This window comes from Perognathus longimembris, chromosome 2, assembly GCF_023159225.1.
Source record: "Perognathus longimembris pacificus isolate PPM17 chromosome 2, ASM2315922v1, whole genome shotgun sequence".
Lineage (NCBI taxonomy): Eukaryota > Metazoa > Chordata > Mammalia > Rodentia > Heteromyidae > Perognathus > Perognathus longimembris.
In genome coordinates, this window is record NC_063162.1 from 40,951,181 (window position 1) to 41,095,359 (window position 144,179).

A 144,179-nucleotide genomic window follows, 5' to 3' on the forward strand; every position below is an offset into this window, starting at 1 on the left:
AGTCACTTTTGAGAGATGGGGGGGCGGAGAGGGGAGAGAGGGAGAGGAGACAGAGAGAGAAAGAGAGGCTGAGAGAGAGGGAGAGAGACTTAGTATTTATACCCCATTCTCTTCAACCTGGCAGATCACCATTTTAATACATCAATTATCTATCTATCTATCTATCTATCTATCTATCTATCTATCTATCTATCTATCTATCTATCTGTACATATATATGTTTCAATCAGGATCTAGCAACAAAATGAGAAACCATTTTAGATATTTGCAAAAGAAGAAATTCAATAGTAGCCTCGTTGACACAGGTGATGGAGGAGCTGGGAGCTAGACAGGGGAAGGACAAGAGGTAAGGACCCGGAGTCACCTAGCAGTGACAGGAATGATAACATGCCTGAAACCAGAGAGGAGAGCCATCAGTCACAGAGAAGCCATCCAAGGTAGAGGGAGCTGTGGTTTCACATTTCTCCTCTCTTCCCATCTCATTCCCAGTCTCCAGCCAATCCCAGAGAAGAACAGGTGACACCTTAGCTTGGGAAAGGCACAGAGTGGAGTTCAGACACCCCTGCAGGGAGCTGCAGATCCAAAGTGGAGAGGATGCACAAAAAAGGACAAATTGGAGCTGGGAATATGGCCTAGTAGCAAGAGTGCTTGCGTCCTACACATGAAGCTCTCGGTTTGATTCCTCAGTACCACATATATGGAAAACGGCCAGAAGGGGCGCTGTGGCTCAGGTGGCAGAGTGCTAGCCTTGAGCTGGAAGAAGCCAGGGACAGTGCTCAGGCCCTGAGTCCAAGGCCCAGGACTGGCCAAAAAAAAAGGACAAATTGAAGGATGACTATAGCGAACACACACACACACACACACACACACACACACACACACACACACACACACACACACACGGGTCCCTAAATGAGCTCTCTTGATCCCCATAACTGGCAATCAGAGTGCAAGTTAGAAATCCAAGCAGGCAGGACTGAAGACTCTCTCTCTGGAGGTCTCCGGAGGCTCTGGGACTCTTGGGAGTCATTTTCTAAGTTTGCTTCTCTTTGGAACTTCCTGGCTTTCTTCTTCTTCCCTCCTGCCCTCACCACTACTTCCTTGCTGACACTTAGGCTGCTGTCATTAGTCACAATTGTGTGGGTTTGCTGGGAAGACCTCAACTGGCTGCCAACCTCTGTGGAGGCTTAAAATAATGAAGTCAAGATGATGCTGGCCTAAGAGTCTCTGAGATCTCAAGGGCCAGGTTTCCCTAAACACCCACATAGCAATCTGGTGGGTGTTTAGCCCCTTGTCAAACGTTCTGGTGTTTGAATTAATTGTTTAATAACTCTGCAATTACATGGGAATACATATTTCTTGAGGAAAATGACTGTGTCCTACAGTACTTTTGTGTCTGTGTATGTGTGTACCTGTCCTAGGGCTTGAACTCTGGGCCTGGGTGCTGTCCCTGAGCTTCTTTTGGTTAAGGCTAGCACTCTATCATTTGAGCCACAGTGCCATGTCTGGCTTTTACTGAGTAGTTCATTGAAGATTAGTCTCATGGGCTCCTGCCGGGGCTGGCTTTGAACCACACTCATCAGATTTCAGCCTCCTGACTAGCTAGGAGTACAGGTATGAACCAATGGTTCTATAGTACTTTATATAGTACTTTATAGTACTATATAGTACTTTATATAGTACTATTACTTAAATATTAAGTAGTACAGTTGGTTTTGTTGTTGTTTGGGGGGGGGATGGTAATAAGGAGGCCTCATGCTCTCAGCTTTATCATCCAGGATTGGTGCTTTACCACTTGAGCCTTTCCTCTACTTTCTGCTTTCTGTCCTTTAATTGGAGATAAGAGTCTCTCAGATTTGTCTGCCCAGGCTAGCTTCAAAGTGCAATTCTCACATCTGAGTCTCTTGGGTATCTGGTATTACAGGTATAAGCTACCGTCGCCTGGCTAAAATTTCTTACAAGGCGCTTATTTACAATGATACAAGAAGTATTTCATGATTTGAAAGCTCTAATTTAGTTTGTCTTCCCTTCCATTTTTAACTAGGATATGTTTCAATGCAGCTCTCTGTTATACTGTTTACCTACAGAAGCAAATAGGAGCAAAACAGATGCTAGCTTTTGCTGTTCTTTGACTTTCTATTGGTAAAAAGATAGTCACTAAGTAGATGCTTTATCAGATTATTTTCAACAGTGGTCATTATAACATGATCAGAGATTTACCACCAACCAATTGATTATCAACAAAGATGTGCTTATATGGAGAGACCACCAAGATTATGGATATTTTCAATGTTTTGATGTAGTTAGCTCAGCTAAGAATAGCACTGTTGTCAAGGCTGGGCGTGTGTTCCTGAGGCAAAACAACCAGTTAGCTTCAGATATAGAAATCTTGTATATGCCAGCGGAGAGTAATGGCTCAAGCAAGGCCACTTGATTTTCTGGAGGCCTATTTCAATTTGCAGTTGATTTGATCTTGAGGGGAGCAAATAAAGGTAGTAATGAGTCACTCTTCCAGCATGATATAACTAGAATGGTTCTTGGCCCAGAAGGACATGAGTCGTTTAGTTCTGACTCAGTGCCCAGTGTGATGCTCAGTGACTCACTTCCGTGTGCGATGTCTTGTTTGTTCCTTCTAAGACTTGTCTTCCTCATTGGTTTGTTGTATTTTTTTAAGATAAAAAGGGACTATTGTAGATTAAATTCTCACAGCAATACAGAGTCAGACTAAGAGAGAAAGCCTTGCTTTACTCTTAATGAGCCTGAAGTAGTTAAACTTTAAATGCTTAAGCTTTTTTTTTTTTTTAATTAAATTTTTGGAGGGGAATATCAAGGCTTGAACTCAAGAGTCTGGGACTTACTCAGTATGCTTGCTGGGTTGGTATTCTATCACTTGAGCCACACCTCCAGTCTGGCTTTTTGCTAGTCATTTTGGAGATGGAATCTACCAGACTTATCTGTCTATACTGGCTTTGAACTTTGATCTTCTGAATCTTAGCTTCCTGAGTAGCTAGGATTACTGGCAGTTTAAATGCTTATAATCTTGTTCCCATTTATTAGGATTGTTCATTTCCCTAGAGCATAGTTGTTAGCCAACATTTGATTTAAAACATTTTGTATGTAAAAGAAAAATAATTGGTATTACAATCATTCAATCTTTGGAGAGATGTATTTATAAAAGCCAGCTGTATTTTTTTTTTCTTTTTTGGCCAGTCCTGGGGCCTTGGACTCAGGGCCTGAGCACTGTCCCTGGCTTCTTTTTGCTCAAGGCTGAACCCCTACCACTTGAGTCACAACTCCACTTCTGCCTTTTTACTGGTTAAGATAAGAGTCTCACCCATAGTTTTCTGCCCAGGGTGGCTTCTAGCCAAGATCCTTAGATCTTGGCATCCTGAGTAGCTAGAATTACAGGCTTGAGCCACTGGAACCCAGCTGATGAGTGGTTTTGGTATGCTGCATCAACCATGAGTGGTTTATTGTCCATGACTTCAGTTGAGGATCAAGTTTGGTGATGTGGAGAAAAAGGCATTAGACATCATGTGTTAAAATGGATGAATATAGTCTTCCCTTCAAGGCAGACCAAATCATGTCATCGACAGCAGATAGACACTTTGGGAAAGTCAAAGCTATACAAATGGAGATTGTTTTGATGGCAAGCAACAAAGTCTTGCTTAACCTAAGCTAAGGGGCGAGTACTGAAATGGATGAACCAAAGCCAGATTCCCAAACTCATTAAGAGCATTGGTGCTCCTAGATTAAGTACTCCTGGCGCTTCCATGACTCCAGCAATTTGCAACTCTGACTCCAATAAATACCTGTGTATGTTTCTCACTGATCTTGTTTTAAATTCCCTAAGAGCAATCCATTGATTGGCTTTTCTTGACAAGTCAGCTCCCCTTGGATCAACCTGTTAGAGGGACTATTTGGTTTCCTCTCCAACTTCCTTCCTTTCCATCTCCAATTATAATCAGTTTTATCTATCTGGTTTGTTTGTTTGTTTGTTTGTTTGTTTTGCTAGTCCTGGGGCTTGGACTCAGGGCCTAAGCATGGTCCCTGGCTTCTTTTTGCTCAAGGTTAGCACTCTGCCACTTAAGCCACAGTGCCACTTCTGGCCATTTTGTATATATGTGGTGATGGGGAATTGAACCCAGGGCTTCATGTATGGGAGGCAAGCACTCTTGCCACTAGGCCATATTCCCAGCCCAGTTTTATCTATCTGTAGATGAACATTTTTCTTCCCCTCTCGGAGGTACTGGGGTTTCAACTCAGGGCCTTCCACTTGCTAGGTAGGTATTCTGCCACTTGAGCCACATCCCAGGCACTTTTTTCTTTGGTTTGTTTTTTGAATTGGATCTCTTTTTTTTTGCCTGGGTGCTTGTCTTGAGCTCTTTGTAGGGAAAGGGCTTAGTTGGAGACAACAAGGAGTGCCAAGATGGACGCAACCCCTACAATAGGTAGATTTTATTTTGGAAACCTGAGAGTGTTTCCCAGAGTCTTGACTGTAGTCCAGCTCTAGAGAGAGTGAGAGTCATACAGACCATTGGGTTTTCAGGGGGTGAACAGACAGGGAGGGGGGAGGGGGCCAGACTGCTGGAGAAAGCTGTTGCTGATTGGTTGGTTTTAAGACCATTACAGGAGACTGGAACTTAGGTGGAGCTCTGACGACAAAAGTCCCCGTCTGGCCAAGGGCTAGTCATTTCCTTGTTTTCATCAATCTTCCTACCTATCCTTCCTACAGTTAGCTGAGATTATGGGTGTGTGCCACCAGTTTATTGCTTGACCTAGGGGTCTTAAATTTTTTCCTATGCTGGCCTCTTACCTCAATCTTCCTGATTTCTAAAGCAGGTAGGATTAACCTTTTGTGTTCTATTCTTTACTCTTTTTGATGGCACTGGTTTGTGCTGAGGGCCTCATCCTTGTTAGACTGCAGTTCTACCTCTTCAACCACACCTCCAGTCCTGTCTTTTGCTGGTTATTTTCAAGATAGGATCTCATAAACTCTTCTTGAGCCAACCTCAAACTGTGATCCTCTTTATCTCAGCTACCTGAGTAGCTAGGATTACAGGTATGAGCCACAGTGCCCACTGTTTTGTGTTCTGTGGCTCTTCTGGGAATGATCCAGTTGGTTTTGATACAGTTGAATTGGTTCAGTACCAAGGCAAAAACACAGAAGGAGGAGAGGAGAGGGAAGAGGAGGAGAAGGGAAAAGGAGGAGGAAAAGGAAGGATGAAGAGAAGGAAAAGGAAGGAGAAGGAAGAAGAGGAGGAATAATAATAATAATGACATAGAATCTATTAATGAGAAGACAAAAAGAGCTCTTACCAGGCAAAGAGCGTTCCTTTTGAGGGTTGGTAATTAATGACTGAGTCTAGGGATTCTTAACTGAGTAGCTTTGGGTGTTACCTAACTTTCATGATAAGGCAGTTGGAAGGTGATCTGCTCATTGGTTGGGGCTGGGATATTCTGATTGGTTGTGATGTAGTTACCATTCAGATCCACCCACCCTTCCCTTCCCCAGGTCTCTGGGTTAAAAGGCAGTTGCTTTTGTTATCCCTGGTGTAAAGCTGTTCTGTAAGATAAACAAGTGGTTATTATGTCTACTTCCAGGTATTGTTGGTAGCTGAGCATGCTCAGGTCACAGTGGAATTCTCAGGGGCTCCCTTTGGTCTTAGCTATACTGCCTATTATTAGCTTTCCAACTATCTTGCCTATTCACACCTTTACCTCTGTTTTTTTTTGTGTGTGTGTGGTGGGGGAAAGAAACCTATTACCAGCTCTGGAGATGGGTGCCAAATGGTTTAAACCATATAGTCATTCATTGTTATGTCAGTGTTCCAGAACACTGGCTGGCATATAGTAGGTGCCCAATAAACATTTGTTGCATGCACACAGGAATTGATGTGAACATAGCTCTGTGGTGAAATTTATTCATCTAAGGTGAATTTCAGAATCCTAGCTTGCTTGTTGATGCTAGTCCAGAAGCACTTTTGAATGGTGACTATTCTACAATTAGTAGGGAGTCAGCCTTCAAATAAATCTGACCCTAGTGAAAGTGGAACAGAGAGAGACAGAAAGGCCATTGATGACATTATTAAGACATTGAACTGTCTACCCTGTCACACCTTAACAATTATCTGAACCAATAAATCTCCTCCAATTTAAAATCAGTTTTAGTTGGATCTTCTGTTTTTAACATACAAAAATCTAAATAATCATACAATGTCTTGATCAACATGAAATACCTTAATCCAATCAATGCCCCAATACTATCCCACTTGGGAACAGTGCTGCCCTCTGAGGTCACTATGGTTAAAAACAGAGTCTGAAAGTATTTCACAATGTTTTCACAACAGGCTTCCTTCATTGTAGACATTTACAAAGTGTCAGCAAGAAGAGAGATGGTCTCCAATCTCCATCCTGTTTTAATCAAAGGCACCAGTAGGTTATATTCCAGGTGAGGACCCATTGAATCACAGAGTTTTGGGATTCACTGAATTGCTGAGCCCAAACACCAGGAAGTCCACATGTCTAGTCCAGCCACTTGCTGGTATATGCCAAATAAAGAGACAACCCCCTTTCTCAGGGCCCTCATCTCTCAGGTGCGTCTGGTGAGCACGTTGGCCTGAATGTGCATTCACTAATAAACAGCACCTTTGCTTTTGCATTGACTTCCATCTCGGTGGTCCCTGGGGTCTCAGAATTTGGGCATAACATCCTGGGGGCTCGACCAGGATACCCCAGACCCATTACCGACCTGGATCGTGGAGCTGTCCTCCGATTGGTAAATAGAGGTGCACTTAGGTGAGTGTCTGTGTCTTTATTCTCTGTTGTCTGTTTCAATCTGGCTAGCATAAATCTGGCTGGCAAACGATGTGGCGGATGTGCCATAGGTCACTAGCAGGAGTCGCGAAGACGTTCCCCAGGCTCCCATCAGGGAGGGGGGTCTCTAAAGGACCCCCCCCCCCCCCCGGCATCTGTCATGGAATGTTGATTTCTCCTCTGTTTTTCTAGACTTCCGGTTTGTGGCAGAGAAATTTGTGGCAAGTTGGTTCTGCACACAACGTATGATCTTTGGAGCTCCACTTTCATTTGTAACCTTCTTTAAACAGTGGTGGCCACATCTGTTTGTTTGTCCTTACTGTGGTTGTTTATGGTGTTTTGATGGAAAAGAGAGTGAGTGTTATCTTGCAGGCAGGGACTGGAAAGGACTGGACTGACAAACCGGAGTCCAGCAATCTGTTGCTGGACGAGATCTTTGACCATCAGGGGGAGTAGCCACCCCCCCATTATTATCTATCCGTTCTGTAAATGGCATTGTGGCTCATGTGGTAGAGAGCTAGCCTTGAGCTGAAGAGCTCAGGGACAGCACCCAGGCCCACAGTTTAAGACCCATGACAGACCAAAAAAAAAAAAAAAAAAAAAGATTAAAGAAGACCAAAATCATTTAGTGGGAATGTGTAACAAGAGAGATAGTTGAGGAGACAGGGAAATGTCATTTTAAACCATTTTTATTTATTTTTTTATTGTTATCGTAAAGGTGATGTACAGAGGGGTTACATAAGTCAGGTAAAGAGTACATTTCTTTTGGGACAATGTCAACCTTTTCCTCACTCTCTGCATTATTTTTAATAAATATAAAAAGTTCCAGACAGCACAGCTGTGTGTGGCTCAAGTAGTTGGGTCCCAGCACTGGCACACACACACACACACACAAATTTTTTTTCCCCAGGAAAAAAAAGGGTCAGACTCGAGTAGAAACCTGGAAACAACTAACAAAGCACGTCAAAGATCCCCTTGTTTAAGTGCTCAGTTACAAAACATAGGAGACCTACTGAAGACTACCTAAAAGAGGACTCTTCTTGTAAATGGTAAAATCTTGGCAACTGTTGTGAGAGAGTAGAGACTGGAAGATGGGAAGCTTATGTGAGAAAAGGAAAGGAAGACCTAGAACTTACTATTGTATCAATGTTTTGGAGCAGGCCCAGAAACATCTCCAAATGTTAATGCCCATCTTGGCTACCCCAAACCCTTGCCTAAGGGCTGGAGTTTTCTAGAAAAGAAAATGTATGTCTCCAGCTCAAAAAAGAAAGAAAATGACAGCAAATACCTGCTGCCATTTATGTTGTTAACTTTCATTTCCTGTATAAGGACTGAGAAATTCTCTCTTCCTCTCTCTGTTTCTCTGCCTCTGTCTCTGTGTCTATATCTGCATCTCTCTGTGTCTCTGTCTCTGTGTCAACGATCTGTCTCTCACCTCCTTTCACCTGGCTCTTGAGCCATCTAGCTGGAATGGGCATTTCCCTTAATGGTATATTCTCCTTTTTTGTTTTGCCACTTTATATTTTTGCATGCATCTTCATTGAATTCTTTGTTGGAGATGCCAAGAATCTGGCAAACACCTCCCACTGGTAACACCTGGATCCAGCAGCTGCTTAAAATCCCTCTCTTGCTGAGGTTCATTTTCTAGGACAGTGATCAGCTGGCACAACTGAACCCCCCTTTCTTGTATCTGCCCTCCCATCCTCCATTTTTTTCCTGTGTGCTTCTGCTATACGAGGTGGCACCTTTCCTATGTCCTTGGTCCCCAGGGTTTGGAAGACGCTGCTCCGTGCCTCTTCCTGGAATGCACCTTGCTGAGCACTCTGCCCACTAAATTCCCTCAGGATCAATGCAGGCTGATCCTTTAAGTTTCAGCTCCACTGTTAGTCTCTCCAGGAAGCGTTCCCAGATCTTTACTCTTCATACTCAATATAATTAATCATTACTTCCTTTGCGTTTCCATGGCACTTGGTGCACGCTGCTAGCATGCACTTATCACTTTGTTAAGCAACATAGCCTTGGCCTTCCCTCAATTACCAGTGTCCTGAGTCCAGAGACCTTGTCTTCACAGCTTAAGCCCTCCTGGGCTGCTTTCCATGGGACTGAGCCCGCTGGCCCCATGATGGCATCCTGCTTTTTATTCTGTAATAGGGAGCAGGTGAAGGCTAGGACTGTACTGAGAGGCTACAGGCCTTTCCCCAATGGTAAGGAATTGTAAAAGATGACAAAGCACTGCCCATCAGATTGCTGGAATTTGTCACTGAAGCTGGAGAGAATCTAACAAGCTAGGGAGGGAAGCTGGGACAAGAAGCCGCTAAAGTTTCACAGCAAGTTTCCAGAATGTGGCTGGGATCAAGTGCCCTGGGGAAATATGCTTCCCTTACACTGATAGATGATGATGATGACGACTGAAGATGACCTTACCTTGTAGATATAAAAGGAATGCAGATCTTCTGAATATCAGAGGTCTCTTTTCTTTGACCTCTTCTCCCTATGATTGCACTGCTGTTAACTTTATGACAGACGCCTAATGCCCAAGCTATGAGGGAGTATTTCTGGAAGGAACTGTGAATGTGGCCATTCATTGATTTTTTTTTTTTCCCCCTCACTGTGAGGGCTTATGGGGAAGGATTTCTGTTTCCAGCTAAGGCGCTGTGCTCTAGTTAGAACTACTAATGACAAGCACTAGAAATAGACCACACAGAGGGAAGGGAAATAACCCAGGCCTTCATTTTCTCTAGGCCAATGAACTTCAGAAGGGATTTGAAACTATAAATCTGACCTCTATGGAGTTCTAGAACAAGAGTGCAATGTCCACAAAGATAAGAGACCGCTGGTCACGTGTTTCTTCTGAAGGCCTTTTCAGTCATCCCAGGACACACCTAACAGCAGGCGGATGCCAAAGTACACAGGGCATTGGGTGTGATCCTGATGAGTGCAGAGACCGGGAGGCCTAAGTGAGGGGCTGGCACTGTGACAGTCTGCAGGCCCAGTCTGGCCTGAGCAGCAGCTGCACATGTTCCTGGGACCAGAGCCAGCTGGTGGCTCATGGCAATGGTTTCTGGGTTCTGGCTTTGTCCCAAAACAGGCTGGAGCTCCTTAGCCTGACCTGGCAGCGGCTTTGTTCTGACTCCAAGGGAAGGCCGGTCCTTGTACCTTAACCCATGCCCTGCTTCCGGCCTGCCCCACCACGCCCTGCCCCCCATACACGGCCACGGCCAATGGGGAAGGACCAGTTACCCAGTGCTAACCCTTGGAACTTCCGTCGAGGTTTAGCCCTATCTGGGTCTCCCTGTGATTGCAGCAGTTCCCTGGGGCTCTCCTGAGGTCACAAGGGGTGGAGCTGGATGGGGCAGATCCCCAGATTCTGACCAATCCAGGGAGATGACTTACAGGACTAGATTTCAACACTGGCCTTGGTTTTGTAAGTCAGGGTTACCCAAAATCAGGGTCTCAGAAACAGGTTACCAGAACACCGCCCCCCTTCAATTTCCCTAAGATGAATTTTAATCATAAACACTCGCAATAAAACATCATCAAAGTGACCTTTCTTGATAGGGATGCTTTTCATTCTCCCACTGAGAGTGGAGAAGAGCTTCTTCAGAACACTTTGCCATCTTTATTGATTGGCTCAGGCAATCTAAGTAAAAGCAGAGTGCTTGCTATGCAAATAAAGCTTCTAGACAAAGCTTCCAGACAAGTCTCCAGTCTCTCCAGCAGCTTGCCGTCCCAGGCTCCGCCCACCTGGGACTCTGAAAGCTGCTGGTAAAACAGTCTCTATTTGCATGTTATTTGCATGTTTCTCCCTCCAGTTTCAGTCTATTTCTCCCAGATTGAGAGAAACACAATTAAAGGCAGGAAAGAGGAGGAGAGGGGGAGGCAGGATAGATTTTGTTTGCTGGGCTTTCCTTTTCACAAACTCTTTTTTTGGAAACCGCAGCCTCGGAACCCAGCAGAGGTTCCTGGGGGCTTTAAGAACATCAATCAGTTTCGCAGCTGGAGGCTGAGGCTTTCCTCAGGGAAGACTTTTTACATAAAACAGATTGTACTTTGTCCTTGCCAGGGCAGACAAAGGTTTAAATTAAATATGCAGCGAGCTCCAGCTGGCGGCTTGCCACAGCCCCAGAGAGGGAGGAAGGGAGACTGTGTCCTCACTCTCCAGCTTTTCTAAGTAGCTGTTTCTCTTTCCCATTTCTGTTATTACAGGCAAGGAGCGTGCAGTTAAGAGACCTGGGCTGGGGCTGGCTGCTCTGCCAAAGCCTCTTGCAAGGGGATAAACCCTTGTGGAATCTCAGTTTCCTCTCGCACACAATAAGGGGTTCAGGAGACGATCTTTGAAGGTCTTTTCTATATTTAATCTTGTAATTCATTACCAAACTCAGCTGCATGGATTTTTCAGCAAATGACTTAAACCTCATCGAAGTGTAATTCATCCTTCACTATTCCTCCTCTCTATTGTCCCACAGACTTCATTAGCCAGATATACAAGGGATGGGGGCGAGGGCAGTAGAGCACAATAATGGCAGTTGATGGTGTGGCACCGTTTTGGCATATATTAAGAAATGATAAAGATTGGAGTTAAGGATCAAAAAAGGGTCTATCTTCTACCCAACACAGTTCAAGTCAGTGGTTGCCCTGGGAATGAGGGTCACTGGGACAGCCCGTTCTTTTTCTTTTATAAAAGTTCCCAAGTTTTAAGTATTGGCAATTAAATTTTTTTAAGTTGCTGAGCCGATAAACGGGCCTGTGGTCTGAATTGAACCAAAAGATCAGTTTGCCAGGTCTTCGTGGACCTTAATAATCAGATTAGGATTTCTGTCTCCTGTATCTAAAACGGTTTAGAGAATCTATGTATTTAAAAGTGTTTTGTAGGCAGGCATGGTGTGGCTCATACCTGTAAACCTAGTACTGTTTCAGGACAGGATGACCTGGTGTTCAAGCCAACTTGGGCAAAATTAGTAATATCTTATCTCAAAAGCAAAATACAGTTTGGCTGGAGATGTGGCTCAAGTGGTAAGAGCACTTGCATAGCACATGAAGCCTTGGATTCAATCCTCAGCACCCCCAAAGGTGTGGGTATGAGAGCTGGAACCTTAATAGGTCCTTAAATCACACTTTTTATTGCAGAAATGTTACACAGGAGGGTAAATTTCAGGAAGATAACCAGACCCATATTTAACTTCCAGATCAAGTCATGGCCTAGAAGTTAATGATTCTGTTCTTGTATTGGGTTAAGAACAATATATAATTTCTACTTCCATGTTGAGGAATAGACTTCACATTCTTCAGCTGGTGGGGGAAAGCAGCTATAAAGAAGGACATATTAGAAGGGCATATTAGAACTTCAGAAGTCTATTTTGTATTCTGCACTAGAGTTTCATTACTCTAGGCCAAAACTCCTGGGATTCTATGTCAGAGGATTAATGGCTATATGCCAAATAAAGAGTCAATAGTGTTAAAGGACAGAGAAAGGAATTATATGATGTGGGAAGGAGCAAAGTCTGCAATTCAGCCCATCCGTAGCCATCATCAGGGTATAGACTTGAACTTTCGCTCTAAATAGACAAAGAACTGTGGAAAGGGAAAGAAAGGTATGCAGTTCCAGCCACAGAGATGCCACAAATGGTCACAGATTGCAGCAGGTTGTTTGACAGATTCATGAAGGTATAGTTTCTGATGATGGAGTTCAGGAGTCCAATACAAGGGGTACCTTTGTATTTGAGAAAGCATCATAAAAGCTACTTATATCCTGAGTAGCTAGGATTACAGGTGTGAGCAATCAGCACCCAGCTCCTTTTCTCTTGTTAGCCTATCTTTGGTTATAGATTCTTCAGCCATGAATCTAACAATGATTAGGGAAAAAAAAACCAACTTCCCTCTCCAACATTGATTTAGGATTTGAAAAAATGCATTTTATCAGGCAACTGTCCAGAATATTACAAGTAAGGATGAAGTAAAAACACTTGTACATCCATGTGCATTGCTGCACTATTTGTGATAATTGAAGTTACAGAAACAGCCCAGATGCCCTACAACAGATGAGTGGATAGAGATAATAAAGAAACAATAAAACAAATTGACTAATTGATGGTACCCTTAGGGGAGGAGTTCAATAGTGTAAGTCCTTTGAACAACTAACAAATGGTTGAACAAGAATATCAGGAAGCTGAAACATACTGAAGATGAGGTCAATGGGACTGGATGGGGTGGGAGGGATGGAGGGAAGGGCACCCGACTGGAGGGAGGAGGGACCAGGAAATGCAGTCATTATAGTCAATGTATGTAATATAAATAATGGACTAGTTAACTTGAGAGTAAGGATGGGTTGGAGAAAAAGATGGGAGAGAATGATGGAAGGGATGACCATTGCTCAAGATGCATTGTACTACTCATAATCTGACCTCTGGAATTGGAACCCCTTTGTACAACTCCTTAATAAAAGTAAATTAAAGAGTACATTTCTTACTTTTCAGCATTCACTTACAGTATAAGCTGAAGGGCATGTGTAAGTGCAGTTTTCCTACAAACAGAGCAATCTCTAAAATATTTACCTCATGAGTTGGCGCAGCTAATGTTAGGGTCAGAACAAACACAGCTGTAAACAACTGTTCCAGACTTACTCATTCTTTTTAACAATGAGTTGCAATGGTGCAATTATCATGACTAGCATAATTACAGTATGGGAAGCTCGAAAGCATTTTGATTGCTATATTAGTTGTGTAATTAACCACTGGCTGCTCCAATAAACCGAGGCTGAAATCTCAGGGGTCTTACACAACCACATATCATTTCTTGCTTACATAGAATGATGTCGTTGGCAGAGATTCTCCTTCGCTCAGAGATTCCAGACTTCTCCACCTGGGTTGTTGCCATATGAACACAAGCTTCCAAAAGCTATGCCAAGGCCTGGGACCTCAAAGAAGCCCACGACTTTCATTGCCCTTGGCTTGTAGGTCACACTTGACATTTAGCTCACCTTCCACTGGCCAGAACTAGACATGTGGCTTTGACTCCCCTGCCAGGGATGGTAGAAAATGTGAGGAAGCATCCCAATTGTTTTATGAGTCTGTTCAGTACTGATGGTGATTTCCATCTCACATCCTGCTTTTATTTAGCTCACAGTGACCTTCCCTGCAGATCTCATGGCCTGATTGGCTTTCTTTGATTCTCCTTCTCTTGCTAGCTCTATCACACGCTCTCTAGTCTATTTCTGGTTCAAATACCCAAGAGAGACAATCTGATTGGCTCATTTATTGTCATTGTCTTTGGGCAGAGCTTTTATTTTCAAGCCATCTGATATGCTTTGGCTAACCTATCAGAGGATTGCTCTTGATTATGCACCTCTTATTTTAATCATCTGGGCAAAAGAAAGTTGGGAAATAAATCACAGAGGAATTTGGAAATACAAAGAGCAAATACATATGATGGAACTACTTTGAATGTTAAAGATTTAAAACCATAGCTAACCAGGTTGTTATTAAATTTTCACTGTATCATACAAATAACAAAAAATTTTCAAGATTTTGTATGAAAAAACCTTTCAAGCATATTCAGTCAGTTATGAATAGAGTGCCTGTTATCAATATTAGTCTATAAACTAAATTGTTCAAAATGTAAATACATTTATTTATATACTTATTTTTTTTTTGTTTTTGTTTGTTTTGTTTTTTTGGCCAGTCCTGGGCCTTGGACTCAGGGCCTGAGCACTGTCCCTGGCTTCTTCCCGCTCAAGGCTAACACTCTGCCACTTGAGCCACAGCGCCGCTTCTGGCCATTTTCTGTATATGTTGTGCTGGGGAATCGAACCTAGGGCCTCGTGTATCCGAGGCAGGCACTCTTGCCACTAGGCTATATCCCCAGCCCCTATTTATATACTTATTAATGAATTAATCTTTGTTGATAACAAGCTTTGAACTCAGAGCCTTGCTAGAAAAGAACTACTGCTTGAACTACGCCCCTAGACCCAATAGTTAAGTTTAATTCCTATTTTATGATCTCATGAGTAGAAGAAACGTGGTTTTGCTGAATTTGAGCCTCCTTTTTACCTTTCCACAGTTATCTCTATGATTCAAAGGATTTGTGTCCTTAAGGGATATGGTTCTGGCTTTCAGGAGTCACTGACAGTTATCTGACAGATAACTATGATTTCTGCCTTTTCTTTTATCTTTACCTAGCCTAGGCCACCTGGTGACTCTTCTTCCAGCCCTTGGGAAGCTAGTGTAGACATGTGTCTAAGTGCAGCCAATGGGTAGAGAATGCATGTGATGTGTCAACTTGTAGGCCAGGAGTTTCAACATTCACTGGCCCTCAGATTTGGAAATCAACTTTTCTCTTCCTCCAAGACTAGCATGAAGATGTGATGATGGCTAAGCAGTTTCACTTCTGCCCAGCCATGAGGGTAAGAACTTGGGCCCACTTTGTTCCCAAGGACCACCATAACCCTCTTCTAGAACAAGACATCCACAGGCACTCGGCTCTCTCCATCTCTCCATCTGTACTCTTGAGGCAATTTCAAGATGAGACATTTACCCCACTACAACGAGGACCAGTTGTTGTTCTGTCAGGGGGAATGTGGACAAAGTCTCATTGAAGGAGGTACAGTCAACAAATACCACAGTCCAGATAAAATGTTGGTTAGCCAGAATGTATGAAAGAGAAATAGAGTCTAGCCGGCAGAATGAATGGGCCAGATGGAAAGCAGATGTGAAAAGTGAGCTCTCAAGCTGTTCTTGAGCACGTAAAATTTGAACAATGCTCTGAAAAAGAGACAGCCTGTCCATAGGGTCCACAAAAAGAGAGCCAGCCCACCAACAAAATCAGTAGCCCCTGCAGCCACAGCAAGCAGGCCCCCCTCTCCTAGAGGCCTCTGTGTGGTATCCTAACAAACCTTTGTTTTTTCTTTAAGAGAAACACAGGAAGAACCTGACCTCCCTGGTGACCTGGTGGAACAGAACAGCTTTAGACACTGGCCCCTACTACCCTGAACTCCCCCATGAAAGAAACAGCATTCCACCTTATTTGAGACTATCAGCTATTCTGATCTTGTTGAAAACAGCGGAGCCCATATCCTGAAGGATACGCCCACTTTCCAGGATATTCCCAGCTGGGCCCTTGCTCTGATGGCCACGCCTCTTCCTGTGGGCTGCTTCTGTCTTGCTCATGTGGTGCCCCACGTGTTGGCAGCATTCTAATGCTTCTTCACCAAGGACACCGTGAGAAAGTGAGCTCAGTGTGCATTTCTGGCATCCATCTGCTGCTACCATACCACTCTGTGGCTTTGGGAACTTCTGTGGCACTCTTGTGGGACCATCTGCCTCCACATACGCACATTTTCCTTCTACTCTGGTATTTACTGGTCACCACACCAGGAATGAGAGAGTCCTTCAACACCCAGTCTATCCGGAGTAAGGCTAAATATTCTAATGAAAAGCCCCCAATGTACATAGGCATTTAATTATATTCCTTTCTCTGAGCTCACCCACAGGCCTTAGATTAGGCTAAGAGGGGGATCAGGCTTAATAGTCCTTTCTTAGGAACCCATCTATACCTTTACTTTTCTTTCAAATTTCCCTGAATTTCACCATGTCAAACTGTTTTGGGTTTCTAGGAGCAGAGAAAGCTCTGCCCCAATATGCTAGGTTTTATGCTAAAGCTTTTGTAAGTCTTCACTACCTGGGCATAAACCTAAAAAAAAATAAAATTGTTTTCTGTTGTATTATTTTCTTTTTTCCTCCAAGGCAGTTAGGGTAGAATCCTTCATGAGGTGATGGATGGTGGTGGTGATAACCAGATAATATAGATGGGCAGAAGTGTGAGTTGATGTTTCATTGGCCATTTAACCAGCAGCCAGCACTGATGACTACGTGTTGTCCAGTGGTTTCTTAGGTCCATAAATAGTGCTTTGTCATGGTTCAGTGGGAAGTTCACTGGCTCCTGTTTTGGAAGTTTTGTGGTCTAGTCCTAGCTGATCTTTGCTCTTTGGTAGTGCACCTTATCTGTCAAGAGTAAAGGGCAAGTCTAAGTGATTCTGTGGTCTCTTGTCTGTGGACTTTGAGTTTGTTGACTGGGTTTCAAGCTCCACTTTTTGCTATACATTTCCATAACATGTTGTAGGTTACAGGGAACATGTGAACAAATAAAAATAGTTTATGTTTACATAGCATTTCTAAACACCAAGAATTACTCACAGTACTTCATGTTTATATGAATTTACTTTTGACTCATATATTTATAAGGTAGATAATGAAATATAGTACAAAGTAGAAATAGAGATCTAAACTTACACAACCTAGTTCCATCGTCTCCGTTCTTAATTATTAAGCTAGGCAGCCTCATATAATTGAAAATATTTTGAGGGAAAGGAATAGGAAATGTACTGTAATTAGAGGGGGGAGGAGGGCACTTTCCTAATCTGAAGTAGCAATCTAAGTTTATTTATTTATTTATTTATTTATTTATTTATTTTTTGGCCAATCCTAGGCTGTGAATTCAGGGCCTGAGCACTGTCCCTGGCTTTTTCCCGCTCAAGGCTAGCACTCTGCCACTTGAGCCACAGCGCCACTTCTGGCCATTTTCTGTATATGTGGTGCTGAGGAATCGAACCCAGGGCCTCATGTATACGAGGCAAGCACTCTTTGCCACTAGGCCATATTCCCAGCCCCGCAATCTAAGTTTAATCTAAAGTAGCAATCTTTGAAAAGTAAACTCTGACTCAACTCTATCATAACTTACCCCAAATTTCAAATTAGGAATAGTTGAATGAGTGCTAATAGCATAGCAATTAAAGTATTTTTTAAGACATTTAGCTATCAGATTTTATAAAAGGAATACAGTAATGGACACATTATTGAATAATAGACCCTTCCAAAATGGGTTGGCAAGGTTTGTCAACAAATAAATGGTAGAGCTATGACATGAGTTAAAGTAGTATGCTCTTATCACACAGACACACAGGCACAGACACACACAGACAGACAGACAGACATACTCCACACCAACCAAATTTACTAAAACAACCAACTAAACAAAAAGCAACATAGGTTTCAGTCACAAATCAACAATGTAATTTAATTTTATTTCCAATTAGAATATATATATATATATATACATATATATATCTCATTTGCCAGTCCTGGGGCTTGAACTCAGGGCCTGAGCACTGTCCCTGGCTTCTTTTTGCTCAGGGCTAGCACTCTGCCACTTGAGCCACAGCACCACTTCTGGCTTTTTCTATATATGTGGTGCTGAGGAATTGAACCCAGGGCTCCACGTATATGAGACGAGCACTTTACCACTAAGCCGTATTCCCAGCCCCTAGAAATAATATTTTTAAAATGATATTACCGTAATAAAAATTCCTTAGCTTTTTTGTTAACATATTAGAAGCACTTTAACAGGAGGCCAAATGGTGTATGTGAACTGTAATTGCAAGACAAAACTCTGCCACCATCTAGTGTTAGCCAGGAGTATTGCATGAGGGTTTCTTTTCAGTCTTATTTTGGCAGCCAGACTCTGTCTAGCTCAGTATAAAACAGGTGGCTTCATTTGACTCCTTTATTGGTGATATTTGTATATTACTTTACCAAGTTGATTTTGAAATAACTCATTTTGTTACATTTTGCTTAGTTTTAGATGGGAAAATCCTGATAAATGTCTATGTTGTGCAGGTTCTGGGACTTGCACTCAGGGCCTCGGTGCAGTCCCTGAGCTTTTTCACTTAGGCTGGCCTTCTACAATTGATCCACAGCTCTAATTCTGGCTTTTTGGTAGATAATTGGTGATAAAGAGTCATGGGATTTTCTGACTGGACTGGCTTGGAATCATGATGCCAGCCTCCTGAGTAGCTTACAGACAGGGACCCAATGAGGCTTGAGGGTTTGATACATGTTAAATGATCAGGAGATAGTTAGGTATTCAAAAGAACATAATGACTGATATCCAATATTTATATGCCCTTGGTATCATGTATTCATGGCGCTATAACACATTTCAGAAAGAAGCATGTAGAGCCAGGCAGGAAAGTTCCCATCTCACACTACTTCTTTTTTTTTTTTTTTTGCCAGTACTGGGCCTTGGACTCAGGGCCTGAGCACCATCCCTGGCTTCTTCCCGCTCAAGGCTAGCACTCTGCCACCTGAGCCACAGTGCCCCTTCTGGCCTTTTTCCTTATATGTGGTGCTGGGGAATCGAACCGAGAGCTTCATGTGTAGGAGGCAAGCACTCTTGCCACTAGGCCATATTCCCAGCCCCTCACACTACTTCTGAGAATCAGGAAGGATAGTAGCTGAGCTGGGTTGCCCTGGCTCAGGGTCTGCAGGAGGGTGTACTCCAGTGTGGGGGCGGGGCCACAGCCATGGCACAGCACAACTGGCTTGGACAATCTGATCCCAGACTCACTCATGTGGTCGGCAGATTTCAGATTGTGGTTGCTGTTAACTCTGTGACCAGTGGGTGGTCATGGAGGTCAAGATCCTGGATTCTTGGCAACAAAGAATTGAGTAGAACACACAGACACACGCGCACACACACGAGAGGAGGAGAGAGGAGCGACCTGGGCAGGGGATGGGAGGAACATTTCCTGATCCTCTAGTAGGAAATGAGAGTTAAAGACTCAAAATGGCAGCTGTTATCTACCATTTTTTAACTATTTCAAAGGAGAGGACTGTTAGAATATTTTAGACTTTGCCCAAAGGAGTGCCATCTCAGGTGACCCATATGGCCTGTAAGGTTTAAGAGAGTGCCATCTCAAGGTAAAGGAGCTGATTATTTGCTGCCCTCGCTAGATGGGCCGAGTGTTGCCTAGGAAAGGAGCATGCTATGCTATGAGAGAAGAGACTTTTGGGCTAACATTGACAGTTTTAGAACTCTGGCTTCCCAGAGGTGTCTCAGATTTTATAAGGGGGTGGGGAGGGAGGGGAGGGAAGGGGGAGGGAGGAACGGGGAGGTAGGGGGCTGAGAGGATGGGAGGTAGAGGGGTGGGAGGGAAGCTTGGCTGCTTTGTTAGTTGCATCTTGGCTTCATCTTCTGAGTCTGGCTCTTTTTATGTTTATTAAAAAGAATATAGCCCCGCACCGGTGGCTCATGCCTGTAATCCTAGCTACTCAGGAGGCTGCCATTTTAGTATCCTGTTTCAAAGTCAGTTTGGGCAGTAAGGCCTGTGAGACTCTTGCCTCCAATAAACTACCAAAAAGAAGAAAAGTCAGAAATGGTGCTGTGCTGTGTAGTAGAGCACTAGCCTTGAGTGAAAAAGCTCAGGGACAGTGTCCAGGCCTTGAGTTCAAGCTCCAGGACCAGCACAAATAAAATTAGAAAAAAAAATAATACAATTTCCAGGTCTCACCTACCTCTTCTGCCACTGTGCCAATCCTCAACAAAAAGGGTTTTTTCATAGTTTTGGTTTTCCCCAAGAACTAGGGAAGGGATGGGGGATGGGAGAGAAGCTAGGAGAGGGGAGAGAAGTTTAAAACAACCTAATCTTACATTATTGATCCTATGGACCAGCCCTGGACCCCTGTAGGGAGATGAAGAGGGATGCTATTCATGGGGTTTAAAACAGGAAGAGGGGGTCTTGAAGTCTGGCTGCTACACCCACCCTCAATCTTGGTTAAATAGTAACATTTTGCCCTGTTTGTGGGTCTGCTTTCTGCCATTAATGTAGCCTAGGGCTGTTGTTCCTGGTCTCTTTCCAGTTTCTCTGTTGTATTGTTTGTTTTGTTTTTTCCTCACTGATTTGTTAGGTTTCTTTATGCACACACACTGTAAAGAAGTTACCTCAGTGTATAATTTGCCTCTGAACTTTTAAAAAAAAATTTTTTTACATAAAAGTCCCTAAATAGTAACATACTCATTCATCTCATTTTTTAGAATGTGTTATTGAAAGAAACCCTTTTCAACCCAAAGATCACAGCCATATATCTTCCATCTTTTCTGAAAATTAAAGTGATTTCTTTTTAATATCTGGGCCTTTAACCTATGAGCAATTTATTTTTATGTATAGAAAGAATGAAGAATTCCCACTTTTGTTGAGTAATATGGAGAAAGCAATTTTCTAGCACTATTTACTAAATAACCTATATTTCTCCCACTGATTTATAGTAAAATTCTGTCATAGATCAAATTTTCATATATGTGTAAAGTCTCTGTCTGAGTCCCTTCCTCTCTTTATTGCTTCAGTTTTTCCCTCTGAGTCAATACCAGTCTTAATTACTATAGATTTTTATTAAGTTATAACATATAATAGAATAAATACTTCTTCCCCCTCTGAATTTTTTTTTCTTGTAAAATTGAGTGCTACTTAGCCATAGTCCATGTACATTTTGTCAAGATTTAAAAACATCTGTTAAAAATTTGATTGAGGGCTTGGAATGTGGCTTGCCTAGCATGCATGAAGCCCTGAGTTCGATTCCTCAGCACCACATAAACAGTAAAAGCTGGAAGTGGCGCTGGGGGTCAAGAGGCAGAGTGCTAGCCTTGAGCAAAAAGAAGCCATGGACAGTGCTCAGGCCCTGAGTCTAAGCCCCAGGGGGGCTTGATTGAGATTGTGTTATATTTTCAGGTTAGTTTTGGGGGAATTTCTTATCTCTTTGCACTTGAGTTTTCCTGTTTATGAATATGGTATAGTCCCTCATTTATTCTGGTCTATTTTCATATCTTTTTTTTTTTTTTGCCAGTCCTGGGCCTTGGACTCAGGGCCTGATCACTGTTCCTGGCTTCTTTTTTTTTTTTTTTTTTTTTTTGCTCGAGGCTAGCACTCTGCCACTTGAGCCACAGCGCCACTTCTGGCCATTTTTCTATATATGTGGGTGCTGGGGAATTGAACCCAGGGCTTCATGAATATAAGGCAAGCACTCTTGCCACTAGGCCATCCTCCCAGCCCCTTTCATATCTTTTGTGTGGTCATGGTTAGGCCAATCATCTGAAAACCTCTATAACAATGTGAGGAAGTCTTTTTCTTTCGGTGCCAGACCTGGGGCTTGAACTCAGGGCCTGGGCACTGCCTCTCCTCTGAGTTTCTTTTGCTCATGGCTAGCTCTCACCACTCACTCAAATCACAGCTCCACTTTCAGCTTATTTTGGTGATTAATTGGAGGCTCGAGATTAATTGGAGATAAGAATCTCACAGACACTTCTGTCCAGGCTGGTGTCTTACATTGATCTCAGCCTCCTGAGTTTCCAGCACACAGCAGTGTGTGCATTTTTGCTGTCCTACTTAATTACAGCAGTAGCTCTACAGAGATCATGGAAGTGATTGGTATCTATTTAGACCTGAGTATTTTGAAGGGGTGGCTAAAGATTGCATAGAGGTAGTTCTAGTAACTACTGAGGATATCAAAGAGGAACATGTGTTTGGGAAATTAATGTTGACTATTTCCATTAGTTTTAAACTTAAGCTCCATTAGCTAAGAAGTTTTGCTCAATCTTTACTTTCTGTAGTTTCTATTATGAAAACAACGACGACTTCAGTATGACATTATACTGTTAATGTAACAGGAGCCTGAAAGCTGCTTTTGCTGGGCCCACAAATTAATTTGGAACAGAATAAAGGTGAACCATCCCGCATACCCATTTTGTATGTATGTTCTTTGTCTCGAGCCTTTCGATCCTGTAGTCATCTCACAACCATGTTGGAATACAGGAAGGAGTGGGCCTCCTTCCATGTGCCAGTGAGTCAACACAGCCTCACCTGACCGAGCCCAAGACTAAGGATTAGCAGACCTAACACCACTAACACCTCTTAGTGTATCTGTGATTTGAACTGTTCTATTTCACCCTCAATTCTCCTTATTTAACCTCAGGCAAATATCTGTACCCTAGCAATGGCCCAGGTGGACTGCCGTGCTGTTTCATGTCTTCTGTGTAATAGAGCTCTTTTCTTCGTGTTTCATGTCTCTTTATTTGGTATATAGCGGTAAGGGGCCAGACCTGCCATGTACAATTCCTGGAGTTTGAGTCTAGCATCCAAACCTTCTGCTTGACGATTTGAAATAAACTTTGCAAGTATCCTTAGTATGGAGATGTGACATACCTCTTTTCCCTGTCACTTATGAGTGACAGGGAAAACATGATGGACTTGTCCTTTTCCTTGTGGAGAATTGCTTTTTATGTCAGGACTAGGGTGCATGGCTTTATTTTATTAAGGAAGATGGTGTTTTTCCTTTCAGGGGGACAAAAACAATATTAGATTCCTGTCTCATATTTTTTCACATTTATTGTTTTAAAAAATGCATTGTTCAAGTACGTGTGTTTATTTTCTAATCACAAAAGAAATTGTAGAAAGTCTGTGAAGGCAGAGATAAGAGAAAAAAAAATACCCATAAACCTAAAAGTTAAAAATCATTACAGTGATGGTGGGTTATTATGTGTAGAAACATATGCTGTGGTGGATCCACATTTTCATTAACAATTTATTGTGGAACTTCCTCCTTCTATTTTTTTTTTTAATTTCTTTCTGTCTTTTTTTTTTTTTTTTCTTTCCCCTCAGCACAGGGGATTGAACTCAGGGCCTGGTGCTTGCTAGGTAAGTGCTCTGCCACTTAAGCTATACCTCCAGTCTTCTCACTTTTAGTTGTATTTATTTATTTATTTATTGCCAGTCCTGGGGCTTGGATTCAGGGCTCCAGCACTATCCATGGCTTCTTATGCTCAAGGCTAGCACTCTGCCACTTGAGCCACAGCGCCACTTCTGGCCATTTTCTATATGTGGTGCTGGGGAATTGAACCAAGGGCTTCAGGTATATGAGGTAAGCACTCTTGCCACTAGGCCATATTTCCATCCCCTACTTATAGTTTTTTTTTTTGTTTGTTTGTTTTCATATAGTATCTTGAGCTTTTCACCAGGTGATCTTGAACAACAATTACCCTACTTCTGTCACCTGAGTAGCTAGGATTACAGGTGTACACCACTACATCTCACTTTTTTTTTGGTCACTAGTGAGGTTAAGACTTGGAGCCTGGGTGCTGTCCTTGAGCTTTTCTGCTTAAGGCTAGAGTGTCACCACTTTGAACCACACAGCTCCACTTCCAGTTTTCTGGTGGTTAGTTGGAGGAAAGCATTTCACAGACTTTCCTGCCTAGGTTGGCTTTAAATCCGTGATCCTCAGAGCTTAGCCTCCTGAGCAGCTAGGATCACAAGCATGAACCACCAGCACCCAGATTGTTTTTGAGATAGGATTTTTTTTTTTTTTTTGCTAGTCCTGTACCTTGGACTCAAGGCCTGAGCACTGTCGCTGGCTTCTTTTTGCTCAAGGCTAGCACTCTGCCAATTGAGCCTTGAGCCACAGAGCCACTTCTGGCCATTTTCTATATATGTGGTGCTGGGGAATCGAACCCAGGGCTTCATGTATACGAGGCACGCACTCTTGCCACTAGGCCATATTCCCAGCCCTGAGATAGGATTTTTGTTAACATTTTCCTGGACTGGCCTTGAATTATAATTCTCCAATCTTTGTCTCCTGAAGAGTTGGGATTACCAGCAGGAACAACCATACCTAGCCCATAAAATTTTCAAATATCACCAAGTGATTCTTTTTAAACATGTTATTGGATACCAAATCTACTACCTACGGATTTAAGAATATCTTAGCCCCGTTGCTTTAGTTGTGCTGAAGCTTGATGGAGGGGACTAAACTATAGGTGTTTTTATTTACCTGTTCATTTCATTGAAGCATCAATTATGTTCCAGGGATATTGCTAAGATCTGGGAGCACAGAGCTCAGGGATTGATTACTATCTTCACTCTCATCCAGATAAGGCTCAGGGGCTATTGACAGAGATAGGAATGGTAATAGATAAGTAAGAATGTCTGCAGAAAACACAGAGGCAGGAGAAGTGACCCTGTTATACATACTGCCATTGAAGTGCCTCTGTTCTGAAAGACACAAGATTTCATGCACTTTCAACAAAGGGAAAACATGAAGGATAGATAATCTGCAGTGGTTACTGTTCTCAGCAGTGGAAGTTGGCAAGACCAGAGGCCATGTTCTTAGGGTAGAGGGAAATATGAAGCGAATGTCCAGGCATAGAAGCTCACTGAGGAACCTGGGATAGACAGACCAACCAGGGTCTATGTAGAGTTCAGAAGAGTAATTCTTTCCTGCAAATTGGAATCACACATAGGGTCTCATGGTAGTTGTGATCCGAATTAGTCTACCAAAGTGTCTTAAAAACTTCAAGGAGAGAATCGAATTTAAAGTTGTCCTACTTTGGTACGGAGCTATGTTTGAGAAACAAAGAAATGTCCTCTTCTTAGAAAAACTTGGCTTCAATCCAAGCTAAGAGCAACTTTGATAAAGACTTTCATGAGCCCTGACCTCATTCCCATTTCAGTGCTATTTCAATAGGAAAAGCTATCATTGTAGAAACAGTGAAATATAATTACTGCCCCAGGGAAGAACAGATCAATGTACCTTAGAATTAAATGACAAGGCTTTGAAAAAATAAAACAAAACAAAATAACATCTATATCTAGGTGGGAAATCAAAGAAGGAAAGAGCACAGACTGAACCATATGACAAGATCTTTGGTAGCATGATAAATCTAAGCAGCCACATACCTTAAGATCCCTATAAAAGACGAATCCTAGGTAATTAGTACACATAAATGTATCCTTATAGTCACTCAAAAATTCAGACAAAAAATTCACAACAGCATTGATCATAATAGCGCTGGACTAGAAATTACCTAAAGGCCTATTAAAAAATAAGTAGGTGGAGGTTGGTAGCTCATGCCTATAATCCAAGCTACTTGGGAGGCAGAGATCAGGAAGACCAAGGTTTGAGGCTAGTTCAGGCAATACATTTGTTAGACCCCCATCTCACCAATGCAAGGCATGGTGGTATATGCATGTCCTCCCTGCTATGTTGGAGGAGATTAGGAGGATTGCGATTCCAGGCTGGCCTGGGCAAAAGAATTCAAGAGATTCATCTCAACAGAAAAAGTGGGGTGTAGTGTGGCGCTTTTGCCAAACTAGCTACCGTGGAAAGAATACTATAGTCAACTTTTTCTGGTGAGCTGTTTCTCTTGAATTCTTTTAGGAAATAGAAACGGTAATATTTATTACCGAGGCTTGCTGAAAAGATTAAGTAGGATAGCCTGTGTGAGGCATGGGGTGGCTTATAATATTCGATATGAAGCATTATATATGAAGTATCCTTGGCAATGACCCTGTTTAAGTCTATAGAGTGGTCTAGCATTTAGATATATGAGTCACATATGTTTCCATGTGCCTTGAGTTGCCATGAAATAAGTGAGTTTTCCCCCCCTTAAAAGCCACATCCCTTTAGTAGAAGAAAACTACAATAAACACCATGTCATATGTGAGAAGGACGACTTATTTATTATCACTACATGGCAGATAGCATCTGGACCATTTTCTCATGGCAGATGTTGGCCAAATTAACTTTGAAAACAGCGAATTCATATAGGGCATTTCTGTTAGCACAATGAATGCAACTAGGACAAATGTGGATACATTTCTCAAAACAGCATTAAGCCATATTGCAGCCAAGTGAAAAACCATGGTGACTATATACATTCTTCCCATTTGCCAAGAGTACTGAGGAAAGGTCAATAAACCATGCCCTCATGGAGAAAGAAAATCATCCAGAAATAATCTGAAATGCAAAAAGAACTTCAAAAAGCTTGACCAGGAAGTGTTACAAAATTTGTTGTTCATGGAATGGTATTAAGCTCTACTTTCTGTGGATTAAAGGAGTGTCTAATTCTAATTCTCTTTCATGCGCAAACATGTTGGGAGTTAGTCTCTGTGGTCAGCAATCTTTCAGTTTCATCAACACACAGGGAAAACATCCCCTACACTGTGGTCACACTGTGGTCACTGGCTACAATTCTGCTGTCTTGGTTCCTGGGAGCCCCAGGGGAAAACTGTGAAATCAGCTCCAAAAGACACTTTCCTTTTCCTCCCCCAGCTCCCTCTCCCCCTCCCCCTCCCCCTTCTTCCTTCTTTTGCTCTACCACTTGAACCACAGCTCCACTTCTGGTGCTTAATTGGAGTCTCACAGACTTTCCTGCCTGGGTTGGCTTTGAACCAGTCTCCTGATTAGTTAGGATTACAAGTATGAGCCACCACCACCCCGCTTTATAACACAACCCCTCTATTAATAAACATAAGAAGGTTGTTTTCTCATTTGGGCATCTGAGCTCTGGATCATCTGTCCAGGTGTCGGCCATCTGCCAGCAGTATGGATTCTGACATGGGAGCCGTGCATCCTTCTAAACTTCAACTTCTTTACTGACCAAAGTGGGATTTTTTCCAGCTTTCGTACATCATCTACCATTGGACGTAGTGATCATCCCTACTTAATGAGATGGCTGTTAGCTAATCTCTGTAAAGCATTTATTAGTGTTTGCACGTGTTAAGCAGTCAATAAAATCCAGCTATTATTACAGCAAAGTCTTGGCATCCTCTGGTGTATGGATCCAAGGAGACCTCTGCAGAAGAAAACCCACACATGCTTCCGTAGCAGGGCATCTATCCCTGAACTGCAGATACGTGATTCATTTTTCCCATAATGGCGCCCAACTCCCCCACTAAAGACACGCCATCTGGGCTGGGAATATGGCCTAGTGGCAAGAGTGCTTGCTTTGTATACATGAAGCCCTAAGTTCGATTCCTGCAGAAGTGATGCTGTGGCTCAAATTGGCAGAGTGCTAGCCATGAGCAAAAAGAAGCCAGGGACAGTGCTCAGGTCCTGAGTTCAAACCCCAGGACTGGCAAAAAAAAAAAAAAAGACATGCCATCTTTGGGCAAACCTAAACGTTTCACTGTACTGCTTCAATTAACCACTTTAACTTGGACCTTGCTTTTTGGGCATCATTGGCTTTTGGCGAATCATACTATATTTTTGTAAAAGTAAGGACAGGGACACACACACTCAGCAGAGCAAAGAATGATTAGAAGCATAGTGGACAATTAACCTGGGACCGGGAGTTTCTCTGCATTCATCCATCCAGCTGTGTAATGTGTGTACATTTGATACTTTGATTCCAAAATTTCCTCTGATTTATTTTGCTGTCCTTGGCCAAAGCCATGAAAAATGAAATCCATGAGTAAGGTGAGCTTATTGTCTTATTACTGATGTTCTTATCATACTCTTCCTAACAAAAGGAAAACATGCTCATTTCTCTCTGTGTTTTCCAATAAAGAATACAAAAGTACTTGAAGTTAGTGTTTGTTTTAATCAGCAATTTGGGTGGGGGGCAGTAATCAGGGTTGACCTCAGGGACTTGTGCAGATGATCTACAACTTGAGTGGGAAGGGCTAATGAGGTCACAGCCCTTTCTGGATGTCTGTCTCACTGCCCTGTGTCACGGTGGACATTGGTATGTGGCTGTATCTGTGTCACAGAACTCAGCTGCCTTTGAAGCTGGAGTTGGGCGAGTGGTTTGGGAGCTGGTGAGGACATTCCCTAAAGCAAGATAGGGGTACTGAGCAGAATGTGGAACTTACCAGAAGGTCCTTGCCTGGGGCAGGTACAGAGCAACATGGTTCATATCTTGGAAAGAAAGCTCCCTTAGGAACTTCCAGAGACAGGAACCAAGCAAAGACCTGGAGCAGAAGTGAGTCTGTTCTCTGCATCCTCAGCCATCAGCTGCTCCTTAGATTTATCCACAGATTGCCTTAGAATTCCTTCAGAACCTAACCTATGTGCAAGCAGAAAAGCATGTTAGGTCACCTGTGGAAACAGCAACGGCACTGAGCTAGGTTTTGTGTTTTGTCCTAAACAGAGGTGTTTTGCTTTTTACAACAGTTTGTTTACAGAGGCATACATGGAACCTGTGTTTTTTTTTGAATTGCTTATGTTCTATTATATTATACTATATTATATTATTTACTTCTGTGCCAGTACTTGGACTTGAACTCAGGACCTCATACTCGGCCTTAGCTTTTATTCCTTTCTTTGTTCAAAGCTGAGCCACAGCTACACTAACAACTTTTTTGCTGTTTAATTGGAAATAAGACTTTTTTTGGGGTGGGGTGGGGGTTGGCTTCAAACCTCAGATCTCAGTCTTCTTTATAGCTAGGCCTGCTGGCCCAGCTGAAGTTTTCTGGACTGTCTTCTATCTTGGGCTGGTAAGATTCTCCTTACTGGATTATTAGCTATATATATGCTTCCTTCATTTTCTGTCCAGCATAGTAACTAGCACCTTGTTTTTTCAAAGTAGATGCTGCAAGTCATTTTTTTTTTTTTTTTTTGCCAACCCTGGGGTTTGAACTCAGGGCCTGAGCACTGTCCGTGGCTTCTTTGTGCTCAAGGCTAGCACTCTACCATTTGAGTCACAGTGCTACTTCCAGCTTTTTTTTTTTTTTCTACATATGTGATACTGAGGAATCGAACCCAGGGGCTTCATGCATACAAGGTAAGCACTCTACCACTAGCCATATTCCCAGCACCTGCAAGCCATTTTTGAGATCCATTTCTTTTCTTTCTTTTTGTCGGTGGTGAACTTGGGCCCTAGGTGCTGTTCCTGATCTCTTTTGCTCAAGGCTAGTGCTCTACCATCTTGAGCCACAGCACCACTTCTGGTCTTCTGGTAGTTCATTGGGGGTGAGTCTCAAGGACTTTTCTGCCTGTGCTAGCTTGGAACCCTGATCCTCAGATCTCAGCCTTCTGAATAGCTAGGATTCCAGGCCTGAGCCACCAGCTCCTGGCTGAGATCCACTTCTTTTTTTTTTTTTTTGGCCAGTCCTGGGCCTTGGACTCAGGGCCTGAGCACTGTCCCTGGCTTCTTCCCGCTCAAGGCTAGCACTCTGCCACCTGAGCCACAGTGCCCCTTCTGGCCATTTTCCATATATGTGGTGCTGGGGAATCGAACCTAGAGCTTCATGTGTAGGAGGCAAGTGCTCTTGCCACTAGGCCATATTCCCAGCCCCTGAGATCCATTTCTTTTTTTTTTTTTTTTGACAGTCCTGGGCCTTGGACTCAGGGCCTGAGCACTGTCCCTGGCTTCTACCCGCTCAAGGCTAGCACTCTGCCACTTGAGTCACAGTGCCACTTCTGGCCATTTTCTGTATATGTGGTGCTGGGGAATCGAACCCAGGGCTTCAAGTATACAAGGCAAGTGCTCTTGCCACTAGGCCATATCCCCAGACCCTGAGATCCATTTCTTTTTTTTTTTGGCCAGTCCTGGGCCTTGGACTCAGGGCCTGAGCACTGTCCCTGGCTTCTTCCCGCTCAAGGCTAGCACTCTGCCACTTGAGCCACAGCGCCGCTTCTGGCCGTTTTCTGTATATGTGGTGCTGGGGAATCGAACCCAGGGCCTCGTGTATCCGAGGCAGGCACTCTTGCCACTAGGCCACATCCCCAGCCCCCTGAGATCCATTTCTTATAAACACTTTGTAATAGTATATTTCTTCTTCAGTTGGGACAAGAATGATATTCAGTTTTTAGCTCCTTGGTAAGTTACAGTACATTTGGCATATAGATGATGTATTTGACCACTTACATGGGCCTGCTACTTGTTCATTTACTTTTTGCTTTTAGTCTACAATAGAAATAAGCTGTTGAAACAGCAAAAAGCCCAGGGCTTCATTTGAGTCTATCTGCTATTCCTGATGAACACAGTGAAGCATTTTACACATCTGTTTTTCTCTTTTCCTCTGTGGTAAGACATTTTCCTAGCTCTGCTTTAGATTTTTCCCATTCCAGTTTTGAAATTTCCACAAGGGGGGGTTTGACCACTTGGTGAACTGCAGCTCTCCGATCTCTTGCTTGCTCTCAGGGTCAGCTTCAGCCATGAGATCTCTGAAAATCATTCTGGTTTTCTGAGCTCACTTTTAACCACCAGATGGGTAGGTTTCTTTGCCTTTCTTCTTTCTCAGTATTTCATGGTTATAACATACGCCTGGGGGAAGCAGTCCATCTTGTGTGATGCGTGGGTTTTGGTTTGGACTCTGCTGCTATGCAGCTGTGACTGTTGCACTCTGAATCATAGGACTCCAGAGCAGGGGCTGTTTTCTCTTTGTCTCTGGTTTTTGCCCATTTTTCATCTTTTCTTTTCCCCCTCTGCTTTGACATTGTTTGAGCTATAGTTTTTATTTCTACTATTCTGTCTCTTTAAAATAAAGCCAATTTTCCCCATTTCTTTTTGGCTTTCTTTTCTGTTTGGCAATGTGGAGACTACCACTGCTCTTGACAGCTGCTATTCAATATGTCATTACTCAGCCTTGGAAGTAATTTTAGAATGATGTGTGCCCCTGTCTGCAGAACATGGTGTCCTAACGGTGGTACAGCTGAAGGTGGAAATGACCTGAGGAAAAAGTCTGTGACATTTGTACAATGTCTAACAGTTTCCAAAGGACCTTTACTGATGTGATCTTGCTCAGCATACACAGTAAGCTCAGGAAGATGGCAAGATGTTAAGACATCTGTTTTGAAGTCAAAGAACTTGGTCTGGTGTGTGGTTCAGCAGTAGAGTGCCAGTCTAGCAAGCATGAGGTCCTGAGTTCAAACCCTAGTACTACCATAGACAAACAAAGACATAAATTGAAAGAACTTGATGTTCAAAAAGTTGTGTGACCACGAAATGGTGGCTCATGCCTGTAAGACTAGCTACTTGGAAAATAGAAATATGAGGATTGCGGTTCAAAGCCAGCTCAGGCAGGAAAGTCTGTGAGACTCTTATCTCCAATTAAGCACCAGAAGAACTGGAAGTGGAGCTGTGGCTCTAATGGTAGAGAGCTAGCCTTGAGCCAAAAAACTCAGAGACAGTACCTAGGCCTTGAGTTCAAGCCCCAGGACAAAAAAAAATAGTGCTTTCCCAAAATGTTATCCAGTTAGAAGGTGATAAATCCAGATTTGAACTGATGTTTCACCAGTACTCTCTGTGTGTGTGTGTGTGTGTGTGTGTGTATGTGTGTGTGTGTGTAGCTGTTTGTGGGGCTTGAACTTGGGGCCTAGGTGCTGGCTACAGCTCTGCTGTGAAAGTGTGAATACTTTCACACTTGGATAGATGACAGGTAGATGCTACAGAAATAAATGGGTGTGTCTGTAGTCCACTAGAATAGTCAGTGTTGAACAGAACCTGACAGTGGTCAGGTTTGGCTCATAGGCTATACCGTGATGAGCGTTAGTCTAGGAAGACACTTTATTCCTATGGCAGTTTGGTTAGGATGGATGATTGTAGGCTCAGATTGAGTCCAACTCCTACTCTATTCGAAATTAATTATAGAGGAGTTAGGCCTTTCTGGAATGAAAATGCTACTAATTAGGTGCTCCTCATGCTTGAAACACTGACCCCAGCTGACACATAATAAAGTTGTATTTTGGAAGCTAAGTTTGAAAATTTAATGAAGGCGAGTGGCTTATTTTAGCAGAATGAAATAGCAACCTATTAAGTTCTGGTGGTAAGTTCATTGTGTCTTCTCAGAGTCAGAGACTGTGGCTGAGACTGTCATGTGCCTTGCACTGAAATAGCTGCAGTCATTTGCCTCAGACCTTGATTTTTGAGGAGACTGCAAAAGGAAGTGACCCCTGTGGCAACTGGTGCAAGGCTGAAAGGAGGAAAAAAGGAATGCACCTGGGAATTCCAAAGAGGTCATATATGCAATTGAGTGGGAGTGTGTGTGTGTGTGTGTGTGCGTGGGCGTGCCCATGCTGATCCTGGGGTTTGAACTCAGGGCCTGGGTGTTGTCCTTGAGAGCTTTTTGTTCAGGGCTAGCACTCTGCCACTTGAGTCCCTGCTCCACTTCTGGCCGTGTGTGTGTGTGTGTGTGTGTGTGTGTGTGTGTGTGTGTGTGTGTGTGTGTGTAATTAATTGGAAATAAGAGTCTCATGGGCTTTCCTGCCTAGGCTGGCTTTGAAACACAGTCTTCAGATCTCAGCTTCTTGAGCAGCTAGGATGACAGATGGGAGGCACCTAGGCCCAGGGGGAAAATGTTATTTTGACAGGTGGCTTTAGGAGAAAATAGGCCTTGTTTATGGGACATACATCAATTGGATTTTGATAGTGGAAGGAATGATCTGGAAGTAAGCATCTGGGGAGAAACCTGAGCCCTTTGTTTTGACTCTCAAAGGAGGAGGTGATGCCACATGATGTGCAGGTTGTACACACCGTCTCTTAGTCACAGCTTCTGACACCAAGACCCACCCAGAACACGACCCTCCCTTTGCTGACTTCTTAGCTGTGCTAGGCTGCACATTAGGGCTGTTTCCACTGAAGGATGATGCTTGAGAGATGTTAATTTTAACCTGATTTTCCTTGGCCACCAATGCTGAAGCGCTGAGAAGTGGGTGGCAGACACTGATTTACTGCAGGGCTGGAAACTTTTTTTTTTTTTTTTTTTTTGCTATGTGATCCAAGAGAGAATAAGAAAGAAGAAGATGGAAGCTCCCATTGCTGAAAGCACAATCTCCCATTGGCCCTGGCTATGGCTCCCAGCTTGCTCTGCTTGCTGGACAAAGCATCTCTCAGCTCTTTCAGGTCAAGCCTTCATGCTGTGAATCCTGACTCTTCAATATTTCTTCTTGAGCGTGGAGAATTATTTTTTTAATATTCACTCCTATTTTTAGAGGAAATAAGTCATCCCAGTACAAGAATGATGACATTATAGAAAAAAAAAATCAATGTACTTTCTGAATCTTTTACATTTTATATATAGATTCTATATTTCTGTGTGTTTCTTGCTCCCTCTACTGTCCAAACTTTGGCTTATTCTGGGTCTTTTCACATTTTGGAGCCTAATATATAAACAATGTTTTTCCTTTTCTGACACCAATGGAATTATTGTCATTTTTCAGATAGAGTCTCAAATTTTACCCAGCCTGGCCTGGGACCAAGATCTTCTTATCTAGGTCACTTGCACAGTTGGGATTATAGTTGTGGATTACCATGCCTCCCTCTTTTTCCCCCCAGGGAAAAAAAGTGCCTGGGCACTCTCCCTGAGTTTCTTTTGTTCAAGGCTAGCAATCTACCACTTGAGCCACAGTGCCACTTCAGGCCTTTTCTCTTTAAGTGGTACTAAGGAATTGAACCCAGGGCTTCATGCATGCTAGGCAAGCACTCTACCACTAAGTCGTATTTCCAGCCTACCATGCCCTTTTATTAAGAGGGAATGTCACTAACTTCTTGTTCAGCTAGCTTGGAATCCAAGCCACCTAATCTTCATGTCTCAAGTAGCTGGGATTATAGTCCTGAGCTACCACATCTGGCTGCTGCTGCTTATTCTCCTCCTCCTCCTCTTCCTCATTGGCTACCCCCTCTTTCTCCTCTCTCTCTCTCTCTCTCTCTCGTATTGGTACTGGGGGCTTGAACTCAGAATCTGGGCATTATCCCTTAGCCTTTTTTTTTTTTTTTTTTTTGCTCAAGACCGGGATTCTACCATGTGAGCCATACCTCCACCTCTGGCTTTTTGGTGGTTAATTGGAGAAGAGAGTTTCACAGATTTTTGTTCCTCCTGCCTGCCTGGCTTCTGAACTGTGAAGCTCAGATCTCAGATTTCAGGCTCCTGATTCACTAGGATTATAAGCATGAGCCACCAGCACTTGGCACATTTGGCTACTTGAGGGTGTTTTCTGTGCCACTCTAAAGGGTAGTCTTTATCCTCATCTCATCTGCCCGAGGAAGTGCTATTTCTGTAAGGAGTGCAGTTGGATTTCTAACGGCAGTGATTCCCTCTTGGGGAAACTAGAGCATTTGGCTCAGAGAGAGGAGAATGCCTGACTTGAATGTGGCAGAGTGAGCCAAGCCTGGCAGGCTGGCAGATGGCTGAGGCAGGTTGGGGGGAGGGGGAGGGAGATTAGCTGTTCCCTACTGCCATCTGCATGACCTTTCTAACCAGGGATTTCTTCTCTTTCTTCATATACCTTCTTGCCAATAGCTCAGGGCCAAGGCCAATACTGTGTATGGACAGTCTAGGTTTCAAAATTTTAGGAGTTGAGTTTCTCCAGTGTCTGCTATTATATGAGATTTGTTCAACGTCTATTACAACATGAAGCATCAAAGTAAAACAATTGCCATTTGGAAACAGGACAAGAAGATGGATAATATCCACTGAGCAGGCCTGGGAGTGGAGCTGATTGTGAGCTTCATCTATCCAGGGACTTGGGTGTTATTCTCAGCACTCCTAAATAATCATGGGACAATGGTTTAGCAGGCCTAGGCAGGAAAATAAACTCACTCATGCCTATTAAAATGTTCAAACATTGTGAAAGTACCTGCTAGCATGCAGTTTTTGCCAATAATTTGTCTAGTAGAAAAAGTGATGTCTTATCTCTCTGTGCCCTTCATGCAGTTTTGTATGTAACCTGTCATCTTGTTCTAGCTTTGTTCCAAGTGCTTAAGAGGACACAGGCCCCCAAAAGCACTTTCTGAATGAAACCTATCAAACTGTTAGTGCCCTCATGAGTCAGTGAACTGAACACCACCTTTGGCAAGTATTCGTTTTATATTTGTGTAAGTCATGTCTTAAATTTTTTCAGAATTTTACAACAGTTTCAGGCGCTTCTAGAACCCCAGGTAGGATGAAATAGGAAGGGGTGGGATGAGGTCAGATGGGATCAAAGCTAGTATTAGTGTAGGGACTGCCCTGCAGTGACTGACACCATACTGTCATTCTTCTAGATAAAATAGTCAAAGATCAGATGTTTGTGGATGTTGACCCAGGGGGGTAGAGGTTCCTGGGATTCTGACCTTGATGTCTGCCATTCCAAGTTATGTTGCTGCCTTCCTATTACTTTCTGTGTTACTTCTGCTTCCTGCTTCTGGCTCTAACGTGCAATCCCAGCTCTTCAGCACCATCTGAGAATCCTTCCACTCCTCACTTCTTTTTTTTTTTTTTTTTTGTCCAGTCCTGGGCCTTGGACTCAGGGCCTGAGCACTGTCCCTGGCTTCTTCCCGCTCAAGGCTAGCACTCTGCCACTTGAGCCACAGCGCCGCTTCTGGCCATTTTCTGTATATGTGGTGCTGGGGAATCGAACCTAGGGCCTCGTGTATCCGAGGCAGGCACTCTTGCCACTAGGCTATATCCCCAGCCCCACTCCTCACTTCTTGTACTCTGTCTTGTGATGCAAGCCTTCTGTTTTTTTTTTTTGTTTTGTTTTTGCTTTTTTGGTTGGTCATGGGGCTTGAACTCTGGGCACGGGCACTGTCCCTGAGCTCTTCAGCTCAAGGCTAGCACTCTACCACTTTGAGCCACAGTGCTACTTTGGTTTTCTGGTGGTTGTTGGAGGTAAGAGTCTCACAGACTTTCTTGCCCCTGCTGGCTTTGAACCCTGATCCTCAGATCTCAGCCTCCTGAGTAGCTAGGATTACAGGCGTGAGGCACCAGTGCCCAGCAAGCCTTCTGTGTTTGCAGGTTCTAGGATTTGAGTGTTTGGGCTACTTTTGAAACATCTTCCTTGTGATGTGGCTGGAGAAGAAACTCTGGTGCATGAGTTTTCACAAGAATGAATTGTGGGTTCTAGGTAGACTGGGCTTCAGGCCCAGTTGAGTGCTTTCCCCATCTTTGAGGGTGCATCTTTGCGTTCAGTTCTATCACGACTTTACTTGAAAACTCATGCTCTGTCATCAGCTCCACAGGCTGTTCCGTGTCTTTCTTGGCTACTCTTCAGTACCTTGGGCCTGTTTTCTCCTTCCTCCTCAGAGTTCAAGCTGGAATTTTCTAGGAGGAAGGCTCACTTTGATACTTCACTTCTTTCACCTCTCTTCTTTCTTGAGTTCAAGATGGTTTGTTCCTTCTCCATGCTCCTGGATAAAGATGGAAAAGGTTGGAATGCTAGCCTATCCTATTCTGACTAAAGTGGAGCAAGGTTTCATTCCTGTATCTCTACCTCTTTCTATTCTAGTAGTCATTTTTTTTTCAGAGATGTTGATGCTTCCAGCTTCTGGATTTGACAGTAAATTGGGCCAAATTGCTGAGGACCAGGTTCTGCTTCTGAAGATCTTGTCTTTCCTGATCTAAGACTGTGACCCACACCGGTATTGGCATTACTAAGGCCAGATACCAGTGGCCACTCAAGACTGACAACCAGTGGATGAGATAGACAACCTTACGTGTCCATCTCTGGTGACAGAAAGCCTGTTCTGGGCTGCCATGATAGGGGTGGAAGAAAGCTGTGATCTCCCCACTGTTCTTCCAGCTGCCAGACCTTCATAAGGCCACTTTGTCAGTCTCTATGGCTCTCCGGCGGCTGTCTCTGCACTGCCGTTGGTGTGAGTATGGTAAGCTTCCAGCTTCCCCACAGTGCCCGGAAGTGTTGCTGAAAGATGTTGCCCAACATGTGCTTGATGAATGCATGGGTGAACCACATTAGTGGGATTTAATTTGGGCTCTTCCATGCCACTTTGGCTCAGGCCCTAATTGCTTCTCATATCCTTTCCAAAGTCTTTCTTTGTTTAAATTTTTTTTTCATTTGTTAAAATAGTTTCAGTTTTTCTTTGTTAAAATTGGATTAGAGCGGCCAGGAGTTTGGCCCAGTAATAGAGTGCTTGCCTAGCACAAATGACTTCCTGGGTTCAATTCCTCAGTACCACATATACAGAAAAAGTTGGAAGTGGTGCTGTGGCTCAAGTGCTAGCCTTGAGCAAAAAGGGCTCAACGACTAGGGCTCAGTGCCTAGGTCCTGAGTTCAAGCCCCACGACTGACAAAAAAAAAAATTGGATTAGAATATAAGTGTGTGTGTGTATGTGTGTGTGTGTGTGTGTGTTGGTATCAGGGTTTGAACTCAGGGCCTCACAGTATTTTTTAGAAATTTAATTTTATTGTCAAGGTGATGTACAGAGGAGTCACAGTTACATACATAAGGTAGTGAGTACATTTCTTGTCATACTTGTTACTCCCTCCTCATTTTTCTCCCATCTTTCTTACCCAAGGGCCTCACAGTCTTGTTTGGCTTTTTTTTGTTCATAGTTGGCACTCTATCCCTTGAGCCCCACACCTCCACTTCCAGCTTTGTGCTGGCTAATTGAAGATAAGAGTGTCATAGCATTTTTCTCCTCAGGCTGGTTTTGAGCCATGATCTTCTGCTCTCTGCTTTCTGAGTAGCTAGGATTATGGGTGTGAGGTATTAACACCTGGCTTAGAATATAAGATATTTTTTATGTAGATGTTGATTTAATAGACTCTTAATTAAAATCTGGAGCCATCCAAAAATTCTGCAAAACACAAGTCCTATGTATGTTAAGAGAATTCCAGCTAGACACGTGCATCCGTGAGACACATGTCACTCTTTTGTGCTAACAACCAGCTAGGATGTGAGGTTGTGCTTGAGAGAAGATTCAGTGGTAAGTCACTTTTGATGTTGTAGGCCCGGAAAAAGACAAATGAGTTGTGATTGAACTATTTGGTTATTTGTTACAAAAATCTGTTGCTGGTGGAATGTGAAATGATTTGGTGGGTGGAAAAAATTTGGTGATGCCCTCCCCCAATTAAAATAGAATGTATGATCCAGCAATTCTAGTTTTCTGATGATTGATTGGAGATAAGAGTCTCATGGACTTTCCTGCTCGTGCTGGCTTTGAACCTCAATCCTCTGCTCTCAGCCTTCTGAATAGCTAGGATTACAGACGTGAGCCACCAATGCCTAGCCAGAGCACAAGCTTTTCACTTTGGTGAAGTACCATTTGTTTGTTTTTTCTCTTGTTGCTTGTGCTGGGTGTCATACACATGGAGTGTCCAGTGGAATGTTGCTTGTCCACCCTGTGAAGTGTCAGTGGTCAGTGAGAGATGCCTCGGCCTCTTCTCTGGTGATTACCAGCAGTGCATATACTGACCTATGTACACAGGGGGAGGACCTCTGATCTGCCCATTCCACTGAGGCAGTGGAAGTCTTATCACAAGACAGTGGTGTCATTCTCAGATCAATGACCCCAGCACACCACGATGTTGACTGTGGTTTGCATATCTCAATTCTGCAAAGACCCAACAGGAAATATCAAAGCATAGGTTTGGTTGGACATAAGACAGAGCTGGGAAGGTAAGGGCATCCTTGAGGCTAACTGGAGAAACTCAGGGCCCTCATTGCCCACATTTAAATTTTGGTTTTGCTATTTATACATTGTAGGCCCCCAGTGAGGCCAAATCACTCCATTATTTTCTGTCTTGGTTTCTCATAGGTAATGAGGAAGTAGGGTTGCATTTCATGAGGAAGTAGGGAAGCATTTCATGAGTTACTACCCATAAAGTGCTTGAAATAGTGCTTGGCATATTGTAGGCACCCCACAAATGTTCTCTACAGGAGTTATGGATTCAGATATGCAGAGCATTTAGAAGTATACCTGCTGTAGGCAGTATTATTCCTGGCTCCTGACATTCAAATGCAAAGTTCTAAACGAGTTTTAGAGGAACAGCGTGCAGACCAAGCAACATCTTTCTATGGGCCAAATTTAGTTGCAGGACTGCCACTTTGTGGCTGAACTGAAACCAGAGAACTTTTGTCAAGCCTCTGAGGCTGAGCTGGCATTGTAGAGTGTGCTTCCCCTGGCTTTATTGGGACCTGGGATCCTGATCCCATTTTCTGCCCCCTCCTGGCTTACTACCTTGCAGAGTGAAATTCTATGAAGCCAGAATCTCCAGGAGTATCCAGGAAAAATGATTGTAGTTGTGTTAAATAAATTTTATCACTTAATGCAAGAACACATTACTTATCACTAATGATCAAATTGACCTGTGGCTTTTTTTTTTTTTTTTGCCAGTCCTGGGCCTTGGACTCAGGGCCTGAGCACTGTCCCTGGCTTCTTCCCGCTCAAGGCTAGCACTCTGCCACTTGAGCCACATCGCCGCTTCTGGCCGTTTTTCTGTATATGTGGTGCTGGGGAATCGAACCTAGGGCCTCGTGTATCCGAGGCAGGCACTCTTGCCACTAGGCTATATTCCCAGCCCCCCCCCTTTTTTTTTTTTTTTTGGCCAGTCCTGGGCCTTGGACTCAGGGCCTGAGCACTGTCCCTGGCTTCTTCCTGCTCAAGGCTAGCACTCTGCCACTTGAGCCACAGCGCCGCTTCTGGCCGTTTTCTGTATATGTGGTGCTGGGGAATCGAACCTAGGGCCTCGTGTATCCGAGGCAGGCACTCTTGCCACTAGGCTATATCCCCAGCCCCCCCCCTCCTTTTTTTTTTTAAAGACATTTAAATCCTAGCTACTCAACAGGCTAAGATCTGGGGATTGCAGTTCAAAGCCAGCCCAGGCAGAAAAGTCTATGAAACTCTTACCTCCATTTAACCACCATAAAACCAAAAGCTCAAGTGGTAGAGCACTAGCCTTGAACAAGAAAGCTCAGGAACAGTGTTGAGGCCCTAAGTTCAAGTCCCAGAACCACTACACACACACACACACACACACACACACACACACACACACACACCCCACAAAGTTTATATTATTTATTGATGGTATCATTTTATTTGTTCATTTATTTATTCAAAACATATATCATGATAGGCACCAGGAATATAAAGACAAGGATATGATTCCTTAGCAGGACTCAACGGGTTCCTCTCTATGAAAGTAAAATAGGGAGATGGAGGAACTCTGAGATCACAAGCTTTATGTAAGCACCAGTAACTGCTGGAGCCCACCTTGTCATCACTTAGAGAACAAATGCTTTCAGATGGCACAAAGGGAAAGGAAATGGGTTAAGAAATACTAAGAATCCAGGAGCTGGTGGCTCACACCTGTAATCCTAGGTACCTGGAAGGTTGAGATCTGAGGATTATGGTTCAAAGTCAGCCCAGGCAGGAAAGTCTATGAGACTCTTATCTCCAATTAACCATCAGAAAACCAGAAGTGGAATTGTGGCTCAATGTGGTAGAGTGTTATTCTTGAGCAAGAGGTCAGGGACAGCACCCAGGCCCCACGTTCAAACCCCACAACAAGCACAAGCCTTGAGCAAATGAGCTCAGGGACAGGGTCGAGGGCTGAGTTCAAGCCACACGACTGACAAAAAGAAAAAAAAAAAAAAAAAAAAGAAGTACCAAGAAACAAGATACCCAGCCTCCTAATATTACTTTCTTAACCTCCAGCTCTAGAGCTCCTACTTTGAGTTGTATTTCTTCATCTGTAGCTGACAACACTCAATAGTCCTTAGCTATTACGTTATCCATCCCTAGCAGTTCACTTGAATTTAGACTGAGAGGCTATCTACATTCCACTAGATTCCTACTTATCCACTGGTCTTCAGTTTTATAGGATTTTGTGTTAGTACTCACCTTTCCTTCACTATAATAAATATTCAATGTAATCAAGTTATAAAGAGAAAAGGTTCATTTTGTTCCACCATTTTGGAGGTTCAAGGAAGAGATTGGGTCCTCAAGTTATTTTCTAGTGTATATTCCCCAATGACCTAAAAACATCCCTCTAGACCCCACCCCTTCTACTTTTTCCACTTTCCCAATAGTTGTACTTGGGGGAATCAAGCCTTTTACTTTTGGACCTTTAAGGGGCATTGAAAATCCAAAGTGTATCAGACTTGTTCTATGTAAAACAAATGGTATTTAGGATGTTTTGTTTTAGGTGTTAGCATGGAAACATTAGGAGTCCACCGTAGGCCCAATAGCCCAGACTCTGAGGTAGGGTGAGCCCTGGATTGGATCTCTGGATGGCTTTCTCATACCTTGGACCCAGCCACTATTGGGATAGGCCCACTGCGGAATAACAACCACCACGTATCAGGTATAATCTGATAGGCCAGGAGGTAAATTCGTGATATCTGGCTTCCTGCTAGCATGATTTAAAATGTGTGATGCTTATAAAATTCTCAAGAAAGCATATACAACAATGATTTGTTGCATATTTTATGTAGCTTTCCTCATGTATTACCACATTTCACACTCAGTTCTGTTTGAGACAGTCAGAAAAAGTGAAAATGGTTTTAAAGCTTTTATTGATTTGAAATATGTTAAATACTCGTTGCAAATAACTTAAGAAATAAAGACAAAAGGAATACTGCTACAAGTTCTGTGATCGAGAGATAATAATACTGTTAAAACTTGATGAATATTCTTCTGGATTTTTTTGTGCATCTATGTTATTATCTATGTTAATTTCCTTCAGTGATCCATTTTCTTTTGGATCCTTTGAAATGTTCCCATGGCTTACTGGACATTTTCAGTTATGACCTATTGAAAATGAAAAGAGTATATGTCCACATGTTTATCCATCTCTGTATTTTTCTCTTCATAAGCTTCTTCTTGGATTTATTTATGTCTGTTTCAAATTTCCTTAATTTCTAGTCTTTTCTCCTTATGTTAGGACCTTTTCATTTTCCTTAAGCTTTTTCTAAATTCCTTTTTTTTCTTTGGTGTTAGTAATGGGGCTTGAACTAGTAGGACCTCAAGCTCTTGCTTGGCATTTTTGCTCAGGCTTGAATCATACCTCTACTTCTGGCTTCTTTGTGGTTCATTGGAGCTAAGAGTCTCAAGGTCTTTCCTGTTCAGGCTGGCTTTGAACCTCGGTACTCAGATCTCAGCCTTCTAAGTAGCTAGGATTTCAGGTGTGAGCCACCAGTGTACTCAACTCTTGAATAAATTCTTATTTAAATTATTTGAATTCATCTTTAGTTTCTTTATTTGTATTATGGCAACCTAAATAAGGTCTTGTTTTATTTCTTCTTTTTAAAAAAAATATTATCTTTAAGTAGTTGTACAAAGGAGTTGCCGTTTTTGAGTCCTGTCTTCTGACCCTCCTTTTATAACCAGAAGAATTGCTTATACTAAATAAACCTCTTTTTCTGCTTGTTAGCTTTTAAGTTGAGTGCAGAGACAATGGGGGAGGCTGCTGACTTCTTACTGGCAATATTACAACAGATGGCAATGCCATTTACTTTTGTTTTGGAAGCATCTGGGATAGGATCACTTAAAGATAGGAGAAAATAATTTGCATTTTTCTATTAAATGAAGATATAAGAGTCTACTCTAAATGTCACCATGGAGGGAAATGTTACCCTGTGCAGAAACTCAGCAATTTGCTGAACGTTTTATGTGGATTGAGGACTAAAGGGCCTGACATCGTTAATACACTTCTTTGACCTATTAGAATAGGGAACTTTCTGGAAATCATATTTTCCTTGTTGACTTATTTAGTGTGGCCAGGCTATTCATCTGTATCTATAGTCTCCAATATGAAGTCTGACCTTCAAAAGGGACCACGAACTCATACTCTATTCAGACAAAAATCTATATCTAGATTTTATCCTGAGTGGTGACCTTGGTCAAATTTCCTACTTCTTTGGTCCTTATTCTCTTCTCCCAAAATAAAAGACTAAAGTAAGGATTAAGTTGTTCAGTGCATGAAGCACAGGGGTGATTTTCAAAATATTTAGTAGGATCCTTGGGCAACCAGAATATGTACAGATTGGACCATTTGAGGGGGCCTTGGAGACTCCCTTTTTTGCTTTTTGTTCATGGGACAAAAGACACACAGGATACTCTCAGGGAAGTGGATGGGTGGTTAGGATAGTGGGACACACTAAGTACACTCATTCAAAATACTAGCTATTTGCTAACATGTATGATGGCATTTCAGGATATGAACAGCCAACATTTCAATTGGGAAAGAAAGACAGCACAGCGAATGGCATGCTATAAGCACACAGAGTCTGGTCCTTGCCCTCTGAACCCTAAGACACCACTTTGATGTCTTCCTTATTTGTTCCAAAGCCTTCATTGGCTCCCATGAATTCTGATTCCAGCACCAAAGTGCCATCATCTGGCCTACATTTTTCACACCTCATGATTTTAGATTAATGTAAATATTTCTCACCCATTTCTAGATGCACTAAGTAACTTTATTCCTTCCTGTTCTGTTTGTTCATGTGACCTAGATACAACCTCCATCTTTACCAGCCTGACTTTCCCTGTGTGTCCAATCATTGCTCATGTACTCCTGTAGAACACCTTCCTCTGTGGCTTCTCTCTCTGCTCACATCTCCCACTTCTCCAACTACCCTGGACCTTGTTATCACATTCTCCATAAAATTTCTCAGACTCGAGCACCATACATATCTTGTGACTTTTGCTTTTTGTAATTTCTACAGTTGTGGAAGTCCTGGAGCAAGTTTTGTGTCTACATAATCCATCAACCATGGTAGGACTTCAAAAGGTACTTTGTGAATTATAAGTGCAACGCAAGGGCACGGTGAGAATTTGCAGTGTCGTGAGTAACTGATAGAATTAAGAGAAAGGAAGGAAGAAGGGAAGGATGCCAGGTGAGGATTTCTTGAAGTAGTTTATGCTGGGACATCAGGAATGGAAGGGAGAAGAATGGGGATAGAACACACTATGCTATCTGGAAGGGAAAATCAGCAGGATCAAAGGGAAGATTTGGACTGAGGCATAGCAAAATCAAGCCAAAAATAAGTTCTGAGGCATCTAATCTACAAGATAATTTAAAAATGGTAGGTAAATGGGGATGTGAGATAGGTTTGCTTTGTTTCAATTTGAGAGGACTTAAGGATAAGAGGAGCTAAAAATATAGTTCTAAATTCTTGATACTTTATACTTCCTTTGTAAAGGGAAGTAAAGTCTGCAGACTGAACCCAGGGTCTAACCTAGGACTAGCCACTGAGAACAGAAAAGGCAGGTGGATTTTGAAGGCCCAATGTTAACAGAATTTACCAGAGGAGAGAATTTGAGGAGAGAATGGTCAGACTCTGTGAGTACTTGTGGAGAACTAACAATCTCAGCCAGAGGAAATAGAACAAAGCTTGAAGGAGGACGAAGATGAACCTCTTAGGGGAGATGTTTCAGTAGAGTAAAAGCCAACCTTTGAGGAAATGGTGGATAGGAACTTCCTGAAGAGGAAATTGGTTTTAATCAGGGTTTCCTTGAGTAACATATGCAATGAACAGAACTCTGTTAATAGGAGCTTCTGTTTTAAAATCAAAGAGCGTTAAAAATTCTAACTTAGCTTTCTTTGGAGGTCTCTAGAAGTCACAATTGGATATACCTTGATGTCCATTTTGTAGCACTGTGCAGACATTATCAAGGCTCCACTGTGAAGCGCTCCCTATTGAGCCTTAAGAGATTGTGGAATAAATATGAAAAGAGCAAAAAGAACTTCAGTGAAAGCTGTTGATCAATAGAGGAGTGGAAGCTGGGGAAAGAAATAGGCTCTGTGTGTGTGTGTGTGTGTGTGTGTGTGTGTGTGTGTGTGTGTACCTACAAGCAGGAGGAGGTTGGATTAACAAGGAGGATGAAGTATAATGAATATGGTCAAAATTGACTGCTTGCAACTATTAAAATAGAACAAAAAATCTATTGAAATTGTTCTGTGAAGAGTAGAAGAGGGAGAGAGAATGATAGTAGAGGTTGGAATAATGAGGAGATTGGTTGGAACATATTATAAACATCTGTGGTAATGAAACAATGAATTTCTCCCTGCATAGCTAACATATGCTAATAAAAGAAAATAAATTGATCTTTAAACTTAAAGTCATTATTATAAACAAGAAAGAACCAATGACCAAATGTTATTGGCTCATGCCTGTAATCCTGGCTACTCAGGAGGCTGAGTTCAAAGCCAGTCCAGGCAGGAAAGTCCGTGAGACTCTTATCACCAATAAACTACTAAAGAAGCTGGAAGTGGAGCTGTGGCTCAAATGGTAGAGAGGTAGCCTTGAGCAAAAGAAGCTCAGGGACAGTGCACAGGCGCCGGGTCCAAGCCCCAAGATCAGCATTGAAAAAAAGAGAGAAAAGAAATGTACTCATCTGATTTACATAGCTGCTCTTATGCACATCACCTTTATAATAACAATAAAAACATTTTAAAGCAGCTTATAAATAAAAGCCAATGACAAAGAAAAAACTGCACGAGCAAACCAAAGTAAAAGGAGACTATCCTCATGATAACTCCCTTTGGTTTTAATGGTTTTCACTCTCCTAGAAATTCTTTATTTTTTTTGCCAGTCCTGGGGCTTAAACTCATAGCCTGAGCACTGTCCCTGGTTTCTTTTTGCTCAAGGCTAGCACCCTACCACTTGAGCCACAGTGCCACTTCCGGCTTTTTCTATATATGTGGTGCTGAGGAATCGAACCCAGGGCTTCATGTATACGAGACGAGCACTTTACCACTAGGCCATATTCCCAGCCCCTCCTATAAATTCTTATGACAGGATTGACAACCATCAAGGAAAATTCAGTTCCCACTCCCTATTCTTGCCATTTTGCCCTCTGGAGCAGTGTGGCTCTGGAGTTGAAACAAATGAAATTGCCCAATTACTTCCTATTGTACAAGTTTTACAAGTTTTGTCTGAAATGTTCTTGGAAGTCTCAAACTGGTTTCATGACTGCTTCTCAATCCTAGGCCTTTGGCACTGAGGATGTTTTAGGTAATAAATAATACATAGAGCTGTCTGATGAAGATGTTGATTGATTCACTGAAGCCTGATACTATATTCTAGGTTGGTGAAAAGTGTTTCTCATCATCCTTTCCCCCATTGGAGTCTTCACTAGTTACTGACTTTACAAGTCCTTGGTCTAAGAGACTAGCTTAGTTAACATGCTTTCTCCTTCACCTGAAGTGTCTCAGTAAGTTTGTGCTGCTGTTACAGAATACCGAATACTGAGTAATTTATAATTCATTGCAATGAGCCCAAGATTCAGGTCCAAGCTTCTGATGAGGGCTTTCTAACCAACTGGAAGAAGGCAAGGCAGGGCTGGGGGGGAGAGAAAGAGAAGAGAAGAGAAAGAGAGCACATTTGTGTCACTCTTTCACTTGTATTCTTCTCTTTCTCCCTCTCTCCCTCCCCCGTTCTTTCCTTCTCCCTTCCCTTCTCTCCTCCCCTCTCCCTTTCCATGTCTCTCCTCTTTTTTCTGTTTGAACTCTAAACCTGAGTCTAAGCCCTAGTACTGGCACACATACGCACACACACAAACCATGTTGTTGCATTTCAGAGGCTGAAGCACGGGGCCTGACCGTAGCATCTAATAAGGATCCCCAAGCAGCATGACTGAGAGATGCCTGGGTACTCTCTCTGATCTTCAGGCCACCAACTGCACACTTACAAACCCACAGGGGAGAGCACCATGGCCATTGTCGCAGGAGGTCCGGGTTATCATGGGATAGTTTTAATGCCATAGCTATCTTTCTGTGTTGGCCACGGGAAGACAGAATTTCAGCTTCGACGTAGCTTCAGAATTTATTAATCTCAGTCTTGTCATCTCAGCAGTAAAAACAGTCAGAAGTCACATCTAGAAGTAGAACCTGAGGGTCCTAGATCTCAAGATGAAATATCTTTCTCTATTTCACAGTCTCCCTAGGCTGTGGGATTGTAGCAAGAGCAAAATATAGACTCTATGCTGTTTTACAACAGTCTCTTGCTGGCCAAAGGAGTAAACATGCTGTCCAGAGAATAAGAATGTTACCAACTTCCAAGAAACTTATCTTTGTGGTGATGGCCCCTGAAACTCTGTTGTCCTTGGAAGTACAGCGAAATGCAGGTTGAGATCATGAACTGGATGGAGAACCCAGGGTTTGTGTCATGCAGTCTGCATACTTCCCATTAAAGGCCAGTTATTCATTCCTCCCATCCAAACAAAACCAAAAACTAAAACCACAGAGAGGGGCTGGCAGGAAAAAAAAAAGCCTTGCTGAGAAGTGAGCAAGCTATGACTCTTCTGCTGAAACATTTGTTTCTTGAACAGAAAGTTAGGTGTGCACCTGTGGCATGAAGGATTGCTTTCTTTTCTGAAAAGGTGAAAGTTCCTTAACTATGGAAAATAGCCACAGTTGCTTCTGAGGTGATCTTTCTAACAAATAGTCTAGGCTTAGAGAAAGGGGATAAGAGTTACATGCATGCTACAGAAAAAGTCACCATTTTTCCTATGCCAAGTTCCTTGGTTACTGAAGCCTTGGTGTCGAAGCTCCTGGAATGCAGTATTCTGGGATGGAAACTAACGCAAGGCCTTCTTCTACTGCAAGCTAGACTGTGGGGTGGTGGTGATGAAAGGACATCCACTGTTTTGTCTTAAAGTGGGAGAGTGCAGCCTTTGTGAGGGGGTTTTGGTGAGAATTAAATAAGGGGAGCCATACTAGACGGACTAAGGCTAGATCCAGAGTAAGTGGTCAAGAGCAATTATGATGTGAAAGATTTCACCTGTAAAGAATGTATAAGCACTTAAGCACTTAACTTTGAGCATAATTAAGATAATGAAGTTCTGATTACATTCCTCTCTCTTCACTTCTCCTTCTTATAAGTATGCATAATCCAGTGCCAGGACTTATAGTCCCTTGGATGTCTTCTTATTTTTACTAAAATGATATCTAGAATATGTTCTGAGACATGATAACATGATCTATTTTATTCTATACCTGAGTTTTTGATTCAGAATTGTGAGGTTCTTATTGGTCTATCTAGTTCTAGCTCCTAATTTATTTAACTCACTGCTTTGATGGCTATAGAGCTTGTTTAAGTTTTTTTTTAACTAAAATAAGTGATGCAATCACAATTGCTTTGTGTGCCTCCATTTCTCTTATTTGTAAAGTCAAATCAAATCCAGGTACTGGTGGTCCATGCCTGTAGTCCTAGCTACTCAGGAGGCTAAAATCTGAGGATTGTGGTTCAAAGCCAGTCTAGGCAGGAAAGTCTGTGAGACTCTTATATCCAATTAACTACTTAAAGACTAGAAGTAGAGCTGTGGTTCATGTGGTAGAGCACCAGCCTTGAACAAAAAAGGAAAGGGACAGTGTCCAGGCCTGGACTTCAAGCTACAGTATTGGTACTCTCTTGCTCTCTCTGGCTTGATATGACTTTTTTTTTTTTTTGGCCAGTCCTGGGCCTTGGACTCAGGGCCTGAGCACTGTCCCTGGCTTCCTTTTTGCTCAAGGCTAGCACTCTGCCACTTGAGCCACAGCGCCACTTCTGGCCGGTTTCTGTATATGTGGTGCTGGGGAATCGATCCCAGGGCCTCATGTATACGAGGCAAGCTCTCTCGCCACTAGGCCATATCCCCAGCCCTGATATGACATTTTTAGAGTATTTTCTAGTTTACAAAATGCTTTTAAGTTCATTATTGCCACCTATGAGGAAATAGGACACATAGTGAGGTTTTCTGGATCTCAGTCTGTCACTTTATTCTGAAGGCTTTTTTTTTTTTTTTTTTTGGCCAATTCTGGGGCTTGAACTCAGGGCCTGGGCACTATCCTTGAGCTTTTTTCACTCAAGGCTAGCACTCTACCATTTGAGCCATAGTGCCATTTCTGGCCTTTTCTGTTTATGTGGTACTGAGGAATGGAACCCAAGGCTTCATGCATGCTATGCAATCACTCTACCACTAAGCCACATTCTCAGCCCCTGAAAGTTCCTTTTTAACTTTACCAATATGCAATTGTTCACTGCCCCTGCCCATGCTGAAAAGTACTTTTTGCACTAGCAAAAGGTCTGCCTATCTTTCAAATAGGTTTCAAATTCCATCACCGAAGTTTCCCAAGCAAAAGTCTTGGGAAAAAAAAAATTCAATTTCCAATTTTCCACCCAGAGGCGAAGAATAATTCCTTGCAATTACCTTGGCATTTGCTGTCTGGTCAATGTGGCTCTTAGTGAATTTTCTGTAATCAAGTTTTCTGTGGATTTCTTTTTACATTGAAATTTTCCAATCATAAAGACAAGATTGTTACATAAAGACATGGAAACTGCTAATACAGGAAGAAGAAAAATGTACCCAGAAACAAGCAGTCATAATTCTGACACATTTCTTTTTACTCCCCTCCCCCTACCAACATGTTGTTTATATAGTGGAGATCGTGCTGTTAGTCCAGTTCTGGGCCCCACATTTTTCCACTTAACATTTATAATGTAGGCTTTCTCTCTGTGGACTTTTAGTGGTCAGAATTTGCCCAGAAAGGAAGTCTATGTCTCTAAGGAAGCTCATTCTCAGAAAGGAAAAAAATGTCTGTTCATTACAAGGTTATGGGAAAAATGCTTCTTTGGTGGCTTAATCTGCCCCTAAGTAACTCTCCATTAAATGTGCCAGTTTAAACTTCTGTTTTCTACATAGTTTGGTGTCCAAAAAGACAGTGGTTAGAGTTGAAAAACGGTGTGCATATGTGTCCATGAATGTGCATATAAATGTACAGGCACAGCTGAATGTTTATAGTTACACATAGTTTGTACACAAAGATTCATACGCCTTTAGAAAAAGAGCTGCAATAAGGTAGACAAAAAGTACCATTTACCATTTGTTTACTATTTGAAAGAATCAACAACTTTATTTTGACTCTATTATAATCTAAATCTCTGACTTCTAGAAAGGGAGTAAAATAATTACTAATGACAGCATGTAGTCCAAGTTAATTTGTTGTTGGAGAACCTAATTATCCATTCCAGGTGTTCTTCATCAAGACAACCTGGAACAATGACTGTTTTGTTTATGGTGAGACTAATTAACACTAATCAAACAGATTTGAGTTTACAATACAACTAATTATGAGTAATTAAGGTACATTAGATTTGTAGGATGCATAGAACAACTTTTGAAACCAGAATCTAGCTCTTTAGATGCAATGAGTACATTCACGATGTAAGCAGGTATCAAGCCAAGAAATCTGTCACAGAAACTGTTTCAAATGATCTGTCCCTCACTTTACAAAAAACCATGGAATGTAGTTTAATATTTTAATTCATAAAGCATATAAGGAGAAGAGTTCCTTCAGGCAAGGTACAAGCTCCAGAAGAACCAACTAGCTATGACTTTATAGAATAGATAAATTTTGGGGGAAATGTTATGAAACATCTTTGAGAGTCCTAGTGAATAACACTGGAAAAAAAATCCTCTCCAAATGACCTGAATTCATCACAGGCTTCTTTTCTGTCTCTAGAGTACATAACAGCTCCACTGTCATTGCGACAGAGGGACAAAAACCATTCTCTCAGTTCCAGTTCCTCCACAGACTGGAAAGTCCATTTCCTTGCTCAGATGGGGTCTGGGTGGCCCGCCCAGCCCAGCTCTGGGCTGTGTCACTGGGAGAAGGCTGTAGGCACAGCCCTGGTTACTTTCTGACCCAGAGTGATTGGGATTGTTAGATAGGAGAATTAACTCTGGGAGTTATTCTATTTGGATGTCAGTACTTCAAAATCCCCAAGTAGGGTGACTGACAAAAGGCAAGGAAAGCCTGATTAAAAGGCAAGGGGAGAGACTGGCTGTGAAGATGGAGAAAAGGGAAAGGAAGGGAGGGATGAGAGGGTGACACATTTTGTGAAGGATATGGCCATATTTGGATGTGGGTTATGTCTTATACAGCACTTCTTATTGGCCCCATCTCTGTTCCAACTAGAGCCTTTGCAACCTCCTGTCAGGTTTGAACAGTGTGTTGCAGGTTTTACTTGACCACTCTCAGGGTATAGCTATAAACATTTTGCTTCCTGTCTTAGCCCTCTGTGTTTTTGAGGACTCAGAATTCCCAACAGTGGAATACTATGGCATTATTGTCCCATAGGGCAACTCTTGATCCATTATTTTAGAAGCCAATAGATACAGACTTTTCCTAGCAGAGTATTGAAACACATTTGATAAAGTGGTAAGGAATAACAACTTGTATTAGTTCTCCATTGCTGCAAAACAAATTGCTCCACAATATAGGCATTTAAAAACAATATATATTTATCATGTTCAGACAAAGAATTCAGCAGGACTTTAGCTGAGTGCTTTGGATATTTGCCATTTGGTTAATTTTTTCTTTTTTCTTTGGATTGTTGTTGGTACTGGGATTGAACTCAGAACCTTGAATTTGCTAGGCTGGTGCTCTACCACTTGAACCATGCTACCAGTCTTGCTTTTTTTGCTGGATATTTTGTTTGGACATAGAGCTTAGCAAACTTTTCTTCCTGGGCTGATATTGAATCATGGTTTTCTAGATCTCAGCCTCCTTAGTGGCTAGGATTACAGGCATGAGCCACCAGTGTTTGAGTTGAATGTGACTTTTTTGTTGTTGATGTTGTTGTTGGTTGTGGGGCTTTCCGGGCCTGGGTGCTGCCTCTGAACTCTTTTGCTCAAGGCTAGCACTTTATCACTTTGAGTCACAGTGCCACTTCTGGTTTTCTGGTGGTTAATTGGAGATAAGAGTCTCACAGACTTTCCTGCCCAGGCTGACTTTGAACCATGATTCTCAGATCTCAGTCTCTTGAGTAGGTAGGAGTACAGGAGTGAGCCACCAGAGCCTGGCTTGAATGTGACTTTTTGTGTAAGATGAAGAATTTAGCATTCTACCTCTACATCTTCTTCTTGCTTTTGATACCTGTCAGCTATATTATTCCTTTAATCTAATAAGGTTGATAATGTGTACATTCTGTTCTTAAGGCTGACCTTGATTTTCATTATTTGAGTATAGATTGACTAGGGTTTTAAAGCCACAAAACAGCAGCTATGTGTATATAACTATTTGAACTAAATGCCTGCTGCCAAACCAAGCATTTGAACAATAATAAAGGCACACGAAAACAAAATGTTCTAAGTGCTAAGAGCAAATAGATTTTTTTCTTATTCCTCACAAAGCCAATAGATTGCCCAAAAAACATCACATCTTAGATTGTATCACATTTGCACAATGACTTTCTTATACAATATTTTATTTCCCTGGTATACACTACCTTTCTTCTTTTTTTAGCTTTATATATATAAAAAAGATGTAATGCCTTCATTTTATCTCTAAGAGCTTTCTGGTTCTTAATCATACATTTATGTAATGGAATTCTCCCTGAGCTAACGGCATTCTTCACAGACCTATGACTTCCTGTTCTAATCTGGAATAAGTTATTTTCCATCTTGATGCACAGTATTTTTTTCAATAGTCTTTGGGTTAGCTTATTCCACTTGTTTTTTCTCCTTTTGTAATTTCTTTTGTAAAGTTTTGTTGTTGTAGGCCTCATGTGAGCTATTTTAAATGTGTTGAGGACAATTCAGCGTTCTGAGTTCTTTCACATAAGAAACTGTCTATTTTGTTCCCACATTTGAAGGACAGCTTGGTTTAGAATAGAATTATAAGGTCAAAGGTTTTCCCTTTGAATTTCTAAAGAATTTCTCTTTGTCTTCTAGCAACCAGTGATGTTATAAAGTCTGGAACCAATGGATTCTTGTTCTTTTGAAGGTCATCTTCTTATGGAAGCCTGCACAATCTTTTAAGTCCCTTTGCACTGGTTTCATTTTTAAGTCTTATTATTATTTTAAAATTAATCTTGTGTAGTTCCTTGTGGGCCCTTTCCTAAGTCTAGAAATTTTCTTCAACCTATTCTCACTATCACTTCCTACTCTGTAAGAATATATAGAGGGCTGGGAATATGGCCTAGTGGCAGAGTGCTTGCCTTGTGTACATGAAGCTCTGGGTTTGATTCCTTAGCACCACATATATAGAAAAAAGCTGGAAGTGGCGCTGTGGCTCAAGTGGTAGAGTGCTAGCCTTGAGCAAAAAAGAAGCCAGGGACAGTGCTCAGGCCCTGAGTTCAAGCCCCAGGACTGGCAAAAAAAAAAAGAATATATAGAATTCTATATTCTCAAAAAGAATATATAGAATTAAAAAGAATATATAGAATTCTATATTCTCTTTATTGTTGAGGCACTCTTGCTGTGTGGCCCAGGCTGGCTTGAACAATCACCCTCTTGCCTCAGCCTCCTCCTAAGTACTAGATTACAGGCATATGCTACCACACTCAGACTGCTGTAACTCTTCTTATCTAGATTTGAAACCTGTGGATTGATCTTACATTATCTTTACTCTCAGAGTTTTTATTTTCAATAAGTTTTTGATCTGCATCCTGAGATGTAGCCTTGACTATGTCTTTCAGATCAAGTACATTCTTAATAGAACTGAATAACTTTCATACTTCTATTAGAGGTGCTATTTTCTGATCGTTTTTTCTTCACAGAAGCCTGCACACATCCTCAGAGAAACTTTCATTAAGAAATAGCCATAGAGTGTTAGTACTTGAACCCAGGATTTCTGGAAACCACTGCTTCTACAAGGCTTCTTTCCAGGGCTAGATAATAGATGAATAAATGCATCAGCATTTCAAAAATGCTCAATTCTTAAAGTCTGCCTTCTCAGTTATGTAAAAATGAGTATTTTCAAAAGTAGCACTTGGTATAATTCTCAAATTCCCTCATGTACAATTCTATTTTAAGAGACTAAGACCTGTTGTTTATTGAGAGAAAAGCTGGTATAGACTTCTGAAGGACTCTTGGAAAAATAGATGTGCCTGTGACTAGTGGAAAGAAAGGTATATATATATATATATTTGATATGACACTGAAGTTTGAGTGTATCTCAGGGAAGGGAACTACACTGGATGAATTAGAGTAAACTAAGGCATGTTACTTGAAGTGAAATAGATCATTTCAGTTTCAAAATACCTTTAAAAATTTTTACTATCAAGGAGATGTACAGAGGAGTTACGGTTATATATGTAAGGTAGTGAGTACATTTCTTTTTTTTTTTTTTTTTTTGGCCAGTCCTGGGCCTTGGACTCAGGGCCTGAGCACTGTCCCTGGCTTCTTCCCGCTCAAGGCTAGCACTCTGCCACTTGAGCCACAGCGCCGCTTCTGGCCGTTTTCTGTATATGTGGTGCTGGGGAATCGAACCTAGGGCCTCATGTATCCGAGGCAGGCACTCTTGCCACTAGGCTATATCCCCAGCCCTGTGAGTACATTTCTTGTCACACTTGTTCAAAATATCTTTATCAAGACCTGCAGGGGAATAATTTGGTATGTGATGTGTGGGGGTGGAGGCCAGTGTTCTAGAATTTACAATATAGGTCAAGTGAGATAAATGAGTAATTGATTTGTACACTGATATTCTTACTTGGGATGGAAAGCCTAGCATTACATGTGTTACAGAAAGTGAAAACAGAAACACAATGACTCTTTGTGTGTGTGTGTGTTTTTGTGTGTGCATATAAAAGAACACATTGTGATGCAGACATGAAATGGATTGCTTGTCCATCAGCTGCTGATTCTACAGGCTACTGATGTTTCTCTTTGAAGATCTCTCTTTGAACAGTTTGACTTTATCCTTCCCTTTATTTTTATTTTGCCAATCCTGGGGTTTGAACTTGGCCAGGGCACTGTTCCTGAGCAACTTTTGCTCAAGGCTAGTACTCTACCACTTTGAGCCATACGGGCACTTCTGGCTTTTTTTCTTTGTGTGTGATTAACTGGAGATAAGAGTCTCATGGACTGGGCTGGCTTTGACCCATGATCCTCATATCTCATCCTCCTGAGTAGCTAGTATTACAGGTGTGAGCCACCGGGGCCTGGATTTTTATTATTTTCTTTATTATATTTATTTTACATACATAATATAATCTATATATATTCTTTTATATTCTCCAATTGAATCCTTCCATAGCTCTCATTTCTGAAGCTCTCTTGCTAAATTTGGTTCGCACTCCCCCTACTGGCAGATCTAATTACTTTTCCCAATTACCCACAGTCTTGTGGATTGTACTGTGGCCCAGAGCGCCATCATGTGTGCTACTTAAGTACCAAGAAAACCTTGTCTTTAATTTTATAGGCTGTTAGGACAGCCAGAGGATGAAAAGAAAGATGATTACTAATAGCTCCACAGCCTGAAAGAAAGTTTCCATCTCTGATGAGTCCCTGTACACAAGTTTGTTCCATAATCGTACAGCATAACACTACCCCGAACAGCGCAGGGTGATAAGATACACACTTGGAAGAGCTATAATTTTTTAGCTGTAATTAGCTGATAACTCTTTCTGTGGATGGAAATGACCTCTCCGTCTACTTTGAGATGTGCTATTTAAGGTTTGTTCTGCTCAAGTTTTAAGGTAGATTTTAAAATACAAATTTAAAATACAAATTTTCAAATCGATTTCAAAGATAAATACCTCCTGCAGTTCTGTCTTCAGACCTGAGTGTGTGTCTGAGATATCGTCAGTGATGTTGAGTGCGGGTAGAGTTTGTATTTCTATTTTCTGTTAAGTAAATGCTCATTAGTGGTTTTGCAGGAAGTGACTTCCCCCACCTCCCGTCAACTATGCAGAAAGGAATTTTTTTAAAGGATTCCCTTTCACTTAGCACTATCTTATGCATGAACTCCATGTTATAGAAACGAGTGATATATCACTGTTGTAATTACTTTCAACATGCCCTGTGTAACTGTAGCTTCTATTGTGGATGATCCTCTTGTATCCCCTTCCTGTGGTTGTACCTGCACTATCACTGTATCTTATCTGAGTACATTGGGAACTGTATATACTGGTATTAGAACTAGGAAAGTGAAAGGGAATACCAAAATCGAGAGACACAGGATAAAAAGACAAACAACTACAAAAGCAATACTTGCAAAACCTGTTTGGTGTAAACCAACTGAGCAACTCATGGGGGGAGAGGGAAAGAGGGTGGGGGAGGGGGGGATGAGGAAAGAGGTAACAAACAGTACATGAAATGTATCCAATGCCTAATGTATGAAACTGTAACCTCTGTGTACATCACTTTGACAATAAATAAGAAAAAAAATAAAGGATTCCCTTAAAAAGCACACAGTACCTTCTTTTCAGAAAAGGAAATGGGTGAAAAATCAAAATATTAGAACATAGCCAGTATCCTTTTGTTACTGTCTGTTTACAACCGAATGAGTGATCACTTCATTCTACTTGTTGCTTTTGGCAGTCTCAATACTAAGTCAAATGTGTCCTTTGGAGAAGTGAATATCAGATGTGTTGAATGCTATTCTCTCCATTTTTGCGTGATAAAAGTTTCTTATTTCAATTTGCTTGCATTTCATGTTATTGTGCAATAAAATCTATTCAAGATTACATAAACCTTATTTTTACCCCAGATTATAGTACATTTCATAAAAATGAATGTAGTAGCAAGTCTTGGTTAAAAACCATATGTGAGCTAGGTAACAATTACCTGTAGTCCTAGTGATTTATGAGGATTGAAGTTTAAGACTAGTCCATGGAGATAAAGTTTGGGAGATTTCTTTTCAACTGATAGCTGAAGGTGGTAGTGTGCTTGTCACCCCAGGGAGAATACGTGGCTCATGGTCCAGATGTGCCCTTGAGTAGGAAGTGAGACACTACCTTACAAATAACCAGCCCATACACATATACAACCCGGGGTAGAGGCATGGTTCAGTGGTGGAATTCCTGCCTAAGAAACCTGAGGGACTAAGTCCAAAACCCTAGTAACACAAAGGGAGAAAACCATCACCAACCAAAAAACTCTCAACAAAAATATGCTCTAATATTTTCATTCTTTGTTGTAAAATTTAAAAAAAGTTACTACAAAGACAAGTGTTGGGGACTCAGTTTTGGCCTTGGTGAGGGAAGGGCGCCAAGAGCGAGACGCTGCCCTTCCCCCAGCCCTGGGACAGTGTAACAGCAAGTCCCTCCCACCTTCTGGCCTCAACCAGAAGAGAAGCCCCCGCCCCTGGGTGGTGAACACGTGTGTGCCACCATGATAGGGTTGTCCAGCCCACAAAGGAAGTTTCATGACATCACCTGATGGGCAGCCAGCTTAGCCAATGGCCCAAGTCCTTCCCTTTCCCGCCATTACCGCTATATAAACCTCCCTCCCAATTAAATCCTTTGAGACTCATTCAACCATCCAGCCGTCTCCCCATTATCTTTGTCCTGCGGTACCTGACACATTATGGTGGGGGGGGCGGCGAGGAAGGGATTTTGGCATCCCACTTCAGCCTAGAGCAGTCCAGAAAGGACATGCCTTACTCCTTCTGCCGGTATGAGGGGTAGGGCGGAGTTTCTTCCATAAAATCGAGGTTCAGGCATTCCCCCCCTCCCCGGGAGATGGAGGGGGAAGGGGTCCCAGAGATCCTGACAGACAAGAAGCAAATAAGGGGCTGGAAATATGGCCTAGTGGCAAGAGTGCTTGCCTCATATACATGAGGCCCTGGGTTCAATTCCCCAGCACCACATATACAGAAAATGGCCAGAAGTGGTGGTGTGGCTCAAGTGGCAGAGTGCTAGCCTTGAGCAAAAAGAAGCCAGGGACAGTGCTCAGGCCCTGAGTCCAAGCCCCAGGACTGGCCAAAAAAAAAGAAACAAACCCAAAGAAGAACTTGCCAAGAAAGATTTAATTCCATACTTGCCAAAATAAAGATAAAAATTGGTCTGAATTGAATTATTTCCCAGTGTTTAGTTCAATACTTTCTTTTTAAAATTATTATCATGAATATTGTTATTATTAAGTGCTGGTAGCATAGAGAGGTTACAATTCCATATGTCAGGTCATGAGTACAATGCATCTTGATCAGTGTCAGTCCTTCCGTCATTCTCCCCTATTGCTCCTCTTCCATCTCTACCTTCAGGTTCTGTGGTTCTATTTTTACACAGACAGTGTCATCTGGCGGCCAGGCCAAATCATCCATCCCCGAATTCCTGCTCTTCAAGTGCTTGCAGTGACTTTGTTTTCTGTCTGTGCAGTGGCCATATATTCGAAGCTCCCTTCCCAACTTGCTGACTACCTTAGAATATTTCCAAAGAACCTTTCTTCCTTGTTTATTATAGTAACATCAACTTCAATATTTATCATAAAAAAACCAACCCTCGTGGAAATGATGCTTAAAGTCTGCAGGAGAGAAAGAAACTATCCAGTACTACATCTCTACATGGACAGTAATGGGTCTTCTGATTCCTGAGTAGCATTTAGCCATTCTCTGGGCTCTTCAGGCCTTGGGCTCTTCCAGAGAGATGAGGAAGACAGGGAGGGTAACAGTGTTCACCAAAAGCATTCCAAAGAACACTCATTCCTCAAGAAACTCTTAAATGAGCAAACAAATGAAAGCATTGCACAGCTAAGGAAGAGGAGAAATGACTTATGGATGTGTATGAGTTTCTTGGAGATTTGCACTCCTGCTGGAGTGGGGCCTCTTACCACTGCTTCCTTCACTTCCACACCTCTCTGGTGCTTGAATTTCTCTGTGGAACCATGCTTGATACTCTCTCTCTCCCTCTTCATGATCATTTTGTGTTTCTGTCTCCCACAGAGACATTGAAGCAGGATATCCCAAGACTTGCCGAGCCTTGATTATTTTTCCTTATTTTTAAGCAACCAGAGCATCTTAGTCTCAAGCAATAGCTTTCTTTCAAGATAGCATCTTATTATTGTTGCTCTGAGATGAGAAGGAACATCACTTTTTTTTTTTTTTAACGAGGCTAGTTTTCACACTGGAATAGTCACCAAATCCCTTCTTTGGGTTTATGGCTCCTAGGAGGGTATGTATGTGGGGTTTATCCTGCAGTGGAATTGCCAGTCTGTACCAGGGATGTCTGGCTTAATTTGTGGTGATGACTTCAGCTTCTCCCCCTCCCTGTTCCCGGGAGCCAGGAACTGGACTGGGAACTGCCCATTGCCTCTGTTTTCCCATGTGGTCCTCTCTCTCTTTTGTGAGTCTTAATGCTCTCCCTCTTTTCTCTCTTCAGAATAGTTTCTTCTTTGTCACCTGACTCTTCTCACATAACCAAAATGGTGGATACTTCTAATAATCCACCTTCTTGCCCTATCTCTGAAGCTTCAGTTTTCTAATGTAACACAATGCCAAGGGTAGGCTTGGTAGTTCAAACATTCATTTAATGCAAAGCTTCCCCACAACAGAGAAATGCCTAAATTAGGAGAGTTGGACTAGTCTTTAAGTAATTCACCTGTCTAGTTAGCAATATGATAAAGCCTGAATGTCAAATAGCCTGTAAGTGAATGTAGGTAAATTATTTAGACTCAGTTTGTCCACACATAAAAGGGCTGGGAATATGGCCTAGTGGCCTTGTATACAAGAAGCCCTGGGTTCGATTCCTTAGCACCATATATACAGAAAAAACCAGAAGTGGCACTGTGACTCAAGTGGTAGGGTGCTAGCCTTGAGCAGAAAGAAGCCAGGGACAGTGCTCAGGCTCTGAGTTCAAGCCCCAGGACTGGCAGAAAAAAAAAGAAAAAAAAGGACACGTGTAGGCATGGGAAGTATTCACTGGTGCCATGATGCCTGTTCAGTTCCTTTTTAAATTTTCTCTCCTGTAAATTCCTTGATTGTACATAGTAGATTCACAGTGGAAAGGGTCAGCCTTCTTTGTGCTCCTGGGTGTGCTGTCAATTCTGTGCTAGCATCATAACATGTGCCATTTTTATATCAGGAAGGGCCATCACTTAGGTCTTATCAAATTTCTAACAGATTCTATAATCTTGCTGGGGTATATGAGTGTTATGGTTGGTTGGGGGGCTTGAACTGTGGGTATGGATGGCACTGTTCCTGAGCTATTCAGCTCAAGGAGGCTAGTGCTCTACCACTCCAGCCACAGCGCCACTTCTGGTTTTCTGGTGGTTAATTGAAGATAAGAGTCTCACAGACTTTCCTGCCCAGGCTGGCTTTGAACTGTGATCCTCAGATCTCAGCCTCCTGAGTAGCTAGGATTATAGGCCTGAGCCACCGTTGTCCGGCTGAAATCAATATTATAACAGGAAAAAACATCTATGAGAATATCTTACTTCTACCATTTGAGCCTCTGTCAAGAATGTTGAAAGATAGGGACAGACTTTTGTTTCTTCTTTCTCTGACGCTAGCTAGTCCCTTCTTTCTGAATTCTGTGTTTGAATTCCTGCTTGCACTTACAGCAATCTCCCCCCTTCAGAGTGTGGATACATATGGATTTATTTCCATAAAATTGTCCTGAAACCGTGAAGCTTACAGTTCACATTTTATATGAGCTACAGTTTCATGTGAATTCAAGGTACTCTTGATGGTGATCATTTAAAAAAGATGTACCTGGAAGCTGGGAAAAGAAATTGGAGGCAAAGCAGGTGGCAGAGCAGAAATAGGAGCTTTTGCTTTGCATCTGTGGGTTAAGAGCCAGGAAGCTGAGCCAAGTGATTCCTGAGCCAAAGAGTAGGGATCCTGCTGTTAGGGACAAGGGGGCAGAGAGGGCTTGAGACAGGAGCTGATGGAGCTAGTGTTGGGGATCTGTGACCATCTGGTGTGTTTTCAGCTTGAAAGTACCACTGGGGATCATTCTCTCTCTCTCTCTCTCTCTCTCTCTCTCTCTCTCTCTCTCTCTCTCTCTCTCTCTCTCTCTCTGCCCATCTCTCTATCAAGTTCATTCATAGCTTCCTTCTATCAAAGTTTGGAAACTTGATGGCCTCTTCTGTACAGTATAGAAGCATGTTTCTATTGTAATCTGTGAAAATTTTCTTTAATCATCTTATTTCCCTGAGTGATTATTTTCAACCCACATTCCTCAGGATCTGGCTTTTTCTTTCATAGGGAAAGTTGAAGTCGACCAGTGAAAATGCTTTCCACTTCCTGCCTTCCACCTCATTCTGTCCACTCCATACCTTACCTTCTTCCTTTTGGCCTCAAGAGATGATGATGATGATGATGATGATGATGATGATGTGTGTGTATGCGCGTGCATGTGCATAGGTGCACATCTTCTAGCTATGTATTACTCCTTCTCCTCCTGTGTCCTCCAGAGCTTGCATCATTCATTGTGCTCTCTCCTCTAGATCTTCACTCTCTACTTTTCCATTAGTTCTTAGACACATAATGTACAAAAATGCCCATCTCTCCTTTGTTTATAAACAAGGAAATAAAACCTTTCCTTTTCTATCCCATATCTTTTGTTAAATTCTGTGATTTCTCCTTTGTATTACAGCTCCCTTGAGAGTGTGGTCTGTTTGCCAGTTTTTCTTCACTTTCCACAGAAAGCTAGCTGTCGTCTCCACCATGCAAATGATTTCCTACTCAGTGGATACGTTTGCTGCATCTGGTTCTATTGGCTACTCACTCCTTTTAACACCATTCTCCTTTCTATTCACTATGCCACACACTTTTGTCTTCCACTTCTCTACCCATCTTTTCCATTGCTATTAGAGTAGTCTTGTCTGCCTGCCTGCATTCTCTTCTTCCTCTCCCTCCCTCCCCCCTCCCTCTCTCCCTCCCTTCCTTCTTTCTCTTCCTTTCTTCCTCCGCCCTCCTCTCCCTCTTTCCTGGTGTTTGAATTCAGAGCCTGACATTTGCTATATAAACACTCTTATCACTTGAGCCACGGACCTAGTCCACCAGATATTCTTGGATTCTATGTGTGTGTGTGCACCAATACTGAGACCAGTACCCAGCGCTTCACACTCTCACTTGACTTTTTTTTCCTTTAAGGTTAATTCTCTACCACTTGAGCCATTCTTCCTGTTCTGGCTTTCCAGTGCAAAGGGCTGGCTTTCATTATGTTACTGGGTGTGCAATCAGTTTTGAGCTAGCTAGCATTTCGACATGTGTATTAACGTCAGGAAGGAGATAAGAAGGCTAATTGGAGATAAGAGTCTTTCAGATGTATCTGCCCAGGCTGCCTGTGAACTTCAATCCTTAGATCTTAGCCTCTTGAGTAGCTAAAATTACAGGTGTGAGCCACTAAAGCCTGGTGGATTCTGTATTTTTTAAATTTAAAAAGTTATCAGCAAGTATTAATTATACAAAATAATGGGCTTTGTTGTGGTGATTTTGTACATGAAAATAACATACTTTGATCACCTTTCATAGCCTTTTTTTTTTAACCTCTTCCCACTCAAATCCTTCTGGTTAGTAGCACCCTTTCTACTTGCATGCTATTTTAGTTTAATCTATTTCTTTTTAGATTCGACATATGAGAGAAAACATGTTATACTGATCTTGCACAGTCTGGCTTATTTGCTTAACATGATAATTTCTAGTTCTACTCATTTTTCTGCAAATGGCATGATTTTTATTTCTGTTTACAGCTGGATAATTATATAATACATAAAATAATAATTATATGTCAAAACTTTTATCTACTTATCTGATACACATCTAGGTTAATTCTATATCTTAGTTGCTGTGAATTATGCCTATGTAAAATGAGTAAATAGATAAAAGATTCTTTTTTTTAAAAGTCTCACTCCTTTTCATTCCAAGAATTACTATACAGAAGTGATTTCCAGACCTGGTAGGTGAAAGGGCTCATTGGAAGTTGGGCTCATCTCTTAATTAGCAATTTATTAGATTAAGGCACTTCCATGACCTACCACCAGCCTAAATTTACCATTCTGCGCGCACACACACCACACATACATACACACACTCCAGTCATTTAAAAAATGCTGAGATTTAAGAAGCATAGACTCTATGGTTTCCCTCATTAGTAATAATTTGTATGTTTCTAGGATAGTCCTAGCTACGTACATATGATCACACACGATGATGCTAAGCTAAATGATCCCAAGTTATGGAAACAAGCAGTTTATCATTGTTCTTATTTCAAGGCACTATGTGAAATTATTTCTTTTTTTCTTTTATCTTCCCTATGGTTAGCCCACATTGTCACTGTAGCTGATTTTGGTACCCTGGGTAGTATGTATATGTTTGTCTGAATTGGAGAAGGGAAAGGGAACATCAAAATGGCAAGACAAAGGGTAGAAGGTGAACCAATGCAACAGTAATACTTATAAGACAATATGTTATAAACTAACTGTACAACGTTGGGGGTGGGGATTGGAGAGGAGGGAAGGTTGGAAAAAATGAGGGAGGAGGTATCAAGTTTTACAAGAAATGCACTCACTACCTTACGTATGTAACTGTAACCTCTCTGTACATCACCTTGACAATAAAAATTAAAATAAAGGGCTGAGAGTGTGGCTTAGTGATAGAGTGCTTGCCTAGTATGCACGAAGCCCTGGGTTCGATTCCTAAGCACCCTATAAACAGAAAAAGCCGGGAATGGTGCTGTGGCTCAAGAGGTAGAGTGCTAGCCTTGAGCAAAAAGAAGCCAGGGACAGTGTTCAGGCTCTGAGTCCAAGCCCCAGGACTGGCAAAAAAAAAAAAAATGTTGAGGTTAGTAAGAGAATGTTTCACTTTTTGTGCCTAATACTTTCTCACTTTTACTGCTGTTACTCTTATTTTCTTTCACAAACTTCCTTTCCCTCCCCCTCCTTCCCTCCCCCCCCTCTCTTTTCCAGGTGTGTGTGCTGATTCTGGGGCTGGAACTCTAGGACTGGGTGCTGTCCCTGAGCTTTTATTGCTCAAGGTAGTGCTCTTCTATCAACTTGAGCACAGCTCTACATCTGGCATTTTAGTGGTTAATTGGAGATAAGAGTTTTATGGACCTTCCTGCCCAGGCTGGGGCTGGCTTCGAATCATAATCCTCAGATCTTAGCCTCTTGATTAGCTAGGATTATGGATGAGAGCCACTATTGCCTGCATTCACTAACTTTCTTGAGTGTGCAGGGAAACATTGCGATCTCAAGAAGTACACTGAATAATTTCTATTCTCTGAATGGAACTAATTTTCTCACTTTCACCTTTGTTTGGATTGAGTTGGGCCAGGTTCCCTCCCCTGGCTCAATGGACTCTGTCAGGGGGATGTGAAATTAGGCAGAACATGTCAATGTCTACCTGAATCATGTTAGAGAGAGGGGGGAGAGAGAAAGTACCCAGATGTATTACAAATTTACTATTCACAGAAGGGAATTTGAATTCTCTTTTATTTTCTTGTAAAATATGGTAGTGTTTTATTTGATTTGTTCCACCAAAACCTAGCACCAGGCCTGAAATAATGTGAGTAGCCAAAATGTACTTGTTGAATGGAATGCTGTGTCCATTGTATGTTTCTTATAGTAAGCTTTCTCTTTTCTCTAGAGAAACTGAATCGCTCTTCAGTGAAGGACTTGAAGTGGGTAGAGAAACACAGGAAAGAATTCTGATTATGGTCCTGAGTCAGGAGAGGCCACCATCTATTTGAGAGGAGCAGTGTGAAGAGAGATTTCAGGTAGGGCAATTTCTTCTGGATTTCCTTTCTGCGGCCAACTACATTCAGCTGAAGGAAAATATGGAATCAGAAGTCTCTTCACAGATTAGATCTTGTAGTTAGCTTCAGTTTTCCAAGTATACAGATCATCAGATAGTTATTATTATTAACTCATAGGCAATGAAATTCAAGTTTAGGAGATTTAAGTAAGGCTTGTTGTCCAAGCCCTGGCTCTTCCTATTGTACTTCTCCACTGCTTAATACTGAATTTTTAAAGAACTTACAGGTCGATTTGTATCCTACAAGATCTCAAAGGTTAATTCCAAGTTAGCTAGGCATTTTCAGTTTCTCATTAATGAAGTCAGTCCCCTTTTAAACCGATGAACTTTTCATGTTTCTGAGTTTCTGTGGGTTCGTGCTGAGTTAAAAGAAATTTCATGCCACCATTCATTCAACCATTTTACTTTTCCATTTTTATTTAATGTAGCAGAAAAAGCACAGTATTTTTCCAATCATGAAACCTAAAACATCAAAGGGTATTTGATATTCATGGTTTGAATTTCAGAGGAAATTCTTTCTAATGAAAACGATCCAGAATGGGCTCCCTGAACATCTACAGTGGAATCACTTCGGCAACTTTTCAAGCAGTTGCTCCATTCTATTTGTGAATTTATAGCCAACATTTAAATTTCCTATGTAAAAGATGGTTTGGATGTGTTGTCATCTGAGTATGTATTTTGATTGAAAAAAAGACTAAAGACTCTCTAATCAGAATTACTAAGTATATGACAGTATCAATTCCCTCCAGGAAATGTTCCCAGAAGCCATCACTTCAGATGGAGAAAAGTAAAGGTATTCCAAATATTTTTGTACTACTCTCTGTCTCCCTTCCTTCCTTCTTCTCCCTTTTCTCCCTCCCCCCTCCCCTCCCCTCCCCTCCCCTCCCTCCCTCCCTCCCTCTCTCCCTCCCTCCCTCCCTCCCTCCCTCCCTCCCTCCCTCCCTTCCTTCCTCTCTTTCTCTCTTGGTTGTAATGGGGTTGAATGCAGAGCCCTGTGATTGCTAGGCAAGCACTCTATCACTATGATTCCAGCTCTTTTTGCTTTTTTTGTTGTTGTTGGTTGTGGGGCTTGAACACTGGGCCTCGGCGCTGTCCCTGATCTTTTTAGCACAAGGCTAGTCTACCACTTGAGCCACAGTGCCACTTCCAGTTTTCTGGTGCTTAATTAGAGATAAGAATCTCATGGACTTTCCTGCCCAGGCTGGCTTTGAACGGCAATCTTCAGATCTCAGCCTCCTGAGTAGCTAGGATTACAAGTGTGAGCCATGGGTGCCTGTCTTTGCTTTTGTATTTTTTGAATAAGATCTTGTGTTTATGCGTGGGGAAGCCTGGACTGCAAGACTCTCCTAGTTACATATCTCATGTAACTGGAATAACAGGTTTGTTCAACATTGCCCCCCTCCTTTTTCTTTTTCTTTTCTTTCTTTTTTTTTTTTTATAGTTGATGTAGGGTCTTGTAAACTTATTATTTTTTTTTTTTCAGGCTTCCTTTCCACCATGGCCCTCTTGATTTTGTGCATCCTAACTAGCTAGGATTAAAAATGCTTTTAAATAGGGAACAAACAAAAAGAAGTATTTTACATCTGTTCTGGAATGCCTGTTGTGAAGTTGGGAGCAGTTCCATCTCTATGTATGGTTTCTTTAGCTGCAAACAGAAACTGGACCCAGAATCCTTTTTCCTTTTGTATTTAGGAAGCTGGGTTATAGTCTACTACTGAGAAGAGACCGGCAATAAAGGTCATTATTTTCTCAGGAGGCTCTGGGGGCAGATGGAGATGCGAAGTCTAAAATAACTTCTCAGTGAGCTTTTTGTAAAGCTTTCAAGCCAGTGCTACAGACTGAGGTGCTTAGCATAAATTTACTGCCTTCCACTCCTTGCATCCTTCAGCTACTTCTAATTTCTTATATTAAAGCTCTGTCCTTAAAACATATAGAGAGGCTTCTGTTTTCCAGACTGGATCTTGACTGATACACCATGATAATTTCTAACATTTGATCACATGGGTATCACAACACTCTAGAATTAAGGCAGAACTTGGAGGGAGTTCAAAAGCTGATGTCTAAAGTTGCTGATGAATGTAGGAGCATGAAAAGGATATAGGGAGATGGCAGCTTGAGGACCAAGGGTGATGTGGTGCTATTCAGGAAATATTTTTATATATCTATGTCATCTAAGATTGTGACTTCTAGACATTACCTGCCTGTTTTAGAAGGAAACTGTGAAATAGAAATTTTCTTTTGTCAGTCATGGGACTTGAACTCAAGAGCCTAGGTACTGTCCCTGAGCTTTTTCACTCAAGGCTAGCACCCTACCACTTTGAACCACAGTGTCATGTCCAGTTTTCTGGTGGTTCATTGGAGATGAGAGTCTCAGGGGCTTTCTTGCCTGTGCTATGAACCGTGATCCTCAGATCTCAGCCTTGTGATTACCTAAGCTTACAGGTGTGAGTCACCAGTGCTTGGCTGTGAAATAGAATTTTATTTTATTTTTTGCCAGTCCTGCAGCTTAAGCTCAGGGCCTGGGCACTGTCCCTGAGTTTCTTTTTGCTCAAGGCTAGTGCTCTACCTCTTGAGCCACAGAGCCACTTCTGCCTTTTTCTGTTTATTCAGTACTGAGGAATCGAACCCAGGGATTCATGCATGCTAGGCAAGCACTCTACTGCTAAGCCACATGCCCAGCCCCTGAAATAAAAATTTTAAGCTACTGTGTGTGAGTGCAAATAGGAGAGGCAGGGGAGAAAGAGAGGAAGTGAGGGAGAAAATGAGAAAGTGAGTTAGTTTCTGGAGATCAGAGGGTTTTCTCTTGGTACCAAACATGTAGAGGATCATCTGTCTCACTTATGCCCTAGGCTGCTTTGACATACTGCAGGGCCATCTTCTTTGACATGCCTGACTCCAGGCAAGCACAGCCTATGTGTCTTTGTATAAGAGAAAGGAAGCTAGGGATGGTAGCAAATGAATGGGACCATGGAAACGTCTTCCTCACTGTACTTATTTCCAGAACTCTTGCACTCCAGGGAGTGCTACAAATGCATTTCTTTTTCTTACAGCAAAGCAGAGTCAGACTGGGATTTCAAATGATAGCAATTCATTTTAAGTATGCAGGCAAGACTGGAATCTGGGAGAAGTCCTCCTATGATGTGTTTCTGTTGATGAATTAGGAAACAAGCTGGCATTGTTAATGGCTTCTCTACTGTGATACTACAGGCAGTACCTTATCAGAGGCATCGTCCCTGGGCATTCTATTTGTTTCCTGTTTTGCTTGCATAAATAATATCTCTAATGATCATGGTAGGCTCCATAAATTCAACTTTAAAGAGATTAGATGCTGGCTATTATGATAGCATTGCTGTTGGTATTTTGATGAAGAAGGAAGTCTCAGCAGAGAATAAGAAACCATAATGCTCTTCTGGCTAAAATAATTCATGTACTAAATGCTTATGTAAAGGAAGGACAACAAGATTTACTAGATAAAACTCCTATTATCTTTTGTAGTTTCTCTCCTCCCCTTTGCTTCTATTCTTACCTGACCCGAGATCTTAAAAATACAAATATATCACTTTTGAATTTATAATTTACTTTCCAAAACTTAAAGCTTTGCAATTCCAGGGAAGAAAACAGATCCTGTCCCTCATCCACGTTTGTTTTGTCTCTGTATCTGCCTCTATCAACAGAACTCTGGGAAGATTGGAAAGCCCACTGTGAGAGTTGGAACCTTCCATTGAGCACAATTCAGCCTTAATCCTTTTAGTATAAATTATATCTAGTAATGGTGTTGATATCTAGTTACCCCATTTCTCTTCTGGACAAAAATCAATGGCTCTTTCCTTTGAGACTCTGTCAAACTTGGTCCACAATTTATTTAGTGAATAGTTACTAAATTCTAATTATATGTCACTAATGAGATGGTCATTGGATAGATACACCATTCAATGGGAAACAATCTCTCCCCTCTTTGTCTCTCTAGTGAAGAATACAAAATTATCTGTCAATTTATTATTTAGTGAAAGAGGTAGGCAAAACAAAAATAAACAATTATTATAAAAGATGAAATATTCTGTGCCTGCAAAAAGAAGTGGTTAGAATAAGATAGGACACACACACACACACACACACACACACACACACACACGGCACATAGACTAGTTTGAGGGAAAGAAAGGATTAGTCCCAGATCCCTGGGTAAACAGACTCTATATTTAATCCATACCAGAATGCATCCTAATGCTGCCAGTAATGACCGCACTTCTTCCTCTTTGGCTATGTCTTAAAATTAGTGATACTTGATATTGAGTAAGATTTCTGGTCTTTGTGAGCCTGATGTGACAGTCTGATATAGAAACTACGAAAATGCTTTGTTCAGATCTCCTGTTAGGGGGATCAGACTTGTCTGACAGCCTTGGCTGCTTTTCTTCTGAATCCGTCATATTTATCTGATTGTTTCTCAGCACCTCAGGACTTCTCAGCTGAGACTTTTGTAGAACAACGTTGCAATCTGAGATTTTCCCATCCAATCTCATGACTTCTTTCATAAATACCAAACCTATACAAGAGTCCCAAAACTTCCTCTGCTAACAGGTAAAACAGATGCAAGAGAATGAAACATAAAATGGGAAAGAGAAGAAAGGCAAAGATGAGTACCTGTTGGGGCATAAATATTATTAACTACAGCCACCTTGCCTCTCTAACATGAGTTGTAAATCTCCCTCAGGAAGGGAGGACCTGGGATCCACAGAGAAGTTGTTTCTCAGACTTGAGTGGAGAAGTGGATCGATGGGGCAGCATCTGTGGATTTGCTGCCCACGGAAATGTACTAATCACATCTCCTGCTCTGAGGAACATAGTGGAATGAGGGCCTCACCATCTCACCTCTAATCCACAACTGAATTTACATCAAGGCTGCATACTTCCAGGAAGCCACTGAGCCCTTTGGGGCCACCTGTGCAGACTTATATCTATGGGGCATGAGAATCCTCCAGTGGCTAGTTTGAACTCAAGGAATTGCCATCAACTTGGCTGAGACGTTATGAGAATGATCTCGAAGTCTGAAACTCTCCTTGCCCAATCTTTAGTCTTTCTTCTGTTTGTATATCAGGTCTTCATTGTGGTCTGAAATCTCTCCTGGTCTACTCCTACTTCATCACATTTGTCCCTCACAAATGTTTTACTAGTAAAACCTTTGTCTGTTGTGATGGCTAATTTTTTGCACCTACCTGCCTGAGATAAAGGATCCCCGTATTGTTGGTAAAGCATTATTTCTGGATGTGTCTGTATTGCAATTTCTGAAAGAGATTGTCATTAGAATTGGTAGAATGGATACAGAAGATTGCTTTTACCCTGGTGGGTGGACATGATTTGATCTGTGGATGGAAGAGGGATGAATTCAGACTCTTCTCTTCCAGCATGGATAGTCATCTTCTCTTCCCCCATTCTGTCATCCAAAGGCCTGGTTTTAGGCTGTTGAACTCAGATTGAGTTACACCACCAGAGTTCCAGTACTTTTAGACAACAGTTCATGGTACTTACCTGCCTTGGTAACCATGAGTAGATTCATATCGATACCTGTGTAGATAGCTGAAAATCCTCTTGGTTCTGTTTCTCTGGAAAACCTTGACAGTGCACACATCTACACTTATCTTGGATCTGCTTTTCTGAGGGCCTTAACTCACAGAGATGATCATGCCTGCAGAAATGAAAACAGTAGAGAGAATATAAACAGTAGATAGAGTAAAACCTGGGGTGGAGCAGGCTACTAGCACCAGATTGTGACTCTCTGCCACATAAAGCCACTTGGATCTTATTCTCAAGCTTAGAGAATTTCAGTTGGATGAGTGACACATTTTAGGAAATTGATTCTGGTTGCACAGTAGAGGATGAAGTAGAAAGGAACAAGAGGTACGTGCAGGTACATGCCCCAACTAATGATTGTGGGGGCCTGGATGGTAGTTTATTCCCTTGCAAAATCATCAATTGCTTGACCACTGAAAGTCAGCTTTTCTAGGCTGCTGTCCTAGCACAGTGGTAGCTACTGAACAAATGCTTGCTGAGAATATTTTTTATTGAGAAATAAAGATACGTTTTAATATTCTTTATCTTTTTATAACTGTTCCCCGACTGAGCTGTCAGAATAAGCTGTGAGGCATTTTAGTAAAATATCTGTGATCACAGCTCTTTGCTATTCTAATTAACTTTTCCATACAGGAACTATACTGTTTTGGTACCAGACTGAGTTTAAAAAATAAGGAAGCTATTACTTTCCATCTTAAGAGTCAATTTAATTTTCCTTCATCCAGACATTTCCAGCAGCCATTATTTGTATGATCAGCCATTTGTTTTTCATTTTCATGACAAAAGAGATGTTAAAATGGGCAAGGACAGGGGCTGGGGATATGGCCTAGTGGCAAGAGTGCCTGCCTCGGATACACGAGGCCCTAGGTTCGATTCCCCAGCACCACATATACAGAAAACGGCCAGAAGCGGCGCTGTGGCTCAAGCGGCAGAGTGCTAGCCTTGAGCGGGAAGAAGCCAGGGACAGTGCTCAGGCCCTGAGTCCAAGGCCCAGGACTGGCAAAAAAAAACAAAAAAACAAAACAAAACAAACAAAAAATGGGCAAGGACAAGGATTAAATAAGAAAATTTCTTAAACTAAAATTTATCTTATAGATCAATGGTAGGTGGTCACCTTTGAGTAATTACAGAAAGCACAAGGATAGTTTGGTTTTAAAAAAATACATAGTTACTTCTGGGTACTGATGCCTCATGCCTGTAATCTTGGCTACTCAAGACACTGAGATCTGAAGATCACAGTTTGAAGCCAGCTTGGGAAGATAGGTTAGGAAGATTCTTTTCTCCAAGCTGGAAGTAGAGGTGTTACTCAAGTGGTAAAGTGAAAGTTCTGAGTGGAAAAAAAACCAAGCAAGAGCATGAGGCTCTGAGTTCAAGCCCCAGTATCAGAACTCTCTCTCTCTCTCTCTCTCTCTTCTCTCTCTCTGTATATATATAATTTATCTGTCTATCTAGACTCTCTCTCTTCACACCCCTGAAAGAAGGGCTGGCTTCATGAGTGTGCAAATTGCTTCAATTCATATGATTCCAAACTTAGAAGGACTCTCCACTTGATTGAGTGCTTTGTTGTTGACATCATAAAATGACTAGTCACTTTTGAACAAAGAGCTTCACTGCTAAAGTCATTAGGAAATTTTCATTTTGTACTGGGCTCCTCAAATTATTACAGATGCCTCTGTTTGCTAAATGGTGATTATTATTAACTCATAGGCAGTGAAATTCAAGTTTAGGAGATTTAAATAAGTTACCGAAAGACATGCAGCAGAGGAAGGGCTTGTTGTTCAAGCCCTAGCTTTTCCTATTGCATTCTCTCCTTGCTTCTGTGACTCTGCTGTGATGAATATGAGATTCGTCTGCTGATTATTAATAGTAATGCATTCTCTTATATTAGTTCATTTAGTCCTAATGGTAATTCAATAAGGTAGAAACTCAGAGTCTTTTGAATCCAAATATTGGGCTTTCCATTCAAATGGCCACTTGCAGACCATACATCATACTATTTAGGATGTACAGTGGAGTTGGTAGAACCTGGGTGGCACCTGCCAGCCTTCTCTGTCATCTGGTAGGTAGTCACTTGAGCTGTGCTACTGGCACAGTCGCTCTTCAGGCTGGGTGAGCCTAGAAGACACTGTTCCACAGCCTTTTTGGGTATAGCTGTCACCTAGTGTAGTGCCCTCGATTGAGAAGCAGTGTGGTTACATGTCCTGAGGTGCAGTCAGGACATATCACAATATATCTCTTCTCTCTGAAAGGTTTTTTATTTTTGGTGCTAGTCCTGGAGCTTGAACTCAAGGCCTGGACACTGTCCGTGAGTTTTTTTTTCCCCCTCAAGGGTAGCACTCTACCCCTTGAACCACAACTCCTCTTCCAGCTTTTTACTGGCTAATTGGAGATAAGTGTCAGGAATGTTCCTGCCCAAGCTGGCTTTGAACCAAGATCCTCATATCTCAGCCTCCTGAGTACTGGTCTAAATTGGAACTTTGGTCCAGTTTGGTTCTTTAGATACTTTCTTATTTTCTCCATGATAAGTTTGGGGTGCAAGCTTTCTGGCTTCTGAAACTCTAATTTAGCGTTGCAGGCAGGTGTTTTAATGTTTTCTTTTTTCTGTTCTTTCCTACAGTTGCTTTCACTGACTTTCCCAAGTTACCAATTGTGGATGAAGATAAAAGCAAATGCAAATAGCTCATTTGTGTAGCTTGCTATCTCTTTGCTACATGCTCACTTTAAATTAACATAATGAAAGTGTGATTGTGCTTTCCCTTTTGGCTCAAAATTGCTTTACTTTGACTGTTCACACTCTAACTTTTTGCCTCAGTCATTTCTGACATTTTAGTAGCTTTTAATTTTACATGTATCCCTTAGGGTGCAACTTTCTCAAGAGACCTCATTTACTGAAAATAAGATTGCTTAGATTGGGGGTAGAGTTTAGGAATGACTAAATCTTGCTTGTTCACCTGGTGGTTTCTTTCAGCTAATTTTCATATTCGACATTCAAATCTGATCAAATGAAAGTTCAAATTTCCTTACAGGGTCATTTTCCTGTCTCTCTGATTTCAGGTAATGGCTTGAATTATTGTTCCCAGGTATGTACTTCCCTTTGTATGTAAGAGGATCATGCACTCCTCTGGTGGATGTGTGACATATAAAGAGTTTTCTATCCCATTGACATCAGATTTGACTATGGATTGGTTTTGGTCAGTAAAATAGGAATGACTGTGATAGTGTGCAAGTTATGAGACTATTCAGAGACCAATAACAAGGCTTTGCCCTTGCCCTGCTGTTGCTGCCATCACAAATGGGCTGAAGTTGAACAGGGCTGGTCTTTCAGCCTAAGTCATGGAGGGAAAGAGAGTAGGAGGGTAGAGCCTGGCAGAGCCACAGCTAATGTATAGTCAGAAAATACAGAACAAGTAGTAAATAGGCCTACTTAAGGCAGAGATATTTATTTGTCTTTGAACTTAGCTTAGTTTCCACTTAAAATTACTATTATTGTGTCATAGAATCATAAAATGTTAGAGATTTTTGTAAGGATGTGTGTGTGTGTGTGTGTGTGTGTGTGTGTGTGTTCATTGTAGCCTTCTCTAGTGATTGTTGTGTGACTCTTGTTTTCCCAGGTTGGGAGCTGGCAGCTGCCTTGGAGGCTTATGTATTAGTTCATTATCCAGAAAGAGAGATGTCTTTACATTTCTGAATCTGCTTCTGTAGTGTCTCTCAGGCTGATGAAATTATGGCACAGTCTCTTGATGCAGTCAACTCATGTGCAGCCCAGCTTTTCTCCCTACCCTGTCTTGTCTCTCCTTGATGATTTCACTTGCTTTTCAGTATCAGCCTCATCCAGCATCTGGATCTCAGCTTTGGACTTCCTGCAGTCAGTCTCTGATATGGATCCTCTTACTACAAAAACAGTGGCAACTCCCTGACAGGGCCCTGGCTTTCAAACCTAAGTTGAAAGCTTTTCCAGGAGTTGTCTCAATAGCATCTTTCCTTAAACATGCTCCACCATCATTCCTCCTCATCTACTGAAAACTATTTTTTTTTGTTTTTGTTTCAGTCATAGAGTTTGAACTCCCCAGCATGGGTGCTATCCCTGAGGTTTTTTTTTTTTTTTTGCTCCAGGCTAGCTCTCTACCACTTTCAACTACATCTGCATTTCTGGTTTTCTGTTGGTTAATTGGAGATAAAAGAGTCTCATGGACTTTCCTGTCCAGGCTGGCTTTGAACTGTAATCCTCAGATCTCAGTCTCCTGAGTAGCTAGGGTTTACAGGTGTGGGCTATTGGCCCCTGACTTTTCACCATCTTTTGATATTAAGGAAGTGAGTTGCCAGAGGCTGTATACATAAGGCCTCTTTGGTTGTGAGGTTGCCAAGACCAACTAGAAATGACTATCTTTTCTACCTCTCATTATTGCAATCTCAATTATTCTCTATTTCTCTATTGTTTCCCAAACAGCTTCCCTGGGCTTGAACGGGTTATGTACCCTTCCAGTGTTGTGAAAAACTGCACCTCCCTTCAATCTTGTGTGCTGTACATAATCTATACTTGAAGATTACTCACCTTGGCTCTTAGATGGTGAAATCCTGGCTTTGAAGATTCTAGACAACTCTTTCCTTTTCTAGCTCCTGGATTTAAAAAATTAAAACCCATAGTCATTCTCAAGAGTTTCCTTTGAATATCAAAGAGGAACCATGAAATGTTCATGATCTCCTTCCACTGTAATGTTTATACTGGTTGGGTTCGTCTTAGCTATTGCAATACAGTTACTCCCTACCCTCATGAGAGGTTTAAGTCAGTGGATGTTTCTTTCCCTCCATCAAACAATAATCTAAAGTGAACAGTTTTGGCTGACAAATGACTTTATTTTATGTGATGGCCGAGAACCCAGGATCCTTTCATCTTTTGGCTCAGAAAATCCCTAACAGTGTTTGTTTCTTTACATTTAGTGGGATTGGGGTACAAATAGGAAATGGGGTAAGTGAAGGATGGGGTAAAGGTATGGGGGAAGGCTACTCCTGTGTCTCCAAAGTCTTGGAGGAGATGACACACAGTGTCTGTTGCATTTAGATGTCAAGATGTGGAGTGTGAAAGGCTGGTAATGTGGCTTGGGCTGGTGGCTACTTCCAAGTGACCACTATGTGTCATGGAAAGAGGAGCAGAGATTTTGGTAGACCACTGCTCTCTCTGCTACAGAATTGCTACTTGGTTGAATATACATACATGTCCGTATTTGGTAATGAATTCTCTTAGAAACAGACCTCACTGGAGTCTTTCCTTTGAGGCCACATTGTCTCTTATAATCCTCTGTTCTTGTGATCTAACTGATAATCTACATTCACCCTTTCATAATCCAAAGTGGAGTGTACTAGCTGTCCTCAGAATGAATATCATGCCTCATATCTCTTTCTCTTCCTTAAAAAAATGTAGGTCCTCCTGTAGTTAGTGCTGTACACATTTATTTAGAAGCTTGCACTTCCAGTCATGGGGAACAATGAAAAAAATTCACATTAAAAACAAGAGTACAACAATAACTTAGACTACAGTGATTAAGGATACTTTTACTATGTCACCATTTCCCCTTTTTATTTTGAACTTGATTATTTTGAACATGTTTTTACTTTATGGTTCTTTTACTTAAGGCATGTAATGTTTCTTTTTTCTTTGTGGTATTGGAATTTGAACTCCTGGCCTTGTACTTGCTAGACAAGTGCTCTACCACTTGACCCATGCCTCCCATCCTCTTTTCCATTGGTTATTTTCAAGGAAGGGTATTGCTTTATGCCCAAGCTGTCTTGGGCTGTGATCCTTCTAATTGTGATTCCTTCTGTCACAGAAATATTGGCTTGGGCCACCGTGCCCAGCCATTGGTTAAGATGGAGTTAAGAAAACTTTTACCTGTGCTGGCCTCAAGCTATGATTCCCCAATCACTGCCTACTAGAATCTAGGCTTACAGTTTTGAGCCACTGTGTCTGGCTACATGTGTAACTATAGAGAAGTCAGTTAACCTCTAGGACCTTCTACTTTGTCACTGATACAAAAAAATAGACATTATCCTAGAATCTGTTTTATTTATTTGTGAGGATTATGAGAAATAATGTGTATAAGGAATTTATATAATAGCTGGCACATAGTCTGTGCTTATGTATAACCTAAAAAAACATTAACTCTTGGCTGCTTTTTTCAGAGAACTATATAGGGAAAATAAATGTGGTAAATTAGAAGCTAGGATTCTGTTCACTGGACTTTCCCCTATATCTGTCTGTTTCTCTCCCTGCCTGTTTTTCTAGATTGAAAATGTAGAACTTGGATTGGAATCATTAACCATATAGGATTGTCAGCACTATCTTTTATTTCAGTAGGTACACATTTATGGCTTCCTCATTATACTTTTTTCAACACTGAAAATTGGTGAGGTACTGGCTCTGTTGTGTGGAGTCAAAACAGGGGTCCTCTCACCTTCATATCTGCTAGTGACACCTTGTAAGGGATGAATAAATAGTTGGGCATAATGGAGACCTGGTTATCATCGGTGAGTGGTAATTGCTCTAGTGTCTGAAAGATATAGGGATGCCGGCCTCTCTGCATTTGGTTTGCCAAATGGAAAGAGAAAAAAATTACACATCACATAATTGTAGGGATTTTTAAATCATGAATTTTACTGTTAATGGTGATATTTTAGTAGTATCTGGGCCACCTATGGATGTCCATGGTGGACAGCTGACTTCTGAAGAAATTTTAAGCAAACGGTTTCACTGACAGAGCAAAATGGCTAGCTCATTTCCCCTTATTTTCATGGAATTAAGATTTAGTTTTATTTCTACCTAGAAATAAATAGTTTGGTCAATCTGTATCTGAAACATTAAATATCAATTAAAAGCTTATGTTGGCTAGTGAAACTCTTTTCCATTCGTATTTGAAGTAACTACACTGTAAAAGGGTTGAGTGATAGTTGTGATGCATTGATCCCGGAAACAAGACAGAAATTGGTACTACATTTGATAGAGAGTAGAGGACTCGGGGATGGGAATATGGCCTAGTGGCAAGAATGCTTGCCTCGTATACATGAAGCCCTGGGTTCAATTCCTCAGCCCCATGTATGCAGAAAATGGCCAGAAGTGGCACTGTGGCTTAAGTGGCAGAGTGCTAGCCTTGAGCAAAAGGAAGCCAGGGACAGTGCTCAGGCCCTGAGTTTAAGGCTCACGACTGGCAAAAAAAAAAAAAAAAAAAAAAAAAAAAAAAAAAAAAAAAAAAACACCCTGGTAGGATGCTGGCTGGTGAGAAGCATAATTTTCATGTAAGTAATCACAAAACTATACGGTGACAACTAAGTCAAATTTCAGACTCTCACTGTCATACATAAATCACTCAAATTTCTACAGATCTTTAAAAAATATCACCTGTACACAAGATTTATTGTGTTACTTTCACACATATGCCATGGTAGTTCAACTCAAATACTTTTTTTCCCTGTAGATTAGCGTATAATTAAAAATAATTCTTACCAGATTATAGTCATTTGGAGGGCATATACTTCTTTTCCTAGAAAGTTCTTTATTTCCTGGGCCTGTTGGAAAAATGAAGGAGTCTTCAAGTAATCAAGACCTGGAAACCATTTGAAGCTGAGTTCAGTATTAGCTGTGAGCCAAGATGTTCATGAAAGCTGGACACCCATCATTTCTGTTGAGCAAGAAATATGACTTTTGCAGTCATTTTACACTGTTGGGTTTATTATTTTGGGCTAAGAAAAAGGAGAGGTAAATTTACAGTGACTGTCCAGCTAAGAATACTCGTGTGTGTGTGTGTGTGTGTGTGTGTGTGCGCGCGCGTGTGTATACCACCATAGAGAAATGGAATTTTGTCATTGAGTATGATATCTATTTAGTTTCCATACTCAGTTTTTTTTTTAAAGCAAACTTCTATTTTCCAGTGAATATAGCTAGGGTTTGTTGTTAGCACTGGGTGTCCCTGAGACAGACTTTGATGAAACTGGGTGCCAGTTCTCATGGAGGCTGGTATCAGACATCGTGGAGATATTCTTCCACCTTCAGCAGTCACTGAGTCTGCTCTGCACAGGTGAAGGTGGTGATGCTAGGAGCAGGGCTGTAAAGGCCTGACAGCTCTCTAGGAGACAGTATGAGCATGTGGCTTTGGGAAATGTTCTGGGAGTCACATGGGCCTGGGAGGGAACCCTGGCTCAGCCCTTTGGACTTAACCGTATATCTCTAAATGAGCTCATCTGTCAGCGTCACCTACTTTGTAGGATTGTCATGAGGATTACATGAGAGTATGTGCTAAATGAGTGGTTAGACAAGGCTTTCTATGTACAGTAAGTCAACCTCTCTTAGGCAGCTCTAGGATCAGTCTTTCTTTTCTGGCCCTATCTGTAAATACTAATTAAAAACCTCTAGCATCTATTACTTTAAAAAAATTATTTATTGTCAAAGTGATTGTACAGAGGGGCTACAGTTTCATATGTAAGGCAGTGGGTATATTTCTTGTACAATTTGTTACCACTGCCCTCGTTTCTCCCCTCCCTCTTTCCCTCTCTCCCCTTGAGTTGTTCAGTTGGTTTATACCAAATGGTTTTGTAAGTATTGCTTTTTGAGTCATTTGTCTTTTTATCCTTTATCTCTTGATTTTGATATTCTCTTTCCCTTCCCTAGTTCTAATACCAGTATATACAGTATCCAGGGTACTCGGATGAGATACAGTGATAGTACGGGGACAACCACAGGAAGGGGATACAAGAGGATCATCACCACCACCACCAACAAAAAAAGCTACTTCACATGGCATGTTGAAAGTAATTACAACAGTCATCTGGCATCTATTACTTTAGAATAAGATTTTGAGTTGTACTTTACATGTTAGTTTAATTTCAAGTCACATGACTTCCTCTATCTTCGTTTGGAACAGGAATCCTCACTTGGGCATTTATTAAAGACAAGTGAAGGGCTCATCTGTGCATTTTATCATTTCATGTGTCAAAGGCAGGTCCTCTGATATAAAGGAGGTTTTTATTCTTTTTTTTTTTGTCGATCATTTTTTTTTTTTTTTGCCAGTCCTGGGCCTTGGACTCAGGGCCTGAGCACTGTTCCTGGCTTCTTCCCGCTCAAGGCTAGCACTCTGCCACTTGAGCCACAGCGCCACTTCTGGCTGTTTTCTGTAAATGTGGTGCTGGGGAATTGAACCCAGGGCTTCATGTGTAATAGGCAAGCACTCTTGCCACTAGGCCATATTCCCTGCCCCAGGTCATGGGGTTTGAACTCAGGTCCTGGGCACTGTCCCTGAGCTTTTTTGCTCAAGGCTAGTAGTCTATGACTTACAGCCACAGCCCCATTTCTGGTTTTCTTGTGGTTATTTGGAGATAAGAGTCTCATGGTCTTTCCTGCCTAGGCTGGCTTCCAACTGCAATCCTCAGATGTTAGCCTCCTGAGTAGCTAGGATTACAGGCATGACCAACCAGGGCACGACTGTCTTCTTGATTATCCTGAGATGAATTAGCTTCACACCTGCTGTGAGCTCTAAGATGACTGACTCTTGAGATACAAACATCTTTGTTCATTCAAGATCAGGCACCAAAACAGACCCATGATTCCAAGCAGAGGCGCCTCCACAGGTACAGTGCGGCTGCATCTTTGTGAGTAGCTAAGTGCTATGCAATGGTTTCTTCTAGAACTGCTGTCATTGCCTGTGACATGTGAACAGCCTCTAGGGTCTCCTCAGCTATCACCTGAATGAGCTCCCAGAATTGTTCTGCTGTTGGTCAACTGGAGGAGTACAGAGCCTTGCTCCCTGGGGGAGACAGCACGCCTGTGTGCAGGGGCAGGCGCTGAGCATCACATGATCAGTATAGCTCACTCTACTCTTTCCTTTTAGGATCAGAACCTTCACATATATTCACAAGGAATTCAACTCCATGTTAGTGGGAAGCTGGAATGGTATCATTTATTATTTTGTTTCAGGAGGAATAATAAATGACTTGAAACATCAGTTTATGAAAAACAACTGAAGTCTTCTCTAACATATTCTATTAATCACCAGGGGCTCCTGGCCTGTGACGAATGAAAAGATGAGAAACTGGTAAACAGTTTCTCTAAATAGAATGTGAGAATGATTAACTGTGGTTCTTGACACACATGCGATGAAAGGAGTAAATTACATAAAGAATTTGGAGCGAGAAACCCTCCTGTGAAATTCAGATTAATGACTAGTTTTATACTTAGGCAGTATCCCTCTTCCAGGAGCTTACAACAGGGCGGAATATAACTTCAATAACCAATTATTTATGTAGTGGGGTTTCAGAGACACTGAGAATTCTTTGTCTTGGTATAGGCTCCACCCACCTCACTTCAATTATACAGGCTTTGAAATTCCACTAAGATTCATTGTAAATTAAGTATTGCCTCTGCAAGTGGTCCTCCTTGTTGGAATTAAGCTATTTATTATACCATTTGTATTTTGGTCTAAATCCATCCTTCCTTCTTTCCTTTCTTATTTATTTATTTATTTTGGCCAGTCCTGGGCCTTGGACTCAGGGCCTGAGCACTGTCCCTGGCTTCTTTTTTTTTTTTTTTTGGCCAGTCCTGGGCCTTGGACTCAGGGCCTGAGCACTGTCCCTGGCTTCTTCCCGCTCAAGGCTAGCACTCTGCCACTTGAGCCACAGCGCCGCTTCTGGCCGTTTTCTGTATATGTGGTGCTGGGGAATCGAACCTAGGGCCTCGTGTATCCGAGGCAGGCACTCTTGCCACTAGGCTATATCCCCAGCCCTGTCCCTGGCTTCTTTTTGCTCAAGGCTAGCACTCTGCCACTTGAGCCACAGCGCCACTTCTGGCCATTTTCTGTATATGTGGTGCTGGGGAATTGAACCCAGGGCCTCATGTATACGAGGCAAGCACTCTTGCCACTAGGCCATATCCCCAGCCCTCTTCCTTCCTTCCTTCCTTCCTTCCTTCCTTCCTTCCTTCCTTCCTTCCTTCCTTCCTTCCTTCCTTCCTTCCTTCCTTCCTTCCTTCCTTCCTTCCTTCCTTTCTTTCTTTCTTTCTTCTCTCTCTCTCTCTCTCTCTCTCTCTCTCTCTCTCTCTCTCTCTCTCTCTCTCTCTCTTTCTTTCTTTCTTTCTTTGTGTTTCAACTCAGTCTGGGCACTGTCCCTGAGCTTCTTTTGCTCAAGGCTAGCACTCTATCACTTGAGTCACAACACAACGTCTGGCTTTTTCTGTTTATGTGGTACTGAGGAATTGAACCCAGGGCTTCATGTATACTAGGCAAGCACTCTACCACTAAGACACATTCCCAGCCCAGTGTAAGTTCTTTTATTTGATATTTTTGTAAAATAAGGTGTGTGTGTGTGTGTGTGTGTGTGTGTGTGTGTGTGTATCTGCAGCTTGTGCTAGTCACAGAATGATAACTGTAGGCCAATGTGTACCTACAGAAGGGAAGGAAAGGTTAGGTTAGAAGCATTTGTGAGACATAATTAGAATTTTTGCACAGTACCTTATCTCTTTGTAGGTGCAGTTCTTGATAGAAAATGGGGGCTGGGTTCTTTCAGTGATACGACCCATGTAATGATTCTGATTGATCCAAGTTGCTATCATATACCTAGATCTTGGGCCAATCATGGTGACTGCAGGCATGAAGATTTGTGATTGGCTAATTTAGGCTATACGTCCCAGCTACCCTGAAACAAAGAGTAGGTGATGCACTGTGATTGACGGCCTCATTAGAACAATCGGGAAGAGTTTCCTGATGGCTAGTGGATGCAGTTGTTGTATTTTTCTGCAAAGGGAAGGCTAGGAAAAGATCTGGGAAGACAGAAATGACTTTGGAGAGCTAAATGACAATCATTTGAGTCTTCTGGCTCAGAATCCTTTCCTAGAATTTTTATGATATAAAATGATTTATTCTTGTATGAAGGGTCAAGGCAATGTGCACAGGTTATGTATTTGAAATATGTGCACCTCTCAGCTGATTCTGAAACTCCAGTTCTTTGTGATTGAGACAAAAATGAATGAATACAGAATAGATGCATTTGGTCATGGGATGCTATAGTAGAAATGTGGATCATTTTTGAATGTGTTAGTCATGACAAGGTGTTTCACGATTCTGCGTTCATCTTCTGGACTCTGCTTTCCCAACCCCTCTTCAAGTGGATAAAGGTTGCTTGCAGGGATGAAAGAACACAAATTTAGATATTGTAATGGTTTTGGCTTTTCAAAGTCTACAATACAAAACATGAATGTGATATCAGGTTCATATCTAAAAAGGGCACTTAAGATGAAAAAATAATGTTGAAAAGTTTGGAAAAGATTATTTTAGATTCAATCAAGATCAATTATCTTAAAAGATGTCAGGTAGAATGAGACATGGTTCTAGTGATCCAAGATGCATGAACTGGTAAAAACAGAACCTGGATTTGAGTACAGCCCTCCTTGTAGAACTGTGGAAATGGACATGTAACTTTTCATGGCTTTGCATCTCAAATTTATGAAGATTTTTAAAAACCATCTTGGGGCTTGAACTCAGGGGCATTGTCCCTGACCTCTTTTGCACAGGGATAGAACATTCTATCACCTGAGTAACAGCTCCACTTCTGGTATTCTAGTGGTTAATTGGAGATAAGAGTGTCACAGACTTTTCTGCTTGGACTGGCTTTGAACCGTGATCTTCAGATCTCAGCCTCTTGAGTAGCTAGGATTCTAGGCATGAGCCTTCAGTGCCCATCTTAGAACATTTCTTTTACATTCAGTCCCTCTCTCAACCATTGTTCCCAGTTCACTGTCATTCTGTTTTCTGTCAGTGCCATTTTCTTGGATTTTATATAAATAGAATCATGCAGTATGTACTCTTTTATGTCTGCCTTCTTCTTCTCATGACATGGTTTTGGGCATCAATTATTTGTGTATTTCAGAGTTTCTTTTTTAATGCTAAGTTATATCTCACGTATAGTAGGAGTCCTTCTCAGTTTTGTGCCATTGAAAATGATGCTGATAGGAACATCTGTGTATGAATCCTTGTGTGAACATAACTTTCTCATATTTTTCTCATATTTCTTGAATCTTATGCTATTGTATACCAGATAGGTGGCTTTGTAAAATGCACATATACACTGTTCATTGTTTAAAACAAGGAAAAGACAAAAAGGAGTCAATAAAAAATACATATGAGTGAGTCATGTAAAAACTTTTTGAAGTGCTGAGATTTGTATATTTCCTGAAACAGGATATTTCGAAACATACTTGAAGCATATTAAAAATATATCAATAGAAAAAAAATCCCCTTGTGTTAAATTGTAACCCCTTGTGCAAAACCTTTGAAGCTTAGAGCAAAAAGTAACAGCAAAGAAAAAAGTTACCTCAAAGTGTACAAAATCGTCATACTAATGGTGAATGCTAAAAAGAGATGCATAATTATGTAACACATGGTGGGACATATTAGTTATTACAAAACCTCTTAATTTATAAACTTCAATTTAGAACTTTAGGCAAACATGTATTTCATTAGGCAAATAGGTTTCAAGTAAACACATTTTAGGCAACTCTCAGTCCATGGAGAAAAATGTGTGATCATTTGTGCACAGATGAAAGAGCAAGTCAACCCTGAGATGATCTTCTGGTCTCTTTGTGGACTGCCAATTAGGCCAATATGGTGTCTGCCATTCTAGGAGGCAGGAACTCCAATGTGGGAAGGAGCTTTTGTGGGAGGACTGGGAAGGTGATAACAAGTTCAGGTTTATTTGTGTTGAGTTTGAGTATAGAGTTGTGAGAGTATAGAGTTGTGAGATTTATGTTAGGTAGAACAGAAATCTGGCTTGGAGATACAAAAATATGACATGGAGATAAAACTGCTAGTGCCCAAGTGTTCAGAACACTTGTTGAGGCTGGAAGGGCGCAGGAGGAGGCACTTCTCTCCAATGTAGAGATAAGCCTTTGCCATCCCTCCTCTGTTTGACTATCTCCAGGGAAATCTCTTCTAGATGTTCTAAGTTACCCGTTGCATCCCAAATTTCTGCCCCTCACACATCCATTTCTCTTTTTCTCTACCTTGAATCCATGTTTGAATTCAATGGATGTATATGGGTTGCTGTGTGTGTGAGGCTACAAAGAAAACCTGGAAAGACTGAGACTCTTATCTCCAATGTAGCAGCCAAAACTGGAGCTGGAGGTGTGTCTCAAGTGGGAGAGTGCCAGCCTGGAGGGGGAAAAAAGCCAAGCAAGTGTGTGAGACCCAGAGTTCAAGTCCCAGTGCTATAACAAACAAAACAAAACATATACCAACGTAGAGTCACTACACTGGAGCTCCTAGAACTATTTCACATGGAAGGGGAGGGGCAGGGCGTGGCAGATACCTTCCGCACCTGTGCTATCGTGCCATTGCCCACTTCCCCCCCCTTATTTATTGTCAAAGTGATGTACAGAGAGGTTACAGTTTCATATGTTAGGCCTTGGGTACATTTCTTGTACTGTTTGTTGCCTCCTCCCTTATTCCCCCCTCCCTCCTTCCCCTCCCGCCATTGCCCACGTCTGATTTTAGTTGAGGCATATGGTAATAGTTCTGGAGAACTTAGGTTTACCTGGTGCCTACCCTCCCCCATCCACACACACTCTCTTTTTTTCTCTCTCTCTTTCCTTTAAAACATTTTCAGATAATTATAATGATATATCAGTCGACAGAAGTGCAGACAAAACCTTTTCAAGCCATATCACAATAAATTTTGATCCCATAGAAATCTTTTCTGCCAATAGTCCCTCTGCCCAAGCCAGGGATTCTCAAATAGCTATAGTAAAACCTGTTTCATCATTCCTACACATTCTTGCTACTAGTCCTTTCAAGTATTATCATCAACATACAGTTATAAAAAATTTTAATTTAAATCACATAGAATACATTCTTACCACACGTGGATGCCATATCTATGCCAGCTTGTCAAAAATGTGTGGGAAGTCAGGGAAAATCTCTGTACCACCTGCTGAGTAGGACCATCAGAAGCAGTACGGGTCACAGGCAGTTACATACATCGCAGGAGCAAATCCCCCTAATGTTTGTTCACATCTCGTTCATCTTCCTTTTTTTTTTTTTTTTTTTCTGGCCAGTCCTGGAGGTTAGACTCAGGGCCTGAGCACTGTCCTTGTCTTTTTTTGTGCAAGGCTGGCACTCTGCCACTTGAGTTACAACACCACTTCTGGCCGTTTTCTATATATGTGGTGCTGGGGAATCGAACCCAGGGCTTCATGTATACGAGGCAAGCACTCTTGCCACTAAGCCATATTCCTAGCCCTTTGTTCTTCTTCCTTCTTCTTCCTCTTTTTCTTTTTTCTTTTTTCTTTGAACTCTAGACCAGGTTGCTGTCACTAAGCTTCTTTTGCTCAAGGCTTGTACTCTACCACTTGAGCTACAGCACTACTTCTGTTTTTTTTTTTTTTTTTTCTGTGATTGATTGGAGATAAGTCTCCTGCCCAGGCTGGCTTTGAACTGTGATCCTCAGATCTCAGCTCCCTAAGTAGATAGGATTTCAGGTGTGAGCCACCACTCCCAGCGTGTTCATATTTCTCATGTCTACTTTAGAGCCTTCTGTGATTTTTATGGAGGTTCTTTTGGCTCTGTACAATTGCTGTTGAGAAATGTGGTAGGGGGAGGGGTAAATACTCCAGAAGCAGTCGCTATTTACAGGCCTTGGGAAGCCATGGAGAAATACATCACTACCCATTCTGCAGTGAATAGCACTGGAGGGTGTGTGTGTGGGTGTATATGTATGTGTGTGGGAGGGTCCCAAATGGACCAGGCCCTGTTAATTACAGTGGTGAGCTGGAAATCACATACTTATATTTCCCTTCCTCTTTTCTCATCTCAGTATGTCATTTATTCACTCCAGATTCTGAAATCACCTCACATCTAAGTCATCTATACCCAAGGCCTTGTCTTAGGCTCTGCTTTTTGGGAGGGAGTCTACCCTAACAGAGCTAGTTTGGCCTATTTTTCAACAGAACACCAGCAGCATGGATGCTGCCTACTGGCTATAGTTGAGAAGGATGGGATTGTTAGGAGAGTATATGAATAAAGCCACACTCCTCAGGGGAAGCTCAGGAAGTAAAAATGAAGGGGGGTGACTGGATTTGGCCCACAGTAAGTGTGTGGTACTGTAGGCACAGGTGAGATGCTTGGGGTTTCTCCAGAAGTAGTTGGTAGCAACTTTTTTTTTCCTGAAGGCTGTCAGAAGTGGGTGAAAACCAGAGAAACACTGGTTCTGCACAAGATTGGGAGTTGTCAGACCACGAGTGGTTGTGGGCACAGTGAGCAGTGACAGAGAGTGAAGCTCCAGGAACAGCTTACTCTCTCTCAAGCGCTGGTGCGCGTCAGTCAGCAGAGGAACAGCTTCAGCGTGGGGGTACTCCCAGCTGATCCAGATGCTCAATGAATTGGAAGACTTAAAAAAAAAAAAGAGACAGAAATGAGGCCTGAGAGAGACATCTGAGCAAACGAGAGTAAGCTGGAGCCACCAGAAAGCTGGAAGGAGATTGTCTCCAGAGAGTAGGCAAAGAGGAAACAGGACACTGAGTGATGACAAGGGAAGGGCCAAGGTCAGAGAGCAGTGGGGGTGGATGCTGTCACATCTCAGTGGGTTAAGGAGTGAATTGAAGGGGAAGAGGGACAGAAATACCTTGCACCAAATTTTCATGTCTTGCAGAGCAAGTTTGGTCTTTCGGCCACTCCAGTAGAATAAGCCCTACAGTGATGAGCATATAACTGGGGGATGAGGGGGGGGGTGGGAAGGGGGTTGCTGCCCCCTGCGGGGAGACTGTGGTTGTGCCTCTTCTAAATTGTGAGAATCTCTCATAAGATAAAAATTTCCCAAGAAATAAATAACAACTTTTACATAATCAAGTACTTTTAAAAACAGAACACAGAGTAGACTGTACGAAGGTGTTTTAAAAGAAGAATTGACACACCCTCTTCAGTGGTGTGCAGCCCCTGTCACCCTATGTATGCCTCATGGGGTGCTGGCTACATCCAGAAGCAAGAAACCGTCTGAACATCCGTGGCTGGCCACCCTTGTCCTGTACTGTGGCCCTGTGTCCTCTAGATGGCGGTAGATCTCCAAAGAATGCCAGGCATTCCCTCTTGGTATTGGGGCTCTTGGAGAATTGCTTACATACATGGGAGAGAAAAAGAAGAGGCATTTCCCCAGAACAGGGTAGGAGCTGCAGAGAAAGTGAAATACTGGTCAGAGCTCAGTGCTCGGAATATTACAATCTACCTGAGGAAAGGGTTGCTGCCTTCTCCATCTTCCTCCTTCTCCCCCTCCTCCTCCTTCTTCTCTTGTCAGTCATGGGGCTTGAACTCAGGGCCTGGCCATTGTTCCTGAGCTTTTCTGCTTAAGGCTAGTGCTTTACCACTTTGAGCTACAATGCTACTTCTGGCTTTTTCTGAGTAGTTTATTGGAGATAAGAGTCTCATGGACTTTTCTGTCCAGGCTGGTTTCAATCCATGATCTTCAGATTTCGGCCTTCTGAGTAGCTAGAATTATAGGGGTGAGCTATCAACACTCGGCTTAAATGGTAACTTTTTTTTTTTTTTTTATCTGTCATGGGGTATGAACTTAGGATCTGGGCACAGTATCCCTGAGCTTTTTCTGCTCAAGGCTAGCACTCCACCACTTTAAGCCATAGCACCATATCTTCTTCTTGACATTCTTCATGGGCCATGGCTGTTCATTTCCCATAACTAATGCTAATATGAGATTACCTTTTCTTTTTTACACTTATCTGTCATATGCCATTCTGTGTCAAGTGCTTTAGAAATCTCATTCATTCTCAAGTAGGTATGGTTATTTTTCTTGTGCCCCCCCTTCCCTGGCTTTCGCTTATACTAGAGTTTGAATTCAGATGTGTTAGCCAGCAACATCTACAGTCCTTTTTATCTTCTCTGGTAATTTTGGAGATAGCTTTTCCCCTCCACTATTTTCTGAGGTCTACCTGTGCCATGACCCTCCTACTAAATTTCCCATTGTAGCTGAATAACAGGAGCATGTCACCACACCCAGCTATTGGCTGAGATGGACTTTTGTGAGCTTTTTGCTGGGGTTCTCCTTGCACTTCAATCCTGACCTTGAGCACCTCTTGAGCACCTGTGATTAAGGCTCCTGTTAATAGTGATTGGCTTTTTTCCCCTTCATGTATTTAAATAAGAAATACTTGGCTAAAGTCATTACAACTAGGCAACTGGGGTTTGATTCTAGACTGTAGACTCTTTATCACCATGCTCTATCATTCCAAGGACAATGTTCAAAAATACTCTTCCTACTCTGGGCAAGTGTGTTGAGGAAATGTGGGTCAGGACCTGAGGTGTTTGGGGCTCAGCCTGTCTAAAGGAGGAACGAGCACATGGGGGAGGCCTGTGTTTCTCTGGGAACTGGCTGGTTTGGGAGCAGGAGAGGGGATGATTCTCCACCTGTCTCTGGAGCTGGACCATTAGCCAACAAATGGATTTGCAGTTTTCAGTGACAGTCAGTGGCTTTCTTGGAAAGCAGTCAGCCAAATGACCTGCTCACAGCAGGGAGCACATACAGAAGACATCTGCAAACAGGGTTGACACTTACCAGCCTGTGGGCCTGTGAGTGAGTGCAACTTTGGTTTTTGACTCTAAGGAAAGGTTGAGCCCTGACCCATGGATGAGGGAGGCTAAGGCCAGGCGTGTGGAAGATGAAGTTTCTACTGTGTGCTTGTTCCCAGGAAGTCTCCAGGATCAGCACTCAGGTTCTTCTTTGGAGAGCGTAGGCTATAGAACTGAGGTCATATACTTTGCTCTTTCCGTAGTTTGCCTTTAGAATGATTAAAATAGTGTTAGGACCATGCATTTTCTGTGAGTCCAATACTGCACTGGATCATCAGCTATGGCGCATACTATCTTCTGTAGCTCGCATGCAACCCTATGAAGGAAGTATTAATAGGGCCATTCTACAGGTAGACAAATTGAGGCTCAGAATGGCTAACTCGTGTTCCCAAGGTCTCACAGGAGGTAACACAGACCGCATTTCTTCTCCTCCCAGGCCTTGATCTTCACAGTTGTCTGAGACAGAGCCTTCCTGTTTTGGGTAACTGAGGCAGGAGCAGAGAGGTGGCATGTGTGCTGGATGTTGGAAATAGCTGGTCCCCTGGGCTTTTCCATACTCAACGAGATTCAGTCTGTGAGAGAGTGAGTAAGGTACAAAGGGAGACTTTTGAAAACGGGAACTGCCCAATCTAAAGGTTTCACAGCATTTCCTGTCCCTGACTGGGACTGTGGGAAAGGTTTGTGTAGTGAGAGGCGGGCCCTGCCTTTCTGCTACCACATCCTGCAATGACTTCCTGCTTGTAGACCTTTGTCAGCAAAGGGGTGGGTGAGATGGACAGCTCAGTCCTAGTGATCAGTGGGGTGTCAGACATGGCAGCCATGTTCGCCTTGTCTCCCTCATACTCAAGGACGCTTACTGTATTATGAACATTCATCCTGAAACTGCTGTCCACAGCCACCTTCCCTGTTCAACAAGGATCCGGAAATGTTTTGCAGGCCTTGCTCCTGATAGCATAGAAGAGCATGGTTACAGCTTAATCCCATTGATGAGACAGATATCCTCAAGAACAAATTGTCCCCCGGCACTGGCCTCCTTTCTTGGACCACAAGGCTCTTCAGGGAGGCAAGAATTCACGGGAAATTTTGTAAACTCAGGAAGACATTGGCACATACAATTTTATCAGCACTGTAGTTTCCTCCTTACCATTTATCTTTTGGCTCATTTTAATTCTTTAATGTATATACATGCCTATGGTAGCAAGGAAAGAAAATGAAAACCTCGTCGATCATAAAAATGATTAGCTTCCATAAATGGCTTCATCTAAATGTCCTGCTTTGTTTTGTTGCCTTTTTTTCCCCAGGGACTTAAAAAAAAAGTCAGTACTGAGGATTAACCCCCCTACCCACTTAAGCCATGACGATCGCCTTTCAGTCCTGGGGCTTGAACTCTGGGCCTGGTGGCTGTCTCTGAGCTCCTTTTTATTGCTCAAGGCTGGCACTCTAACACCTGAGGCACAGCACCACTTCTGGATTTTTCTGTGATTATTTGGAAATAAGATTCTTATGGAATTTCTTGCCTGGGATGGCTTGAACTGTGATCCTTAGATCTCAGCCTTCTGCATAGCTCAGATTACAGCATGAGCCATTGGTGCCCAGTTTATGTTTGTTTTTGAGACAAGTCTATATACTCTTGCTTCCTGGGTGACTTTGACTTCACAATCCTCCTATCTCTGCTTCCCGAGTAGCTAAGTTTACCCCACTTAGCCTTGGGCTCATGGCACCCTCCTTAAATGCCTGTAATGGGAGGATGTGTGTCCTTGCCTTTCTCTTCTTGCCTTTGGTTCTCCTTCAAGGCGGTGTTGAGTTGCATTGTCCAGAAGAGACCAGCAGATGGCAGTAAAGCCAAGGCTCCTGGGGCCGCAGCCTCCCAGTTGGCTGTTTAATTCAGAGACACTTTAATATTGCAACAATTTTGGTGTCTGCAGACAAGCAGGCTTGTTTGTCCCTTTCTCTCACCCTGGATATAATATTCTCTAAAACTCTGGGAATAAAACCTGCCAAATAGAGTGTAGCATGTTTCCTAATCATGGGGCCACATTCTCCTTTCTAAATGGGTGCTGCTTTCAGTTGGGAATGTTTTTTATTATTATTGTTGTTGTTGTTTCAGCTGGGGATCGTGGAGCTGTGTTGATTTGCTCTGGTAAAGTGAAGAAATAGCTAAGCATGTGGCATGGAGGGAAATGAGGAGACTTGCAGGACGCACTTCAAATGTAGCAGCTAATGTAAGGAGAAAGGGAGAGAAGGCAGGCTGGTGTCCCAGTGCCCACGTGCCCAGCTTTGGTGCGGAGGTTGGCTTCTGCCAGGTAAGCCTTCTCCTCAGGAAACATCCTGACTTCAGAGTTCCTGTGCCTGTCACCGAATTCAAATGTGACTTCCTCAGTGAGTCATCTCGCCCCTGCCTCCCCCAGGTCTCTGCTGCGCAGGTTGCACACTGCTCAAAGAACACAGTGAGCCTTTCCTTTCTGGTAATTTCCACAAATCTCTAACTGTGTGATCATTTATGGAATATTGCCATCCTCTGCTGGACAGTAAAGCCGATGGAGGCGGGGACCGTTTTCCCCTGCCTAATTTTGTATCTCACAGGTCTGGAAAAGCTCCTGGCACAAATAAGACACAATGATCTGTTGAATAATTAAATGCTTATACAAGCAGAAGAAGGCATATAGCAGAAAGCCAGAGAACCAGCCTGTGCTGGGTGCAAACCTGGTGTTTATGACTTCCTCACTGTGTGCTCATGGATGTGCGGCTTCCGTGCTCCCAATTTCACTTCGCTTGTCTTTAAAATGAGGACAGTAATGCCTGCATTAGCTTTAATACTGCAGCAAAATCATCTCATGCAGAGTGATTGTGAGTATGCAGAGAATTATCTACATAAAGAATGATCTATATAGCTGGGTGCTAGTGGCTCAGGCCTATAATCTTAGCTACCCAGGAGGCTGAGGTCTAAGGATCATGGTTCAAAGCCAGCCCAGGCAGGAAACTCTATGAGACTCTTCTCGAATTAATCACCAGAAAACTGGAAGTGGCACTGTGGCCCAAAGTGGTAGAGCGCTAACCTTGAACAAAAAGAGATCAGGGATGGCGTCTTAGCCCTGAGTTCAAGCCCCACAACTGACCAAAAAAAGGAATGATCTATGGGAAGTATTTACACAGTGCTTGAGGATGGGTGGGGCCGCTCCCAATTATGACAATTACATTCATTGTTTTATGGTGTAACTGATTTGATTTCCTAAAGAGGTGAAATGAATAATGTGAGCCCTGTCAGCCCGTGTGGACAGGAGGGAGAGAATTGCAGCACCGAACAGTGCTGCCAATGTAGTCACTGAAGGGAGCAACTTGCAAGTCCTAACGTGGTTGAAATGTTCTGTGTTTGGGTGTTGTGTGAGAAATTACTGCTCTGAGTTGGAATAAATAGTGACCTAACCAGGTTAAGAAAGGAACTCAAGCTGGACGGTGGTGGCTCACTCCAGTAATCCTCGCTACTCAGGAAGCTGGGATCTAAGGATTGCAGTTCCAAGCCAGCCTGGGCAGGAAAGTCTGTGAGACCCTTATCTCCAATGAACCACCCCCAAACTGGAAGTGGAGCCGTGGCTCAAGTAGCAAAGCACCAGCCTTGAGTGATAGAAAGAGAAAAGACCTGCATTGGATCACTGGTTGGTTGTCAAGAACATGAGGCAGAGCAGAGCAATCTGCTATGCACATCTCCCCAAATCGGTGTGGTATGGGGACTGATGGAGAAGGGTGAGTGCTGCTGTTCTCTCCCAGTGCAAAGCAGATCTTTTCAAAGTGCTCTCAAATAGCAGAGATATTGATAATAGCTCCAAAGTAGGAGCAATACAAATGTTCTGTCTATTGATGAGTTGATAAAATCTGGCATACTCATGCAATGGAATATTATTCAAGTGTGAAAAGCAAGGAGACTCTAGCACGTCTTATAAAAAGCATGTTGTGAAGTGAAGGAAGCCAGGTTCAGGAGACAAACACATGTGAATCCACTTATATGAGGTACCCAGAGTAGTGGAATTCACAGGTGCAGAAAGTACAGTAGTGTAGCCAACAGCTGCGGTGGGGGGTAAGGAGGGAAAGGGGAAATGTTGACATTTGGGTCAGCCCTTCATTTTCATGGCGTGGAAATATTCTAAAATTATATATTAAATTAATTATGTTGATGAATTTGCACTTCTATGAACATACTACAAAACACTAAAATATATTCATTAAATGGATGGGATGCATAGTATGTGAATTATATGGATAAAGTTGTTAAAAATATTAGGGATAGGGTACTATGATCAAAATACACTATATACATGCATGAAAATGTCATAATGAAATCTATTATTTTCTACAAGTAATATATGCTATTAGGAGAAATAAAAATTAAAGATAGAACAGTGGTTCCTAACCATAGCTGTAATTATAATCATTATGTATTTTTTTCCTAGGCTGAACTTTTTTGGTTATAGTCTCATGATCCTTTGTGATGTTTTCATGTTTTCCATCTTAACATCTTTTATATTCATGATGTTTTTTTTTTCTCTTGGCTAGTTATGTTAAAGGTTTGTTTTACTTCTTTTAAAGAAAGAAAATCTTGGTTTTGTTGACCTTTTCAATTGCCTTTCAGGTTTTTATTTCATTTAGTTCTGCTCTTAATTTTTATTATATATTTTTTCCTTTTGCTAGGTATGGCTTAGTTTGTTCTTGCATCTTATAGTTTGTTTCTTGAGCCATTATGTTAGACTGTTTATTTGATATTTATCAACATAAGCTTCTCTCAGAACTGTTTTGCTGTCTCCCATGAGCCTGGTGTGTTGTTTTTATTTTATTTATTTATTTTTTTGTTGATCCTGGGGCTTGAACTCAAGGCCTGAGCACTGTCCCTGGGATTTTTCACTCAATGCTAGTACTCTACAACTTGAGCCACAGCCCTTTATCTGGCTTTTTTTGGTGCCATTAGGAGAATCTTATAGAATCTTATAGACTTTCCTGCCCAGGTTGGCTTTGAATGGCGATCCTCAGATTTCAGCCTCCTGAGTGGCTAGGATTATAGGCAGGAGGTACCAGCACCCAGCTTTTGTTTTTATTTTTGACTTTCCACTTTATTCAGTGTTTGTTCAGGAGATTGCCATCTGTTTTTCACATTTTAGTGAAATTACAGTTTTCTTCCTGACTATAATTTGTAGTTTTATACCAATGTGGGCAGAAAAGATGCATATTATAATTTCAACATACAATAAACAAGAATGTTAACACTTCTTTTGTGGTATAACATGTTATCTGTTCTGGAAAATACTCCATGTATGTCATTTTGGGATAAAATATTCTACATGTGTTTTAGATCCATGTGGCTAATAGTGTCATTCAAGTCCTTTATTTTCTTATTAATTTTCTGTCTGGATCATCCAGCAAGTGTGGGTATTGGAATCCTCAACTATTATTCTATTGATTTATGGTCCTCTCTTCAATTCTTTTATTATATACTGTATATAGTTAGGTACTCCAGTGTTGGTTGAACAGATATTTGTAATTATTATATTATTTCACTTGCTTTATCATGGTTTAATCACCTTTGTTTCAAAATGGATTTTGACTAAAAATCATTTTTTTCCCCCTGGGATCAGTATAGCCACCTCTGCTTTCTTTTGGTTGCCATTTGTATGAGATATCTTTTTTAACCACTCCGCCCCCCTTTTCTACTCTTTCATTTTTAGTCTATGTATGTCCTTAAAGGAAGTCCACTATAGGCAGAGTATTGTGTCTTACTTTTAAAATCAATTCTGTATAGCTGGAGAATTTCACTCACTAACATTAAAAATAATTACATCTAGATGACAACATTTGGTGCTGTTCAAAATGATCCTGTACTTCTTTGCTCCATTTTCCCTCTCTGGCTATTTTTTTATTTGTGACTTGATGTGTGTATGTGTGTGTGTGTGTAATAGACTTTGATTGATTTGATTACTTTTATCTTTTGTGGCCTATTAGATTTTTTTTTCTTTTTTGATGATTACCATATAGCTTACAAATTTTTTTTATAATGGTCTATTTTAAGCTGTTAGTAATTTAACTTCAATTGAGCACCAAAATGCTATGCCTCTATTTTCCTTGCCTCTGTCTTTTAGGTTGTTACTGTCACATTTCACCTTTTTTTATATAGTGTGCCCATCAATAATTTTTTTTTTTTGCCAGTCCTGGGGCTTGGACTCGGGGCCTGACTACTGTCCCTGGCTTTTTTTTTGCTCAAGGCTAGCAGTCTGCCACTTGAGCCACAGTGCCACTTATGGCCGTTTTCTGTATATGTGGTGCTGGGGAATTGAACCCAGGGCTTCATGTATGCGAGGCAAGCACTCTTGCCACTAGGCCATATTCCCAGCCCCCATCAATAAATTATTTTAGCTCAAGTTATTATTAATAATTTTGTCTTTTGTCCTTTATACTAGAGTTAGAAATAATCTATGTACCATGAAGGCATTAGGATTTTCCATGTTTGAATATATGTATTTCCCATTGAGTTCTTATACTTTTATGTATTTGTCATCTGTTACTTAGCATTCATTGGATTCATTGGTTCATCATGAACACATTTCTTTTTTTTTTTTTTTTTTTTGTCAGTCCTGGGCCTTGGACTCAGGGCCTGAGCACTCTCCCTGGCTTCTTTTTGCTCAAGGCGAGCTAGCACTCTGCCACTTGAGCCACAGCGCCACTTCTGGCTGTTTTCTATATATGTGGTGCTGAGGAATCAAACCCAGGGCTTCATGTATGGAGGCGAGCACTCCTGTCCCTAGGCCATATTCCCAACCCTGATGAATACATTTCTTTAGTGTATTTTATAAGAAAGTTCTGGTGACAATGATCTCCTTAGCTTTGACTTGTCTGAAAAAATCCTTATCTCTCCTTCAGGTCTGAAAAACAGCTCTGCCAACAACAACATTCTTGGCACTATTTTTCCTTTCAGCATTTTCAATAAGACCTTCTAATTCCTTCAGTCTTTTTTCCATGTTCCTTGGAGGATGGATGACCACCAGTGTGGACCAAGAGGAAATCTGCAGGGAGCTGGGGGAGCCAGCCATCTGGGCACTCCACTTGTCATCTTGGCTCTTGCTACCTGAGCAATGGCCACCTGAGGATGGGCCACGTAGGCACTGCCTGCTTTCACAAAATGGCTCTTGTTAGATTCATGGCCTTGACTTTATTCCCACAAAGCTGCCCAGTTATTGTTGCTGTGGGGGACACAAGCAGGGGACTTACTATTCTGCCATCTTGATGATACCACTCCCTTTCTTCAAGTAAATGTAGGTAATAGAGGTCGATAGGAATAATACCATGAACATTTTCGTGCTCACATTGTACTTCCTGAATTAAAACATTTACTGTTTAGGAAGAAATTTTTTTCATTACTATTGTCATCATGAACAATATGATGATAAAAAGCAATTAATTATCTATTATAATTAATACATGAGAAGGACAAAGTCACCATTGTCGTATTAGTACAACCACTATGCCTTCTGCACAACAGTAATTAAATGAATGTCCCTGTCAAGGTACCTATGAAAGTGGACAAGAAGCTTGTTGGTATTGCAATAACTTTGTAAGCAGTGGAGAGGACCATTGACATTTTGTACTTCCAGGACTCACACTGAACCCTTCCAAATGAATATGTTAGAGTAGAGAATGCCCTTCTTTTATTTTCTTTCATTTACTTTACTTTTCCTTTTTGCTGGTCCTGAAGCATGAACTTAGGACCTGGGTGCTATCCCTGAGCTTTTCTGCTCAAGGTTAGGAGTTTACCATTTGAGCCACAGCTCCACTTTTGGCTTTTTGGTAGTTGGTTGAAGATAAACATCTCACAGTATTTTCTGCCCTCAAACCACAACTCTCAGATCTCATCTTCCTGAATAGCTAGGATTACAGTTGTGAGCCATTCACAACTGGCCCATCCTTTTAAATTAATGTTAGCAGAACAACTCTGGTAGAATGAAAGGAAGAAGAGATGATGGAAAATTTCATTTCTGGAGCTTCTATTGTGAGTCAGATTCAAAGCTCCATGCTACTATAGTTGTTATTGTTGTTTTTAATGGCCCTGGGGCTTGAACTCAGGGCGTTGGCCCTGTTGCTGAGCTTCTTTTGCTAAAGGCTAGTGCTGAACCACTTGAGCCACAGCTCCATTTCTGGCTTTTTCAGTCATTAATTAGAGATAAGAATCTCATGGACTTTCCTGCCTTGGCTGGCTTTGAGCCATGATCCTCAGATTCCAGGTTCCTGATTTGTTAGGATGTGAGCCCTTGAAGCTCAAGCTTGCTACTATAGTTTTTATTCCACTCTTTCTCCAATCTTTGTAGATAAGCACTGTCCTACAATTTTCTTCCTAGTTTATGAAATGAGGCCAGGCAGGCCACTTAATTTGCCCCAGGTGCAGCATTGTAAGTGGAGTTCTTGAGATGTGCTTCAAGTGGTTGTGACTCCGCTATCCTGCTGGTCTGAAGAAAGACCAGATTCTCTATGCTGTGTGTGTGTGTGTGTGTGTGTGTGTGTTAATTTTTATTTTTTTTCTGGCTCTGGGGCTTGAACTCAGGACATGGGCACTCTCCCTGAGCTTTGTGCTCAAGACTAGCACTCTTTCACAGCTCCACTTCTGTGTTTTTGGTGGTTAATTGGAGATAAGAGTCTGATAGACTTTCCTGCCCCGGCTGGCTTAAAACTGCAATCTTCAGATCTCAGCCTCCTGAGTAGCTAGGATTACAGGTATGAGCCACCAGTGTTCAGATTTGTGCATTGTAGTTTTGAGCAGGAAAATGGACAAAGTTTTAGAAGACCCTGATTTCAAGTGTGGCATGATTTTAGGAAACTCACAATGTCCGCACCCAACCTTTCTGAGCTAGGAGGGTGGAGACGTTGGCCTCGTGGGTGGCTAAGAGGCCAATGAATTAGAGTAGTGAGTGTGCTCAGTCATTGTCTTCACACAGCACTGGGGGGATGCATGGCAACCCAGTGACGTTAACTTTGGGTTTTTAAGATGCCGAATCATTGAAGTAGAGGAAGTGGCCTGGCTTCCTAAAACCTGCAGTCTTACTCCTGTCATCTTCATGCAGGCCCTCTGTTTGGGGCCAGGCCTGCCAGACCAAGATGGAAGAGGTTCTCTAAGGATTCTGTCTGAGGTAGGATTTTGACTTTCAACAGAATTATTTTCCCAGCTTGAATTCCTTAAGAAACCCACTGAGTTTTGAAAGGCAAGAGGTTTGGCTCAGGAAGTGGGGGTGCTTACTTAACAAATGAGATGCCCTGAATTCAAATGTCTGTACTGCAAGGAAGAACTCCCCCTCCCCAGGTATACCCCAGTGTATACCTCAAGAGGGTCACATGAAGGACCTATTCTGTGCTAGGTGCCATGGGGGACATTTCTTCCTTTAAGGAAGATTCAGGGCTTGGGGCAAACACATGCAAAACAATATGCAATATGAAAATGCATTGATATTCATATTTTAAAATACAATATAGTATAAATCCGCAAGCACTGGAGCTGGAAAGTCCCTATCCCACCCCTCTTTGTCTTGTTCCCTTTTCCCTTTAATCAGTGGCTTAGTGACTTTAGAGACTTTCTTTCTCTCTGTAAACACATAGGTACAGGCAGCACCTTCTTTTTCTTTTAAAATCAAAATACCCAATGAGGCATGATATACTTCTGTACTTTGCTTTTTAAAATTCATAAAACATCTCATATTGTGCTCTATCAGTGCATATGGATCTCCCTCATTCTGTCTAATGGAATTCTTTTCTGTGAAGGCATGACACTTTATTTAATGGCCCCTTATCAGTGGTCTTTTGAGTTGTTTCCAGGCTTCTGCTGTCTGAACAATGCTACAATAAGTTCTCCTGACAAAGCCATAATTAAGGGCTAAATTATGTGGCTCAGACTGTAAGTGATTCTGTTCTGCAGTGTAGGTGATAATGGCATTTTGGGTGTGATAGTTTTTTTTTTTTAAATTCTGCAGAACTGTTTTTCCCACTGCATAGAATTGAGCTCCCTCTTCAGTTTCTGTCTTCTCTCATTGTGACAACTACTTACCACCACCACTACCACCTCCACTACCTCTGCCATTTAAGGGAGTATTGGCCAGGTGTGAGGAGGTGGAGGTGGACTGCTGGGACAAAGGGAGGAATCAGCATGCATTGTTGAACCTTGATCCTTAGTGGAGCAGTGTTGTGGGGAAGAGCCTTTCGGAGGTGATCAGGCCCGGGGGTTCTGCTTCCATGGATGGGATCTGTGCCCTTAGAAAAGGGCTTGAGAGGGTGGATCTCACCTTGTTTTGGACCTTCAGAGCTAATATGGTGCTTGTCTCTTCTCTAGAGCACAGCAACATGGTGCTTCTTGGAAGCAAAGACTCATCTGCACTAGACAACACACCTTCTAGAGCTTGGGTCTTGGTCATCTGAGCCTACAGGACTGTGAGAAATCAAAGTCTGTTGCTTATAAATTACTTAGTCTGTGGCATTTTGTTACAGCAGCAGCACAAAAATACTTAGAACAAGACTTTGAGGATTTGCACAGGCATTGGTGTACAGTCTGAGGTGTAGGCAGAGGCAAGTCACTTCATCTGGGCATTTCCCTCTCTTTGCCATTACTCTCTCCTAGAAAAATGGTGCAGTACAGGTGAAGCAGACTGGCTTGGCAAGGGGTCCTTCACCTTCAACATGGGTCCTGGATATGTTGGCATCCACCTGCTAGTTGACATATTGGCCACAGGTCTGCAGAGACCTCCTGTTAAAGGTGCAGAGGCATTGGCCTGGTGATTGCTTTTGCCAGAAAATAAGAGAGCCATCAATACAGTTGGATAGGGCCACCAACAAGTCTGGGGATGAATTACAAAATGCTTGACTTTTTACTCTACAACTTCCGTGCCAGTGAAATGTAAAGACTTAAAATGTTAAAGCTGGAAGGAAAATTTCACATTTAGCTCCTGGTAATTAAGGAGACGGTGTCAGGTTATTGTACACATCCACGTCTTCCTCAAGAGAGGAAAATGTCACAAGAGCACATAGTGAGGGGGTGTTACGGACTTGGGGAGAGGGTAGAATAGCCAAATTTGTGCCAATGGGAAAAAAAAGTCAGTGATTTTCCTAACTGGATTTTGCATCAGAATTACTTTAAAAAGTTAAAAAAAAGGTGCAGATTCCTAGATTCTACACAACTCAAAGAAACTAGAATCTCTGGGATTAGGGCTTGAGAACCTGTTTCTATGATCCTCAAATCATTTTTATGTAAGCCAAGCCTGGGAAATTGATTTAAATAGTCTAGGATAATTCCCATATCACAAAGAAGTGCATAGAAGGAGCCTGGACTGCTACTTTGCCAACTATCTGCCTCTTGGTAAAGAGAGTGGGAGCAGATAATGTGCTCAGTGGTTAATTATGTTGGCATTTATTCGTTCTGAAATGTTTACAAAAGTAATTAGAAGTCAGATTAGGTGTGATGCTTACTGACCTTTAAGGAGAGCTTGGCTTCAAACAACCAGGAGGAGGGGGGTGGGTAGAAAGAAGGAAATGCCTATTTCAAAGGTTAATCAGAGCAAAACACAGGGTGATTAGCTGGGGATTTTCTAGCTTGCACAAAGAATTGTCTTATTTGGTCTTAAGGATGAGAATGAGGGAAAGGAATATCATCCTCTTGGGAAGTTATTATTTTCAGGATTTGGAATGCTGCTCTGAGAAATGACACACAGCAACTCGTCCTAGACCCACATCTTCCCTGGCTGGTCTAGAAGTTTTCAAGTGTTTTCCCAACCTTGTTGACAAGATCTTTTCAGCTGTAAATACAGAGTGGTTATTCCCTGTGTGCACTTCATCTAATAGGTTCATCATTTAGTGCCTAGAGAGCTGTTCTCTTCCTGTTCTCCCCGGAAGGGATCTGTATATTGAGGTTTCCAGGATGTCACTTTCTTAGAAAGGAGGTGAGGCTGACTCCCCAGGTGAACCATTAAGCCACATCTGACTTAGTTCCTTTTTCACCTTTCCAAGTTTCCACTTCGCTCCGCACCCTTGGTCTACTCCCCTAGACCATATTCTTAAAGCTTCTTTCTGAGTGGATTTCCTGCTGGGATCAGCCAGCAGGGAGTCCCTGGCAGGAGGTACTAAAGTCATCCCTGCTTCATTCAGGATAGTGGCCTTGAGAGGTGGCCTTGATCAAGCTCTGGTGATGCCATTCTCCCATTACAAGAATTTGAATAAGAGAGAAAGTGAGGAAATCCTTTGGGGGAAGGACATTGCTGCCTGGCAGAAGGACCAGCAAGTAGAAGACCTGGAGGCAAGAAGATGCTTGGAATGCTGGCCAATGGGCCAGGAGAAGGCTGAGAGGGGTAGTACCAAGAGCTGCAATCAGAGAGTGATCTGGAGGTGAGATGTTGGCTGACAGGGTAGAAGACTCTAGAGAGCTTGGAGTAGAAAGGGACATGTGGCAAACTTTCATGTTAAAGGCTCTCTTTGGCTGCTGTGTGGGAAATGCTCTGTGAAGATGGAGGATAGAATGATGAGGGTTGGGCAGGATAGAGTTAGGAGGTCTCTGGAGCTGATTCTAGGGATTAGGATGGTAGCTTGGACCAGGGTTGTCCAGGTAGAGGTTATGAACAGCAGTTGATTCTGGGAATTTTAATATTTTGGTGGTACTGGGGTTTAAACTCAGGGCCTCATGCTTGCTAGGCTGATGCTATACCCCTTGACACCCCCCCCACCCCGGCTCATTTGGAGATAGTTTTGTTTGTCAAACTGGGCTGGGAGGGGCATGCTGCAGACTTGGCAGACTTGCAGTGTGCAGAAGTCAGGCGTGCTACCACGTCTCCTGGGATGCACAGACAGCCACCATGGTGTGACTCCTCCAGCCCCCACATGGCGATGCTGAGAAGCATGAATTTAAATTTATGAAGACCACTTCCTTTTCGTTCCCTACTGTCTTTCCCCTCTTTTATTTCCCTCTTCCCCCCAGATGGGCTCTGTGGCGCTTCTACACATGAGGGAATGGTTGCCTCAGCTCTTCCCATTATCCTCCACCAAACAAGACTTTAGAGTGTCCATGTCTGCATTCAACTCTCTGTATGTTGTCTCTGTCTTGAGTTGACATTTTTAGGAGAGAGGAATTGATTGGCCAGGTGTCCTCTCTCTTCACTCCTGAATGTCACAGAGTGAGCTTTTGTGAGCCCCTGGCTGTGGATGAGGGTCAGATAAGAAAAGTAACTGGATGTCTATATATGAACTTGTCTTTAAGTTCATATAAACATGTGATTCCTCAGGGCCCTGCTTATCCCACAGAATCAACCATTCAGGCATCTCCTAATTCAGCTGGGGCCTTTGAATTTAGTAGGAAAATGAGAGCACGGGTGAGGAGGAGAGCTAAGGATCTCCTAGGCCATATTCGGACTCTGGATTCCCCCTGAGCTGGACATAAAGAGACCAAGTGGCTTGCTGTGTCTTTTCTTTCCCCTTTTTAATTGAATTCAGATCCAGTACATCTTTGGAGGAAATCATTTAGAGCAACAAACCCTCATAGCTAGTGACTGGCAAGGAAAATAAGAGTGGGGAGAGATCATAGGATGTAATGTACGTTTATTGCGTGCGACATATGGCTTTCCTCCTGGATTGCCACTGACTATATTACCCAGGCAGGAACTTGTTTGCAGAGAGAAAGAGGTATTATGCAGAAGGGAGCATATTGGAATCATTGTCAGGAAGAGGAGAGATGATATCAAGCTCATATTGAATCAAACGTTCAGTTAAGAATTAGTCTGAGATCATTTCTCCGTGTGGTACTGAGCATGTTAATATTTCCAGCCGGCTCTTCCACATCACACAAAGAGATGTCACAGAAGGCTCCAAGATAGCACTAATAAAAACTGTCCCAGGAAGGATGATGGTGGTGAAGAGAGAGGGAGCTCGCTGGGGCCAGGGACTTGCTGGTAGACTCCTGACAGCCAGAGGAGGAAACTCGGGCAACTGCAATGTTTCCTCTTTCCTGTCCCATTGGAAATGCAGAACCTGCACATCTTAGGTCACTGAGGAAAGCTTCGAGAGTCTCTTAGAAGGGCCCTGGTGGCTCATGCTGTTAACCCCAGCTATTCAGAAAGCCGAGATCTGAGGGTTGTAGTTCAAAGCCAACCTGGACAGACATATCAGGGAGACCCTTATCTCCAATTAATCAGCCAAAAAGCCACAAGTGGAACTGTTGTTGAACACCAGCCTTGACAAAAAGCTAAGGGAGAGTGCAATGTCCTGAGTTCAAGCCCTAATACAGGCAAAAAAGAAAGAAAGAAGGTAATTTTCCAATATAAGACCTAACCGACAGGAGACCATTTACTTTTGCCTTTCTTTTGGTGGTAATGGGATTTGAACTCAGGGCCTCATGCTTGGGCAAGCATGCTACCTTGGAGCTATGATTCCTGGCCTGTTGTTTGTGGATTATGTTGAGTATACATTCTTACTTCCTGTCTGGCCTGCACCTGAGTTGTATCATCTGTCTCCTTTAGGCTTTCCATTGTTGTTGAGATTACAGACATACACCACAATGTGCAGCTTCCCTTCATGGAGGTGGCAGAATCTCAAAGACTTTTCTGTCTGTGCTGCCCTGGTACTGAGCTCCTCCAGTTCTCAGTCTCCCAAATAGTTAAGGTCATAGCCATGAGTCACCAGCAGCCAGTTTAGAGTTGCCATCTTTGGAAGGAAATTATCAGAGCTTTGGGTCATCAGGGCTATGTGTGTTTGATATGACTTTTGAAGATGATGTTGTCCTTTATAGCCCAGGGATAAATGCTACATTGGCAGGCTGGCTTCTAGATTGCCCAGGCTGCTGGTACTTCTTATTTTTTTTCCCATTCCCGGGCCTTGAACTCTGGGCCTGCGCACTGTCCCCAAGCTCCTTTTTGCTCAAAGCTATCACTCTACCACTTAAACCACAGCTCCACTTCTAGATTTGGGGGGTTAATTGGAGATAAGAGTATCACAGACTTTCCTGCCTGGGCTGGCTTCAAACTTTGATCCTCAAATCTCAGCTTCCTGCATAGCTAGGATTACAGTTGTGAGCTACTAGCACCTGCCATCTTATTCCTAAATTCGCTAAGAACATGTCCCTCCATCTTCTCATTGTCACAGCTACAGAGCATCTCAGAACACAGATTCCTATTTCGAGATCTGAGGCACTCTACTCAAAGCTAAGGCTTTGAGCTTTGCTTGAATTTACAGAGCCAAGTCGTATGCACAGGTCCTTAGTGACTGCTTGAGAGGGCCCTCCCCTTGGCATCCCTTTTGGGCTTGGTAAGGAAACTACTACCAGAGGGAAGGCTGCTCTAGGTGTGGGAAACAGGCCTCTATGGAGGTAGAACTAGACTGGAGACTTCAGAAATTTTTAAAGGATTCTTTTATGGGACCTACTGTGCCCCCCAAGGCTAGGGTCAAGTGGTATGCTCCTATCCTTCTGTATTTGCTTTGCCTTCTCAGTCTGTTGCCTGTCCTTTGAGAATGAATAAACCAATAATCAGATTAGTGGAGTAGTTATGTAAAACAGAACCAAACGAAACATCCCAAATAACAAACATAATGCCTACCTGCAGATTTGGAGAGAATCCAACCACTGAGGTGCTGGAATACCGAGTGAAATGGAATTCCAGGTCTCAGAAGCCCTATTATTCTGTTGCATAGTAGTACCTAAGACGTGAGATATCAAGATCAACTAACGTCTTTTGGGTATTCACTGGTGATATTCACCTTGAACTAATCAACTCCTGTTTGAGAGGTGGCATGGACTTCTCTGGCATATGCTTCTTTCACGGGTTCCAAAGTTTGTTCTCTGTGAGAAGTCATGTCTGCAAGTATGCACCCAACCAAGGGATGACTTTGGGCACAGATAGCAGCTGTTCTTGAATATCTGTTCTTCAGTTCAAACTCAGCTTGAGTGAACTCAGTCCCTTCTTTCCTCTGCCAAGGATTTAAGTGAGCTGATGCTACAAAACAAGATCACATCAATTAAAGACAGGTAGGGATACATAAAAGCAAGATAAGGGTCTTGAGATGGAGTCCCCCTGAGGACCACATGCTTCTGAGGAACCATAAATTTGATTATATACATCCAAATAGGAAAACTGGTTGATGACATTTTCTGTTGGTCATATGATAAAAATCCAGGCAGCTTCTAGGGAGTAGCATGCCCAGGGGAACTGGGGAGCCTTGAGGGGGTTTCTTGAAGGCTGTCAGTGAGGTTCTCAGCTCTCTGTTGGGCTGGGTTCTTTCATGTGTAGATTTTTTCACTACAGAGAGGAGTGGATGGATTACTCAGCTTTCAACCAATTATTTACAAATTCTATTTCTCTCAGTGAGCTTCTGCTCAAATGCAGTTTATTTTTTTTTCAAGAGAACATATCCATCTTACTCCCAAAATAACCCACCTTTTGGATTCCTTTTTCCCCCAAGAGAAAATTACACAGAGCTGTTTTTTGTTGTTGTTAAGATTATAATTGTATGTACTTTTTTTTTTGTTATTTGTTCCCATAGCCAAACACTCATTCAAATCTTTTCCTTTCTTTTCTCTGTTCCTTCTATCTTCCATCCCCACTTTCCTTTTTTCCTTTAACACTATATATCAGAAGTCAGACTAACCATAGGGAATCACAGCGTTGCATATAACTGACAACTGGCTCTGGAACTGTCTAATCAAAACGAATGAGCAGATTTAGTTCAGGAACAAATTCCCAAAGCCTCCTCTGTGTCAGGCATAAGCTCCTTAGTTCCTGGATCAGGAAATACTGGTTTGGGGTCTTCTGGGAGAGGGTGAGGCAGTGAGCTGGCCACAGGGCTGCAGGGGATGGTGATTTCAGGAAAGGAGTTGGTTACTCATAAATACAGAAATGCCTCAGTATTTTCACAGCAGATACAGCTGCACCAGTGGAGGCTGCCTGCCTGTAGCCATGATATATAGAACCATAACAATGATTCTGTGAGGTGTTCCCCCTATAGGACACTGGAATTCACTGTCTGCAGAGTATATTTCTAGAACATTCTTTCCTCTGTCTCTTGTTATGGCTGCAGTTTAGACTCTCACTACCTCAGGCTTCATGGATTAAAATTACCTCTTAACCCATCTTCTGCATTTTAATTCCTTCCCTCTTTTACTTTCTCCCTTTTTGGTGTTCCCAGAATATGCTGCCAGAGAGAACACTTAACCCCATTATTACTTTTATCATGAAATTTCCTTTTATTCAAAAACAGTCAAGGGTCTCCCTTTCCTTTTTAGGATAAAATTTGAATGTTTAAGTGGGCATTGAGACCCATATTTTGTATCTCTCAGTACTGCATTACATGATGTAGTGTCACAAAAGGGCAAGCTTGCCTTCATGAAGTTCAAAATGAGCAATGAAGCCAGGTGCCAGTGGCTCAAACCTGTAATCCTAGTTACTCAGGAGGCTGAGATCTGAGGATCACAGTTTCAATCCAGTTTGGGCAGAAAAGTTTAGGAGATACTTATCTTGAACTACCAAAAACTCTAAGAGGAGCTGTGGCTCAAGTAGTACAGCACTAGCCTTGAACAACAAAGCTCAGGCCCTGAGTCAAACTCCAGAACTGGTGTGCACGTGCGTACACACACACACACTCACACACACTCATATATGTATACATATTCACAGAACGGGAATGAACATGGGAAAGAGATGTTTGTAATGACCGTTATGCAACAAGATGAATGTGGAAAGAGATGTGATGAGGTGTGGTGGGGTGAAGCCTGATGGTATTGATAGGGGTGGATAACTAGAAAGTCTGATTGCTCTTGACCAGCTGAGAATAGTATACTACTAGGGTAAAGTCTTTGATTTTTAGATAGTTAAGGCTAAATTGGTGGAGGGATGCTTGTCTAACTTAAAATGAAATTTGCTATGCTATGAGACGCAAACCTAGAGGTGAAGGCTTTATCAAACAAAGTGTAAACCCTCAGAACAAACCCCAAGCAGGGTTAATGCATGTGACTTTGAAATCCACTTTTACATGCCTATGTAGAAGGATGTGCGGCAAATGTGCTATCATCATCTCTGAATGGATATCAGATGGTTGTGGGAATGACTTGATTCACAAGATAAGTCTAGAGAGGACAGATCCTTTGAGCTTGTCTTGAAGAGAAAGCTTGCCTTGAGATTCCTAAGCTAGGCCAAGAAAACTGGTTTCTCCCTCCCTCCCACATACAGAGAATCTACCAGAACCTTATTGGGTATGACAATTTAGTCATTTTGCAAACATCTGCATGTGTGATATCTTTTAGTCTTCACTCCTATCATGTAAAGTCAGTGTTCTTCATAAATAGAGATGCAGGGATAATTTATCTGGGATGGTCCTAGTGAGTAAATTACAGAGTCAAAACTACAAGATTTATTTTATTTTATTTTTTAACTTTTCTCCAATCATGGGGTTTGAACTCAGGGCCTGGGCACTGTTCTTGAGCTTCTTTTCTCATGGCTAGCACTCTACCACTTGAGTCATAGCTCCACTTCTGCCTTTTTCTGTGTATGTGGTACTGAGGAATGGAACCCAGAGCTTCATGTTTGTGAGGCAATCACTTTACCACTAAGCCACATTCCCAGCCATTATTTTTATTCTTTTTAAACTCTATTGGATTGTCTTTTCAAAACTCATACTTCTGAAAGCATTAGAGACAGGATTATACATATATCTGGCACATTGGGAATGAGGCTTTTAGCCTCAAGACCCCACTGCTATTTCTCTTTATTGTTAAGGGCAGTTGAAAGTTCACCTTCCTTGGGGAATAAGATTTCTATTTTTTTGGGTGGAAATGCCTTTTACTTCAGGTGAAGTGACCAGAGTAAGACTGTTTCAATCCTTCAATTATGTGACTTTAAATGACCTTCCATGGGGGATGTGGCCAAAAGGGAACCCTACTTCATTGTTGGTGGGAATGTAAACTGGTTCAGCCACTCTGGCAAGCAGTATGGAGATTCCTCAGAAGGCTAAATATAGAACTCCCCTATGACCCAGCAGCCCCACTTTTGGGTATCTATCCAAAAGACCACAAACATAATCACAGTAAAGCCACCAGCACAACAATGTTCATCGCAGCACAATTTGTCATAGCGAGAATCTGGAACTAACCCAGATGCCCCTCAGTAGATGAATGGATCAGGAAAATGTGGTACATATACACAATGGAATTTTATGCCTCTATCAGAAAGAATGCCATTGTCCCATTTGTAAGGAAATGGAAGGACTTGGAAAAAATTATACTAAGTGAAGTGAGCCAGACCCAAAGAAACATGGACTCTATGGTCTCCCTTATTGGGAATAATTAGTACAGGTTTAGGCAAGTCATAGCAGAGCATCACAAGGCCCAATAGCTATACCCTTATGAACACATAAGATGATGCTAAGTGAAATGAACCCCATGTTATGGAAACAATTGTTATATCACAGTTGTAACTACTTTCAACGTCCCATGTGTATCTGTAGCTTCTATTATTGATGATGTTCTTGTATTACCTTCCTGTGGTTGTACCTACACTATCTCTGTAATCTTATCTGAGTATATTGGAAACTGTGTATACTGGTATTGGAAGTAGGAAATTGAAAGGGAATACCAAAATTGAGAGACACAGGGTAAAAAAAGACAAACAACTCCAAAAGCAATACTTGCAAAACTGTTTGGTGTAAGTGAACTGAACACCTCTGGGGGGGGGGATGGGATAGGGGGAGGAGGGAGGGGGTATGAGGGACAAGGTAACAAACAGTACAAGAAATGTATCCAGTGCCTAAACATATGAAACTGTAACCTCTCTGTACATCAGTTTGATAATAAAAATTTGAAAAAAAAATGACCTTCCATGGCTTTTTTGATGTTAGATGTTTCATGGCCTTTAAGCCAGAGCATTATGCTCTCACCGGCCAGTATCTCCAACATTATCCCTAGTTCAGTTCATTCATTTGTGCTACTTCTGTTTGGTATTTGATTTGGGTTGCTGTGAGAGTTAAATAAGATAAGTTTGCATAAGGTGCTTAGTACAGTGAATGGCACCTTTTCAAAGCCCAATAAGTGGCAGCTACTCTCACAGTTCTGATTCAGTTGTGACTACCCTGGAATCACAAGAGAAGCTCTTAACCTGCATTATTTTTTCAGGTGAATCGTAGTCACCTGGCAAGACTTGGAGGGGATGAGGCACAGGTCAAAGTATATGTGTGTGTGTGTGTGTGTGTGTGTGTGTGTGTGTGTGTGTGTGTATGTATGTGTATGCATGTATGTATATGTAGCAAGTATATAAAAGCCTACATAAAGTAGAACTTTTAAAAGGGTATTATGAAATAATCTTTAGCCAGGTATGGGTGGCTTATGCCTATAATCCTAACTACTCAGGAGGCTGATATCTGAGGTTTTCCATTTAAAGCCTGCCCTGGCAATCTGTGAAACTCCTTTTTTTTTTTTTTCTGTGAAACTCTTATCTCCAATTAGTCAACAGAAAACTGGATGTGTTGCTGTGGCTCAAAATAGTAGAGCACTACTAGTCTTGAGCAAAAGAGCTGAGGGATCGTGCTCAGGCCCTGAGTCCCCAAGTTCAAGCCTCATGACTGACACATGCCTGCATACACACACACACACACACACACACACACACACACACACAAATTTAGTTATTGATGATATAAGAAGCCGAATGTAATGGAAATTAATTGAATATGCTTGATTTATCTCGAAAATTCTTTGTTAATTCTTTGGAATTTGAAGGTAAAAAATTCATTTAAAATTATTTTTTAATCCATGAAGAACAATATTTTGTGATATATGAAAATTATATGAAATTTCAATTCTAGTGTCCATAAAGTTTTGTTGTTATATTATGTAATATGCCTATCTGTTTATAAATTGTCCACTTGGTGATGTCTGAGTTAGGTAGTGTTTGCAAAGTCTGTGTATCTCACATAGTTGAAGAGATGAAGTATCTAGCTTCTTACAGAAAAAGTTTATCCCTGTGTGATTTAAGAAAGGCATATGAGAATCTCAAACATGCATAACTCAGTTCACTAAACTTCTAAGGAGAGGCTGTGTTGACCTGGGCTGTGAAATCAGATTCTGTTCAATCCAGCTCAGTAAATACTTACTGAATACTTCTTATGTGACAGAAATATTTTATCTGTAAAACCACACAATATTATAAATTCATAGATTTCTAGGAAAGAATGTGGAACCACTGTTTCTACCACTGTAGTAGTTGTATGCTTGTTCACCAGCTCATATTCCTCTCTAGGTCTGCTATTTCATATTTGCTGTCTTGCTATGGGTGTAGGGAGATTGACTTACATTTCATTGATGAACTCTATTTCTATTTAGCTTCCAGTTGGGTTTGGCCAGTTGTTTATTTATTTTTCCAGTTCCTTTCTTACCTGTTTGCTATGATTGGCTGCCTCTACAGCTACAGCTCTGTCAGAGACCTTTTATGTTCAACTACTGTCTCTGCTGGGTTCAAAAGCAACTGTCTTCTCTCTCCCTTGGGCTTGAGGCTATAATAGGCTCTGATGTCAGTAGCTTTTGCCATTAGCTCTTGTTGGTTTTTCAGTGTGGCTCCAACACTTATAGACATTTTGAGTGAGCTTCAGCTTCTTCATCCATAAAATTAGGATACCATATGAGCTGTGATCACAAGCTCCTATCACAGTGTCTGGAAATGAAGTAGGGCTCCGTGCATGCTATCTACATTTTCTTCAGCTTTTCTTCAGAGTTTATGGCTTCCCAAAGGAATAAGTCAAGTGACTATAAAAACATTCAAACCCAAATTAGGCAATGTTTCATAGTTTATTAGGGAAGGACACACTGAGGAACTTACTTGTGAGTAAAGCTAGCAATCTTGCTTGATGCATAGGGTAAGACAGAGAGAGGAATCAGGGATTAGTGTGAATTTCTCATGACTCATAAGACTGTGAGCAGAAAATGAGGACGAGAGACGAGGATGATACATTTTATTATAACCAGTGGAATTTGAAAGGTTTGTGGGATAGCTAGGAGAAAATGTTAATTAGACTGGCAAGGAGGCATTGAAAAGAGAAGGAGGCATTTGAGAACCATCATTGTACTGGGGAATGTGAATAGGAGAGTCAAAGAGACTGCAGTGTGTTATGGGTTTGGTGGGAAGTAAGATGCTCCAGTGGCAAAAGTACTGGGCTAGAAGTTAAGTGACTGTATTTGATACTCTCTGGCTAGTTAAACTCGGAGACATTAGAAATAGTGCTTCCCTGTGCTGACATTCTGTTTTCTCCAGCAAATGTACAATGAAAAGAATGGACTAGGTGATACCTGTAATGTTATAGGATTTGCAATCTCATTGGGAGGCACAACATGAAATAACTCGAGATTAATGACTGCCCTATCAAGTCCTATGTGGACAAAAGGCCCCAGAGAACTATAGTCTCCCTAAGCAATGACTTTTTTTTTTTGCCAGTCCTGGCGCTTGGACTCAGGGCCTGAGCACTGTCCCTGGCTTCTTTTTGCTCAAGGCTAACATTCTGCCACTTGAGCCACAGCACCACTTCTGGCCATTTTCTGTATATGTGGTGCTGGGGAATTGAACCCAGGGCCTCATGTATACGAGGCAAGCACTCTTGCCACTAGGCCATATCCCCAGCCCCCTAAGCAATGACTATTATTTAGTAAGAGGAAGTTATACCAAAAACTATCAGAAGTACAGTTCCATAGAGTTAACAACAACAATAATAGACTAATATTTGCTAAATGCTGCATATCTGCCTTTATATCTATTTATATTTCATCTTTTCAACAACCCTATAAAGTAGGTGGTATTAGGGGCCTCCATTATACAACCATGAGACAATAAAAAGGTTAATTATCTCAGTCAAGTCATAAAGGGAGCAAAATTTCAGCCCAAGTAGTTTATGTCTAGAGCCCAAGTATTTAATCCCGGACTATGAGTTGATAAGGAAAACTGTGAGATCTGGGGAAATAAGAGCCAGAGGCTCACAAGTGGAGCCTGTTTTCTTTGTTAGTGTTGGCAGGGTATTGTTGAGATCATATAAAGGGGGAAAGTCTATATGGTCCCTATTTATAAGGACACCTCAGGTGAAATTCTCTCAAGCTCTTATTGAAAATATTAATTATACCTCTTAAAGCAACTGCTTTAGTTTTTCATGAGAGATTTTTACTTTTCTCTTACCAAAGCAAATAATCATTTGCCCTTTTCAGAGTGGGCCCTTGGGAAACACAAGAATGAAATCTGTGGCCCATAGCCACAAGCATGTATATATAATAGCTTTATTCCTGGGCCCTCTCTATGGTCTTATGTTTCTTATTTTTTTTTCATTTTTTTCACCTGCTTTCCTTTTCCATAGCATCGTATAGTTTATGTAATCAGAAGCAGAAACAAGGCAGGATCCAACTTGGTATCTACCTGAGCGACATTGCACTGCATGCATGCTCTCTTCCAGGGTACATCTTGGACTCTCCAGGAGGGTGATGTTGGTTTGCCTACACCGGGACTATTAAAGCTCTATAACGACTCCACATCCTTGCTGATGACAGGGAGGTCATCAAAAAGAAAACTGATCATTAGGAGTATTATCACAACCATCAATTTACAATCCCTTTGATGAGTACTGCTTGCACTTAACGACTCACTGAAGATCAAGTCACACTCTCACTCTGCAATAATGTGAGCTTAATAAGCATTAGGGCCCTGATGACAATGAGTAAACAATCATCTTTGTAATGGTTACAATTTGGTCCAGGCAGGAGGGAAAATACTGCAGGCTGAGCTTGCTTGACTGTGACAGGAGGTACAGAGGTAGATGTTGCAAGAACAAAGGAGAGGCCTAAAGGAGGGATTAAAAAATAGCTCAATAGCTATGCCCATAAGGTCACATAAGATGATGCTAAGTGAAATGAACTTCAAGTTATGGAAACAAGTGGTATTTCACTGTTGTAGTTATTTCAACATGCCATGTGAAACTGTGCCCTCTCTCTCTCTCTCCCTCTCTCTCTCTAATACTCCCTTCCTGTAGTTTTTACCCCTGATATCACTGTAACTGGGTTTAGTACCCTGGATATTGTGTATATGTGTATTGGAACTAGGAAAAGGAAAGGGAATAACAAAATCAAGAGACAAAGGATAAAAAGACAAACAGATGCAACAGCAATACTTACAAAACTATATGGTGTAAACCAACTGTACAACTCATGTGGGGGAGGGAAATGGGGAGAGGGGAAGCAGGAGAAAATGAGGGAGAAGGTAACAAGTTGGATAAAAAATGTACTCACTGCCTTACATAAGAAACTGTAACCCCTCTGTACTTAACTTTGACAATAAAGAAAAAATAAAAAGATTCAATGAAGCAAGCACAAGAGACCTTGTTGTTGGAGTAGGGGAGGGAATATGTGTGTGTGTGTGTGTGTGTGTGCAGGGTTGAGAGAAGATATAGTTGGAGCTTGGTCCTCATTAAGGGGTGAGGAAAGGGTACACTGGGGTAGCTTGTTTAGTAGCTAACACATAGTATGATCTTGGGCAAGTCACTTGACACTGTGTGTCTTAATTTCCTCAGACAGAAAAGGACAAAAAACTCAAACCAAAACAAACAAAAAAATCAACAACCTACCTCAAAAGGTTGGTGAGGAATTAAATCAGTTAACCATGTAAAGGGTTTTGGTTAGGGCTGGGTATGTAATAATTATTAGTACTGCTGCTGCTACAATATGGAAGAATCTCCGGCTTCTAAGAGGATTGTCCAGCATTTTGGAAGGGAGAATGTAATTCTGGAAGCCATTTTATGTTACTTAAGCAACTTGTATGTGTGTATTATATGGCATATATTCTCTCATTTCATTTATTTTTGTGCTAATACCACAACTCATCATACATCTCGTATCAACATATATATTCATATATGTATGTATTTATATAAATATCATGAACACAAATATATAAAAATATCTATAATGGAACACATGCACATATATATATGTGCATACATATATATGTACATGTTCATGATGGATATTTAAAATATTTCTTGAAATCCTAGCTACTCAGGAGGCTGAGATCTGAGAATTGCAGTTCAAAGCCAGCCTGGGCAGAAAAGTTCCTGTGAAATTTTTTTTAAAATCTCCAATAAACTACTCAAAAAAATCCAGAACTGGTGCTGTGGCTCAAGTGGTATAGTGTTAGCCTTGAGCACCAAGAGGCTCAGGGACAGAGCCCAGGCCAAAATACAAACAAACAAACAAATAAAAAAATACCAAACCCCAAACCAACAAAACAAAAGTCTTGAATTGAGGCATGCTTGATAAATACTCTTTTTCAATCGTAGAATAATGAGGACACTAGTGAGTTTGACTGACATGGAAATATCAGTAAGCGTAAGATTGTATGAGTATTGGACTACCTTCCATGTTTCATAAATGTGTACCATGCTATGTCTGGGAAGGTGAGTAACGACCTCTCCAGTCCATTTTACGCACAAGGAAAGGTGTGGCTTTGGGGGAGGTTCAGTCTCCTGCCTCGACTCCATGGCAATTGGGGATGGAGCTAGAGTCAGCACTCAGGACTTCCGATACCTCTAACAAAGACCTTGATGTCTGTGCTGTTCAGAGGTAGGAAACCTGGAATCTGTCATTAACTTCGCCATGTGGTGTTTCTCTTTTTTCCACCTGCTATGTGAAAGGGTTCACAGACTGGACATTTTGCAGGGTACAAAAGGCTTACAGCCATGTATACCATAGGCTGATGTAGAAAAAGGTGAGAGTGGTAATAACTTCAGATCTGTGGTCCACCAGGAAGGGGCAGCTGGTGATGGCATGCAGGGCGTCAGAGGCCTGACAGCGGCTGACATGGATGAGGTTTTTATGTTTTAAAGAATAAGCTCCAATGTTGACTTTTTCTGTATGGATAATGAGTTCAAATTAGCAAAAAGCAAAACAAAAACAAAAACACATGAATCACAAGGGTCCTATTTAAAAAATGCAGGAGTCAAATCAGACCCAGACTGCCCATTTGCAATGTCTATGTGGTATGATTTTTTCAAGATGCCTTCCAGCTCTAAGACACACTGGGAGAGGCAGCAGCTTCTGGCCGAAAGGCAGGCAACTATTGATCACTCTTCTTAATGGAAACACGTCATCTCTGCTTCCATTACAGAATCTTCACTGGTCTCAGAGGGCAATGCTGTCTTCAGCTTCTAGATCCTTCCTTGTGCCAAGAAGCTGGGATGGCCGCTGCAGTGAGTGACAGATGTGCAGTAGATGCAGGGGAGAGAATAGCAGACCTGGATTTAATTATGTAAATCTATGGCTACGCTTTAATAAGGCACTGACATAAACCTGTCACAACTGCCAAGTGTGGGAAATTTTCATTCTTGGCACTATATTTGGGGAGAAAGAGAGAGAGAGAGGAAAAAAAAGGAGAGAGAGAGAGAGGAAAAATACTGAAATGTTTCATCCTTGAAACATTTCAGAAACACATCAGAGGTTCCTGTGCTCCTTGCTCCTGCCTGCCACGCAGCTTTTGCAGTGACAACGGGCGCCCAACTCCGGCAGCCTACACAATGCTCCTCGGGAAAGGAGAAAGCTGAAGTTTCAAGGTTGACGTTTCCTAACGAGATCTCAGAGCGAGGGAGCTTTCCATCAGCACCTGCCAATTCTCCCTCACCCTTTCTCTTTGCCTCATAATCTTCCTTCTGCTGCCTGGTACCAGAATGAGACAAAAGGTGACCCAGGCTTGGCTGTGTTTGAAAGCTGGTGCCAGAGGGCTCCACAGTGGTGGAATTTCCTCTCGATCAGGGGATGGGGTGCAAAGTGTTGGGACCTCTCTGTTGAATGCTATACAACTATATACACGTGTGTGTGTGTGTGCGTGCGTGTGTCTGTGTCTGTGTTAAGTTTAGTATTTAAAAAGGAGCACAATAGCTCAACAGCTACATACATATGATTATGTAAGATGAGGCTAAGCAAAATGAACTCCAAGAGATGGAAACAGGATTTTACTGTTGTCATTATGTTTAATGTACTAGGTGAATTTCCTTTGACGTACCCCCTGTGGTCACTGTATATGATTCTGGTACACTGGATATTGTATATATGCTTATCTGAACTGGGAAAGGGAAAGAAAAATGAAGGATGGTGTAACAAATATGACAAGAAATGTACCCACTACTTTATTATATAACTATACCCTCTCTGTACATCACCTTATCAATAAAATTTAATTTAAAAAAGTTCTTATCCAGGAAATGGGAACAAGAGGACTTTTTTCTCTTTGATGTTTTTGTCTTCTTTTTGTTTTGTATTGTTTATCTGTCTTTACACAGAAATGGAGGGACAAAGGATGAACAAATGCAGCAGCAGTGGCACTCACAACACACTATGTTGAAAATGAACTATGCAGTTTGTGGGTGGGGAAGGAAGAACTGGGAGAAAGTAAGGGAAGGGATGACATTGTCCAAAAAGAAATGCACTCATTACTTGATTTATGTAATGGTAACCCCTCTGAAATCACCTTTTAATAACAATATAATAACATCTTAAGCTAGGTGCTTGTGGCTCATGCCTGCAATCTCAACTACTCATCAGGCTGAAGTTGGAGGATGATAGTTTAAAACCAGCTCCGGCAGGAAAGTCCACAAGACTCTTTTTTAAAAAAAATATAGGTATATATATATATTTTCACATCTTGTTATTCATATATTACAATGATGCTTGTTAAAAATGTTGCAAATTATGTTTCATTGAATTATTCTGTTTCTGATTTGCCTTAAGTGTGTGCTGAATTTGAAGTGTTCACAAGACTCTTATCTACGGTTAACCAGTAGAAGGCTGGAAAGGAAGCTCTGACTTACATGGTAGATTATTAATCTTGAGTGAAAAAGCTAAGAGATGGCCCAGGCCCTAACTTCAAGCCCCAGGATCAGTGGGCATGTGCTCACGTGTCTCATCTTCATTTTATAGGGCTAGGATCTTCATGGCCAGGGCTCCCTTGATTATGAGTAATAGATGCCTTTTCTGCAGAGCTAAGCCAAAATGATACCAACAGAGAGATCTTTGGCATGAGAGGAATAGGAATGAAGCCAAGCCAATACCATGAGATTGTAGGCAAGACTTCAATCTCTCTGAGACTTCAACTTGTGACAGAACAGAAACAGCAGTGAGTGAGAGTATAAAGGGATTGTATCAATTTTCAGTGTGTGTGTGTGTGTGTGTGTGTGTGTGTGTGTGTGTGTGTGTATCTGAAGTCTTCCACTGGCCATGGATACAGTTTCAAAAAGCGTTTTTCTTCTTGTACAATGTGTGTGGATCATTCCATTGGTCAACTCGTTCCAGATTGTGCCGAGGTATTAGTGCAGCTGGCACCGTTATTTTGTGCAAACAGCCTAGCCTTGTAGTTGTTCTGGGCCTTCTAACAGGGCGAAGGATTGAGCTACTATCACAGTGGAAACAACACAAAGATGTTGGAAGAGACATGTACCATCTCCAGTGGGCAGTGGGCCAAGCTGGCCCTGTGTTGCAGTTATTTTGCAAATGATCAACATGTCTATGGGCAGAGTTGAGTAGAATTGGACTCAAAGGTCAAGGCAGAAAAGGAGACAGATCCACTATGAAGACAGAGATGCAGAACCTTTTATTCCATTTTAATCATCTATCAGACATCTGCAGGCTTATGTGGCATCAATATTTTCTGCAAAAGTAGTATTTAACTTTCTGCAAAGGAATCTAGGCCACTGTTACCGTAACCCACATGTCAAAGGTTTTATCTGCAGCAAAGCTAGTGGAAAACTAACAGCATAATGTATTGCTTACCAGTGTGAGGTCAAAAATCTGTGATTTTTGAAGTGAATTAAGAGCAAGTGAAGCTACAGGGTGTATTTAGGGCTTTCCTTGGTAACATCAAAGAGGAGTGATTCATTATGACGGGTCTGTGATTCTGCTCTGACAGACTGACTGATGTCTGAGTTGATTCTGGAGCCTGACGGAGACTGACAAAGGCATTTTGTGGATTGATGATTTCTTGCTCATAAAGGGATGGCATTCCCAGAGGAAGATTTTATGTTTCTCCTCCTCCCTCCCTGCTTTCCTCTATCCCCATTCTTCCCCATTGTCCCCACTTTTTTCCCTTTCTTTCTTTTGTCCATGGTAGTGGGGTTTGAACTGAGGGCCTTAAATTTGCTGGGGAGGCACCTTGCTGCTAAGTCTCTTCTCCAGTCATTTTTTTTGGTGCTGGTTATTTTTGATATAGGATTTTTGCATCCATGGGCTTTCTGGCATAGCTGAGATGACAGCTGTGTGCCACCATGCTCAGTGTCTTTCTTTTGAGATGGAATTTCTTGGACATTTTTTGCCTGGTTGGCCTGGAACTGTGATTCTATCAATTCCGGACTCCTATGTAGCTAAGATGACATGTGTGAGCCACCAATGTCTCTCTCTCTCAATGTCTCTGTCTCTCTCTCTCTGTATGTATGTATGTGCGCGTGCACACACACACACACACACACACACACGTGTGTCAGTCCTGGAGCTTGAACTCAGGTCTTGGTGCTCTCCCTAAAATTTTTTGTTTAAGGTTAAGGATCAAGCTTTTTTTCACTGAATCTTATTTTCCTAGTAGGTTACATTTTCTTTTCTTTTCTTCTTCTTTTTTTTTTTTTTTTTTTTTTTTTTCAGAGCTGAGGACTGAATTCAGGCAGACACTCTTCGGCTGAGCTAAATCCCCAGCCCTGGTTAAATTTTCTTTAGTAAAGAAAATTGAAAGGATGATCAACTTTCCCATCTCTTTCAAAATGTAACAAATGACAGAGAGCAGGAGGAGAGAGAGAGAGAGAAAGAAAGAGAGAGGAGAGGTGAAGAATAAAACTGTAGATTAAAATAATCTTTTGAGCCTTATCAATCAATGAAATGTTTAAGGACCTTATTTATACCTGAATTGCACAAATTATTAAAATTTATTTGCAAATTAAGGATCTAATAAGGAACATCATGGAATTATCATTAAATTTCTTTATGTATGATAATTACATTGAGGATTTGAGGGTGAAATGATTTCTAGGATTTTATTTGTTTATTCACATATATTAATTTTAGTTTTTGATTTTAATTTGTTTATTTTTAGTTATCCTTGAGTAGTTGTAAAAAGGAATTTCAAGTCAACAGGTCAGTTTGTGAGTACAATGCATATTGATCAGTGTCACCCCTTCCATCACTCTGTATGGGATTAAAAAAAAATGTGGGGGCTGGGGATATGGCCTAGTGGCAAGAGTGCCTGCCTCGGATACACGAGGCCCTAGGTTCGATTCCCCAGCACCACATATACAGAAAAAAACGGCCAGAAGCGGTGCTGTGGCTCAAGTGGCAGAGTGCTAGCCTTGAGCGGGAAGAAGCCAGGGACAGTGCTCAGGCCCTGAGTCCAAGGCCCAGGACTGGCAAAAAAAAAAAAAAAAAGTGATCCAGGGACAAAGAGCATAGGGGTGGTTTAGAGCTAGTTTGTATACTTCAACAGGAGCTGACTTTTAAATCTGTAGGAATTGTGTGAGCTGGTGGTAAACAATCATTATTGAAAATGAGATTCTATAGTTCAAATTAGATAAAAGTATATTTTTTTGTTTATTTATTTGTTTGTTTTTTGCCAGTGTTGGAGACTGGGACTCAGGGCCTGAGCACTGTCCCTGGCTTCTTTTTGCTCAAGGCTAGCACTCTACCACTTGAGCCACAGTACCACTTCTGGACTTTTCTGTTTATGTGGTTCTGAGGAATCAAAGCCAGGGCTTCATGCAAGCTAGACAAGCACTCTACTGCTAAGCCACATTCCTAGCTCCTTATTTTTTTAATAAAAAAAATTTTCCATTACATTTTATTTTGCTCTGAAAAATTACAAATGATAAGGCAGTTTATAGGCATAAGAGAAAATTTTACAAGTTATACATACAATTGATATATATCCAAAATATATAAAGGATGCTCGATATTCAACAATAAAAAATTAACAAACTAGTTTAAAGTGAACAAAAGGTAGCAAATACTCTAAGCTTACCACTTCCTAGTTATCTTACTGTAATTACTATGATCAGTGCTCTTGCAATTATTCTGCCTATTGTGTCTGTATGATAGAAATACTGAGTAGCCATGTGCTCTGCATGTCTCTTCCCCATCTTTGCTTGATAATGACATGCTGATAACTTGAAACCCAGCCACAGAAGTCACAAACCCTACAAATCAGGCATTTCTTCCAGGTGGTCGCATCACCTGGGGAGTGATGATCAGTGACCACTCATGAGTTGATCAGTGTCTTGAAGCTGAGGAAGATGAATATGGAGATTCAGCATGTTCATCCTTCTGTCCTGCATGTTGCAATTGTCTATGTTGAAAAGTTGAAGAAAATGTGCTGGTTCAAGTGACCCTTTGAATACAGGAAGAAGGCTGTATTGTGAAATCAGAGGAGCAATGAAGACCTCATGGTGCAAAAGGCAAGAGCCACGGTCATGAGAGCAGGAGAGGTGGATTTCTTGACCAGCTCCTGACAAGCGGTGAGACTTAAGATTCCTGTGTCCTATTGTCCCTAAAACATACTGTACAGTTAAAGGTTTGTGGTTTCATGGTTATCAAGTGAGTGAAATGAGTTAAAAGCATGGACAGGACAGTGGAAACATTACAGATGTCTATAAAAAAGGATTTAGATTTCACTTCTAATTTTCAATTCATTCTAGGGAAAAAAATTATTTGAGAGATTATGTCTCAGCACATTTTTCTTTCCCTCGGGAGTAATTATAGCTTCTTGGTTCATGGTGATGGATCTTTTGAGGGAGAGACTTATTTGTCATTTTTGGAGCATGGAAGTTAAAAGTTCAGGTTACATGCTGGGCGCTAGTGGCCCACATATGTCATCCTAGCTACTCAGGAGGCTGGGATTTGAGGGTGGTGGTTTGAAGCTACCCTGACTAGGAAAATCTGTGAGATTCTTTTTTTTTTTTTTTAAGTTTTTATTATTGTGAGATTCTTATCTCCAATTAACTGCTAAAAAGCCAGAAGTAGATCTGTTGTTCAAGTGGTAGAGTGCTAGCTAGTCTTAAGCAAAAAAGCCCAGGGACAGTGCCCAGGTCTTGGATTCAAGCCCCCATACAAGAAAAAAAAAAGTGAAGGCTACCAAGGATTGGAAAAATGTCATCTAATGAATAGCTACATAAAATATGCTTTATTTATATAATGCAGTATTATTTTGCCGTAAGGAGGAATAAAGTACTGATCAATGACATGCCATGGACAAGCCTCAAAACCATTAAACTAAGTGAAACAAACTGGTCACAAAAAGCATGTTGATTTAATTTATGTGAAATGTCCAGAACAGGCAAATCTATAGAGATAGAAATTATCAAGAAATATCCAGAATAAGCAAATCTATAAGAGGATAGCTAAGGGATAAAGGATTTCTTTTTGTTATGATGAATGTATCCTGAAATTGAATTGTGGTGATGGCTGCTTTACCTTGTGAATATCCTAAGACTGTTGAGTTGTATATTTTCAATGGTGAATTGCATAGGCTATGAATCACAAAGCTGTCAAATAAGTCAAGGTTGCCTAGTATAAATTCTTGTTTAAGTTGCTTATGAACTGAAGGACATGTGGCAAGTTTTCTTATGTTTCTTTGCTTATTTCCTCATCTTTAAGATAGGAATAAATATGATCCTTTACCCATGGGAGTTTTATGCTGATTTAATCTTCATATAGAAAACATCAGAATGCATAATGTGTCCTGAATATGGAGAGAAAGAACTAAATGTTTGCTATTATCATGCTCCTATTAGAGTGGAAGAAATTAGTCTTGGGGGTGAGAGGGAAAGAGCGTACTGATGCTTGTTTTTCACTATTTAATTATGGCCTGAGGAGGTGAACACATACATCACCAAAGAGATTTAGACAATACCAGCACAGCTGATTGAACAGAGAAATCCAAAAGACCCATATCTCCCAGCCCATGAATGTGACCTTATTTGGCAGAATGTTCTTGTAAAAATGAGTAAGTCAAAGATGTTCAGTGAAGATCATTCTAGATAAACAAGAATCCTCACAGGAGAAAGGTAGAGGGATAATAGACACATGGAAGACCAGGAGAGGATGGAGACAGAGGGAGAGATGCATCTTCAAGCCAAGGGGTTCCAGGAAATCTTGCAGGTGAAAGGAGCAAGGAAGGATTCTCCCCTAGAGCCCTTGGAGAGTTGCAGTTCTGTTGCTGCCATGATTTAGGGCCTCTAGCCCACACTGAGAGGGTTGAATTTCTGTTGTTTTAAACCACCAGCTTTACGGCAGCCCGGGGAAACTTCACACAGCAAAAGGTCAAGCCTCTCCAAATGACTTCACAATAGCACTCCAGTAGCTTTCCCTCCCAGTTTCACATCGAAGATAAACATCTTCACTCAGAAAACTAAGCTCTACTCATCTGTTAGAAAAAATGATATTGTACTGTTGGTAAGGAAATGGAAAGACTTGTAAAAATTACATTAAGTAAGCCAGCTCCAGAGAAATAAAGGTTGAATGGTTTTCCTCATTTGTGGTAGATAGAAAGTACCTATAAATCTCTAAGCAAACACATTGGTGGGTATGCAAATAATTACAAATGAATTAATTGAGGTCTACTAGACTCTATGGAGAGCTCAAATAATAAAAATCTTTTAGAGTACCAACTGCCTTACGTATGAAACTGTAACCACTCTGTACATCACTTTGACAATAAATAAGTAATTATTAAAAAAATCTTTTAGAAAGACTAGGCTAAAGCCCAATAAAATCAACACCAGGAAATGGGGACATGCAAGAGGGAGGGTAGGACAAAGGGGAGAAATGAGAGGGAGAATGCAGTCCAGAATTCATTGTATATACCACAAAATTAAGAAAAGTAAGAAAGGAGAGGGTTGAAGGAGGTGAGAATATTGAAGAGGGTGGCACTGATTAAGATACATTATACTCATCAACTGCTTTATTATATGGCACCTCATTTGTATAACTACTTTGTGTAACTACAAGTTTCTCCTTGGAACCCACAGTCTTCTCATCTCCCATAGGCTCCTTCAGGCCTTTGCTTTCCTGGTTCTGGTAAACTTTTCCCTAGGACAATCAGAGTGCTTCTTCCCCTGAGGCTGACTTCCCTCTGTGTACTTTTCTCTTTTCCTTGGGATTTTCTAAAGTGCTTTTTGTTAGGGCTTCACACTTTACTATTTGCTTACGTGCTATTAGCCTTTTCTGCTTGTTTTTGCAGAGTGATGTCTTTACATCTACAGTGAGCTTGTTGAGTGTGAGGAATCTATTTCTTCAGATTTTACTGCAGTGCTAGCAGTGTTAGACATATAGTAGATGTATTGATAAAATGACATTCAGTAGATGAATTAATAAAATAAGGTGTATCAAGCTGATCTGATATGACAGATTTTTTTTTTCTGATAGTGCACTTTAAACTCAGAGCCTTCCACTAGCTTTATTTTGCTCATTCAGCTGGTACTCTGCCACTTGAGCTATACATCTAGCTTAGATGTTTGCTAGTTATTTTGTAGATAGCATCTCTCATTTTTTTCTGAATGATTACTTATTTATTGTACAGAGTGGTTACAGTTTCATTCGTAAGGCAGTGGGTACATTTCTTGTACAATTTGTTACCTCCTCCCTCATTTCTCCCTCTCCCCTGCCCTGTTTCCCCTCCCCTAATGAGTCGTTTAGTTGGTTTACACCAAATGGTTTTGTAAGTATTGCTTTTGGAGTCGTTTGTCTTTTTATCCTTTGTCTCTTGATTTTGACATTCCCTTTCTCTTCCCTAGTTCTAATATCAGTATATACATTATCCAGGGTATTTAGATGAGATACAGTGATAGCATGGGGACAACCACAAGAAGGGGGTACAAGACAATCATCAACAAAAAAAGCTATGGTTTCACATGGCATGTTGAAAGTAATTACAACAGTGATATAACACTTGTTTCCATAACGTGGAGTTCATTTCATTTAGCATCATCTTATGTGTTCATAAGGGCATAGCTATTGGGTTCTTGTGATCCTCTGCTGTGACTAGCCTAAGCATATACTAATTATTCCCTATGAGGGAAACCATAGAGTTCATGTTTCTTTGGGTCTGGCTCATTTCACTTAGTATAATTTTTTTCCAAGTCCTTCCATTTCCTTATGAATGGAGCAATGTCATTCTTTCTGATAGAGGCATAAAATTCCATTGTGTATATGTACCACATTTTCCTGATCCATTCATCTACTGAGGGGCATCTGCGTTGGTTCCATATTTTAGCTATGACAAATTGCGCTGCGATGAACATTGTTGTGCTGGTGGCTTTACTGTGATTTTGTTTGTGGTCTTTTGGATAGATACCCAAAAGTGGGGCTGCTGGGTCATAGGGGAGTTCTATATTTAGCCTTCTGAGGAATCTCCATACTGCTTTCCAGAGTGGTTGAACAAGTTTACATTCCCACCAACAATGTAGTAGGGTTCCCTTTTGGAGATAGCATCTCTTAAACTTTTCTTCTTCGAGTGGTTTTGACTTTCACTTTTTGAGTAGCTAGGATTACGGATATGAGCTACTGGCACCCAGCTCTTTATTGATCTTTGTTTCTCTTCCATCCCGTGTCCTGGGATGGATCATATTAAGGTGGTAAAGATATTAGGAATCAATTTTGGATAATTTGTTCTCTTTTTATTTTTTTAAAGGAATGAATAGATTCTTCCTTTGTCACATTTTGCTAGTTCTCTTGAATCTCCTAATAATTGAGTTTTTAGTTATCTTGGCATTTTTTTTCTTTGTAGAGAAACAGCTCTAAGTGAGGCAGTGTTAGGTTTTTAAAGTAGGTAGCCGGTAAAGGAGAACGCCACGCAGTATTCAGGCAGGAGAGAGAAGTTTATTACTGAACTGCTGGCCTGTGGCATGGCCAGAGAGAAGGGAGAGAAGGGAGACCCCCACCCAGCCCTGCTTTATCTAGAGCAGGGGTGGGGGGCATGGTCAGGTGGATTAGGATGTGACTTCAGGGAAAGGGGAGGTAACTGCCTCCAGGTCTGCTTGTTACCCAGGTAACTGGGTGGAGACTTAATGATGTGGGGGCACCTGCTTGGAGCCCTTCGGGGAGGGACCTTACAAGGCAGGATGGACAGAACAGAAAAATGGTGGAAAATGTGGAATTTTTCTCAGGATATTTTATGTCACCTGTGAGTTCTAGTATAGACATCTGGCACTTTGTACATGTAACCAGAGATTCCCAGGAGCTAGAAAGCTTAGACTCTAGTCCTGAATCCCCAATCTTGTGCCAGCTTTGGCCTTCATTTCAGTTTCCCCACAAATAAAATATTAGAGTTGAATCAGGAGATCTTGAAGGCTCTTTCATATTCAAATATCTTATTCTTGTTCATCTGACTCATATAGATCTAATATATAAGATAAAGACATGCATCTTTATATACCAGCAGAAAGGTTTTATCAGGTAGCAGATAGAAACCATACTAGATATTTCTCAGGGGGAGTTTAATTTGGAGAACTGATTTCATAGGTGTTGATTAGTTGGTGCCTATTAGACTGGAAACACTGGGTTAACTTAGAATTGACACCTACAGAAAACAACTATTCTTTATGTGGTAACTGAGAAGATGTTGCGGTTACCAGAAAATCAAAACATGCAAGGGAAGGCCCTCCATGCTGTCGGATATCTGAGGAAGGAGCTCTACTTTGCTGATCATCTTGGAGGGAATCCCAATAAAGTTGGGACTCACACTTCTGAGAAATGGGGACTGCTACCTTTGATGGGCATGATGAGACTCTTCTGAAAGTACCCAAAGAAAATGGAAGCTGAAACTAACTTTTGCTGCTGATGGGCCCGAGGGTTAGAAGGGGAAGATGGTGCTAGAAATAAATAACCAGTGCTGTCCACCTCCTGTCCTGAAGGCTTCCTTTATGGCCTCTATTAGCAGAGACTCAGGACACAAGTAAAGCCATGTGAGTTGAGTTTTATTAAAGCAAATAAGTCCTTGAGTGTCTTGTGCCCAGATGTGTGACTCACAGCCCTATAATAAGTGGATGTTTTCTAAATTCATCTCATTTGTAGTAGTTTACTATAACAGCAATATATAATAAATATAGTTTAAAAGCTGTTCCAAGAGAATCTTCTAGAGTCTCTAGCTGCTCCTGTGGCCTTTTCCACCTGCCAATGAATTGCTTCTAGGAAGGGACTCATGACATCCTTGCAGAAATGAAATCTGTAGGTTGCTGCACAATCTGAACTCTACTGTGGTTTCCTAGAGCAGGGGCATTTGAGAGACTCTAGGCTGCCCTGGGGATCAGCCCAGAGAGGACTCATACTGTGTTAAATAAATTGACAGTCATTTTGTCACAACAAAAGAGGACTGATGGAAATTGGGATGGATAACTGATATAAATGTCGACAGCAAAGTTGGGTTGAATCACAGGCTTTAAACATTCTTTTCCCTTAATTATGTTAGTTTTCCACATCTCAGGGGAAGCATCACATTTATTTGCCATCAAGATGGAGTGGTTGTATGCTCAAGTTGCAGATATAATTGTTAAGTTAAATTGAAGTGTCAGGAGCTTAAAGGAAGCTTCTGTTTTGATTGGAGCTTGCTTCATTCAACAAGCAGAACATATCTTGATATGGAGGGAGAGTTAGACTTCACTTTAAAAAAAAAAACTACTTTGGAGAATAGGACAGAGTGTCAGCCTATATCTATTTCTTTTGACACACGGTTCACAGGGAAACTATTATTGCAGAGTTTTTCTGGTATTGGACAACCACTGTTTCATTAAGTGACTTCTGAGATCTGGACACCAAGGGGTTAGATGAGCTGTCAGAAATTTCATAGCAGCAGAAAATGGAAAGCTCTTATGGTTTTCTTTATTTCATATCACTAAATCCTATTACACACTGGTAACAACTCTCAGGGTAGAGCATTTCAAGGTTTTATTGTGTCCCTTAGTTGTTAGCCAACTGACCTTTGGTCCTAGGCTTTCTTGTTCCACCCAACTTAGTGTTTGTCATTCCCTAGGAAACATTCTGTAACTTTCAAATAGGGCTTTCATTTTTATTTCATTTTTTGATTCAAGTTTTAGATCTACACAGTATTTCTATGCACACCATTGTGTATCAGACTTTCATCCCATAGACCCTTATGCATATATTATTTTATTTCTTTGATTATTAGTAAGAATAATTTAAAAGTGCTTAAGATCTGTATTATATAATACTTGCTCCTTCTATGACATGTGACATTTATACAGGGCCTTCAGGTAAGTTCAGGCCCCTTTTGAAAGGCGTGCACTCTGGTCAGCCTGACCTTGGGCGTAGCCACTTGACAGTGTACAACACAATCTCTCGAGTTAAGTACTTCTCTTTAAAAACATAAAAAGTTTTTTTTATGTGAGTCTTGAAATGAAAGCTAAAGGAGGAGATGAAAATGACTCTATGGATTTAACTGATATTAAAGGTCATAATCACAAGGGTTATAATCTATATAGAAGTTAAAACTATTGACTTATTAGAAGCTATGAATTATTTCTTAAGATGTACTTGGACTGTGCTTCAAAAGCACATTTCTAAGTTCTCTAGCAAAGTTTACCCCTTCTCAGGAGTTCTCATATTCCACCACCACCACCACCACTTTTGCATGTACAAATAGCAGCTTTTAGTGAAGGTTGGGGAGTCAAGGTGGAGGATTTGAGTGAGAACCATGGAAACAACTTCAAATTACAATTTATTCATTAGCTCTTAAAACTCCTCTGTTGTCTCAACCTGCTGTTGTGCCATCCTCCTTCTTGTTCCTTGCTTCCTCATCTCCTCAGTTTACAGATGCCTGTGTCTCCATGGCAGAACACGTTATTGATTGTAATTGTTGCTTCATTTGTTTTGGCTCACTTAGGCACGACTAACATACTAGGTCAGATAAGTCTTTGTTGTGGGGCTTGATGTTGTGTTTTACAGGAGAGGGAGCATTATCCCTGCCTCCCAGCCACAAGTTGCCAGTAGCATCCTCTTGGTAGACACAACAACTCAAAAATATGTTTCCAGTCATCAGTGAATATCCTGCAAAGAGGTGAGAAGAAAAATCCATCACAGACCATAGCAGCTATCTTCAGGGTTTTCAACATGAATCTAAGATTTTTTTCTAAACAAAAGTACCTTCTGCTTTTGGAAGAAATTCTAGAACCAGTTGATGGAATGCTTTTTTCCCCATGCAGTTGCTTAAGTAAGACTTACTGATGAACACTGACAAAGACTGAGCTAAGTATTTTGTGTACATCATATCATTTAGCCACATATTGTTATCAGATATGATTTCAAACATACCCATGTAAATTCTAGGTTATTTAAATTAACATGAATGCATATATCAATACAGACACATGTGTCTTTAAATCCTGAAGTTATGTAAGCACTTTTCCAAGAGAGAGACTTGTATAAAAGATTTGTAATATTAGGAAGGGTGAGGTAGGGAGAGGGGTACACAAATGGAGAGAGGACAGGTGAGTGAATATAGTCATAACATTTAATGTACATATGTGAGAATGGAATTAGGTAAATTGAGGGGATGAGTAGAGTTGGAAGAGATGGGAGAGAAGGATGAAAGGGTGACATTGATCAAGACATTGATCAACACACTGAGAAGTTGAATGAAACCTCTTTGTATAACTAGCTAAAGATAACAAAAAATAAAACAAAAGGGACTTAACTAAACATCATGAAGGGGATCTTTCAGTTCTCTGGTGGATTACGTTACAGGATTGCTGAGGTAGGGTTTCCATTTCCCAGCCAATCCCTTGTACCAATGCCATCTGCTCCAACCTAAGCTGCTGGGTCTTGCACCGACTGCCTGCTCAGCCTTGCTCTGGGATGGACTCCAGCCCCCACCTTTGCCACTGGCTTCTGAGAGCAGAATCAACACAAATCGCATCTGTTGTCAATAACAAATCTGTTTTGGTAATAACAGACCTGATTTTTTTCTTTTTCTTTCTTTCTCTTATTTTGCCCCAAGGGCTTAGAGAATAAATAGAGCTCAAGGCAGGTCAGGGAGCAACTTAATGTTGAATATTTAATATTAATGATTTTTTTTTTAACATTCCTTCTTTTGCTGGGTACTTCTTTGCTGGCTGCTGTAGGAGAAAAACAATGTCCCTCAGGGTTCTTACTGGGACCCTAATTATAAAAGACACGAATAAGAGAAAAACAACAAGAAGTGTACTAACGTGTTTTTCGTAATTACATGCGAGGCACCCAGACAATGAATAGTTTTTCAAGAAGATAACTTTCAATTTTAGCTTAAAGGAACCATCAACAAAGAACAGAAAGTTTTACAGATAGGTCAGAAGATAGAAGAAAGACCGGGTCTGGGGGGGTGGGGTGGCAAATAAGTGTTATATGGCAGAAGTGACAATGTGTTCTTTCTATGATGAGGTGATAAAAAAAAGACTGCAGTTTCTCTGGTAACCTTACTTACTAAAGGGTAGTTAATAAAGACTGATAGTGCAAAGGCCTCTCATACCATCTCCAGAGGTGAAGGGTCTAAAGATCTTTTCACCAGTTAACCTTTGTCCTTCCTGGTAATGAAGGGGTCAGGCAAAGTTCTTCCGTCTTTGTAAATCTGTTACTGGGCGTTTAGGCAGAGAGCTTTCCTGCATTTGCTTCATAATTGCCTTCAACTTTCTCACACTGCTTCTGTCCTCCTCCAAGGTGTTTGCCACATAATTGGCCCTTGCTTTATCCAGCTTTCTTTTCCCCCTACCTGCCAGAACTAACCTTTAAGTGATAAAAACCTGTTATTACTCATGATCTGGTTTATTTTTCATATCAGAGCTCTTACGCTAACTGTAGACCACGGTGGCTTGTTTTGTCTTTGATTCATATCAAATTTAAAAACTCAGCCTTGTCACCTCTTGTGTTTCTGGTGCACGCTGCTTCCTACTGGGATGCTTCTCCTGCAGGGTTTTGGTATGAAAACACATTGGAAGGAGGTAAGGCCGGAAAGTTCATGCCTGCAAAGTAAGTGTTTCTCAGGGTATAGTTTAGCCACAGCTTCAGGCATAGGAGGAAGAGCTGGAAGGAGACTTGTAGATCTTGTTGGGCCTCCTTTATACATCTTACTTCACAAGCCAACACATGAATGTTCTAAGACTTTTTCCTGTCACACTATCAGATAAAGTGGAGGCATGATGACTATTTCTCTTTAAACATTCATGCTCATTCTCAGCAATCGTGGGTGATAAAAGAAATGGTAGCATTCTTATTTTATAGAGAAAAGGAGAAACCTCAGAAAATAACCAGTGCTTTAATAGTCATTATTTTAATTTTGCCTTCCTATATGCTCTCATATCATCTTCCTTTTTCACCAATGAGCCACATGTTTAATTTAATTACGGACAGTTTATAGATGAAGCAACTGATTCTGAGGAAAATTCAGTTGATTGGACAAAAGGGAGGGGATGATATAAGCAAATACACTTTCCAAAGTTTTTTCCTAATATTAGTCTATCGTATTTAAGAAAGACCACTGACAATAAAATTTAAATGTGAATTTGACCAACCTTTAAGTCAGGTGCCTAAAACTGTTTGCTAAAGGGATAAATGAAGCAGAGTGCTGGTGGTTCACACCTGTAATCCTAGCTACTCAGGAGGCTGAGATCTCAGGATAGCAGTTCAAAGTCAGCCCAGCAGACAAATCTGAGAGACTTTTACCTCCAATCAACCAGCAAAAAGCTAGAAGTGAAAATGTGGCTTTACTGTAGAGCATCAGCCTTGGGTGAAAAAGCTAAGTGACAGCACAAGGCCCTGAATTCAAACCCTAGCACTAGAGCACACACACACACACACACATACACACACACACACGATGAATAACTTATTCCCTGTAATTCTCACTAATTCCTTAGGAGATAGTCGTTTCTAGATCTGAAACCAAGTCTCGGAGAAGAGGAGTGTGACCTGTCCAAGGTTCCTCACCCAGGATTCAAATAAAATTCTTGACACCGAACCTTTTTCTTCCTTGGTATGTTGCTGTATCATCTACTGTGTTAATTATGTATGTATGTGCCTCATAGTCATTTGCTAAAGGGATCTTGCTAAGCTGCTGTTGTAAAGACAGAGCCTGTGTAATGGTTGTTCCTGGCCATGTACACCTGTCTAGTTGATTCTAGATGGGATTTTAACATGGAACATCATCTTTAGGAGAAATTGTACATGCGTGGCTTGGAAAGTTAATACTTGGAATAGGAGTCAGCATTCAAGATGGCCTCCCATGATTTCCTCCTTCTGGAGTTCATACGCTTGTGCAGCAGGCTCTGCACATGTCTCAGTTGATGGAAGTATTGTTCAGTCCTTTTCAAAATGAGGTTCTGAAAAGACTATGGTTTCTGTCCTGGGTACACTCCCTCAGATCCAAGATGAGCTGAGATCTTATCATGTTTTCTTAAACTTGCATTGAGACACCTCCCTTGCCCTACCCTATCCTCTGCCTCACCTCCTTCCGTCCTTGGATCTCTTAGTCTAGGGGAAGTTCATTATTAGGTTGTGAACAACCCTGTGGAGAGGATCTCAGAGCTAGGATCTGAAGTCTCTGGTCAATATCCAAGGAGAAATCAGTGTTAGAAACAACAACAACAACAACAACAACAACAACAACAACAACAACAACGATGTGAAGGAGACTGGAAGGGAATTTGTCAGCTCAGGTTTTGCCCTCCACTTTTTACAACTTCAATCTGATGCTGAGCCAGCTAAGCCATTTCTAGATTCCTGACAACAGTTCAGGCTGGGGCATTTGTGGTTTAAGACCAAAGTTTTTTCCTTGGAGAGTTGCAGATTACTATTCTGGGGCAAATTATCAGGAAATGAATCTGTTATGTCCTCTGACGTGAAGGACCTTCTGAGCTAAGGGATTGAATCGTATTGTACACTCACCTGTTTAATCCAAGGGAACACAGGATTTTTCTGAAGGGTAAAAATGAATGTTTTATAATCAGCACACTTTGTTCCCTGTGCTCTAACTCACACCCATCTGGGCTTTCCATGAGCTTTTATTTTTTCTAGGTGGAAGATACCTTGATTAAAAAAAACAAAGGAACCATCATCACTCTCATTCATTTCCTGTCAGAAAATGGCTTTTGTGTTTCAAAATACTGAACTTAGGGTGTGTGCCAGTGGGTCTGTCTCCCTTGAACTCTTAATTTGGTATGTTGGTTCACCCCCTGGACTCAATTAGTTTTTCTGTTTTCACTCGAGTGTCCAGTGAAATTAGAAAGTCCCTTCTGCCTCTGAAGGTGCTGCAAATCAATTGGGAATGGCCTGGGCCTGTGGTGAAGTCCCAGGGCAACTCTGAGAGTGTGAGGCAGGATGACTTTTCCCTTTCACTAGCTGCAGTTTGAGGGCCGAGACTGAACTTTATAGGCCTTAGGTCTCAGATTTGTTCCTAGACGTGGCCAATGAGCCAGTGTTGTCTAAAGAAACTCACTGTGCTTATTGTAGGGATTTCAGATCTGTTTCTGATACTTCAGACACAGGAGAGAAAAACAAGGGTGATTTCTTTTTTAAGGACGCCTCCTTCTGGATGGGAAGTAAAACAACATAGTCGTCAAAGTAGAAAGCAAAGACTTTCCCATTGCAATAACAACAACAACAACATAACGATTCTATGAAAGAATAAGAGAAAAGGACCAAACAGGAGACATGCTATTCTAATTAGAGCTTTCAGGCCAGGTAACACCCCAAAGTTGTCACCCTACAGGCCTCTTGCCAGCAGACCAGGTTTAGATTTATGACAGCTGAGCTCCATAAGATGTGATTGCACCTGTTTACATCAAGGGCTTCTTTCCCTTAATTTACGAGTTTGCCTGTGCACTAAATCATGAAAGCTTTCTGCACATTTTTCAATGAAAACATTTGACTTCCTTCCAATCAGAAGCACATAATGAGTAGACACACTCTTCTCTCTTCCAGCTGAGCCACTTAAATCTTCTTTTCTGTGTTCATTCTCTCGAAGACTCCTCTCTCATTTCTTCTCCATCTTTTTTTTTTTTTTTTTAAGTTTTGGTATCTAAAGTCATCCATCCACCCTAGTTTAATTGCTCAGTACCTTACTAAGTGTGTGAATTCTCTTGGGGGCACTTATGGGCTTCTTAATGCAGGGCTGAGTCTGGATGAATTTCAAGCGAGTGGATGATGCAGCTTGGCAGGGAATAAGGGAAGCCGCTTATTCTTTGGAGGTGCCAGGATGGTATCATCATCAGATCAGCAAATCTGAATCGTCTGGAACACTGGGGAATAAGCAATGTCTTGTTGATGATGTGGGTAGTATTGCAGAAGAAGTGCTAATTACTAAAGCATCTTAAATTTCTAAAGAATAGAAAGAATATCACTCCATGGGGGAATTGATTAGGAAAAAAAAAGCCAAAGAGTCATAGAACCTGCAATAGAAATACAGGCAGAGGAGAATATGAGGTAATGATCATTGTCATCTTATTTAAGGTGCTAGTATTCCTCTATGGCCAGAGCCATCACTACCACAGTTATGTGTGTCCACTATCTCAGGCACTGTGTTAACTACCTTACATATGCTCCCTCACTCTGGTGGTTTTCTTTCTTCTTTTATTTTTTTTCTTTTTTTGCCAGTCCTGCCTGGGCCTTGGACTCGGCCTGAGCACTGTCCTTGGCTTCTTTTTGCTCAAGGCTAGCACTCTGCCACTTGAGCCACAGCGCCACTTCTGGCCATTTTCTATATATGTGGTGCTTGGGAATCGAACCCAGGGCTTCATGTATACGAGGCAAGCACTCTTGCCACTAGGCCATATTCCCAGCCCAACCATGGTGGTTTTCTTTTCATGGTGCTAGTGAACCCAGGACCTTCATATGTGAGGCAACACTCTACCATTGAGCTAAGTCTCAAATCCCCTTATCTTGAATTTATGTATGTCAACTTGACATTGATCAAGATGCATAATACCAGTAAAGTGACACATTTGAATTGAAACACCTTTGTATAAATACTTAAAATTAATAAATACAATTATTATTATTATTTTCAAAAAGCCCACACAACTTTATGAAGAAGGTACTATAGTTCTTCTTATTCTACCTCTAAGGAAACAGATGATTAGAGAGAGCAATTTGTCTTAGGATCTCCAGACATGATATGATATAGCGCAGAACCTAAGCTTATATTTATCTGCCAAGGCTCATATTCTTAGTCGATATGTTAATATAAATATAGTCACCACAAATATATATGTGGATTCAATGTTAGAATTTATTTTGATTAGAAAGGATAACTTTCTTAACATATAAGCATGTGTTTTTGTACTTGTGTGCATTGTGCTGGTGACAGAGTACATTATAGAAATGGGCAATTGTCAAGTGTTTGTAGCTCATGCCTATAATCCTAGCTACTTAGGAGGATGAGATTTGAGGGTTGTGGTTCCAAGCTAGCCCAGGCAGAAAAGTCCATGAAATTCTTATCACTAATTAAATACCAGCAAAACATCCCCCAAACCAACCCAGAAGTGGAGCAGTGGCTCAAGTGGTAGAGCACTAGCCTTGAGCATAAAAGTTTGGGGACAGTGCCCAGACCTGAGTTCAAGCCCCACTTCCAGCATTAAGAAAAAAAAAAAAAAGGCTAAAAGAAAGAAAAAAAAGGAAAGGAAAGAAATGGACAGACAATACTGTTAACCTAAGCTTGGAAAGGCAGGCTCCATCAGTAGGAGTTAAGAATGCTGTCCCATACTATCCTGATACTAAGTTCTTAAGCTAACATCCTTGAGTCAGGTCATATTTGAATGGGAGAATGTCAGTGAACTGAAGGTATTGATTTTAGGAAAGTGATTCTGGCATTTGTTCTCAGTAGTTGCAAGGTGATTAGCTAGAATTTGGTCATATAGTAAGAGATGATGCTTCTTGCTGTGTGGAGGTCAGAAATCAGACTTAGAAGCAGGTCAAGCTAGGGGGTCTATGTATACTGCTAGCCAAACTCGAGTTGAAGGAATGGTGGCTCCAGGAGCAACTTTTAATTGCATTAATTATATTATTAATTTTCCAAATTAATGGATGCATCTTCGATACTTACATCATTGACTTTTTATTTGCTTTTTCTATCTTCATTACTTCAAGAAAAATTATTCCAGAAATGTCAATATGTATCATGTAACGCTGAGAAGCAAAAAAAGAAGTTTATAGCCAGAAAGAAGATGAGGCTGCCTTCTAGATTATTGGTGTATCTGTGTCCATTTTATTCTTCGTACAGCGCAAGAGAAAACATAGGAGTAAGAGCCATAGTAGTAAGAGTCTAACCTCTATGACAGTCATCAAGATATTCCTGCATATTCCAATTCTCTACTTCTAAGCACAAAGTAGGATCACATTTCCCCTTTCTCTTCTTGTAATATACGTCTATGTGTCTTATTTTAACCAATGAAACATCTGCAAAAGTGATGTGTCTCCTCCCACCTTCAAAGAACCAATGAGTGATTTGAATTCTTTCCTCTACCTGCCACAGTGATTATATAAGGGCCTGTCAACTTTCATCCCTTAGTATGAGAAATCTGGATCAGAGTCCCTAGATTATCTCTGAAATTTTTCATTTTTTTTAGGTTACCTTTATTTTTATCCTCTAATACCACTCTAGTCCTCAGAAATTCAATGCCACCCTAATTTGCATATCCACTCATTGACATTAGAGGTACACTGTGTCATTAATGGCATAAGGTAGAGATATTATTTTTATTTTATACTATCTTATTAAAATGATTTATTTTCTACTATTTTTATTTGTGTATCAATAAAAATAAAGATACTATCTCAGGGTTGAAAAACAATATGGGTAATACTGAAAAAATTGGAAACTGAAACACTACACCATCAGACTAGCACATGAAAATCCTCTGGATTATTCATATTGAAATTATTTTAAAGTATTTAAAATATTCTCTTCCCCCCCAACATAGCCCAGTAATTCTTCTGCATTGTACTTTTTAAGATTGTTCTTTGCGAAATTGACTGGAACTCTCTGGGAGCTGCCACTTCCAAGCAATGTTACTCTGAATGAGAGAGAAAGACATAGGCTGCGAGACTCTGGGAATCTGGAGTGCTGAGTGCTGCCCATAGCTCTGCTGGCATGTCACTGTGAGCCGGGGTGCGTCATCCTTCAAGAAATGCCATTCTTGCACAGCTTTCTCATGCTGACAGTTGATGGTTTTAAGTTCAATTAAAGGGAGTGGTGAGAAGAACGCAAGGTAAATCAATGGGAAGGGAACAGAAAATAGAAGGAAAAGACTGAGTGGAGTTGTGGGGAAAAGAGAGATGAAAATGAGAAGAAGGCAAAAAACAAACATTTATCAAGAACCTCCTATGTGCCAGTGATTATGAGTTCATGATTATGTGCTTAGGAGAAGCACTTTTTATGTATTTGTGCTCTCTAATTCAATTTCCATCCCATCCTCGTGAGACTGTGATTATTTCCTTTATTTTACAGAAGAGGAAAATGAGCTTAGAGTACAATTAGTCACTCACAGTCAGATTTCTAGGGAGAGGCTGAGCTGAGCTGGAGTTCCAAGCAAGGAGCAAAAAGAAGTGAATTTTTCCTTCCTTCAACTTTTGTCATTTTATGGGTGCTATGCATCTTGATCGATGCCAAGTTGGTATACATAAATTCAAGATGTGGGGATTTGAGACATAGCTCAGTGGTAGAATGTTTGCCTCACATGTGAAGGTTCTGCAGTCCTTTGTACCAGGCAGTGCTGTGTGGCAGGCAGGAGCTTTATGGCAATGTTACATGAGAATCACTCCCAGAAGGACATCTGAGCTGTGAAGACTGGGAATTGTCCTTTGGCAAGTTTGTGGTTTTGCCATTCTATACCTGCTCATTATTATTTTTTAAAATTGTTCTTACAAAGATGATGTACAGAGGGGTTACAGTTACATTAAGTCAGGTAAGGAGTATATTTCTTTTCAGGCAATGTCACCCCTTCCCTAGCTCTCTGCTCAAAAATTTAAAACTTAAAAGATGTCAGCAGCAATAATTTAGGGAGAAATTGTCCATTGGGCATGATACATTGATTCCAAAACAGTAGAACCTGGGGATTAGTAAACTTTGGCTTTGGATTGATTGGAGGTGGTCATTTGAAGCTCTCAAAGGCAAAAGTGACAGACTATAGGTATGTGCTAGTCCTGAATTTTCATGCCAGGCTTGGAAAATACAGGCAAATAAAAATCAAGAGGGAGAGAGAACAGGAGAGGGAGAGATAATGATGAGGCAGTGGGCAGGTTTTGTTTCCCAGTAAAGGCTACATTGCCAGAACACTGATTCTTAGTTTCTGAGTTTGGCTTAAAATCAAAAGTTGAATCAGGCATCTGCTTAATGAGTAAGAAAATATTGATTAAAAGCGCCAGACTCCCTTGGCTCTCCAGCTTGGAATCTCACTGCTTTGATAGCACAAATCAATATCCTCTAGTGAAGGTTTAAGCTCTGATTTGTGAAGTAGGAACTGCACCAGGGTCCAATAAGAACTGCCATCCAGCAGAGAAACTGCAGTGGGCACTGGCTTGAGGCAAGCACATTTACCATTTGGGCAGCTTTTATTCAGGGAGGGAAGCCCTGGGCCAGGACTCTCAGCAGCTTCATAAATGACCTCCTGCTGTAGGCTGACTAGGAAGGGATCAGGCTCCACATGTGAGTTTTTGTTACTTTATCCATGGGTGTGCATAGATCCTCATATAACATGAGCACCATGGACTACAGTGACAAGTTGAACTCTTTGGACTCTGCTTCATTTGTTGTGGGTCCATTGGCATCACACGTCCTTACCCTGACTTTTCTATTTGGTGGAGAGAGCCTAAAATTGAACAGATCTATTCTAGGGGTAGATGTGCACACATCTGTTTTGTTCTTGCTCCCTGGTAGTGAAGGTAAATTATTTTCTTAGGCTGGGAAATGAACACACATTTTGGAGTCAAAAAGACCTGCGAGTGTGAGGAAATTATTTAATCTTGTTGTGCTGTTTGTCTTGACTGTGAAGTGTTGCTAACAGTGGATTCCAGCTCCCACACTGTTGTAGATATTTAGTGGAGTGCTTCCATAAATTGAGCACTATTATAATTCTAATATTTATCCCATGTCACCAACGAACTTATTTACAGATGTGAATTCCACAGAATTTGTTGAGGTCTGGGTAAATCAAGGCCTCTTTTATTTATCTACTAGTTCCATTTCTGAATCTTAGACCCAAGTCCTGTTAACTAGCTCGAGGAGGGCCTCAACTCTATCTACTCTCACCAGGAATGTAAAACAGTCATAGAATGCCAGCTTTTCATTGGCTTCATGATTTTGGGGTCAAACGCTGTGGTGCTAATTTTTTATCTTAGAGGTGATGGATACATTTTGGTAATTATTTTTGGAGAGGTTATAAAAATGAGTAAAAAAGGAGTCCATAAAAGACAGTTAGATGGATAAAGGTACTTTATAAGATTTTTCAAAGCTTTTCAGGGTTTCCAGCGACCAAATCTACTTATAAAGCTTCCTTTCTTACCAAGAACAGCAGAGTTCTATGCATGTGCCAGGAAATAATCTGCCTCTAGCGACTACTTTTAGAAATTATGAGTATCTTCTTCCCATCTAGACATTGTAGGAAACCAAGATGGTGGCCCCACAGTCATTGCAAGTCTTTCCTAATCCTAAAGCCACAAAAGCAGAAAGACAGGCTGTGAGTATCCCTTACTTGTGGTGATTTAAGTCACCAGACTAGATGTGTGTGTGTGTGTGTGTGTGTGTGCACGTGCGCACATGCACGTGTGCGTGTGCACTAATGCTGGGGTTTGAACTCAGGGCCTAGACACTGTCCCTGAGCTCTATCTATCTATCTATCTATCTATCTATCTATCTATCTATCTATCTATCTATCTATCTATCTATCTATCTATGGCTCAAGGCTAGCACTCTACTACCTGAGTCATAGTTCCACTTTTGGCTTTTTGATAATTAATTGGAGATAAGATTGTCTCACAAGCTTTCTTGCTAGGGCTGGGTTTTGAACTGTGTGAGCCACCACCAGCACCTGACTCTGGATTCATTTGTTATAAGCAAAACCCTGATTTGGAAACAATGCAAATCCTCCTATACTGAGACTTTATCTTGTCCCTCCTTGTCCAAATTTTATAGAACCTTCTACATACCAACATAGTCTTTGAAGAATTTACAAATTGCTAAGTATTTGGTGGCCTCACATATTCTAGATCTGTGAGTACATCAATGATCTACTAAATCCTACAACATTATTGTCATACAATAATTTGAGGACAGAATGCTGGCTAGAGGCCACACACTTGAACAGACCTATTACAGCATTACATTGTCAGGATTCTCCAAAGAAAGAGCCCAACAGGATACAAGGAAATGTGCAATATTTGTTACAAAGATTGGGTCATGTGACTATAGAGGTTTAGAATTCCTCAGTTGTCTTCAAACCACAGACACAAGTGATATAGTTCAGTGATATGGTTGAGACTGATCCCAGTTCAAGTATATAGGCAAGAAGCAAAAAGAGGTGAATTCTTCCTTCCTTTGACTTTTGTTCAATTCATACTCTCAAAAGATTGGGTGATGCCTACCTATGGTGGGCAGGGCAGCTTAGTTTACTGAATCTACACAACCAAAGCTAACCTGGTTTTAAAACACCCTCACAGGTATTGCACTCAGAAAGAACTTCTAATTAGGCACCCTTTGTCCCAGACAACTGCCGTATAGAGTTAACCATCACAGGTATCTTAATGTCCTGATGTAAAGCATTTTTGTAAAGTCTTGTCTCTAAATATGTTATTACTGATATGGTTTCACCCAATTATAGGAAATCTTTTCCACTCACAAGGAGAACCAGGAAGGGGAACCTGGCATAAAGGGTATTGAGGTATCATAGTGTGGAAAGAGTTTACACTTCAATGGCAGAAACAAATCTTGAAACTGTCTGACAGTACAAGCTCTAATCAAATGTCACAAAGCTAATTAGTAAAAGGCCAAAGAACTTTAGCTAATGGGGAAAAAAAGTACCAACTTCTCAGTGAACAAAAACAACAAAATAAAATAAATAAAACACAGATCTCAGTCAAATTGGATTCTTCCTTTAGTTAATACTTAATGCAATGAGAAATTGACAGTGTCAATTTAAGCTGTATTCAGAAGCTGAGAACAGTGTATACTCAGAGATGAGTCACCCGAAAGTTTTAGAGATAAGGGAAGTCAGTAGAACATGAAGAACAGGAGGGTAAATGACCTCATTGAATGAATCATTGGATATGACTTGAGACATTTTCCTCAAAGATAAAGTTATTTCTCTTCAAATTCCAATGCAATAGTAATACATACACACATACACACACACATACACACGGTACAGAATCCTATTTATCTTCACAATATCCCCCCAGCTGGGGATTGTTATCCCCACTTTACAGATGAGGAACCAAGATATGGAGAAGTTAAGGGAGACTGCACAATGCACATCATATACTAAGTGTTAAGTTGACACAGAGTCCTGGGTGTGCTACAGTCTCCATAGCCAATGCTGAGATCAATGATGATTAGAAGCCACCAGTACAAAGTCTAGGATCTTTTTAGAATTCTAGTGAAGGAGTCATGAAATAATAAAACACTTGAGCTTTGCTTCATGTTAATTCCAAGTGGTGGAGAAAATAGTGCAAAAATGCATGAATGAGTGTGGTCATATATCCTCCTTAGTGAAATAAAAGAGATGGCCACATGGGCTCACGAGGTTCTCTTTAGCTTTGTATTGGTTTTAAATTGTGCCTTCTGTAAGAATGACAAGTGAATAGATACATAGCTGTATATTTTAAGGGCTGAACATTTACAGGTATTTCTGTATGACCTTTTCAGCATCTCATGCCTAATATCTTGTGATCAGATGAGTACAGGGAGGTGCAATGGTGAGTGCCATCACCTTTCTTCTATTTTCTCTTAAAGCTGTGGGCCACACTTGCCTTTTTCAAATATTATGGCATTTCTTCTGGTTTCCATATATGCAGATAGTCACACAGCCTCTGCCCTTTCTATTTGAAATCCTCAGCAGGCTATTCTGATCTTCACAGTTTGGCAATAGAGTTTCTAAGGAACATACAAAACACCCTGAAAGATTGGAAACAGATAGCAGGGGGCCATTGAATGAGATGGATTTAAAGAGCCAAGGCAGACACTGGCTGTTATTTAGAGACTAGACACAATGTGAAAGTGGGAATTGAAAAAGGAGGAAACAGAAACATCAGTTAAGCTCTTTAAGGGGAAAAAGAGCCCAAAGTACATCGTAAAGGATAAAATGTGAGCATTTATATCTTCATTAAGGAGTTTATTAATTAGAGTTGAGTTGTTAACTAGTTTATAGTTCCTTGGGACTAGGACAAACCTCTGAGAGGAGCCCAGGCAGAGAGCAGCCTGCCTGGATAATTGCCAGGGCCTGCCGTTGGGGGTTTGCTCTAACTTGGCAGACAATTTAATATCCAGCAGGTAGGTGAAGAGGCCTGGGATGCATTACCCATTAGCAAGGACAAATTCCCAGGCTCCTGGCCAGTTTTCCAAAGTGAGCTCCTTTCTTCTACTGGGAGTGAGACAAAACCAGAGTAGTTTTCCCCAGGACCTCCCAGATTGCTCCCAGATTTGAGGTGCTCAGGGCTTCTGTATCTCTAAGCCAAAGTGATACAGCTAGGCACCATGCCACTGTGGTCCATAATAGCAAAGAGTGTCTGTCTTTTTTGGTGTCAGATGGTGTCGGTGACGGTGGAGTGATTGCTCCACTGTGGATTGTTCCACTCCACTCCTTTTTGTTTCTCATTCTTAAGCATGTCTCTTTCTTCTGATCCCATACCTAGCCATTGGGCTTGATGATTCTGCTCATTTTCATTGGCTCCTGAATGTTTAGTTTTGCCTTAAGAAAGAGAAAGAACAGGTCAGGGTAGACTAGGATGAAAATACCCAAAAGCCCATATGTAAAGTGCTGGGAATAAAACATAATAAATGTGAGACCACATGTGAAGATAAATGTGTGTCATGCCTAAACATGATCAAATTAGTTTCTTCAGCATCTTTATCCTGGGCAAATACAATATACTGGAGAGTGGATTTGTCCTGTGGTTCTACACTTTGAAACTGCAAATACAGACTGCCATTCTTAAGACCTCACTCTGTGCCTCTGTGGAGCCATTACTTGGACCTGCACAGTCTTCAGATGGGCACATGCATGTCTGTGTGTGTGCACATGTGTGTAGATTCTAGGAAGTCATCAAACACACTAATGCACAATAAAATATCATTTGCTGAAAGTTGTGCTTCTTCTAGGAGTTATTTCTATGGCTCATAAAAAGGTAAGGGCTCAACCCAAAGAAATCCTCTCTAGTGGTATATATATCTATATACCTAGATATATAGGTATATATTTATATACACACATATATACATATATAGGTATATAGCTACACATAATGTATATCTACAGACACATAAACACCATATATATGTGTGTGTATATACACTCACACACAAACATGCACATATGTATCTCCACAGGAGTACAGGAGTATTGAATGTATTTTGGGGACTTTGTAGAAGTCATATGGTAAATTCTTTTGGTAGTTTTACTCCACTTCCATTTTACTTTCCTTTACAAAAAGGTTAAAAGATTAGAAACTACACTTCCAATATTGCTTTACAACCAGGACTGTGGGTAAGAAATTGATTTTTCATATTAGATGTACTTGTTCTAAGATATAAAAGATGGGAGAGAGGAGGAAGCCATTTTCCAACCCCTTTTCTCTCTCTCTGCTGGCAAGCATGGATGGGGGAGTGGAGCTGTTTTGGAAGCTCCTATTCTCCAACTTCTTGAGGATTGAGATACATTTATAACAGCCATGTCTCACTATTTCTTGCTTCCTGATTCTGGAGTCTAGTTAACATGGTGTGGTTTTGCATTTCTATTTTGAGTGAGAGACTTAGAGGTGGGTCAGTTTGCTAGTGTCCTGGGAGTCATTCCTATGGCCCACCTTAGAAGATGTTCCTTTTTTAGTCCTTCCATCAATTTTTTTTAAACTGAAATTTCTAGCATTACATGTCTATCTGCTCAAAATACCCACACAGGTTTCTATTTTTATTGTTAAATTTGGCTTTTATAGATTCTTTAAGGGGTTGATAAGATACTTATTCCTGAAGCTTTCTTACTTCCAAATCTAAATTTGACATGAAAATAAAGATGAAAACTAGGGCATTAAAAAAATGATGCTGGGGCACAAAGGTGGCTTTTGAAGAGAAGGCCAGGTAAGGATGGGTGTTAAGAGCCACACATGGTTCTGACCTGAGTCTGGCTCAGGAATAAGTTACTACTAGACTAGTTATTTCTTGCTGTAAATGCCATTACTGCTTTGTAGAGGGTTTGGGTTACTGCAGATTGCAATAGCAGCTGGCATATCTTAAAAATCTTTTGTTCAGCAGTTGTTGGTGGCTCACACCTATTATTACTTAGAAGACTGAGATCTGAGGATTGTGGTTTGAAGCCAGCTTGTGCAGGAAACTCCTTGAGAATCTTATCATTAATGAACTACTAATGAAGCCACAAGTGGAGGTGTGGTTCAAGTGGGAGAGTGCTAGCCTTGAAGTGCCTAGGCCCTGAGTTCAAGCCTCAGGACTAGCATATGCATGCATATGCGTGCACACACACACACACACACACACACACACACTTTTGTTCATAGAGACAAGAGCTTAGATAGGTGCTTTTTTTTTTTTTCTCTTTTCTTTTTTGGTACTGGGGATCAAACCCAGAACGTTGCTTTGCCACTGAGCTACATCCGAGCCCAAGATAGGTGCTTTGTATGAGTATTTGCCTGTTGACCTGGTCTTCTTTAATTGTTAATATAGACCAGACAGTGTAATGTAGTCATCTTTCTTAGTGGAGAATGCAATTTGGAGTGAGAATAATTGAATTGGTAATGGGAAGGTGGCAGCATTCTTTTGTGCCAAAATATTCATTTCTCCCATAACTGTTGAGTAAATGTAGCCATTAGCGCATGCATACAATCTTCCTTAATCCTTTGAGCATTCTGGCAGCAGGTAGCTACTTCTTGCTGAGAAACATATTTGAGTAAGATGAGCATTTTTAAAAGGAGCATGACTGTTCGCCATCTGGGGAGGCCAGAATGATTCTTCTGTGTTCAGAATACATTTAGGTAGGTGAGTTGGGGAGGAGGAGAGTGGTGATGTTGTGCTAATTCTGGCTGCCTACTGAATTCAGCTGTCCTAAGGGCAGCTGGGACGGAAGGGTCTCCCCTTCCACCAGTAGCTTAAAGGCAGAGCATCACCAAGGTGGGCTGTCTCTGAGATCTTCCTGACAAGAGGTAATCAAAGGTGGTATTTGTTTTTTACATTAAAAGCATCACTCTAAGATGGCCCTATAACCCTGT